The 121,896-nt window shown below is 45.3% G+C and overlaps 4 protein-coding genes, 3 long non-coding RNA genes and 1 pseudogene across 9 annotated transcripts; 2 read left to right on the forward strand and 6 right to left on the reverse strand.

Annotated features, from left to right (window-relative positions):
* Positions 1-35,105: 35,105 nt before the first annotated feature.
* Positions 35,106-36,606, reverse strand: LOC120709761. The gene is made up of 2 exons (XM_039995416.1): positions 36,048-36,606; positions 35,106-35,959 (listed from the first exon to the last, which is right to left on the reverse strand). Exons 1-2 carry the CDS (start codon positions 36,604-36,606, stop codon positions 35,106-35,108), a joined length of 1,413 nt encoding a protein of 470 aa, XP_039851350.1.
* Positions 36,607-37,475: 869 nt separating this feature from the next.
* LOC120710572 lies at positions 37,476-38,401 on the reverse strand. The gene is made up of 2 exons (XM_039996220.1): positions 38,236-38,401; positions 37,476-37,906 (listed from the first exon to the last, which is right to left on the reverse strand). The coding sequence occupies exons 1-2, from the start codon at positions 38,368-38,370 to the stop codon at positions 37,514-37,516; spliced, it is 528 nt and encodes a 175-aa protein (XP_039852154.1). The 5' UTR covers positions 38,371-38,401; the 3' UTR covers positions 37,476-37,513.
* Positions 37,729-38,568, forward strand: LOC120710573. The gene is made up of 2 exons (XR_005689936.1): positions 37,729-37,878; positions 38,263-38,568. It is a non-coding gene; the product is annotated as an uncharacterized LOC120710573 (long non-coding RNA).
* Positions 38,569-58,471: 19,903 nt separating this feature from the next.
* LOC120706795 lies at positions 58,472-69,880 on the forward strand (annotated as a pseudogene).
* A 2,074-nt stretch (positions 69,881-71,954) lies between these two features.
* Positions 71,955-74,796, reverse strand: LOC120710575. Of its 2 annotated transcripts, XR_005689937.1 has the most exons (6): positions 74,399-74,796; positions 73,908-73,988; positions 73,703-73,763; positions 73,451-73,528; positions 73,284-73,346; positions 71,955-72,986 (listed from the first exon to the last, which is right to left on the reverse strand). It is a non-coding gene; the product is annotated as an uncharacterized LOC120710575 (long non-coding RNA). The 2 variants fall into 2 exon arrangements; XR_005689938.1 differs by lacking the exon at positions 73,451-73,528.
* A 24,607-nt stretch (positions 74,797-99,403) lies between these two features.
* Positions 99,404-100,882, reverse strand: LOC120706796. The gene is made up of 2 exons (XR_005688434.1): positions 100,785-100,882; positions 99,404-99,786 (listed from the first exon to the last, which is right to left on the reverse strand). It is a non-coding gene; the product is annotated as an uncharacterized LOC120706796 (long non-coding RNA).
* Positions 100,883-107,751: 6,869 nt separating this feature from the next.
* LOC120706797 (translation initiation factor IF-2-like) lies at positions 107,752-108,582 on the reverse strand. The gene has a single exon (XM_039991523.1). It carries the CDS (start codon positions 108,457-108,459, stop codon positions 108,070-108,072), a length of 390 nt encoding a protein of 129 aa, XP_039847457.1. The 5' UTR covers positions 108,460-108,582; the 3' UTR covers positions 107,752-108,069.
* A 1,209-nt stretch (positions 108,583-109,791) lies between these two features.
* LOC120706798 (protein GFS12-like) lies at positions 109,792-121,554 on the reverse strand. 2 transcript variants are annotated; one of them, XM_039991524.1, is made up of 6 exons: positions 121,343-121,554; positions 119,905-120,191; positions 110,992-111,232; positions 110,586-110,659; positions 110,335-110,470; positions 109,792-110,176 (listed from the first exon to the last, which is right to left on the reverse strand). In XM_039991524.1, the coding sequence occupies exons 2-6, from the start codon at positions 120,030-120,032 to the stop codon at positions 110,021-110,023; spliced, it is 735 nt and encodes a 244-aa protein (XP_039847458.1). In that variant the 5' UTR covers positions 120,033-120,191; positions 121,343-121,554; the 3' UTR covers positions 109,792-110,020. The 2 variants fall into 2 exon arrangements, with proteins under 2 accessions (XP_039847458.1, XP_039847459.1); XM_039991525.1 differs by lacking the exon at positions 121,343-121,554 and having other exon boundaries at positions 120,008-120,191.
* Between the last annotated feature and the right edge of the window lie 342 nt (positions 121,555-121,896).

A 121,896-nucleotide genomic window follows, 5' to 3' on the forward strand; every position in this document is an offset into this window, starting at 1 on the left:
GCCTTGTCCCTTGTCATGTTAGTGCAGACGATGTTGTGCGATACATGTGGGAGATCTCGAATGCGTATGGCAATGGTGATCTTGAGAGATCTCCCCCACACTTGTACTTGAACCTGGTGCTGAATTCAAAACAACAAGATGGAAACAAAATAATGGCTCTGCTGGTTTTAAGAACAAGGGAGCCCTAAAATTTATTCAAACTAAATTTTACTCTCATCATGAGACTTACTCTGGTGATCCTCGGGCTACCTCCAGGAAGGGCTTTGTTTAAAGTCAAAAGCAGGACATACTTGGAGGTGCTTACCTTGGCGTTTCTGCGTGTGGATGATATGGGAGTCGGGCGACTCCCCCACACTTATTCATTTGCCTGCATTTTATTCGGGGACAAAACAAAACAAAAAGGACCCTAGGATGATAAAGGTTACCTAGTCTATCTATTTGGAAGATTGAGTTCAAGGCTAGGTTTCGTCAATGAAATTAATCACATCATACTCTTTATTATCAGGTTCTAGGAAGATTTTTAAACGATGACCATTTACCTTGAAGATCTTACCATCGTCATCTTGGAGTGTGATTGCTCCATGTGGCACGGCTTCAACGACAGAGTACGGTCCTTCCCATTTGCTCCGAAGCTTCCCATGTCCGAACAACTTGATTCTGGAATTAAAGAGTAATACCTTATCTCCTGGTTTGAAATCTTTCTGCTTGATCCTTTTGTCGTGCAACTTTTTGGTCTGCACTCATAGATGCTGACTTGGCTTGTTTTAAGTCGGTTTGCTTCTCGGGTGGGCCCTCCAATCCATGTGATGCTCGTGTGGTGGCGTCTGATTGGATGGCGTCTTGCTCCTTGGATAAAAGGGTATGATCGCCCTTCATTTTTAGCTCAAAATCTGCACTCATAGAAATCTAGAGGGACATGTGGAATTCGGTGAATTATTAACGACATGAATGTAAGAAATGCAAGTTCATCCATTTATTGTGACCATATTGACGCTCAGAAATGGTCGTTAGTGAGCGTCAACAAGATCCCCCAAACTGAACTTTGCTCGTCCCTGAGCAAAGCTAGACTTTAGGTTGTTGATCAGGAGTTGCTGTAATATTTCATCTCTTCACCATGCATAAGTTACAATTAAACATTCTACCTCAAATTGAATAAGTTGGCAAAAATTTTGCTCACCCATTTTACCTTAGTCTCCATGGGGCTTTTGGCTTTCTCCTTGGGCGGTTGAGAGATAGAACGATTCATAAAGCACCACTCACTCATTCCTTGCTCAACTTTACATCCGGAGGTTTTAAAATATTTTTCAAATAAAAACAAGTTCCTCAAATGACGCTCTCGAATCACTCAAAGTGTATGGTTCCTTGCGAAGGCCTTTGCATGCCTTCTTTCTCCTACTTCTAAAAAGGCTTTTTGTAGAGCTCATGGTAGGGAGAAAAACGAGGCATACTTGTTTCAAATATTTTGCAAAGCCAAAGATCGAACCCAATAGAGTAAACAAGTCATACAACCGTGATCGAGAAGTGCAAGTGTGTGGATATGTGGTGGATGAAATGGAAGACAATAAAGTACTCCATGTATGATCTCTCCCTTCTAATTATTTTAGGCATGGCTAGCTATATCTTACTATATGGACCTTCATGCGCCCATATTTCTTTTTTTTTTCAATGCATGGGTCTTCATGTGCCCTTTTTTTTCATAGCTCATGCTTTCCTTGAAGAAATTTGGGAGAGACATCATAAGGTGAGGAGCATTTAAAAATAGTATGAGATGGATGGTATAGATGTGCTATCTTCCGGTGTAGAAGATTTAGCAAGTGAAGGTGGTGTGTACATGATTCTTGATTATGAGAGCATGAAAAGAAACTCACAAAGGTCACAAAATTTAGCAAAGCTCAACATGATGACAAGTAGCATTTGTATTGGATCGTTCAGATTAAGCTTCATGCATATGGCTCTGGTAGGAATTTTCCATCACTGAGGAACTTTTCATTTTGCAATTTTGACAGATGAAAATTCCGGATGTAAAATTTTGCTCAGAACAAGTTTGTAGCAACTCTAATTCATCATATCATACTCCCCAACAGCTTAGACTCAGATCATGCACTCGCAACCCACAAGATTTCAGGTTCAGGGTAAACTTTTTAAGACCAACAAACTCAGTTCTTGGAGAATATGAGTTGTAAATTACGCATGACGAGGAAATTGAAATAGAGCAATTGTTCATCATTTCGACTAGAGAACTCTTACCGCTCATGAGAAAATAAGATAAACTAAGAGAAATAAAAACATAAAGCATATATTTTATTTATTTATTTGTTTTTTATGCAATGCAATGCAAATGAGATGATGAAAGGGAAATATGCAGATGCATGGATACATGTTACCTTCCGGGCTTCCTTCCCCCCAAGCTGGCTTACTGACCGGGTCCAGGATGATAACCATAGAACCGGTAGAAAGTCTGACTTTCGTTGTACTACTTTTGAAGCAGCTCCATAGTGGCATTGTGATTTGTTTGCTGCTGCGTGTAGTGCCGCGCGGAGTCTTCAATATGTTGGTTGAGAGTCCCTTGGATTTGCTGTGTCCTTTCGTCCATATCACCGACCCGGAGGTTGACGTCGTGAAACCCCTGAGTGAGGTCACGATACCCTTGAGCTGAAAATGTGCGATGGGCAGCAAAGAGTGGGGGTGCCCCGCCTGAACTGGAACTACTGCCGTAGGTCCAGTTAGCGCGCGCAGCTTGGTCCCACTCAGTGCTACCTGCACTTTGCCATGATGATCCTCCAGCCTCCGGTTGCGGGATATACTGATCCCAACCGGACTGTTGTCTGGATGAGGACCCGGCCATTCCTCCAGATGGTGCATATCCTGCATAACCATGAAAAGCTTGTGGTGGAGGTGGCGGCATGTCCATTGCAGCATTCCGGGATCTGCTTCTGGTCATTCTTCCAGACACGCTACTCCTGCGAGGTGCTTCCATAGGCTGCAACTCAAAAGTTAAACCACGGCTTTTATATAAACGAAGTCCCTGGTTAGGAAGTGGGATCTTGTTCACATAGCCGGGAAAGAAAAATATAATAGAGCCATCTGGAGCACTCTTCAGAGTGTGCCCTTGAACCAAATAAGCCAGATCAATTTTTGGGCGAGAAACAGTGATGTAAGAGATTTGAGCCTAATTTAAAACACCCAAACTAGTGGCAATTCGTGTGACCAAAGAGGTGCATTCAATGGGTCCGACCATTCGAAAATTTTCAAGCCATTGGCGAACTATTTCTTGCACGGGGGCAATTTTTATTTTGTTCACCATGGCATAAAGAATGTGAAGTTCATCAACACGAACGGTCTGGACATCCTCTCTAGGAAAACACGTGAGCGCAAGCCATTTATGCATTAGATGCAAGGTCGGATGTTGGATATCATTGCAACGGGGCAGCGAGCACGTGGTTAACCCAGAAATAGAGTGCCAAAAACTCTCCCTATGGTAACCACGAGTTGCTTGCTCAACATTGGTTGTGCATCTATGATGAAAACCCAAGATAGTGCTGAAATCCTTCCAGATTATAACAAAATCGTTTCCAAAAAATCAAAATGAAACTCCATTTTCGGTCTCCACAAGAGTGCAAAAAAACTGAATTGTTAAATCCCGGAAACCCGATTCGGAAATTTCAGCAAAGCTGGTCCATCCCACGACCTTCCAAACACTGGCAAATTCGGCATCCATACCTGTCTTTTCTAGCAGGTCCTCATCGAACACCCGAGTGTGATCGAATGTTCGGTCCTTCAGCATGTTGTAGGCCTGAAACTCTCGATCTCCTCGGAGCTCGATGTGGGAGTCGTTCAGCGCCTCCTCCTCTTGTTGTTCAACTTGCTCTTCCGGCGCCTAAGACTCGGCCTGCTCGTTGTGGTGGGCGAAGCTCGATGCGGGAGTGGATGAGCGGTGCGAGCTTGATCGACTTGAGCTTGAACCAGTCACCTTCTTGAACACGTTTGTGAACTTCTTCCTGACATTCCTCATTCCTGAAATCGCAAACACAATGAATACAACCACAATTCGAAAGGATTACCTGAGAGTTAGTAAAGTCAGCCATCCGAGAGTTAGTAGTCCTTGTGGGGCTTGGTTGCCTCTCACAAAAATCGTTCTTGTCGGTGATAACACTCCACAAAATCATTCTTGTGGACGATGACGCGTCACAAAACCATTCTTGCAGGGTAGTAGTACCACCACAACACATTTTTGCAGAGAAAGGAAGGGAAACACAAAGTGCAAATGAAATGCAAATGGAAAGGCAAAATAAGAAAATATTTTTCTTCTTTTTCTTATGAACTAGGATGAAGAACAAGGGCAAAGAGGGCAGAAGGAGGAAGAACTCGATGTGGTGCTGGTGTATCTCGGGGCAGGGGAGTGCAAGCGACCCCTGTGCACTGGCTCTTATAGAGGGGGATCACCCCTTGGTCGGCCAACAGGTGGGGTCGGCCGACTCCACCACAGTGCCATCTCCATTCAATTTTTTTTCAGAGATGCTCAATGACTGCCATATACTCCAAAAGTGCTTGAATGTGTGCAGGGGTAGGCCGGTGAAGGCCTAGGAGTAGCCCCAAATGAACTTGGACATAAAAATCAATCAAGTTCATGCATGCACTAAGCTCCAAATTTTTGTGGCAGCCATTTTCTTCCAAGATTGCCCTTTGGGCACATGTTTAAATCCATCGTTCATAAGGGATGTAAATGCAAAAGATGGGGAATCAAACATGCAAGGGTCTTTGTGCAAAAGATGCAAATGCTCATGCAAGAATTAAATGAAGATGGAAGGAATTCAAACATGCAATGATCGAATTCAAAGATGGGATAACCACCGATTTACCTGTCGGCAAGGGTTCAAAATTTAGAGTCTTTTGAACGAGACATTTTAATTCTTGTCAACTTGGATCAAGCTTGACAAGAATTTCCAAAATGGATCACCACATCATGAAGGTTATTGGAAAAATTCGTACCTTGATGGAGTGGTGGGGTGCTCGGGAATATCATTTGGTCCTCTTTTGATCGGGTAGAACTTCTCATGATACTTATCATCCCATGGTACTGCCCCTTGTGAGGTGAATATAATTACTCACCTTGATTGCATCGTAGTGTGGCTACTTGTCCGATCGATGCAGTGTTCCTTGTTGTTGGTGATCAGGCAACAATAATGGAGCACCTCAGTTGGAAAGAAAACTTGAGCCTTTTCCAAGGTCTGATGCAATCATGATCAATCCAATCACCGGATTGTAAACTTCTCAAAGTTGAGAGTGCCAAGTCACGCTCTTCTTGAAGTCGACTCAGATTCATCGTGAAATTCATTGGTGAATTGACATTGATCGAATACTACCCCTGCCTTCACACAAAGAGAAGACAACATGGTTGTCCTGCCAGACCACTGGCCACTAATCATAGAGGTTTTCCCAAACTTAAATAAATTCTTTAACCTGTGCCTTCCCCAGCAACGGCGCCAAAAATGCTTGTTGACGCCTACCAACGCCATCGCCAGAAATAGATAGTCCTGAACGACAACGTCCGCAGACGTCAATGGGGTGGCAGGTATTTCATGGGCCATGAATAAATCCACAAGCGCACGGAGTACCGCCGTAGCATTTTACCCGAGAGTACCCGGGGTGTCATTTATATTTCTGCAGGGAAGGTGGCGGTATAAAGAGTTTATCAAGTTGTGGAGAATTACTATGAATTAATATCCATGGTCCGAGCAGGGGCAAATAGTTCCTGATAATGGGGGGTAGCGACAAACAAACTCAACCAACTAAACTCATCTTAAGACAATGAAGGACGACAAGCTATATCAAGGGTAACAAGAGCCATAATCTATCGCATACATCATGAGCACATTGAGTTGAGTCGTGCATACACGTAGAAGAGCCTATATGAACATGGGTAAGGGAGACCGCAACCAACTGAACAGGACAAGCCTGAATAACCAGATGGCTTTATGTACCTCTTACCACTATCCAAACATGGAGGATTACTTGGGCTCGGACAGGGCTGTCACCACCTACCGGCTACCTCTCAATCTGTGGGATAGAGTCGCATTCAAACGTGGTCATGAACCTAGGCACCATGCCTGCGCTAACGAGCATCACTCTAGCCTTGCGCAAGGACACCCATGTCTATCCGGGGCCTTAGTTCTAGAGCGCCCATTAAGAAAGATGAAACATAGCCATGAAACAAGAACTAAACTAGCATATGAATCAAACAAATCAAGCATGGCTCAAGAGAAGGATCATACACACAACAAAGGCATATGAACCAAAGTATTGGATAGATAAATAAGCTCTAGTACAAACTCAGAACATTACATAAAGAGAAGGTAAAAGACATATCGGACTCTTCATGAAGACTCTAAGACCTCGAACTACAACTCGTACCTAAACTCCACTAGTTCTAAGACCTCTACAAGAAAAGGTAAAAGCTACATCTTTAGAGAGTGTGTCTTGTGTTGCTTGAAGATGTTGATGGTGTGTTTAGAATGGAGCCCCTCCCCTCATATATATAGAGGGGAGCCACCCTCTCCTCGGCCGGGAAATAAGCATGTGACACCTTGAACCGATTTCATCAACCAATGAAGAGCTACCACGTCAAAAGAGTAAGGCAGTGGGGCCCATGGGCCGTCGGCCGACCACCCTGGTCAGCCTACCATGGGCTGGCCCACTGGCCTCCTCCATTGGTCCAGTGGTTGACCAGTGGGCCCTCTTTTCTCTTGGATGCTGACTTGGCTTGTTTTAAGTCAGTTTGCTTCTCGGGTGGGCCCTCCAATCCATGTGATGCTCATGTGGTGGCGTCTGATTGGATGGCGTCTTGCTCCTTGGATAAAAGGGTATGATTGCCCTTCATTTTTAGCTAAAAACCTGTACTCATAGAAATCCAGAGGGACATGTGGAATTCGGTGAATTATTAATGACATGAGTGTAAGAAATGCAAGTTCATCCATTTATTGTGACCGTATTGACGCTCAGAAATGGTCGTTAGTGGGCGTCAACAAGGGGGAGGGCGAGGGTGCTTCTCAGTGAAGGAAAAGGGGAGGGGGCTGGGCAGGTGCCAGGCGAGGGCGCGGGTGGGCGCGTCGCCGTGGTGGCACACAGATGCAGAGGAAGGCGGCCGTGTGGCGGTGGCGACAGGACAGGGCGGGGTCGCAATGCGGGTTGCTGGCGGCCGGTCGGGGGAGCCTGGTCGTGGCTTGCCTTGGCGTGGCGTGCCAGTTAGGCATCGCCAGCCTGGTGGCTGACGGCCTCTGCCGTGCGGGGGAGGAAACAGAGGAGGGGAGAGAGAAATAGAGAGAGTAGAGAGAGAAAGTGAGGTCAACAACTTTGACTTGAGTTTTTCTCAAAATTTTCTGTTGAAACATGAAAAATTTTGAATATGAAAGTTGTAGTAAATTTCAAACTCTAAAACTTTCCTTTCAGGTAGAAGTTCATTTGAAGCCTAGTTTAAAAGTTAATTTTAAACTCTTAAAATTGCCCTATTCGACTTAAAATTCAAATTTTTCTTCAATTTTTGTGTGGCAACTCGAAAAATCTTGAACATGAAAGTTGTTCAACATTTAAAACTCTACAACTTTTGTTTTAGCCAAAAGTTTATTTGAGAAAATATTTAGAAGTTATTTTCAAAGTATGTTTTCTATGATTTGAATTTATTCATCATTTCATGTGACCTCATTTAATTTGAATTTGATTATTCTTGCAAATTTATAAAACACCACCTATGATGTGTGTTGATGCATTTTATTTGTCATTTCCTGGTGAATGTGAAAACTATACTAGCACCCTATAAAAGATGTATTTTACTTACAAGCACATGCACATATACACATACACAATTATACACTCATGAGAATATATTTAATTGCAATTTCCTCGGTTATGGATGCATGACACTAGGTTTGTGATGTGTCCTTAGCAACTAAACACCTAGGGTGTCACAAAGAGAAGCCAGTTAGGGTCTAACGGCTAGTATGCAAGCTTAATGTGGTCGGATAAAACAACATCTATGACCAGATCATCTGACGCTTTAAGCTTTTTTGCATAATGGCAGGTAACATCTATGAGCGGATCTCTAGCCTATATAAGGATTTCCAGGGGCCATTTGTGGTTGCTGGAGTTCATGAGAAGCACATAGACACTGAAGAAGACCTCCAAGCCATCCGTAGTGCTAATTGATCATGTCCATAGGATTTAGCACAGGCTTTGAGAGTCACTATACCACAACACCACATTAGCGTCAGACATGGGTCGGTAAAAGTCTGTCATTACCGACAAACTATCAGTCGGTAAAACATTCTAACAAACAATCAGTCGGCGATTCGATATCTGCAGACAAACTATCATTCCTTGTCTGAGGGTGTGTCGGTATAAAACATTTTATACGTCTAACAGTCCGTCGGCAAAGTTCTTTGGCGTGGGCCTTTCTAAGCCCACTCTCGTGCGGAGCAAAAGGCCCAGCCTGTTACTACTACCGTATAAATGTCTAACCCTAGCTCGCTCCATCCCCCCATCCGGCCATCCCCCTATGTACATCTCACGCACGCGAGCGCCGCCGGGTCAGCCTTGGCTGGGGGCGCCATTCCCCTCGCTCGCCGTCTACACCGCGTGCTCAGCCCCACATCGCCGCCGGATCTGGCGACCCCATCCCCCCTCTCTCGTTAGCTCCACCGCTCGGGGATTCTCTCCGCCGGCACCGGCGCCGCGGCGGCCGGGCTGGAGCAGGCGTTGTTCGCTGCTGGCCATGCCCCTTGCCCGCGTGCCGCGCAGGGGCTTCGTGGCGGCACTGCGGCAGGCGCATAGCTCCGCCTCCACCTGGCAGGAGCACTGCTGCCACGGCCCCATCTCACTTCTTCTCCGCTCGTCCAAGGCGGTCGTGCGGCCACGACACCTGCCCCTCCGCATCCTCCGCCATCAAACTCAGTCCAGGTCGGGTTAGACGATGAGGTAACTCTGATCCCATCACTACCCCTTCTTGGATCTATGGTTTCTTGATCCATATGCTTCTTTTGTGAATTTGTTAGATTCATCTGTGACTCCCAAGTAATCAGCAGCTTCCTGCACCCAAGATGGTTCCTAAATCCTAATCCATTTTTAGTCTTATAAACTTGTCATTTCTAGATCTGGTTGGCTAGTTTTATATTATAAAAGGCTATAAGGGTGGAGGATCTCCCCACATCTTTCTTGGATTTGTGAACAAATTTGCTAGCTATAATTATAGTAAGCCGAGAGTCCATATTACTTTGGTTAGTACACGTACTGATTGATTTTAGTTGGTTACCTACAGTATATCAAGATGAGAGAAATTGGCTAGAGCTTGTATGAGTGTCAACAAAATTGTGCTATGCAGTTGGTATAATAGCAAAAAATATATTGCATTAGATTATAGAAGCTTATAATAAGCAGCAAGAGGTGGAGGCTGGAGCTTGCTCGGTGGTACTTAGTGATGATTCAACTCTGGAATGTTTTCATATATGCCATGTTGGTATAGGTATGTTTTGATTGTCATAGACTCATAGGCTTATTAGCCGGGTTAGACTACCAAAATGTATTCTCAGCCTTCTTGAAAGTTTGTACATACTACAACAAAGGTGTTTTGTTCTGTTTATTTGAGGTGCAATCAAGTGTGCTTGCTTTGTGCATTTTTTAGGCTTCAAGAAAATTTAGGAGAGCAAATGCACTTTAACTTACACCATATATTTGTTCCAACTTGCATTGCAACTTGTCTTGATAATGATATTATCCTACCTGGGGTTTCTTTCATTTTATTCTGGCGATCAGTTTTGCATAATTTTCACATAGATGATAGAAAATTATTTCTTTCATTTTTTTCATGACATTCATATAATGTGTTGTGTATACCTTTGGATCTTAACTAAAAATTGGCATGCTTGTGTTGGATTTCAGGCAGTGTCGGGAGATGCTAGGTAGCTTGCTTGATGATGTCAACGTCAAGCCGTTCAAAGTACAGTGTCGGGAGATGCTAGGTAGCTTGCTTGATGATGTCAATGTCAAGCCGTTCAAAGTACTCATGGAACTGACCTTCCTAGAGATAAAACAATGATCTAGAAGATGATGGAGTGAAGTGCTCAGCTTTGTTACTGGTTTTTAGATTTTTAGGTTGTGTCTATAGGCTTGGTCTTATCTTCAGTCTAGTCTGATATGGAACCCTTGTTATATGCAGTTCAGGAAAAATATTGGACAACTAATATTTGTACGGATGATCAATGTCAATGTTTATATGCTCCTATTGAATCTATATCCATATTCTTATGTTTGATGTATCTCAAGATGAAAGTTCATGCACTGATAATAACTTTGGAATTATGATGGATACATTGGACCTTTGAAACTCAATGTTACATTTGCACTAATTTGTCACAGATTTTTTTAATTCATATAAACTATCTCATCGAACCATTGGTCGCTAAAAACTTCATGTAGCATCCAATGATCAGTCGGTAAAGAGATGGCGTAGCGTCCAATGATCAGTCGGTATAAGTTATACCGACGCCACTTGTAGCGACAGATAAGTGGTGTCGGCATACATCTATACCGACTGATGGTCTGTCGGTATAACGGCTTTTGCTGACTGACCATTAGTCGGTGTATCGGGGCTGTGGTATAGTGAGTGTTAGTACTAGGTTAGGCCTATAGAGAGTGAGAGAGCAAGGTGTTGCTGACTTGTGGTTGATTCTTGTGTGAACCACAGTTGTAATCTCGGTGTGCCGGCCCCTTGGAGTCTTTGTAGCTCGCAAGCAAGTCATCAACCCTCCGGTTTGGTGTGGAGCGGCGATGACAGCTTTGTTCGGGGGATGTGGAGATCCTCTCCCATAGTGGGGAAGCTCCTTAGTGGAGACAACATCAAGGTGACCGGAGAATTTGGCGTGAGCATTAGTGGCAAAGTCTTTGTGGCAAGTCAAGGGGTGTCCCGGAAGAGACTTGGTGACCGAGAAGCAATATTATTATGTGAGTGCTTCAACAACGTGGACTAGTGGTTGCTTAATGCCTACCGATACCACGGGATAAATCATCATGTCAAGAGTTTGCTTCACTTCATCCCTCCTTTATGTTTTCGCATTTCATACTCGCAACTTGTGTACTTTTACTTTCTTAGTGTAGTATCTTGTTAGGATTAGCTCTAGGTTGCAAAACTTGTTTTGGGATGAGGGTTTTACACTAGATGAACCGTAGTTGCATATCTAGATAGTAGGTTCTAGTTTACATTTCGTGCAATTTATTTGAAGCCATAGGTTAATGATTTAAGTTTGCCTAATTCACCCCCTCCCACTCTTAAGCTACGAGAACCGATTTCTTTCAACATACAGGCATGACAAATTGTAAACCTGCCATGATGCCCGCCAGCATCAAGCCGAATCTGTCTAGCAACGACGGGAAACCGATGAAGGATGCATCTCTTCGTACCACAGCATGGCTAGAGTGCTGCAATAGCTGACGCTCATCATCAGGCTGGACATAGCCTACGCCATGCAACAAGTCTATCTACACATGCAGGCACTGATGGACTATCACGCCTCCATGCTGAAACAGATCCTTCACTAAATCAAAGGCACGGTGCAACTCAGTCTACAACTCCTCGCCACCATGACACAAACACTCTTGGCATACACCGATGTGGACTGGGCAGGCTGCTCAGACCCTCGACGTTCGACGTCGGGCATCTGCATCTTGCTCGGCAACTCCCTCGTCTCATGATCATCAAACTGACATAACATGGTGTGATAGTCCAGCGGGGAAGCCGAGTACCGCGGCGTCACAAACGCTGTGGCCGAGTGTTCTTGGCTGCGACACCTTCTCGGCGAGCTCCATCACGGCGTCACCAAGGCAATGATCGTCTACTATGACAATGTTTGATTGGTGTCCATGTCCAAGAATCCAGTCCTTTACAAGCGCACGAAACACATCGAGCTCGATATCCACTTCATCAGCCGAAAAGTGGTGCTTAGCAAGCTCAGGATCCTTCACATGCGAAGCCACAAGCAATTCGCGGAAATCTTCACAAAAGGGCTACCAACAGCATTGTACAATGATTTTCGCTTCAGTGTCTGTGCCAGCGAAGCTGATGTCATGACTGGGGGGTGTTAGCGAGGCTATCCAACTAACCTTCGTGTCTTTAGCATGCAAGCCCATGCCACGCTGGACGCAGTCACCGCGGAACGTCCTCCCCATGGCGCGCACTCCTTGTGCCACCACGCACCGCTCGGCTCGCCTGCAGCTCGGAAGGATATGATAGTTGAATCTGCATATCCCATATACATGTATATGGCCTGTACAATGAGATCGATACAAGCTGTTGTTCATCACAATTCTATTCTACAGCCTTGAAGGATGTTCATACGTGAGTCACCGAAACATGCTTAGTATCGGTAGAACTTTTTTTAGATAATGTAAAGAGTTCCGGCTTCATCCCCCTTGCCAAGGGGAAATCAGTCCACACATTCTTACACGCAGTAGATCAACACTACTACTGAACCAGGTTCAAAAAAAGTAAGTAAAGTATCATATGCCAATCCGTAAACTAAATGGCCAATCATGGGAGGCAAAAAAAAATGAAGAGCCGATATCTCCAGTGACTAACACGCCTAGATCATCTTCTTTCATTCATCATTGTGCTGTAATTGCACCCATTGTTGAAGCCACTGAGTTCCCTTGAAAAGAACCTGCATAAAAGTTTTTGGTTGGCATTTGTCAAAAAACAACTTTTCATTCCTTATGAGTCAAATTGCCCAACAAAAAGACACTGCCCCTGTTAATAAGAATAAGTTTGGATTTTGCCCACCTAACCATTGATGAAACAAATTCTCAAAGCTCAGAGGTGGTGCAATTCCAAAAACGATGTGTACGGCTCGCCACATGAATCTAGCATAAGCACATTCGAAAAAAAGATGTTGGATAGTCTCCACAAAGTTTTGCATAAGCACATTCGAAAAACGATGTGTACAGCTCGCCACAGTTTTGCTACCATTCACATTTCTTCTAGCTACATTATCCTTTGTAGGCACTGCCCCCTTTTTCAAGTACCACATAAAGATTTTAATCCTCAACTAGGTTGGTGCACATGCACCGCTACGGGGAAATAACTTTTTTGTATTAGCATCAATCTTTGTTATATAAAATTTGTGTAATTACATGTAGCAATTGAGGCATGTGCATGCACATGCATGTTTGAAAAATATATATTATAGTTATAGCATACCAAATATGCATGCAAAAACATCTAAATAAACTCAAGGTTATATCGTATACACATAATATACAAAATCAACTCCCTTACAGTCTAATATGATAGCTAAGTGGAAGAAGCAAAAATTGCCCACCAAATCTGCAGTGATAAAGAATACCGGAGTATAATGTGGTCAGAAGATTCGGCTTACTTATCAAAAAGTCTGCATGTCTCTGAAGATTGTAAGCCTTGCCGTATCAACCAGTCTGCAGTCCAATGATGCCTTCTGAAAGCGAGCCAAAGAAACATTTTAACCCAAAAGAGGAGCCCATATGTTCTTCAAATCAGGTCAGTCCCATGCAATCTGGTTGAATTGAACCTTGGTGCCGCGCAAGATGAGTTGACTTTGCAGTGCATTGCCTATCAGCGGCCCACTTTCCGTGTGAATGAATCTTCAGTTTCTCTACGCAGCTCAACCAGAGATAGCAGGTCCCACAATCTGATAGGTACAAAATGTTAGCTACATTAAGTTGTTTACAGGAAATAATAAAACCTAGAAAATACTATACTTTGTGAAAGTGATAAGAAAGATTTTTTTTATTATTGGTTTGAGTGAAGTGCAGAGCTCAACCGAGGCTGGCAAAAAAAAAAGTAAATACACCATAAGTTCAGATGCAATCACTAACATAGTCTAAACGAAGCACAATAAGCAACAATAATACATACTGTGCCGCACGAGTGCATACATGAGTGAGGGTAATAATATGCCTTTAGTAGTCAGTAATCAGTAATCACAAGGAAATGCACCAACATGACACCGGTACCACAATTACTATAAGTGAATTTAGTTTCATATGAAAGCAAAAATCCATGGATGATTGGTGGTGCACGAGAAATAAATTTGTGTGGCTAAAAAATTGAACTAATGTAGGGGGCAGCGTGCAACTGGTATTGTTCCGTACATTATGATGTATTGCTTCTTAAAATTCCCAGTATATGTAGCAAGGCCGCCGGGTAACAAGTTGGCTATTGCATACGTGCCCTTTTGTCACCGCACAAATTTAAAAGCAATGGATTTAGCTATACTAATTAACAATTACAAAATAACATATTTCACACACAACCTATATGTAATTATATAGCATTCACAAAAAGAGAACTCGCATCACAATCTCAGCATCGAACACAAAACCAAGAATCATATTTTGGCTATATCTACTCGAGTATGTATGTTGCAAAGGAAATATGACACACTTTTAAAAGAAACAAAATGCACTCCCTTCCGGGTCCCGAGTTCCCTCGCACGCCGCCACCCACTCCCGAAGTCCCGAGTTCCCCGACCCCAGCCATGGCGGCGCCGTCTTTCCTCTCGCGAGTGGCCGCCGCCGGCTCCCTTCCGGGCTCCGGCCCTCCCCATCCACTCCGCCGGCGCCACCGGCTCGCCGCTCAGCCGCAGCCTGCAGGCCCGCCGCCTGCTCCTACCCATCCACTCCGCCACGGTGCCACCAGCTCGCCGCTCACCCCCTCCCCAATCCCCATCCACTGCACCGTTGGCCCGCCGCTGACTCTTTCTCTGCTCCAACACAGGTCGTCGCCGTCGATAGGCCACGGGCCACCGTGCGGCCTGCACCCCTAACCCTGGCGCTCAAGATGTCAGGCATGAGGAGGCCCATGCAGACGACCTGGACTTAGACCTCGACATGTAGGCTGTTGGATTGGCTCACAATGAAGATGTCTTGCTGCTGTTGATGGGAGGTCTTGGCTTCATCATGTAGTTTGTTCTTGTCATCTTGTGTGTGTCGGCGTGTGACTGTTGTGGTTGTGGACAGTGGACTTGATATTTGTATGAGTGTGCACTTCTCTTCTTGTTACTTGTATGAGAGTGAGTGTGGACTTCTGTATGGTTGATGTTAATGACTTGATGTTATGTGGTGGTGCTATTTACCTATCTATGGACTGTAGTTTTATTTCCCTATGTATTATGTATGTGTGGTTGAATTTATTGTGTTGAGTTCTACGTTTGAAGTGGTTACATGCATTGATGTGCCCGGTTTTAAATATCGCTTCCCGACCGTTACCGACATGTTTCTGATCGAATTGTTTCGATTTCGATCTCCCGTGTATCCGATTTTGTTTTCTCAACCGAGCTCTCCTATTCCCGTATTCGTTCCCGCTTAAAAATATGAAAACAAAAATGGTTAAGGTATTTTCCTGATCATTCCCGACCGCTTTCATCCCTATAAGCAGTAGCCAGTAGCAATAGAGGAATTAGGGTCCAAACGCTGGAGGCTGATGAAGAAACTAAGGAAGAAGAGGCAGTAATTCCATCTTGAACTTTGTTGAAAAATGCAATCACTCTGCGCAATCAGCACTTTGAAGGGTAAAAAAAAGGAGCATGAGAAACAAACGGCAAGATTAATCACATGGAGAAACAAAGAGTAAAAGGAAGTAAGTGTAGATGCACAGGCAAATCGATAGTAGCAAGTAGCCGGCCGTTTTACACATCGAGCGTTGGGCGGATCCCCTGGCCAAGGAATTGGTCCTTCAAACTCATCAAGCTTAAGTAAAAATATGAATCTCCTGGTTTCTTTATAACTTGACCTAACGTCTTGTTCTTTAGATATTTATTTCTCAGCAATTCTTGCCAAATCCCCTCCTCATTACACAATTTAAATAGCCACTTAATAAGTAGGCATTTATTTTGTAAATTCAGATTTTGTATGCCCAAACCACCTTGTTCCTTTGGTTGGCACAAAATCTTCCATTTAACTAGTCTGTATTTCTTCTTATGTTGATTGTATTGCCAAAAAAAATCTTGATCTATAGGACTCCGGTTTCTTAGGAACTCCCTTTGGAACCTCAAAGAACGACATCATGAACATCGGTAAGTCAGATAGGACTGAATTGATCAACACCAGTCTACCGCCTACTGATAATAACTTGCCTTTCCACCCAATAAGTTGCTTTTCAAATCTTTCCTCAATAAATTTCCAATCCTTGTTACTCAATTTCCTGAAATACATTGGGATGCCAAGGTATCGAAATGGATAAGTTCCTAGCGTGCAACCAAATAATCTAGAATATTCCGCTTCAAATTGTTGTGCTTGTCCAAAGCAGAAGATTTCACTCTCATGGAAATTTATTTTTAGACCCGGTAGTTGTTCAAAGACACATAACAACAGTTGCATATTCTTTGCTTTTTCAACATCGTGGTCCATAAAGATCACAATGCCATCTGCATATTGCAGAATAGACATCCTCTACTAGATGTGGAACTACTCCCTTCACCTGCCCAGCATCCTTAGCCCTAGAGATGGCGATAGCAAACATGTCGGCCACTATATTAAATAGTATTGGCGATAGGGGATCACCATGTCTCAACCCTTTTTGGTTTGAAAATATGAACCCATTTGCTCATTCACCTTTATCCCTACATTACCCCCTTGGGTGAAAGCATGTACCAATTTGCACCAAGTTTTAGAGAAACCTTTCATCCGTAAGGTTTGTAGTAAGAAATCCCATTTTACTTTGTCATAAGCTTTCTCAAAATAAATTTTAAAAATAATGCCATCTTGCTTTTTTATGTAGTTCATGTATAGTTTCATATAAAATAATTGCCCCCTCCAGTATGGTTCGTCCTGGAAGGAACGCCATTTGTGATGGTCTAATTATCCTCTGAGCTACTTTAGCTATTCTATTAGTGGCCACCTTGGTACATATTTTAAAACTTCGACAAGCATTGTTGGTGTTTTACCGGCAAGCCCACCTAGGGGTACCCTAAGGTGGTAGATTGTAGGCAGGGAGTCGCCGAGATCAGGAACACGATGGTGCAAGCAACACAAGGTTTAGACAGGTTCGAGCAGTGTATAGCTGTTGGCATCTACCAGCGTCACCGCTAGGTTGGATGCTCCTGGACGGCAACGCCCGGAGATGCCAAGTGGTGGTGCAGGTATTTTGTAAACCACGAATAAATCCGCAAGCGCACGGAATACCGTTGTAGCATTTTATCCGGGAGTATTCCGGGGTATCATTTATATTTCTGCAAGAAGGCGGCAATTAAAGTGTGTAGGCAAGTTAATGAATTAATCTTGATTGGATATTCTATTGCATAAACAGGGGTAAGATAAATGGTATAAAGAGGTAGTGTGACACACAAGTTTATACTCAGCTCAAAACAAGATAAAGGCAGGGAGAAAGGAAGAAGTTAGCAGCTCGGGTTTCATGTATTTAAGTTAATTATACAGTTTACATTACTATCTATACTATCCCATGATTAAACTAGTTCTAGTTAACCTAGTATTATCGGGAGACCGCTACTGACTGGCAGAATAAATCTGATCAAACCATACGGCTCTTTATGGACCTCCTACCCCCCTAACCGAACGTGGAGGATTACGAAGGCATGAAACAGGGCTGTCACCACCTGCCGGTTACCTTTACAAACTGTGGGAAAGGGAAACATCTAGCAACACTTAATTAACCCAGACACCATGTCTGCATTAACAAGGGATACTCTAGTATCCCGCGCGGAGCCATATCACTATCTTTTAATTATTCTATTTTTCTTCTTCTTGCGAGAGCTCGAATTGATCTTACGGGCGAGGCTTGTAGAGCATTGAATGGCTGACAGTCACCCTCACTCACTCCCTCAACTAAATCCCCACACAACAGATTTAAATCTAGAGAATTAAGCTCTTCTTCAAATTCTGACTTATCTTCACCACTATCAGCTACTCCCTCCGTTCTAAAATATAAGTCGTTTTAGCTTTTCTAGATTCATAGTGTTCACCCTTTTCTGTCTCCCACAATCTACTCATTTCAATTGATTTCAGATCACTAAGAAAGGTATTAAAATTTATATCTAGCCCAAAAGAAACTCCCACATTATTGATATTAGAAAAAAAAGTGGAATCATCAATTGACGTAGACGACAATAAATCAGTACCTATGTTTTGTGTAGTCTCCAGGTTCTTCTTTGCCTTCAGTTTAGCTGCCCTTTCCGGTGAGTCTTCATCATTTGCTGCTGCGTTCTGCTTGCTACTGCGGGTGGGTGTGGCATAGGCGTCTTTCGGGAGATTCTTTATTTTTTTTCTTGTTGCTGGCCATCCACTCCTCTCTGTGCAACACCAGGAACTGGTATTACATCTGCCTTTCCATGGTCCCTGCGGCCCAGTAGGTGTCATCATCACCGCTGGTTTTGTCACACTCTGAAATTTTTGGATTTTAGTATGTCATAAGAAAAAATAATTAAAAATGATTTTCTCATAATTTTAAAATATTCCCAATATTTATTTCTTGACAAGAAATTTAGTATAGGAAAAACAAATGATTGTCTTTCTGAATTGAATAAAATAGTTCTATGTATGTTGCATTGGTTTTTTTTAATTGCTTGTGTACGTGCTTAAATTTGCAAACAAAAATACCAAAACTCACCCCCAAAACCTTTTCTTTTTTTCTCTCTTCTCTATCTCTTTGGTCCAGCCCAACTCTTTCTTTCTTTTTTCTCCTTCCCGGCAATCCATCTCTCTCTTCCTAGCCCAGCCCAGCTCCCTTCCTCCCCTTTCTTTTTTTTTCTCCTGCGTGGCCCGAACCCCGGCCTGCCCTGCCTCCCTCACCTTCCCTTCTCACTCTGCCAGCCGGGCCCCACCGTTTAGGCCGTCACCTACCTCCTGCCGGCCTTCGTCCCCACCGAACTGAGCCCGGCCATGCCGCGGCCCCTCTCCTCCCCGCGCCCGCCCGCCTTCCTTCTCCCCCACCATGGCTCGCCTTCCATGCAGTCGAAGTGCCGGCGCAAACCTCCCCTTGCCTCCTCCTTCTGTTTCTTCCCCATCATGGCACCCCGGTTGAATGCCATTGATGGCCGCCGAGTTCCGCCATGCCCTCTCCCTCGCCGGCCACTCCTCTCCCTCTCCCACCCTATCAAAGGCGCACCCGAGCCCGCCCTCCTCCCTGCCTCACTCTCTCTTCCTCGCTCCGTGCCTCGCTCTCCCTCTCGCTCGCGCCGCCTCCACCGTCTTGCTCAGCCGCGTCGTCGATCTCCCTCTCCGCCACTTCTCATCGCCAGCAAGCCACCGCGGGAGCACCGCATGAGGGTACTGACCCTCACCACCCACTTTTCCCTCTCTCTTTCGCTTCCCCGTGCCCGGAATTCCTTTGCCGGAGTTCCCTCTCCGCCACTCACCACAGAGCACCCCCTCCGCCGCTCCAACTCACCTTCCCAATGCCCTAGATGCATTCTCGTCGCGTGCTCTCTCTCTTGGACCAAACCCCAGCTCGAACTGAGCCCCGGAACACCAATTTCGGTGAACTCCGGTGAGCTCGCCGCCGCCTCTCGCCACCGACCCACCCGAACCGAGCCGCCAGCCCGAGCCGCCCCAACTGCCCTTAGCCACCCGATCTAGATCGGATGGCTCATATCCGATCTAGACCGAGTCAAACAAACCAACCTAGCACATTTTTCAAAAAGACCCCTGGGCTTTATCAAAATCAAATCGCCGTCCTGAGTAGTTCAAAAGTAATTAGATTGAGGTCCTCTTTTTTCTATTTTAGCCCCTGAGCTTTTTCCAAATTTAAACCCGCCCTCCAGGACCTCTTTGTTTTCAATCTAGCCCTCACATCTAATGTTTATTTATGTTCTAGCCCATGGTTTCTTCAGATTTAGTCCCTAGAAGAATCTATATTTTGCACAGATTTCTTTATGTCTTGCGCAATCTGCTGAAAACCCCCTGATTTATTAGGTCTTTTCAGTCCAGCCCCACCCTTGATCTTCTACAAATCTAACCCTAGCTTTTGGCTGCTTCGTGAGCACTGTTTTTTGTATCTTGCAAATCATCTCTGCTAGCCCTTCAGATGTTGGTTAATCACGTATAGGTCCTGGCAGCCTTGTTTCTTCCATAGTTTTCGCGTTTTAGATCCATTTCAACCCGTTCTTGTTGCGTTAGTCTTCTAATAGGCTAAGCTATTGTTTAGTAGTGTCGTTGTGCCGTAATTCCTATTTTTTAATTAAATATCTGGACTAGATTATTTTGGTCCGGATATTAAGATCGTCAACATCATATATTTTCGTTTCTTGCAAAGCCATGGTGGAAGGTTGCAAATTGACAGTACAACAGGCCAGGTGCTATGTGTGGAACTCTGGTAACTGAACGGACTGACACCATCTGTACTCATAGCGATCCTAATATTTCTGCAATCATCAGAAAACCATGGATACTACCCATGTTTTCCTAAACGCTAAACGGTACATGGGCGGTGACCCTCCATTTAGCGTTTAGAGTGTGTAGACGCCATTTAGACGGCATCTAAATGGATTAAACGGTTTTGTTACTGTAGCAAGGTTTCAACAGTTTTGTATATATATAGATGTCAATTTTACATGTAAGATACCTTGCATAATTCCATGAGTCACAGAACTGCACATATCTTGCATAATTTGAGTTTCTGAACTTGCATAACTCCATGTCCACTCCTTTGACTCCATATAATCTATGCACATATAGGAGAAAATAAATACTATTAGACAAAGCTATAAGTATTTGGTTGTTTGCAAACTAAAGTTACATGCAGTAATATGAAACTTCACAAATCAGTTCAGAATTAGAAGAAGTGGCAAACATTAGGCAAATCACAAATGGTTCACAAACAACCAACACACAACATAGTTATCACAAGGCACAAATAGGAGAGCATTACACAAATAGTTCACACACATAATAAAAAAACAAGGCTCTGATCATATCATATGACTTGGAGCAGCTCAATCATCACTAGTCCCAGCCCCCTCCTCTGCCTCATAGCCGGCTGTGACCACATCTTCTTGGTCAGATTCAAATTCAAATTCTTCATCGTCAATAGGATCATCCTCAGGTTCAGAGTACATGTCTTCTTCAATCTCTCTTGGCTGATTCAGTCTTGCACTTCTCCGAAGTCTAGTGACTTCCTCAGCACCACAAGTTTCAGCAATTAGCTACCATGTCAGCCCCGTAACAGGATCAACATCACTGATTTCATCCTCTTCTCCACCTTCCACAATCCATCCTTGAGCACATGTTGCTTCTGTTGACACCGTTTTTTGACACATGTCAAGGAAGGTGATTTCTGTGAAGGAAAAGTGGCCGATTCGAAAGAAACCAAAAGATGCACAGAGTTGGAAATCGGCCGATGGAGCCCGTCCGATGGGCTAGAAGAATATTCTGCGAAGATGCTGATTTGTCCGTTCTGGCGCTTGGCCGATGGAGAGTTGCCGATGAAGTCAAGGAAGGGGAAGAGGATCCGGACTCTACGAGAATTTTGATGATTCGGTTGTAGTATTTGAAGTAGTTTATCTTTAGTTAGTCTTTTCTTTTAAGTCAAGTAATATCTGCCGTGATCGGCTAGGATTTGATAGCGCTAGGCTATAAATATCAGTTGTAAGGGACCGGGAAAACTTGATACACATCCAATACAACAAACTTTACAATTCCTTTGCACTTTTTTGGCGACTTTGCCTTTTCTTTTTTTTCGACGAGTTTATTCAAGTTAATCAAGGATGCCTCACATTCGAGTGACTTGATTTATTGGCGAGTTTTCGTTTTACCAAGTATATTTGAGCTTTTGCTACCGGGCGCATCGCTGTGGCTTCGTTCAAATCTATTCAAAAGTTATCGAGTTTATCTAGGCTTTGACTTCCGGGCGTATCGCTGTCATCTCGTCTAGATTTATTCACCAATTATCGATATCGGCTAGATTTGTAGGTTTTCCTACGCTTTTTGGCCATTATCACATCTAAAAACATATCAGATCGGCTTTAGGTTTTGCAGTAACAGTTTTGTTATCTCAAGAGCCGGTTTAGATCTGTTTTTAGCTCGCATCATCTGAGTTATACATTCCTAGCTTAGATCTTGTCATACATACACGATCGGCTATTCAGAGCCGGTTTTGTCGTTTAGTGCATCGGCTGATCCTGCCGACGCACTTGTTTATTACACGCCTGCATTTAATATCTTTTTGTCATCTATAGTATCGGCAAAACTTGCCGATACGCCCATCTGAGAGATATTTGGAATCCCAGCCGATACGCTCTCGAATTTGACTCTGTTTTGTCCCTTGTCAATTTCAGGTCAAATTGACTGGCACGCTTGGTTCACTTTCCGTGCTTGGCGAACACTTGCCCTCGGATTCCAGTGGGTTGATTTTTGCGTCAACACATCTTTTGGCACGCCTGGTGGGACCGAAAGCTTCAACATGGTGGATATCTCAGATAAATCTGCAGTTAGTGAAGAAAACCAGATTCCTATTCCTGAAGACAAGCTCAAAGAAGAATAAAAGAAGGAATATGAAGAGCTGGTGGAGAGATTCAAACATGAATGCCTCAAGTCGTACAGCGTCAACAGATCTGGTAAGGTGATCAAGAAGTTTAATCTTCCATCTTTCCAGCCGTTGACAGAGGCTCAACATGAAAGCAAGATGATGGATGCAGTTTGCCAAGCTGTGGCACAAGCCTTCATCAAGAGTGCAACAGTTATGGGCAACACAGGGCACAATGCGGTGGTTAAGACTTTTTGCTGAAGGCACGTTTCCAGGGTGCATGGGTCCTTGCTATATACAGCTAGATCAGATGCAGTATGTTCCCTTGGAAATATCTATGGCAGCAACCCTGTCGGCTCAAAATAGCCAGGCAGGAACAAGCAACAGTCAAACTCCATCCCAGATTACTACTACAGCATCAACGGCTGCAGCAGATCCTATCTATTCGACTGTTACTACATCTGTGCAAGATGGATCTGCATCCGTATTTCCTAAAGGATGGAATCCTGCTACTGGGTATGGCATGCATCCGGATTTCTTTTCTACGCCACCCAAAATGCAGTTTAATGCATCGGCTTCTCAGCCGATAGCCTCTCAGCCTGATCCATCGGCCGTTCAGCCGATGGGTGCACAGCAGGATGCATCGGCAACGCAGCTGAATGCACAAGGCGCATGGATTCCACAACAGATGGCACAAGCTAATGCATCGGTGCCACCGCCGATGACCCCACAGCAGCATCTTGCTATCTTGCTCCAACCCCAGTCTCCTTCAGAAGTGTTGTTGTCGCAATCTCCACATCAGAAGGAAGTTAACTAGGTATTCTATAATCAAGCAACTGGACAGATACAGTGTGTCAGTGTACCATACATGGATGCTACTGGGCAACAGTTGGCTAGTCCATTAGCTCCATAGCTGACGATGACTCAGCAGACGCCCAATCGGATAGCTCAGCAGACACATCAGATGCAATCGGCTGAACAGCCGATGAACCATATAGCTCAACAACTTGCGATGATAACCAATGCAGCGAGCACGGCTTCTCCTCAGCAGATGCCAATAGTTGAACCCCAAGTTGATTGGAGCACGAAGATAGCTGAAGTGATGAGGGAGCAGTTTGGTTTGAGGCCAAAGCAACAATCTATTATGTACAAGACTCCCTATCCTCTAGCTTACAATCAGATTCCTCTCCCACACAAGTACAAGATGCCTGACTTTACAAAGTTCTCGGGGCAGGGAGCAGTCTTTACGATGGAACAAGTTAACAGGTTCCTTCTATAGTTGGGAGAAGCGGGCAACCATGATGCACTCAGAGTCCATTTGTTCTCTTTGTCTTTGTCTAGATCGGCCTTTGCTTGGTTCACCACTTTGCCAGCAAATTCCATATTATATTGGGCTGATCTGGAGAGACAGTTTCATCAGTTCTTTTACTCTGGGATTATTGAGTTAAAGTTGACCGATTTGACTGGCTTAAGGCTAAGGAACGATGAATCGGTCGCTGCTTTCATTCAAAGGTTCAGAGATGTCAAGAACCGATGCTACATTCTGGTGTTGTCTGATCAGCAGTTGGTAGAAGTGGCGTTCAATGGGCTCTTGCCGCACATTAAAGATAAGTATGCGTCTCAAAAATTTGAGAGCATTAGCCAGATTGCAGCCAGGATGTCAGGAGAGACTCGATCCTACGAGTCCAAGAAGCCTTTTCAGAAGAAGATAAATTACGTGGAGTATTCTACTAATGATGATTCTGAAGAGGAACAAGAGACGGTCACATCGGCTGAGTGGATACAAAACAACAAGAAGCCGGTGATGTGTCCGTTTGGGAAGAAAGAGCCTGAGTCATATGGGTTTGATGTTACCAAAGCCGACAAGATCTTTGACTTGCTATTGTCGGAAGGGTTGATCAAGTTGAAGCCATATCATAAGATCCCATCAGAGGATGAGCTCAAGAACATGAAGTATTGTAAGTGGCATAATGCCACGTCGCATGACACCAATGAGTGCAAAGTCTTCCGACACCAGATCCAGATGGCTTTCGAGCAAGGGAGGTTGAAATTTGAAACTCCCAAAAAGATTGATGGGCATCCCTTCGCCACAAACATGGTTGATGTGGCCAGAGATGAAGGTTCTCCTCAAGCCAAAATTCTGATGTCATCTTCGGCCAAGAGATCTGGGGCTGTTGACCCCAAAGCACAGATAGCGGCCGATGAGGTCAAAGGAAAAGGTCCGATGAAGGATACTGGGCGTTCATCGGCGCCATGTAGGCGTGTCACATCTCAAATGCTGTTGAACAAGTTTTAGCGTGATCGTGAAAGGCGGCAGCGTAGAGAAGAAGAGGAACGACGCGAGCAAGATCATTGGAGGTGTCCTTTCTTTGTCTACTGCTTGGAAGAAGGGTTGACATTGCCATCAGTATATGATTGTCCCGAATGCAATGATCAAGGCAGCCGATCATATGAAAGACCACGTCATGTACCCGATCGACGTGAGCGCACTCCTGTGCATGATCGGCTAGGAAAAAGGGTATTGGTGCATGATCGACTGGGGGGCAGGACCATGCTATGTGATCCTGCTGGAAGAAGAATGCCTGCACATGATCGGCTAGAACAAATGGCCAATGAAAGAGTGCAAGATGATTAGCCGATGCGAAGAGATCCAGAACGTGAGCCTGATCATACGGATCAATCTCAGTGGTGTCCAGGAGGTTTGACCAGGTCTCAGAAGCGACATGTTCAGAGGCTACACCAACTGGAGATCATTGAAGAAGAGCAAGAACAGATTCTGCTCAAGAAAGAAGTCAAATCACAGGTTTGGCGTGCTAAGCCCAGCGCCGATAGTGATCAAGATTCTGGGTCATCGGCTGCACCAATTAATATGGTTTTCATAATGCCGAAAGAGTTTATGGCACCAAGCGGTGAAAGTCGTGAACCAGAATTAGAGGAAGCCATGGCATAGTTGAATTTAGAGCAACGTTTGAAATGCTAGAAGATGATAAGAGGAAGCATTTTAAGGCACTGTTCCTGAAAGGATTCGTTGATGGCAAGCCTATTACGAAGATGTTGGTTGATGGAGGTGCAGCTGTGAATATAATGCCCTATGTTATGCTACGCAATCTTGGGAAGAATCAAGATGATCTGACAAAGACTGATATGATGCTCAAGGATTTCGAAGGAGTCGTGTCTCCTGCTTTGGGGGCATTATGCGTCGATCTCACAATTGGCAGTAAGACCCTTCCTACTACTTTCTTCATTATTAATGGCAAGGGTTCATACAGTTTGCTGTTGGGTCGGGACTGGATTCATGCCAATTGTTGCATTCCATCTACTATGCATCAATGTTTGATTCAGTGGGTTGACGATGCTGTTGAAAAAGTATCGGCCGATTCGTCATTCAGTGTGGCATCGGCTGAAACCCATATAGTGAGTTATGATCGGATGAACTATCTTTCTGGTCAAGCATGGGAGAAGGATTTCTTTCGGATGGCTGATTATGAAGTCACGTCGGCAAAGTCAAGAGATTCTTCGGATGAGTCTTGATCAATGAAGGATATGGCCGATTGTAGTATCGGCCGGATTTTGTAAGTCATAGCCAATATTAGCAAGTATTGCCTTTAGTGCAAAAAATATGTAAAAGCCAATTTGCAAGTTTGATGCATCGGTTGTAACATGGCCGACACGATATGAGTCGCCCTTAGAGCAATAAATTATAAAGACAAGTTTCTGGATTGAGATTGAGTCGCCCGCCGGTTCTTAAGATTATAATACATGGGATGTTCTTACAGTAATCCTAGAGTTTCCTAGATCACTTTTATCGCGCGCAGGTGAATTTGATCAATGTTTTCAATCACTTGATTATTGTCTACCATTGAGCTAGAAATCGGCCGCAGACTCTTGTGAAGTTGATATGCTTGACGAGCGTATTTCTACTTATCTTCTTTGAGTTTGGCGATGGCCGGTGGGATCTGGGAGAGATCGTGGTCTGCAGTGTCTATTGCTTGATTTACTTTACTGAGTTCTCACAGAAGACAATTGCGTTCAACTTCTAGGGCAGCCTTGTTTCTCAGAATACTGGCCTGAGTGTCATTCAGAGATTTGATCTCGCCGATGGCCGATTCTGCCAAAGCTTTGAAGTCGTCCCTCTGTTTGATGATTTCTTCTTGCTGAAGATGATCGGCAAGTTGTTTCTGAGCCATATTAAATTCTGCACGATGGCTTTCGATGAAGGCTGCAGGGGTTAGTGCTTCTTCGATTGATTCTGGAAGTTTGCCCTCCAGTTCTTCCAAGATGACGCGGATCGGTTGTGCATTCTTGATCAATTGACCGATGTCTTGATTTAGAAATTGGAGAGATTCTTGGAGTTTGGCCTTGATTTCGTCTGATAATACAATTGAATCGGCCGATGTCGCTTCTTCTCCTTCTTCCTGAGAGGTGGCTCCGATTTGAAAGGAGAATTGACTAATGTCTGGGGATTCTTGTGCCTGAAACAAAGATGAAATTAGGATGGCCGATAGAAACAAAAGAGTGATGGAATCGGCCAAAACAGAGGAAGGAAGACTTACTTGCTTCAGGTGTATTTCCTCTATGTTGGAGCCAGCAGGGACGAGGGGCTGTGATGAAGAGCTCGGGATTGCAATATTTGGCTGGCCAGATAATTCAGACAATGCATGGTCGGCAAGCTGAAGGATGATTGTTAGAAGTGTGCAGAGTATATTTGTGAACAAGATCTAAAATCATACATGTGTTTGCGGAGAACTTGTCCTGAGTTTCCTGGGCGTTGGGGGTGAATGATGTACCTGACGAAATCAAAAGAAGATAATACCAGATTCAGGATCATGGAAAAATTTAAATACTTGCTGAGTAAGCAGAATCATACCTGAATAGTGGGTGATGGAAGAGGAGGTGTGCGTTGAGAATCTTCTTCCCCTCCAGATTGATGTTCAGAAGTATCTTAATCATGAAACAAACGTATGATCAGCATTCAAATCAAATAAAGTTACCAGGATTCAAGATCTTACCTTCTGAAGAAGGAGAGGGGAGGTCGATTAAGGCATCTGTTTGAAGTGCTGCTACTGCAGAAGATTGGCTTGGGGATTTCTTTTTCTTACGAGTTGTTACTTTGGTATAAGATACCTTGCGTTTTGCCCCAGTGGCCACATCTGTCAGAGTTGGAGCACCATAGCCGATATTTGGTTTATCGGCTGGCAAGGCGTAGTTGATCGGCTGACCGCTTCTGCTTACTCTGGTCAAGTGCCATCACCCTGGTCAAGTAATTATTAGAGATGAATGAACGACATTATGATGCGGTAAAGGAAATAGGTCTGATTTTGTACCTCGTTCTTGCCTGATTGGTAATTGTTGTCCAGAGCCATGCAATATAGATTGGCTGATTTGTAGAAGATATACTCTTGCCATTCAGACCACCATTGGATGAAAGGGGTAGTGGCAAAATGTGCAATCTGCCAATCGATTAGAAGTGTCATATCTACATCAGGCTCCAGGTCTTTTAGCCGACTATAACAGAGGGCGCTGTTGAGAGTTCCTCTGAATTGAACTTTGCCGACAAAGAAGAGAGAGGGGGGCACTTGGCCAAATACCAATTGGCTGGCTACCACTGATGGATTGTAGAATTCATAACTGGGAACATCTTTACCAGCTGTGAAGTTGATTGGCAGAATTCTTGGAGAAATTATCTCCTTCATGATCTTAGCAGCTTCTTCAGCAGTTTTCCACGAGTCAAGCTGAAATTTGAAGGGGTTTTCATATATGACCTTTTCATCCTAGTATGCAAACCAAATAGTGGACGTCTCTGGAAAACCATTGTAGAAACACTTGAAGAAATCAGTAATGCCAAGGACCTTGGGATCATTGGCAATCATAATGGCTGCTTCACCGAATGATGTGCATCGGCGTGTGATGGTTTCTTCCTCTTCAGAGAAATTCTCCGATGGGAACTCAGTCTCTGACAGCTCAACTACCATAGTTTTGTGCATGTACATGTGCAACCACAGTTGAATAAACCACCAAAAGCCTCCCAAGTTGGTCATTGGCTGGTTCTTTCTGAGTCTGGATGATACTTGATGAAGCAGATGATAGATCGATCCCAAAAGATGCTTGCCGAGGGGAACAGGATTGCCAGTGGCCAAAGTTTCTGCCAGCTTGAGGTTATTGCTTGTTGGACCAACTGCTTTGCCACAGAAGATGAATTTCTCAAGCCACATGTTGAGAAAGGCAGTATGCTCTCTGACAGATACTGATCCGGACTTCATATTCTTGCTGATATATCCTTTCCATCTGCCAATGTTTTTTTGTTTCAATCTTGAAAGATGCTTTTTCTAGCAAATGGAAAGATCTATCGGGAGCATGGATGTTCAGGCTAGTGAGCATCACAACATCCATCAGAGTAGGTGCCATTGGCCCATGGTTGAACATGAATGCATTGAGAGCATCAGACCAAAAGTAAGAGGCCGATATGAGCATCGGCTCATTCCTAATCATCTCCGATAAAGACAAATTCAGGCATTGACCGATGCCATATTCTTCCCAGTTGGTTCTCTGAACATTGGCTATTCTACGGAACCAGTCCCTCCATCCAGGGGTGACATTCGGCCAAGATCTAAAAGCTTGAGACCAATCTAGGTTCATATTAGATGATTTGAGGGGTATTCTGCTAGTTTCCAGATTGATGATACTAGAGGGATCTGGATTACCCATTGGACCTAGGCAAACCATGCTGGGTTGGTTTTCTGGTGGGATGGTTATGTTGCCCTTAAGGTTCTGAAATAAAAAGGCAGAAGTAAGAAACGCGACTGAAGAAATTAGAAGGGGAATGAGAAGCAAAAGTGCGGATGAAGAAAAGAGACATACCTCTGGGACCTCGGAGATGGACACCATTGCCGGAAGAGAGGTTCTTGGACTTGGATCTTTGAAACCCTAGGAGGTTACGATGGCGGCGGCAGAATAGATGTGTTCTTGAGTAAGGGAGAAGGCAGAGGTGCTACAGGATGTGTGCCAGCAGAGAGGAAGACGGAGATATTTATAACCTTTGCTCAAGGGCAAAATGGGAATTCAATATGTCGTCTATTTGGAAATGAGGATATATTTGAACGTTGGTGATAATGGTTAACATTAATTTCAGAGCAACAGATCTATTACTCCGAAACTGGGGGGCATGTGTTGACACCATTTTTTGACACATGTCAAGGAAGGTGATTTCTGTGAAGGAAAGGTGGCCGATTCGAAAGAAACCAAAAGATGCACAGAGTTGGAAATCGGCCGATGGAGCCCGTCCGATTGGCCAGAAGAATATTCTGCGAAGATGCTGATTTGTCCGTTCTGGCGCTTGGCCGATGGAGAGTTGCCGATGAAGTCAAGGAAGGGGAAGAGGATCCGGACTCTACGAGAATTTTGATGATTCGGTTGTAGTATTTGAAGTAGTTTATCTTTAGTTAGTCTTTTCTTTTAAGTCAAGTAATGTTTGCCGTGATCAGCTAGGATTTGATAGCGCTAGGCTATAAATATCAGTTGTAAGGGACCGGAAAAACTCATCCAATACAACAAACTTTACAATTCCTTTGCACTTTTTTGGCAACTTCGCCTTTTCTTTTCTTTTTCGACGAGTTCTTTCAAGTTGATCAAGGACGCCTCACATTCGAGCAACTTGATTTGTCGGTGAGTTTTCGTTTTACCGAGTATATTTGAGCTTTAGCTACCGGGCGCATCGCTGTGGCTTCGTTCAAATCTATTCAAAAGTTATCGAGTTTATCTAGGTTTTGACTTCCGGGCGTATCGCTGTTGTCTCGTCTAGATTTATTCACCAATTATCGATAGCTGCTAGATTTGTAGGTTTTCCTATGCTTTTTGGCTTTAGGTTTTGCAGTAACACTTTTGTTATCTCAAGAGCCGGTTTAGATCTGTTTTTAGCTCGCATCATCTGAGTTACACATTCGTAGCTTAGATCTTGTCATACATACGCGATCGGCTATTCAGAGCCGGTTTTGTCATTTAGTGCATTGGCTGATCCTACCACGCGCTTGTTTATTACACGCCTGCATTTAATATCTTTTTGTCATATATAGTATCGGCAAAGCTTGCCGATACGCCCATCTAAGAGATATTCGGAATCCTAGCCGATACGCTCTCGAATTTGACTCTGTTTTCTCCCTTGTCAATTTCTAGTCAAATTGACTGGCACGCTTGGTTCATTTTTCGTGCTTGGCGAACACTTGCCCTCGGATTCCAGTGTGTTGATTTTTACGTCAACAGCTTCAGTAGCTAGAAGGGGATCCACCTTTTTGTTCTACTTAGCCTTATCTTTCTTCTGTCCATGGAGAGCATTGAATTGAACAAACACAAGTTGCTCAAGCTCTCACAAGTGAGCTTGTTCCTTCTTTTAGTATGAATCAACAAAAATTAGATTGTGAAAGGAGTGTATACAACACATAATTTGAGAATTTGAAGCTCTCCTTTAGGATGCTTACCCCTTCATGGCAACTCCAATTTCTTTCACAACCTGATGCACTTGAAGTCAAGGATAGAATTCTGATAGCCATCTTTTGTAGTACTGGTACTTGTGTTCCATAGTTTCCCCACCATTTGGCTGCAAAAAATAGAAACAAAAAATTACTGAAACTTAGATAACTGAAATACTAACTTGCAGAACTGATAAAAATTTTAACATGCATACCAGGATTCATGTCAAAGTCCTTACAGCCAACAGCAGCTACTTGTTTTGCAAAATGACCAACACGGTCTTTGAACTTGTGCATGTGGCAGAACCAGTTTGAATTACACCAGTTCGAGTGCAATAAACATTTAAACGCACCTCAATCAGTATAATCATTGGTCTGTCGGGTAATATCCCGATGAAACCACTTGATATCGGATCGTAACACAAGTATACATCCTGCACAAAGGCGAGTCAGAGATACAATATTCCACAATATTTCACATCACATAGATAAGGGGTGTAACTTACATCAGAGTTTTGAAGCTAGCAAGTCGAAGCTCTAGCTTTTACAAACTTTATTCTTAAGAAACTTAAAGAGGTTCAAAAGAAACTAGGATAAGAGAAATTCTGCAGCGGAAAGGAAAACACAACTATACACAACTGTCGTGGGGTGGATGTCATGGTAAGCCCGAGCATGACATCATTCAGTCGAGTCATTGCTGGCCGGGGATGGTTCTCATTCCATAGACCAACCAGCATGTAAAACACTAGGCCAAGTCAAACTAGTGTTTGATTCCTCACAAGTCATTCCTGAAAACAAGGTCACAAGAAAGACTGAGCATGCTAATACTCAGCAAGACTGACCCGTCTAAGAGTATATCATAGCCCTTTAACTAGACATGCAAAGCTTGAGAAGGCTCTGGGGTTTCTTTTGCTGAAAAGCAACAAAGAGTAGATCCTTACTTTCAAATTTTAGCTTTCCGATTCTAGTTGGATTAACCAGTCTAGGTAAGCACCTATCTACACAAACATGGTAGAAGATATTTGCACACAACAAGATTAAGTATCATCAATGTTCCACTTCTTACTCTATGTGGCAAAGGGATCAAGCAGTCTCAATATCCGCGAGAAACGGATGATTCTGAATCGAATTTCCAACCTTGCAAGGGTATACCTAACACACATGCTTGGAGCACTGACGAGTCACTCCCAAGCAACCGTTTGCTTCTCATTCCGGTTCATGGATCAGGGCCACTCTCCCTGACTACAGAGAACCCGACCTTCTCTGCACCCGTGGTTGTTGCAACATAAATTAACTTCCTATCTCTACGAGAGAGTGGGGGTGTATGTCCATTTGCCGGGCCGATCAGTTACTAGGCTTGCCGCGTGCCATATTTACGACATGTGGCTAGTACTTTCAAACGCTTAACCATCGCTACCACACACTACGACCTTATCAAGTTCATCAACACAGACGGATTTCCAATATGAAGTTTGTAACCAAATCCGTCCATGGTCCTTATAGTGATTGCAAGAAAGTAAACAATCAACTCCTATAAAGCTCGCGAGTGACAGGCAATCACTCGACTTTTATCGGTCCTATTAGCATAGCATCTATTCGAACTCAGATCTAGTGTTCAAACAATAGGAACCTAGAATTATGCATCTAAGGTTTTCATTCAACTCCAATAACTTAAATGCACAAATAAATAGTAACAATAAATTGCATAATTTGAAATAATAGGATTATGCATCGGGACTTGCCTGTAACAGTGTTAAAAGAGTCAGTATGCTGGGGCTCTTCCAAATCCGGGTTCGGGAATTCAGTTATTTCAACAGTGTTAATTTGAGCTTCAAAGAAATCCCCGTCTGGCTCCTGGGTGAGCTCGTATATTTCGTCTGCTAACGATGTTGTTTCTATATGCAATGCAATGATTGAAAATTAGTGAAGTGCTTGAGTATAGCTTTCCTTCACTAAAGAGTTGAAAACCCATAAAGTAAACATTTAAGATTAAACTTAAAAGTTTTACTTTACTGGGCAATTATTTATAGAGTAAAAGTGAACACAAATAAACTTCATAAAAAAACATGGAAAAAAGTTTTGATTTCAATATAACAAACAACAAAAAGGATTTTTTTTAAAAAATCCTAAAGAAAATAAACAAAACACTCAAAAGAAATTTTAAAAGTATGAACTAGAGTCCACTAACAATTTTAGAAAAATTTTATAGAGCTCAACATACTCTAAAGAGCATGTGGTTAAAGGCTCACTCAAAATAAAGCTTTGGAAATTAAGATATAAATAAAAGGAGCCATATCCTAACCCTATTTTTAGAATTAATTACACAAGGAAATATTTCAAACTCAACACACCAGATGATAGATCTAATTAAAAGAAACACAACAAAATTAATTTCACATTTTTCTGATTTTTCTACATTTTTCTAGGATTTTGCAAAGTTCATATGAAAAAGAATAAAAAGAAAAAGGTCTTTTTTGCAAAAAGGGCATCGGGAAAGATTGCAATCCTTGCAATCAAGTCCCAGGCCGGGGTCAGAGCTAGGGGAGGGGGTTGACCGGCCGATTTCCGGCGAGGGGGTCGCCGGCGGCGAGGGCCAGGGGTCTAGGGAATGAGAGGGGCCATGGCACACTTTTTGGTGTGCTTGGGTGCCAGAGAGGGTGGCTGGAGAGGCTCGTCGACGTTGGACAGAGCGTGGCAGCGGTAGTGTTCGACGGCGGTGGAGCTCCGGTGAGGGATTGGCGGTGAGCAGGGATGGATGAGATTTACGAGGTGAGGGTGAAGCTCGCTAGAGGGTCAGAGAGGTTGAAGTGTGACTGGAGAGGCGGATCCACGGTGGCGCAGAGCTCGCCGGAGATGGAGAGGGATGTGCGGCGGTGTACGCCGGTGATAGAGCCCAGCGGGGATTTATATAGGCCAAGGAAAGGAGGATAAGCACGAGGGGAGGCTTGGAAACGAATTTGGTAAGAGCACAGGCAAAATCGACGATGACACCAGCTTCTCCACGGGCGGCCGGCGAGGTGGCATGCAGAGGGGCGTCGGGGCTACCAGGCCAGCAATGGCGGTTCTAGTGGCGGCGGGGTACTTGCGCACGACGTGTGGAGGTGGTTGGGAGTTGGGGGAGACGGCACCAGGGGCGGCGCCGTGGATTCTTGCTCGCTGGAGTTGGGATACTCGGCGGCGGAAGCTCTGTGCGGCGTGGCGGCAGGAGGAAGGGGATGCGCGGCACTGGGTGGGGTCAGGGGGTTGGGAGCATGGTAGGTGGTGCTCCAACGGCGGCGCAGGTGGCCGGTGGGTGAGGGAAACAGCGGCGGCGGCGGCGGTGGAGCAGAGCTCCGGCCATGCGGGAGGTGGAAGAAGACTGGGAGGGACTTATTTGGAATTTGTAAAAACTTCAGGGACTTCATTGTAAACAAAAATTTCCCACTGTTCTAAGGCTCAAATGAAAAGGTGCCTAAAATGAAAGTTGTTCAGTTTTTTAAGATCTACAACTTTCATGTTGTGCAAATTTTCACTAGATCAAAGGATTTTGAAATATTTTCAAAAGTTCAAATGAACTCTATTTAATAAAGGAAAAATACTTTTTGATAGCAAATTCATCACAGTTTTGGACTAAAATGCAATAAAGCTGCCAAAATCATGATTACTTGCATAATTGCAAGAAAGCCTTTTAAAAAGTTGAATTCACACCCTAAGTCAAAACTTTTTGCAAAAAAAAGGACTAGTAAATTTCCATAATTACAAAAATACCCCTGATATTGCAATAAAAATTTTAAACTATCAAACAAAGAAAACACTAATTTCACACAATCATTCATACACTAAAAGCTAGACACCTGAAGTGTCACAGTGCACCTCCTCATTCAGTACTTGGGTTTGGTTATCATAATCACCATGGTAGAATGTTTCTACAGCTGTTAAGAACCCATCCATGGCTTCCTCAGATTCAAAGATGGAGTCATCATTGTAGCTGTAATAGGGGTTCAAGAAGTAAGCAGCCTTGTGAAGAGGACAGTCCAGCCTATTTTTCATCTTAACATCAATGATTTCCATGATAGAACTATACAACCCTACTGCCCCAGGAATGTTTCCAATAGCCACCTTGATGTCTTCCTTGGCCTTAAGGATTTCTCCATAAAGAAATGCCATTGATGGCTTCACATCCCCATCAACCATCCAAAGTACTTCACCAATGGCTCAAATACCCTCAAGCAAAGTGCAACAGAACTCCAAAAATTTGGCCTCACCAAGGTGGTTGTGGCTTGCACTCCTTTTGCACTCTTAACATGGCTTATCTTCTCCCACTCATCACTTTGAGACATCTTCCCTAGCTGCTCCTTCTTCTCATACAAACTCTGCAAGGTGAGAAAGTTGGATGCAAATCTAGTCACGCCTGGCCGAACAATCTCTCTTTTCTTTGTAAACTTCCTCATCAATGCCAAGGTCCTATGGTGTGCATAAATGAAGATTGTCAATGACTTTGCTTGATCAATTGTGGTCTTGAACTTCTTCATCTTTCCCATTCCTTCAAGCATCAAATTGATTGTGTGAGTTGCACATGAAGTCCAAAATATTTTAGACCTCTCTACAGACAACAAATCCTTTGTTGCCATGTTGTTTGAAGCATTATTTGTGACTACTTGAACTACATTGTCAGCCCCAACTTTGTCAATGCAGATGTTCACATACTGAAAAATGAGTTCTCCAGTGTGGGACTCGGCTGAAACTTCTTTTGACTCAAGAAAGCTAGTACCAATGCTACAATTGACACACATATTCATAATGCTTCTTTGTTTCTGATCTGTCCAGGCATCTGTCATAATGGAGCAGCCATTCTTGTGCCATTCTTTCTCATGTGCCTTCAACATCTCCTTTGTATCTTGAACTTCCTCTTGCAGCAGCTTCTCTCTCAACTCATGCTGATAAGGCTTCTTTGCACCCGGCCTAAAGCGACCAGCAGCTTCAATCATTTGATCAAACTCTATATTATTGATTGTATTGAAAGGTACTCCTGAAAATTAATGTAATTCATGGTTTACAAACTTTGAAGTTAGGCAACAAAATTCAAATACTTGCTTTAAATCCTGAAACAAACTTACTGCAAACGTACAACCATTTTGCCACATATCTCTTAAACCTATGAAGTCTTTCTTTCATGACATGCTCACTGATTTTTTGGTGATGGAGCTTCTTCCCCTTGGCCAACGAATTAGAGTCCATAGGCTTTGTGAAGTTGTCCATAGGACCCGTCACGCGTGATCCTGAGCCTCCAATCTCATCAAGCCCAGTATTTTCTTCCGGTTCCACATCTGACTCAACATCAATCGTAACAGCATCTCTGACCTCTTGTTCTTTCTCCCTTCTAGCCCTTTTAGCTCTCCCAGACTCTTCAATAGCTTTCCTGCACTTTGCTTTGTCCTCTTCGGTGGCATTGGGGCATGCACGAACTTCTCCTTTCTTGCCGGCAATATGCAATTTGAGCCTATAGATTCCTGCCTTCACAACCTTTGGGCACAGCTTGTACTTGATTACATTCAGATCATTTGGATCAATTAAAACTCCATACTCCCACCCCACATCATTAGAATTTCTCTTAAGGGTATGGGCACGAGCTGGCTCTAGCTGGTCCACGGATGGACAAGATGCAGCAGATGACATCCTGCAAGCGCACGCACTAGTAGGGATGTGATCATCAGTGACGTTAACTTTTCATCACTGAAGACGCCTAGATCATCACAGAGTTCCATTTGTGACGATTTTGTGACGAAAATCACTTCGTCACAGATGATGCGTCACATTTGATTTACTATGACGATAGTGACATTTTCGTCACAGATGTGCCTCTATTTTGTGACGAAATGTCTGCGTCACAGAAACTAATTCAATCTATGACGGTTGGTGTTGGTCATTGATGAACCACCATTTTCGTCATAATCCGCCGTCTGCCGGTCGCCTCTGACGGTGTCGTTAACGGCGTCTATGTTTGGTGACGAATCGATTTCGTCACAGATAGACCCATTTTATCGTCATAACCGGTCGTTTGCCAGCGTCCTGACGGCGTGTGCCACGCTGGCAGATGACGTCAGCGATGATGTGGCTGGTAACATCTTTGATTGCGTGGCATATGATGTCATCAATGACGTGGCATCTGACGTCATCGATGACGTGGCAGCTGACGTATCGAGTGATGTGGCAGATGATGTCATTCTTTCAAATCGTCACAAAGTACATTTAGAAATCGACACAGATTAGGCTTTGAATTCGACACAAAACACGCTTTCAATTGTCACAGATTTACCATCACTTTTGTCACAGAAGTGCAGATAATATTTGAATTCGAATTTGCAAAAGATACTAGAATGACCACATAATTCCATAGATTAATAAAAGTAGAATTCGCCACTAAGTGGACAACACAGAACTGAGTTCATAGCATCACATCACACTACAGTTTGGTTTGCAGAAACATAATAGCATATAAACTAAAGTTGCCAGCCAGGAGCAACTTTAGTTATTGAGTGCCCAAAATGAGCAGGCCAATCACAGCAGCACTGACCAGCAGCCCTCATGTCGAAGAAGCAGCGTTAGCATGGAAGGTCAAGAGCTTCTTCAGAAGAGCATTGTTCTCCTCCAACTCTTTGGTGTTCTTCTCTGTTTGCTTCTTGTACTCCTCCAACTCCATTTGTGTCCTCACCTGCTTTTCCTCAGCTTCTTTATTTTTCTTCTTGAGCTCGTCGAGTTCAACTTGAACAGCAGCCGCCGCTTCAACTGCCAGTTCTTCGCGAAGCTCGCTTTCCTTTGATGAAGATGACTTGGAGGATGTCGGTGTTTTGATGCCAACACTCTTCAGGAAATGGTGTGAGCTGTTCTGGGAGAGCACCTTGGACACGACCTGCACACTGGATGGTGGCGTCTCACCTTCAGCAACAGGTTCAGCCCTCAAAGCTTGCATATTTAGCTAAAATATCATGGACAGAAAAAGGGTATATGTTAATGGTAATGGCCAACAGCAAGATAAGAGTTGTTACTTATTGCAATAATTTTAGGAAAACATGTGACAGAAGCTGTTTATAATGGAAAAAATAACCAATGCTGCATTGACATAAACTGATTGCAGTTGCCACTAGATTTTCAGAGGTAACAATGGAGGGATATAGCAACAAATGAATCTCTGATAGCATGTTTGGATTAGCAAGGGTAGCAATCATAGCATATTAAATGAATGAACCATGTTGCCTCATATGACCTGATGCAAATATATTGAAGATAGGAACCAACTGAACTTACAAGTGCTTCTCTTGCCGGTTCACTCAGGCCTTTTTTGGAGCTGGTATGGCAGGTCTCGAAGGCCTCCATGACATCTAATTCTTCAGTGAGATCTAAGCTGGGTTCTTCTCTGTTTCTCTTCTGTTTCTGTGTCATGGATAAACAATCAGAGCATAGTGGTCAGATCAAATGCAAGAGAAGTTGTTCAGTGCAAATGTGGATGTATTAGTACAAGGTATTTTTGACTTACATATGCATGTAAGGTTGCCACATAGCAGCGAGAACCTGTAGTCTGATGATACTTCACTTCACTGCGGTTCCGCTTGTTCGTTGCACATGTTTGCTACAAGATAATGAACATGTCAGATGAGATCATATGGTCAAAATGAGAAGATCCTTTCAAAACTGATTGGCAAAGAATAATATATGAAAAGATCCACGTACCATGTTCTTTGGATCTGACCACTTTGCAATTAGGTCCCTCCACTGTGCATTACTCATGTAATCAACTGGAGAAGTTGTCCTAATCTCATTTGCAGGTACACCATTGAAGTATTTCTTCTTCAGACGATAACGCTGGTTTTTTATCACACTGCGCATCATATCGGTGCAAGCTTCCTCTATTGCCTTGTCTTTAGTGTTAATGGCCAAGCGCCCCTATGCATATGACAATTCCATAGTTAGTTAGACAATTCAGGTTAAGCAGTATACAAGTTTTCTGAACTGATACAGTAATGCACTTACAGAAAGGTCTGCCACAAACTTCTCGTAGTATTTCTTGTCTTTCTTGTAATCTTTCCAATGAGTTAGGACAGGCATGGTTTCCCGAATGACGAGGCCAGCCTCTGATGCAAACTTGGCTGCTTGAACTGGTTCATGTGGCCTTTTTTTTCCTTTCTCAACAGTTATGGGCAATCTCCTTCCCATAGCTTTAGTCATCTTGTCCAGCTATTTTCCCTTAGTTGCTTCCCTGGGTCTCCTTGGGGCTCGCTGTGCAGGACCTACAAAAAAGAATTCACATTTACTGAAATGGTCTACATTCATGCAAATCAGGTAAGGATATGCCATATTTGTATGACTCAAAACTATTACTTGCCTTCAGTGTCAAGACCATCAGCTCCACTGTCTTCATCTGCAGGTTCCCTTTCATGATCAGCAAGTCTCGGTGTCCTGTCCAGATCAGCAAGTCCAGGTGTAGTAGAGTTGTCTGAAATGTCATCACGAGCATCTGTAGGATCCTATACAGGATCCCCATTTCTCTCTACAGTTTGAGCCCTTTTTGTTGATCTTGTTTCAGCTCCAGAAGGTAGCACCTGTGATTCGTCAGATGCCCTCACTCTCTTGCTCCTACTTCCTGGAGCCATGTTGGGATTTCTCTTCCTCTTTGAAGCAAGGGATTTCCCTCTAGCAGTTGTAGGATACTATGCAAAAAAAACATTAAGTAAGCCATGTGCAATAATAAGCTATACCATATATTAAAAAGAGGTATGTAATAAAAAGAGGAATGTGAATACAGGATCATATATTAAAGATCAGATTCAAAACATTCAAATGCAATGCAATTATTCCCCATGCACTACATGTAAGGTTCAAGAAGCACCTTAACTGCCAGGGGTAGTGGCTCCTCATCAGTTTCAGTGTCATCATCATCATCATCTCCTTGATCATCGTCGTCAAGGAGATACTCTGATGAATCCGAATCTGAACTATTGGTTTGCTTGTTTGCTGATTTTTTCCCCTTTGTTGAAGCAGGTTGTGGTAAAGAATTATTAATATCAGCAGCTAGAGTATGCAGTCCCATTTCTTGCATCCTCTTAGTATTCTCCGCAACATGTCTATCCCGGCTTCTCTCATAATCGGTTATTGGAGGTTGGATTACTTGCAAGATAGATACGAACAAGCACAATGTGTCTATTAGTTAATCAGAACAAGTTAATTAACAACTAAGTGGTAATACTTGATGAAAGAGAGATAAGAGGTAAGAGCAAGTACTACTTGCTGTAGAGTAAATAGAAAAGAGGTGATAGGTAACAGATTGGAGCAAAGATAGACAAGAGGTGATAAGTTCTGTAACACTAGTTCATGAATTACTACATTCAAGGGAGATTGGGGGCATAGATATTCCACATTTGTATAAAAATTATTAAATTGCACGTCATATGCAAATGAATTACTACATTCAAGTGAGATTGGGGGCACTAGCAACTTTTAAAAAACCCACGGACACAGGTCAGTCATGTACATATATGTTATCACCCATGCATATGTAGCATATAAATGAAATAAAGTTCAGTTCAAGTCTGAAATAATTCAGATTTCTACACTAGGTTAGAGCCAATTGAGCTCTAATATCAAGATCTCAGATTCTCATGTTAACTTCTTAGTTGCGAACATAATAAGAGTTGGAAACCGAAAATCGAACTACTGACATTTATAGACAAGTTGTTGTTCATAGTAATATTGAACACGAGTGAAAACTAAAATTGTGAACACTGCAGGTGCATTACCTTCTTCCTGTGCAGATTTCTTAGTGTGTTGCCCCCTTGTTGCCACCATCGAGGTCATCAAACGGGAAGCAGACCTGGTGCCATGAACCCTTGTCGTCGACGTTGCAGATCCAGTGGTAAGTACTCGGCGATGGCCCAAATCCTGCGATGGTTAGGGTTAGATAGTGGCGATTGAAATGTGGATGGGGACAGATATGTGCTTGGGGTGAGAGGAATATGGATGGCGACGAGAAAGACGGGGGATGCAGCGAGGGAAGTAGTCGGCGACGATGCAGCTCGTCGCCGGCCGTAGTCCCCCCGGCGGTGGCGGTTTGGTGGGTTCAAATATAGGTGGAAAGGGGGAGGGAACAGCTCGTCGACAGCGGTTGAGTTCCAGCTGGGCGATGAGGTACCTGGTCATCGTGGTCGAGGAAGCAGCTCGTCGACGGCGGTTCTGTCCAGGCGGCGGCGGCTAGGGTTGGAGAAATGGGGGGAATGGGAGGAGTGGAGGAGGTGTGTGACGGGGGAATAGCTAAATAAAAGGAGGCAAATGGTTTATGGTGGCGGGATTTTTTTTCGGGACAACCCACGACCCATGTTTTGGCACTCTTTTTTTGGCCACAACTAGGGAGATGCACTTTAAAATAAATCGCATCCGAGGACTATTGAATTCACTTGCATAGCGCAGTGGTGAGGTATGTTGATTTTGGTGCATTGCTCCCGGGTTGGAACCCTACCGAAGGGAATTTTTGTTTTCATAAAATTTGTGATATTTACTATTTTTGTTTTACTTTTTTTGTAATTTTTTTTTGTTTTTTTTGCTTGGACACCTTGTTATGGTGTCTGATCATCCGAACTAAGTTTGGAATTGATTTTGAGAAAGTTATAGTACACATCAACCAAACGGGTGAGTATCTCTAACTTAGTGACAAGGATTAGTGTGAGCGATGGATGACTCTGTGAGGATGTGCATCACCACTTTGTCAGAATCATTTCAATTTTTTTTACATGATTATACACCAACATGAAGTGTCCTTGCAAGTTTTTAGATTTTTCTAGTTACATTAGGGTTTTTTACCATTTATTCTTTAGTAAATGAACAAATAATTATATTAATAGGTACACTTGTCCTAAAAATTATACAGATGCACACAACATCATGGGACACCTCCAAGAGCATCCCAAAAAAGTTTGAGTTGATTTTGAGAAAGTTGTAGTACACATCAACCAAACGGGTGAGCATCTCTAACTTAGTGACAAGATAAAATTGTAATAGCTACATGCATAATTACAACAAATGCTTTACTAAGTTTAACAAAAGTGGGGTAAAGCAAGAAGACATAACAATTTGTAAAAAGAACCATTATTACAATCCAAATGAATAAAACAAATAGCAAAAAAATTATTAAAAATCATGAAATACTAAAAATTATGCCTCCATGTGGTTTTAACCCGGGAGGCTGAGGTTAAGAATTAGCATGGTTACCATTGCACTATTGAGGTGTTTTCGACAAAAACCGAGCGCTGTTTTATTTAATCTTAACTCCTGCGTACGCTTAATCTTACCCTCAGACGAACCTCCGGTCACTCCGCCAGAATCCACCCTTCCTATCGATTCGGTTCCATTCCAGTCTCCTGCTTCCGCCGCCGCCGCCTCCGCCTTCCCCGCCTCCTCCTCATGGCTAAGCCAGGGCAGAAGGATCCTGCCCAGTCGACACGCGCGCGCTGCCAGTACCGGGACCTATCTACGGGCAGGTTCGCCACCAAGCCTGTCACTCCGGAGACGGCTGCCAACAAGCGCCGTGGCCCAGGAGCATCCGCCGCGGCCGCAGCCGCCGGAGGACGACCCGGAAGGGCTTCAGGCTCGGCACCGGAACCCTCGTCCTCGAGGGCCCTGTTTCGTGGCGCTGCCGCTGCCTCTGCCCCCAGCGGCCGTCGTACCAGGACTTCAGGCTCGGCACAGCCGCCGTCATCCTCGAGGTCGAGGGCCATCTTCCCCGCCGCACCCCGCATCGTCCTCGTGGTGAGAGTAGGGTTTAGTTTCTGACAAATTAGGGGTTTCTTTCATGCAATTTGTGAACTGCTGATTTGATTTAGGTTTGTATCCTATTGTGCTGGGTGCGAGATTATGGTTTGGGCCACAATTTGGGGGAGTTTCGCTCTTGTACCCCAGGAAAATCAAATTCTCTGTTAGGATAATTACTAGCATGTTCACCAGTAGCTACCCAATCTTGGTCACTTCATCACCAATGCATCTTCTTCAGTAGCAGTTCATGCTTTTCATTATCAGTTCATGCTTTATATGCCTTTTTAAGAAATATATATGGTTCCTTTCTTATGAAATTGTTTGTATGATATGTTATGTTTTATGCCAGCAGATATTTGTATGATATATGCCTTCTGGGTGTTATGTTATGTTCCTCCCTCGGCTGTGCAGCGTACTCCCCGGGGCGCCGTCCAGGTGGGGAACCCGTCCTCGTCGAACGGGCGTCGAGGCGGGGGCATGGACGTCTCAAGACCCTCCGAATGGCATGGACTGCCAGTAGTCGTCATCGACTCCTCCGACAACTCCGGATCCTCGTCTTCCTCCGACGTCTCCGGATCGACCATGGGGGAGGAACAGCACGACGCGGAGGTGAGATTTCCCAGTTGTCCATGTAATTGTGGCTCTGTTCATGTGCTGAATAAAGTTTGATTGCTCTGTTAGTTGTGAAGTGTCTCTAACTAACACACTTGCTACCTTTGGTTTGCAGACTTGCATTGTCTGTCTTAATGCGGAGCTAAAAAAGAAAGACAAGATGATCAAGAAGCTGCAGCTACAGGTGAACCAACTGACAAAGAAGTAGGATGTTCGAAGTCTGTTCAAGTCTGTTGAAGAAGATGATCAAGTCTGTTCAAGAAGCACGTCCAGGCATAATTATAGATATATGTAAAAAGATATATATATATATATATATGTAGTTGAATCACCTAGATGCATTTTGGATGGAGCTGGCAGTCATTTGGATGGAACCTGGAAGTGTTTTGGATGGACCTCGTACTAGTAGCTGACAAAGTGGTGCGGTTTTTTTAGTTTTTTTTAGAATCTGAGATGCATGTATGACAGCAAGTACTACTTGCTGATGGATGTAAGAACCTAAATGCAGTAATGCTTATATATCTGGTATGCATTGTGTCATAGCAGCCTGGTGTTCTCGTTTGTTGCCACTGATCTTATATATGGAGTGATGGCAAATATGCTTAGCAAATCAAATATAATTCTGTGATGCCTAATAATAGCAAAACAACTATAATTCTGTGATGGCTAATAATATCAAAGCAACTGTAATTCTGTGATGGCATATAATATCATCTGAACTGAACTAAAAATCTGTGAAAATAAACTCCACTCAACTATGTAACAAAACTAAACTCATACTAAAAATCGTCATCTTCATCGTCTGTGTACATGTCATCATTGTTCTCATCGCCACCCTCACTACAGTATTGCAGCACTGTAGTATCTTCCTCCTCATCATCACTATCTTCAACATTAATATCAGCTTCCTTCTTGTTTCTTATAAGTTCTTGTAAATTGCCTTCAATTATAGTGGCTTCCCCTTCAACAGTGTGCAAAACCTCATTATCACCACCTTCTTGCACTACATGCTCAGTATCAGAAAAATAATCATCCTGATGCACATCATGGCTGCCGTCTTCTGTTTCGGCCACATCATAAATATTCCTATGTTCAAATTTCTGCACAACTAGCCAATCTTTGCATTGTGGTGTTGTGTCTTGTAGGTAAAATATCTTTTTGGCTTGATCTGCCAAGATGAAAGGGTCAGTCTTGTACCAAAATGACTGCACATTGATGGATTTGAAATGTTTGTCATCTCGAAGGCCCACAGTCTTGCCTACTTAGTTGTACCAATCACATCGAAATATAACCACCGTCCGACGAACTTGATAATTCGAGGGATATTGCAACTCAAAAACCTCTTTAAGCACACCATAAAAGTCTATTTTTTCCCCATTATGTGTACCTTCAGTCATTACGCCACTATTTTGTGTCTGCAGGAACTTCTCACGATCCACAGTGCTATACCGCACTCCATTAATCTTGCAACCTACACTAATCTTAACTCGCTTCACTGGGCCACATGCTAGTGCCCACAGTCCTTCACTAACCGATCCTGGATTGTCACTGCGCTTGTTCTCAATCTGTTGCAACAAAATTACTCAGGTCACCAATTCATTTACAAAACATATAAAAAATTAGCATATAATTGACTTACATGGGACCTAAACCACTTTGCAAATCCTTGTTCAACCATTCGATCAACATCATTTGGACGTGCACCTTGCTGCAGTAGTTCGTCCCTGTACAGGCTGCAAGGCAAACTTTATCATAAGAATAAATTCAAAATTCACAAATAAAACATGTATGTAAACAATACTTACTCCAAATATTCCTCTGATTCATCAGCATTATGTAGCACATACCAAACTAGCTTATTCATGACAGAATCATCAATGTACTGGGTCCTACTAGCTCCAACAAGCGTAGCACCATGCTTAAAAACAGATATGTCATTATCCAATGGCATCTCTGTACCAGTATCATCATCCTGGTTAAATCTAGTATCAACATCCTCCATGTACCTAGAACAAAAGGTCAAGGTGTCACTTGCCATATATGCCTCAACAATTGATCCTTCAAGCTTAGCCCTGTTCCTCACAAAATTCTTCAAAGTGCAAAGTCGCCTTTCTATTGGGTACATCCATCCATACTGAACAGGTCCTCTAAGAAGTGCCTCATCGGGAAGATGGACACACAAGTGCACCATTACATCAAAGAAGGCAGGAGGAAAGATTTTCTCAAGCTTGCAAAGGATCAATGGAATTTCTCCTTTTAGTCATTTGACAACATCTATCCTTACATTTCTACTGCATAATTCCCTGAAGAAGGTCCCCAGCTCTGCAATTGCTTCATATACATCCTTCCTCACCAATCCTCTAAGGCCAGCAGGTATGATTCTCTGTAGGAGTATGTGGCAAGAATGAGTTTTTAACTTTCCAACCACCCTTGAGCCATCATCACTTATGTATCTTGCTAGGTTAGTCGCATATCCATTAGGAAACTTGATACCTTTCAGAAAATTGCAAAACTCGACTTTCTGATCCTTCCCCAACACATATGGAGCAGGCGGAGCCCTGCAGACTGAGTTGCCATCCTCTTGTAAGTGCAATTCATGTCTTATGCCCATATCATACAAATCTAGCCTTGCATTCTGTGTGTCCTTGGTTGTGCCTAGTATATTGAGTAATGTGCCAAGAATATTTTCACATATATTCTTCTCTATGTGCATCACATCGAGATTATGTGGAAGCTTCAAATGTTTCCAATATGGCAATCTCCACAACCCAGCTTTGCGGCTATATATCTTTGGACCGTCACTGCGCTTCCTTTTATTTCCAGTAATGTCAGGCTACTTCCTTGGCCTGACATCTTTCACCTTCTCTAGCTCCTGTTCGACCTCATCCACAGTAAACTTGCCAGGCGCACCTTTCTTTTCACACTTACCATCGAAAGCCAAGCTGTTCCGCCATTGATGTGACATTGGAAGGTAACGACGATGTCCAATGTAGCATATCTTGCTCCTTATACGCCGAGACAACGGATCCTTGTCGCAATGAATACATGCATAATATCCTTTTGTTGTTCGCCCAGATAACGTGCCTAGTGCTGGATAATCATGTATACACCACAGCACAGCGGCACGAAGGTCGAACTTCTTCCCAGTACATGCATCGTAGGTCTTGACACCCTTCCATAAATCGAGCAGTTCTTCGATTAGGGGCTCAAGGAACAAATCAAAATCCTTTCCTGGAGATTTTGGACCGGGGATCAGTAAACACATAAAGCAGTTTGCAGGATTCACATATTCCCATGGTGGGAGATTCAGCAGTGTTAGAAGCACTGGCCACATACTGTACTGGGTACTCATGTTGCCAAATGGATTGAATCCATCGGTAGCTAAGGCAAGCCTCAGGTTCCTCGGATCTTCTGCAAAAGACGGTTCCCTCCTGTCGAATGCCTTCCATGCTTCCCCATCAGCTGGATGGCTCATCACATTTTCAACTGGCTTCCTCACTTTCTTGTGCCATTGAGTTTCCTCAGAAGTGCGTTTTGAAGCATAAATTCTTTTCAACCTAGGCAAGAGTGGGAAATGCCTCAAAACCTTATGTGGAACCCGCTTCGTCCCAGATTCATCTTTCCATCTAGACTCCTTGCATACTGGGCACACATTCAATTCAGCATTTTTCTTCCGGAACAACATACAATTGTTCTTGCACACATGGATGTTCTCGTATGCAAGACCCAATTCTTTAAGATATTTCTTGGCCTCATCATATGATTTTGGCAACTCACTACTAGGGTATCCATCTGACATCAGCTTCATCATTGCAGTAAATCCTGTATTGCTGATTCGATAACGAGACTTCATATACAACATCCTGACCATAAAAGAAAATTTTGAATGCCTAGAACCCGGGCTAAGGAACTTCTTCGCATCTTCAAGAACACGTCCAAAACTTGGCTTTTCTCCATCAGCCTCTGCCGCTGCATACAGTTCACCTATCATCTCTGATACTCCATGATCGTCATTGTTAACATCATCGTCCACATCCACATGTATGCCAAAGTCATGATCATGTCCTTCGACCTCCTGATGTATTCCCTCATCAACTACAGCATCTGCCGGCTCCCCATGATGAGTCCACCTGGTGTATGTAGCTGACATTCCATAAATGTGTACATGGGTTTCTACTTCAGTCTGAGGTCGTATAACATGATTAAGACAATGGACGCACGAACAACGAATGGGTGCGTCTTTGGGGTATCTATCGCTGACAAATTTCATGAACTCTTCAACTCCTTTCACATATGCACTTGAGAATTGTTTCCCAAAAATCCAACTTCTGTCCATCTGTTTTCACAAAAAAATTAAAATTAACACTGTTCTGCCGTCTGTTCCATAAGCAAATTGAAATAATGCAAAATTGTACAAAAATTCATAACAAAATTAAATCAAACCTTGCAGTCTGCCCGCGCCGGCGCTGCTTTTGTGCAATCGACGCTGCTGTGCCGTCGATACGCGTCCCAGGCGCTGCTCTCCCCACGCCAGGCGTCCCAAGCGCTGCTCTCCCCAGGCGTTGCTCTCCCCAGGCACTGCTCTACCCTCACCACGCTCGGTGCAGACATGACGCAGGTGCCGATTACGTAGTGGGACGCCTGTGCCGCCGCGTTGTCGTCGCGATCAGTATTTAGGTTTAGGTGGACGATGCGTCGTGCGATCAAGTGTTTAGGGGTCCTTCACTTGACATTATACCTGTTAATCAACCTGAAGCTGCTGCTAGCACAGGCCTGCATACCGGCTCGCCTCGCCTGGGCCGCTGCCCCTGCAGGCTGGCGCACACCTTGGGCCGCCGGCCCAAATGCTGCACCGCGAGCCTTGCGCGTGCCCTACGCGCTGCGGAGGCAGCAATGCCTCTGGCTGCCTGGCCTTGCGTCGACGCGCCACCTGCTCGTCGCCGCCCCAAGCACTGCGCCGCCTCGCCGCTGCTGCCTTCGTGTGCTACGCCGCGCACCGCACGGGACCACACCATTCAATTAAGAGCCCTGCTAACAAATACCAAGTTGCAAACTTACAAATAAAAAAAATACATAACCTTACCAACAAAGCCGTTGCTCCCACCTGTGCACCGTCTCGTCGCGGGTTCGAACTCGCGATGAGCAATTTTTTGCCTGCGCGAATAAACCAGCACGCCGCTGCTGCTCTAATCTGGGGTCGACCAACTCATTTTAAGACAATATTGAGCCTCTTCGTTGATGGGCCCGGCCATCTAGCGCGCACGCGGCGGTGCCTTCGTGGAGCCAAACCGAAGGTTCATTGATGGGCCCGGCCATCTAGCGCGGACGCGTGCTGCTCTGATCTGGTGCGGGCCGCTTCCCACTGATTGGCCCAGCTATCACCCCGGCCTGCTTTGTGTGCAGCAAACGTTCGTCAACTGTTGCTCAAAAAAAAAGGCCGATGTCGTCAAATGCCAAGCTGTGTGGAGCGGGACCACGACTACTAATACTAATCTGTGATGAATATGTTTAGTCATTACGTGGGCGAAACGAGTCAAACTAGCTATGATGGTATTAAATCTAATCTGTGACGAATATGATTCCTCACTACAATGCAACTCATGATCAACACGATCAATGACGATTTGCTTGTGTTGTTCTATGACGTTATTTTCTTTTTCGTCACTAATTTTCATGCCAATTCTTCGTCACTTGCAAATTGTGACGAATACGAAAATTTCGTCACAAAAAACATCTATTCTGTGACGACAGAAACCAGCGTCACGAGAAAATCGTCACAAATGATCGCATCCCTACTAGTGACGGGTGCAGGAGAGCTGGAGGCGTAAGGGTGAAGGTGAAGGCATACAATAGAATAGAGCGAATTTGTATGGGAAAGCAGTACCTGGACGCGCGCACGGGTGCAGGAGAGCTGGAGGCGCACGGGAGCAAGGGACGAACGCAGGAGCAGGGGAGCTCGACGTCCGCACGCTTGCCTGGACAGTCGCGACGCCTCGACGACGGCAACACGCGAGCGTAGGAGCTGGATCTGGGCCTGGTCGCCGGTGCGCTGCTGGTCGACGCCGGCGCGCTGCAGGTGCTGGCAGCGGTGTGCGCAGGGGCTAAGCGCAACTGGACCAGCAACTGGAACCCTAGCCGCCTCCAGTACTTATACTACCCCAAATCCCTCTCAATCACCCGCAAAATGTCCCGCTCCTCCATTCCGTTCCCGCCGGCTGCTCCCGCCTCATCGATGTGGAGGCGGCCATCACCTAAACGCGCCGCGAAACGGGCAAGTCGGCGTCCAGGAACATTTCCCCGCCGTCCTGTTTCTCCCATTTTCAACGTGTACTGCCTTGTTTGACCGTCTAGACGGTAAATCCGTCTAGTTGCCCGCCTAGGACCTAAACTCCACGGCAGGGTGCCGTGTACCGTCTAAACACGTTTAGACGGGCGTTTAGTCCTGTTTAGGAAAACATGGAATACTACACATTGATGTGTCCCCTTTGAGCAACATCAGCGGGGTGACGCATCATACCATCATTCTTCTTGCGACCTTCCTTATGCCAACGCAATAGCTCGGCTTCCTTTGTAGTGGCAAGCATGCATTTCAAGTGGGAAATGACTGGAAAATACCATGCTACGCTCATAGGAGCCCTTCTGTAACTCTTCTTGCCTTTGATCTTCTCGGTTTCATCCCCGTCCCCCACATTATCTCCATCATATTTTTTACGCTTGTACCGTGATATAACACATTTAGGGCAACTATCCAGATCTGCATACTCTTCACAAAACAGAACACGGCTACCCTTGCATGCATCTATTTTCTCAATTTCCAGTCATAAAGGACACATCATATATACCGGAGTTCCTAATTTTTTACTATTCTAATACAGATTTAATTTGATTAATATACTTTCATCTAGTTTTTCTAATTAAAAGCTAATTGTAGATGTTTACCTTGATTTTTATAACTAATATTAATTTGATATATACCAAAATAAATGTGTTTTTAATTTAATTTGTTTAGTTCACCATGAATCATAAAAATATACGTTTAGATGCTCTCACAAGTTTCTTTCTAATTAATTGCTTGATTAGTGTAATTTGTACATAGACACCCATATATAAAATTTGACTAAGTTTTACCTCATTTTTTTAAAATGCAAATATAATATGAGTTAATTGCAACAAGGGATATTTTTTTTAAATATCCTTTACATTTACATGTGGTTTCTAATTAGAATAAATGAAACTTATAGTTCTTTTGTTTTCTTCTATAATTCAAATTTTTTTTGATAGCTGTGGCTTTTAAACCTCAGTTTCGTTCTCAGCGTTTCTTGCGCTCGTGTGATCCATAGAATCGAGCCCTATCCTTTAGTGCGCCCTTTTAAAGCTTTTATATGATTGGTGTATTGTTCTTAGCTATACTTATTTATTTTTCTTGCATGGTTGTGCCCGATGTTTGCTTGGAGCAGAAGGAGTGCTGTTCGAAAGCTTGAAGATCAAGAGTTTCAAGAGAGCAAGAGCTGAAGAGCAGTAAGAATAACTTTCATTGGAGAAAGGCAAGTGACCTTTGCTATCCTTCTATCTATGCTTATTTACAAGAATACCTTGTATTAATTGGAACGTGGAGAACCACCCAGAAAAACAGTACAATCACGAGAACCATATGGCTCTTGTCTTGGCTAATTAATTAGAGACTCTAGTTTGAAGCGGTCTTACCGAAAGGGCAAGAGGGGAAGCATCGACGACGTATAGCTCGGTCCTCTTGAGGCTTTGATATGTGGTCCTTTCTAAGGCACTTCCTCACTAGGGAGAGTTATAACCGCTTTGACTTAAAACCTTAGTGGACAACTTCTTATTAGGGAATTTTTATAAAAATCTTGTAGTGTCCCTATGCAATCACACCTCGGAAATGTGGTATTGTGCCAGATCAGCACAGCATGGTTGAGTCCAAAGTTCTTCTGAATTTTTACGCGACTTGTGGTGAAAGTGTAGAACCTCTGCAGAGTGTCTAAAACTGATATATCAGCCATACTCACGGTTTAGAGCGGCCTGGACCCTCATATGATTAATAAACTTGAAGATGGACTAAAATCGTTATTCTGGTTATTTCTTGTGGCCTTACTGAGTACCAACCATAAGTGTACTCATCGTTCCTTACTGCTGCTCATAAGGAGAAGGTGTATGAAGTTTTCGGTGAAGTTTGGAGCGTTCGTTTCCAGGATAAGCTGTTTATCTCTAATAGTTTTTTAATCTTTGTAAGTCTCTTTTTATGATATTATTGTTGATTATTTACTAATGAAGTCACTATATGTATGGAACTTGATTCTAGTATACATATAGTTACGCATTCGGTTTTATCCTTAAAACCGGGTGTGACAGGTTTGAACTTGCCTGGTGTATGCTGTAGCATTGCTAACTACGCAGCCCCATAATCCCCATTGGAGGTGCTGAATTACTAGTGTTACTAGCATTGCTATCTGGTATGACCCCCCTTCCCTTTAGTTTTTTTCACTACTCAACCCATCCTCCTCTCCCGTATTACCACCATTATCATTATCCCATTTTGGATCGATGTCCATGTCTATAGGTGCCGGGTTTGCCCCATTCTCCTTCTTCTCAACTCTAAATTGTAGCTGGTATACATAGTCCCCAATGACAAACATCCACCGGATCAGGAATAAGTTCAGCGGCCAGCTGCTACCTTCAATCTAGCCATATTATGCGCATTGGAAAACTGCATATCCACCATCCGTGTCGATCCAAGAATCGAACCCACAGCCCAGATGATAAGAAATTCCAAAAGATCTTTTGGCAGGTCCCGGAATTGAACCCAAACTTTTGGAATCTTATATTTATAAATATTTTTATCACCACTTTCCTAAATTTCCATGATGGCATCCACATTCTTGGCTACCACTGGTCCCCACAACACCATCTGCTGCAATTCCTCGCTAGATGGGAATGTGGTTATGAAGCTATTTGGATCCTTTTCCTCGACAATCCATGTGTCTTGTAAGCTGGTAGTAGACGGTCTAGCTCCACTGGGACCTGAGCGGCTGAGCCGCAGGCCCGCAGTCATGGAACCTTTTGTGACCTTCACAACTGTCACTTTGTTGTCAGGTGATGTTTTCTCGCATAACCCTTAGTGGTATATGAGATATAATAAAAACCAAGCCCTTTCACTGCATAGCCACACGGAATCACTGTAGGTTTGGCACCACCCTTTTGATATGGGCATACCTTTGTGACATGCTTGTCACTGTCACACATACCACAACGAATAATCATGTTGCACTCAGTAAGAATATGGCCCTTTGTCAGACACCTAAAGCAGTAAGGTTTTCCTTTGCTCTTGGATGTCCCTGGTAATACCTGATCATCAATATTTTGTGCATCAATTTTTGCTCCAGTCGACCCCTCCTGACCTTCCCTTGTTGGCATACCTCCGGTTGTCGGAGGGGGAATAGTCCCCCCTGCAAGCGGCGCCTGCTGCTATTCCGGGCCAGCGTTCCATTTAGCCGTGCCACGTCCACGACCGGGAAGCCGACTGTCAGACTTAGGGCCACGGGATACCTGACATGGCGCGGATCTGTACGAGATATGGGATGGGGCATCTCCTATTCCAGTACGTCATGTAAAGTACTCATGTACAATTAGAACTAGTCGGTATAGAAAGAAACTACTTAGTAGTACTCGAGAAGGACTCCTAGGCTCATATCGATCTAGGGTTTCATGCTGCTCTTCTATAGCTTTTCATGGAGCACTCCGCTAAATTTTATAGCCCGTGATTTGCAACATTGAGCATTAGTCATATCATGCCTCTGCACCAAGCACGCGTTGTGACTTGTGAGAGGATAACGTTTAGTGGGTATTTTGATCTTTTGCCATCCGCTATTAGAAATTAGTACTGGATTGGCTATTTTTTAACCCATATCTTAGATCAAAGACCATTTGACATAGCTTTTATAGAAAACATAAACAGTTTAACTGGGGCTACCAATTTTACAATCATAAAGTATCGTTTTAACAAAGACCAAATGATAGAAAACTCCCCTCTAACTCCCTCTAAGCGAGATCTATGTGTTATCCTTCCTGTTAGGATTATCTAAACTAAAAATTAGCCACTGAATTCAAAGGATCTCATACCACCCTTTCATAAAAAAGAATGTATTCTCATACCACCCTTTCATAAAAAAGGAATATATCTTTTCCAATGATATGCCTTGTGATATGTGAATTGGACCAAGTTAAGCAAAGAGAGGGAGTATACTTACCTCGAGTCTCTTAGCGGTTAATGCCGTCTGGGATTTATCTCTGCTTTAATATAAAGGAAAATTTGTCTGGCATTTAGATTTTTGTTAGATTACACAGTATAACTCAGACCTTACAAACGTACGCACACTCACCCTTATGAACGCACGAACGCAAACCCTACCCCTATAAGCATCTTCGAAGACTGAGCTGGTAAATCCTCGAGATTAACGAAGTCACCACAGGCGTCTCACTGTCGACAGGAACGTCGCCTATCACTGAAAGCACAACGCCGTTAAATCCTAAAATATTCGCTCCCACAGGGAGTCGAACTCAGGATCTAGAGTGCTACCGAGGCTCTTGTAACTACTAGGCTAGAGGCCCTTTCGCGTCTGGCCATTTAGATAACCTTAACAAACTAGCACTGGTGGCCTGGGACAGGCCCTTCTAGAGCCCTCCAAGTGAAGGGGCTAATGCCTAATGGCTATAGAGCATGGTTCTAAATAGGGGGATAAAGAGTTTAACGGCTGGATTTTAAAATCAGTTAATAGCAGGCTAAATGAGGCTATAGCGGACTATAGTGGCTAAATTGCACATGAGTTAAAATAGCTATACCTTATCTTAAATAGCTATAGTGGGAGATTTAAAACCTTGATATGGAGCGTCCACAGCATGCCCGTATGTTTGTTGCTTTCTTTTTTTTTCTTTTTTTAGGTCAACTCATAACCACGCGTAGTCCTCGTCCGTATCATTTATCATTTAGGCCGCGGAGCGCTGCCAAACACCGAAATCGCACCCGATTCTCGGAAGCGATTCATAGAGTACATAGGGTGAGGAGCGGCAAAAAACCTGCTCCCCCGGTCCCTCGATCCTTTTCGGCTTCCGCCCCTTCTCAGCCCGGCCGCTCGGCCTTGCCCACCCGCGCGCCAGCGCTCCTCCCTACCCGGCCGCTCGTCCTCTCCTGCTGCCCGCCCGATGCCGCTCGTCCAAGCCTGCTCGCCGTACGCCCGACGTTGGTCCTCGCCTGCTTACCGCTAGAGGTGGCAAAGGACCCTAAATTTTGACCTAGAAAATTTAAAGGTCGGGTCATAAAAGGATCGGACTCTAATTCTATTCAATTTTAAGCTAAAAAATTTAAGAACCATATTAGACTGTGAAGAGGCCACTAGGGTCATGACCCGTTACCACCCCTACTTACCGCCCGCCCGACACATCTGTTGTCACCGGCGGTGATGATTCCAGGCCGGGTGACGACATTACAGTCAGGCCCAATGAGGACGGCAGAGGAAGGCGAAAGAGTCGGCCCAACGCACGCATATTTGGCCCAGAGTGGACCCAGCAGTGTGTATGTGAGTGCTCCTGCATGAGCTATATCCGTGAGACCCGTGTTCGGGCGTGGGCATGCATGAACAAGTTGTAACAGAACTAGTCAGGTTGGCGCACCATGCGCGCCTGTAGCAAAAGGTTTGAGTTAAAGTAATAATAAAAATATGTTATCATTTGCTGTAGTTGAAGCAACATCATGTTGATGTATTTTAACAACATGTTGATGTATTGAATAAAATCTGAAAGTTACATTAGATATGCATATAGTAGTTTAAAGTCCGAGAGCTCGCTAAATGTATGGATACTTTTGTCTTAGGAATTTTTTGTTTTCTGTTAGTAGGTACAGTTGTGGATTGACTTACATTTATTATTGGTTTTGGTAGGAAAAAAGATAAGATTAGCAATTTGTAGTAGGTATAGTCGATGGATTGTCTTACGTTAATTACTGGCTTTGGTAGGAAAAAAATAAAATTAGCAATCAATGGATGATTCAATTATGTTTTGCAAGTTTACGAAGTGAAATCAAAATCCAGTAAGTAGTAGGGGCTACCACATGTAAGCATAGTATATGAAGTCTGGATATTATTTTCATATATAGAAAATAATTAAATATATTTTGTGGGTGGATCCCAACTGAATACTATGTGGGTACCACCTGAATAGTACGCAGGACCCATGTGCGTCCTGCGTAAATAGTACATGTAGGAATTCAATTTTTTTTATGTTAGTAGGTATAGTTAATGGATTGGCTTACACTAATTATTGATTTTGGTAAAAAAAAGATAAAATTAGAAATGAATGGATGATTTAATTATACTTTGTGAGTTTAACAATTAAATATATTTTGTGGGTGGATCCCAACTGAATACTACATGGGTACCACCTGAATAGCACGTAGAACCCACGTGGGTCGTGGTTAAATAGTACATGTAGGTATTCTTTTTTTTATGTTAGTAGTTATAGTTAATGGATTGGGTTACACTAATTATTGATTTTGATAGGAAAAAAGATAAAGTTAGAAATGAATGGATGATTCAATTATATTTTGCGAGTTTACGAAGAGAAAACAAAATCCAATAAATAGTAGAGCTACCACGTGTGAATCTAGTATACAAAATTATTTTATTATTTTTGTATATATAAAGTAATTAAATATATTTTATGCGCGGGTCCCAATTAAATAGTATGTTGGTCCCACATGGGGCTCATGACTATTCATGCAGGTCCATGTGGGTCCCACCTAAACAGTACGCGGGTCCCACCTAAACAGTACGCGGGTCCCACATGGACCCGCATGAAAAGTACATGGGCCCCACGTGGGGCCACGACTCATGAGGAGGCCCAAATCTAGTACATGTAGAAATTCAATTTTTTTATGTTAGTAGGTATAGTTAATGGATTGGCTTACACTAATTATTGATTTTGGTAGAAAAAAAGATAAAATTAGAAATGAATGGATGATTTAATTATACTTTGTGAGTTTTACAATTAAATATATTTTGTGGGTGGATCCCAACTGAATACTACATGGGTACCACTTGAATAGCACGCAGAACCCATGTGGGTCGTGGTTAAATAGTACATGTAGGAATTTTTTTTATGTTAGTAGCTATAGTTGATGGATTGGGTTACACTAATTATTGATTTTGATAGAAAAAAAGATAAAATTAGAAATGAATGGATGATTCAATTATATTTTGTGAGTTTACGAAGAGAAAACAAAATCCAATAAATAGTAGAGCTACCACGTGTGAACCTAGTATACAAAATTATTTTATTATTTTCTTATATATAAAGTAATTAAATATATTTTATGCGCGGATCCCAATTAAATAGTATGTTGGTCCCACATGGGGCACATATATTATTCATGCGGGGTCCATGTGGGTCCCACCTAAACAGTACGTGGGTCCCACCTAAACAGTACGCGGGTCCCACATGGACACGCATGAAAAGTACGTGGGCCCCACGTAGGGCCACGACTCATGAGGAGGCCCCAAATCTTGGCCGCTTAGTATGGTATATTAATACTAGTCAGGTTGGCGCGCTAGGAGAAAATTTTTTTGACCTAAAATAGTAATGGAAAGATATTATTCGCTACTATGTTCGAAAAATATTGAATCAAATCTGAAAATTACAGTGAAGCGGCATAATAGTTCAGAGTCTGAAAGCGCGCCAATTTCAAGTATTTTAGTATAGAGGTACACATAATTTTTTCTTAGGAATTCGTTATTTTTTTATGGTAACAGGTATAGTTGATAAATTGGGTTACATTGATTATTGATTTTGATAGGGAAAAAATAAGATTACCAATGAATCAATAGTTAAATTATATTTTGTGAGTTTACAAAGTAAAAGCGAAATCAAAAAATAGTAGGGCTACCATATGTAAATGTAGTACACAAAGCCTAGTTATTATTTTTATATGTAGAAAGAAGTTAAATATATGTTTTATATTGTTAAATAATAGAAAGAAGTTTTTTTAAAGATAAAAGGATCCACTTAATAGAACCGTGCACCCCACAAAACCATGTTCGTGGGTCCCGCTCAATAGTTCGTGGATCCCACATAGGTCTGCCTAAATAGTACACGTGGACCCCACCTAAATAGTACACGAGTGCCACTGAATAGGGACCCACATGAACAATGCGCGGGGCCCACGTGGGGCACGACTCACAGCGTTGCCCCCAATCTTGGCCGCTTACTATAGAACAGTGCACGGGCCCCACGTCAGGCCACGACTCACGGTGTTGCCCCAAATCTTGGCTGTTTAGTATAGTACTAGTCAGGTTGGCGCGCTAGGACCAAATTTTTTTGACCTAAAGTAGTAATGGAAAGATATTATTCGCTACTATGTTCGAAGAATATTGAATCAAATCTAAAAATTACAGTGAAGCGGCATAATAGTTCAGAGTCTGAAAGCGCGCCAATTTCAAATATTTTAGTATAGAGGTACACATAATTTTTTCTTAGCAATTCGTTATTTTTTTATGGTAACAGGTATAGTTGGTAAATTGGGTTACATTGATTATTGATTTTGATAGGGAAACAATAAGATTACCAATGAATCAATAGTTAAATTATATTTTGTGAGTTTACAAAGTGAAAGTGAAATCAAAAAATAGTAGGGCTACCATATGTAAATGTAGTACACAAAGCCTAGTTATTATTTTTATATGTATAAAGAAGTTAAATATATGTTTTATATTGTTAAATAATAGAAAGAAGTTTTTTTAAAGATAAAAGGATCCACTTAATAGAACCGTGCACCCCCACAAAACCATGTTCGTGGGTCCCGCTCAATAGTACTTGGATCCCACATAGGTCCGCCTAAATAGTACACGTGGACCCCACCTAAATAGTACACGAGTCCCACTGAATAGGGACCCACTTGAACAATGCGTGGGCCCCACGTGGAGCCACGACTCACAGCGTTGCCCCCAATCTTGGCCGCTTAATAGAACAGTGCACGGCGTTGCTCCAAATCTTGGCCGCTTAGTATATTAATATATTAATTAATTAATTAATTAATTCCCCTCTAATCTGACCTCTGCCGCTCCTCCCCTCCTTCTCCCTGCCTCGATTCCCTCTTCCTCTTCGATCTAGAGCTCGTACCCTAAGTCCCTAACACCTGTCCACCCGACGCGTTGGTCCTGGCCCGGCCGCCGTCCGCCTGACGCGGCCCGTCCTCGCCCGCCGCCCGCCCGACGCACCCGTCCTTGCCCGTTCGCTGGCCATCCCACGCTGCTCGTCGTCTCCCGCCCATCCGCACGAGTCTAGGAGCTCGATTTGCTGCTCGGCGCGATCGATCCGCTTGAGGAGGAGCTCGATTTGCTGCTTGGCGCGGTCGATCGCTTGAGGAGGAGCTCGATTCGCTGCTCGGCGCTGTCGATTCGCGTGAAGTGGAGCTCGATTTACTGCCCGTGGATGAGCATAGCCATCGCTAGGAGCTGGAGCCACGGAAAGCGCCACGAAACGGTGTATTTGGGAAACTGGAGCAGCTGAGAGCGAGAGCAGCCGGAAGCGAGGAGCGGAGCGGAGAGGAGTTGGTTTGGAGCGCCGCCAAACGGGGCCTTAGTCATTTGATTGGTCAGCACAGCACGGTGGCTTATCCATTCTTACCAGATCCAGCAGCTCTGCAAGCCTCAAGGCTCAAGGTCTTCTCCAGGTTAGTCGATCTAATGCTCCGCTATGCTTTCTTAGTGTCTTGAAAAAAAATGATCTCGGAGTCTGTGCCTGCCCATGCTCTGAAGTCTGTACTTTGAGATCCAAAAATTAGTTGGCTCACATAGTATAGGACTGTTTCCCATCTTTCTTTCGACATCAATTCACCAAATTACTCGGTGCACACAAACTTATATTTCAGACTCATGCCAAAACTTAGTGCTAAGCATCTAGTAAGAGTAGCAGCAGCAGAAGAGTACTGCACATCAAAATTTGCCCAGGTAATTCATTTAATTACCAGATGATGTATTTGTTCTTTCCGCGAGGAGTCAACTTGGACTATTCTGTACAACTGATGTTGTGCAGCTTCACGTTGGGGTACTTGTACATACAAAAAAGATAGGTGGTGATTTAATGGAAGATATGCAATTCCTAGCCTCCATAATCTTTGTGCAACTCTTTTTAGATAAAGAAATATAGTTCCCCCTCTGGAATCAGGGTGAATGAGCCAACAATTTGAAAAAAAATATAGTTCCCCCTCTGGAATCAGGGTGAATGAGCCTATAATTTGTCTTTTGTGGTCAGTTCGTGGATGTTGACACCATTTATTGCGTCTTCTTCTTGTACAGTTTTCTTACTTTGGTGACATCATTCATACAGAAGTTTCAGCAATACGTCTCACTCAAGCCACCCTACACGCCGGGGAAGACAAATAGATGTTTGCGATCATGTGAAAGTGCTTCTGCAGTCAAAATTTTGTTTAAAAGAAAATGGACGGTGAGTCTAGCAGATATGATAAGCTGGAGAGCATGTTACAAGATGGAAGTTCAGAACCACACAATCTACCACTAGAATATTTGAGAAACATCACAAACAACTTCTCTGATGAGCGGCTACTTGGTGAAGGTGGTTTTGGCACAGTATATAAGGTAAGATTAAATCACATCTTTTGGTCCTGTCAAACATATGTCACCAGACTGTAGAGAAACTCATGCCGGTATTAATAAGAAACAGGGAGTGCTACCAAATGGGGAAATGATTGCTGTGAAGAAACTCAATTCATCAATTCCAGGAGTTAAGGATAGGCATTTTGAGAATGAAGCCTATCATCTTATGAGGCTTAAACACCCAAATGTAGTGCTACTTGTAGGCTGGTGTTCTGAAACAGAGAATATATTTGTACAGTACAATGGGAAATACATCTACGCTGAGAAGTCAGAAAGGTTGCTTTGCTTGGAGTACATGCCTAAAGGAAGCCTTCGTAGGTATCTTTCAGGTATAACAATTCAATATGGTCGTGTCTTGTTCTTTCCTTTTTATTTGAGACCATAGTTTATGTGGTTAGAGAATGCCCATTTTTTATTTTGTAATGCCTTCTTACAAATGCAGATGAAGCGTCCGGACTTGGTTGGGACACACGCTACAGAATAATCGAGGGCATTTGCTGTGGTTTACATTATCTCCACGAGGAATGGCAACATAGTACCCCTATTATTCACATGGATCTAAAACCTGCAAACGTATTGCTTGATAACAATATGGTGCCTAAAATTGCTGACTTCGGCTTGTCAAGACTCTTCAGTGAGGAGAAAACTTGGACTTGCACGATAAATCGTGATGGAACATTGTAAGTCAAATGGCTCTTGATAGCCTATTCTTTTGGTGATCATTAAAATGAATTTTCTTTGCAGTTGTGCAAGGCTTCAAAATTGATGCACTACACTATTGTTGCCATGCAGAGGTTACATGGCGCCAGAATACATAAACAAAGGTCTAATCACAACAAAGTCAGACATATTCAGTTTGGGTGTTATAATCATAGAAATAGTGACCGGACACAGGGACTATCCAGACGAGAATGGAGTATCTCCCCAGGAATTTATTGACCTTGTATGAAGATTAATTAATTTTAATTTTCAAGATGGAGTCACTTTCTTTAGAGCTTGTTTGGTTTGAAGGGGATTGAAAGGGATTAAATTCCCAACAATTTAAAATCCCTCTCAGTCCCCTTCGGCTGAGGATTAATCAAACAAGCCCTTAAAGAGATGATGTTATTCTTTTCCCTCTATAGTAATTCTTGATTTTTTTTATTTTGCAGGTACTAAAGAAATGGAGAAATAGGCTGCAAAAGACAGCGGGTTATGAAGAACTTTATTATTACCAGCAAATAAGAAGATGCATTCAGATAGGTCTGGTCTGTGTGGACCCTGATCGATCCAAAAGACCAACAACAAGCCAAATTATCAAGATGCTTCACGTAGAAAGTGTAGATTTAAGCGGGAGAAAAAGGGTAAGGTCACTGACAAATAAAGGTTTAATTATTGCAGGGATTAACCATTGTGCATCAGAGTAATGATAGAACAATTTTTCTCAATAGACAGATCATTCTCCCGGTTCTTCTTTCTCTGAGGGTAACTACTATGCAATTAAGTTCATATTGTTTAAGCCTAAATAAGTCTTATAATATTGATAGATGCCTGTTATGAATATGCAGGTGCAGATGATGATCCATTGCCAGGCATAGAAGGGCTTCGAATCACAGGTGAAGCTTTTCCTGGACGAGAACTTCTAGCAAGTGGGAACCCCATCAATGGTACCACCACTTGCAATTTTGAGGTGTGCTTCGAGTTCTTGTCAATCCACATTCTGAATAGTGAAATAAATGTTCTTGCTCACCACTTAAGTTGTGAGTTTCAAATTTTCAACATGGTTTCACTGTACTGGTCTTCCTGTTGGATTTCAGATGAATGAAGCTGTCAATGCAATAATGAATAATTTAACAGGAAAGTCCTATGTTGTTGATCGTGAGCCTCACCCGAGTCCTGGAAGGGGTTCTGACCGGCCAACTTCTCGTGGTGACCGCCGTGGTCCTGCCATGGCTGATGACAGGTGGACTAAAGGAGTTCCTCTCAGTCCTGGTCATGACATGGACCTAGCAAATGGACCATCAATTATCAATTATCGTGGCGGCCTAGGAGGTAATCATGGTGTTTTGAGGAATCCATGTGCTCAACCAGGTGGTGGACTTCTTCTAGGACCCATGCATTCTGTTGGACCTCAAGTATCTCGCAGCGGCTCTGATGCTGATAGATGGCAGCAAAAAGGTCTGATACCTTCTCCTGTCACACCCATGCAAGTGATGCACAAAGCAGAGAGAAAGTATGTTGTTGGCAAAGTTTCTGATGAGGAAGAGGCGAAGCAGAGGCAGTTGAAGGCCATTGTTAACAAGCTGACTCTGCAAAACTTTGAAGAGCTTTTTGAACAAGTCAAGGAAGTCAACATTGACAGTGCAGCAACTCTTACAGGGGTCATTTCACAGATATTTGACATAGCTTTGATGGAACCAACTTTCTGTGAAATGTATGCTAATTTTTGCTTCCATTTGGCTGGTGCCTTGCCAGACTTTAGTGAAGACAATGAAAAGATTACATTTAAGAGACTGCTTTTGAACAAATGCCAAGAGGAGTTTGAGAGAGGTGTAAGAGAAGAAGCTGAAGCTGATAAAACAGAGGAGGAAGGTGAGATTAAACAGACCAAAGAAGTGAGGGAGGAAAAGAGAATCCGTGCTCGAAGGCGCATGTTGGGAAAGATTAGGTTGATTGGAGAATTGTACAAAAAGTGGATGTTGACAGAACGGATAATGCATGAGTGCATTAAAAAATTGTTTGGAAATTATGATGATCCTGATGAAGAGAACATTGAAGCACTATGCAAGTTGATGAGTACAATTGGAGAGATGATAGATCATGCAAAGGCGAAGGAGCACATGGATGTCTATTTCGATATAATGCAGAAGATGTCAACAAGTCAGAAGTTGTCTTCTCGTGTGCGGTTTATGTTGAGAGATTCAATTGACTTGCGGAAAAATAAATGGCAACAGTGGTGTAAAGTTGAAGGTCCCAAGAAGATTGAGGAGGTTCACAGGGATGCAGCTCAAGAAAGACTTGCCCAATCAAGTAGGCTTGGACATGGTCCAGCTGTTAGTTCCGTCCAAAGAAGAGGAGCACCTCCTATGGATTATGCCCCCCTGGCTCATCTGCATTAGCATCGCCAAGTTCCCAACAAGGGAGCATTCGAGGAATGCCTCCACATTCGCGTGGATTTGGTTCACAAGACGTCCGGATTGAGGAAAGGCATCAGTTTGACAGTAGAACTGTTCCTCTTCCTCAGCGTGCAGTCAAGGATGAAGCTGCCACTCTTGGCCCACAAGGCGGGCCTTGCTAGGGGTATGTCTATAAGAGGGCAACCACCGGTATCAAATGCTGAACTTCCTTCTGTTGTTGACCACAGAAGGATAGTTTCTGGCCCACAAAAAAAAAAGAAAAAAAAAAGAAGGATAGTTTCTGGTTCTAATGGTTATAACTCTCTGGCTGATCGAACCTCTGGTAGAACGCCAGCTTCTAGTCAATCTGCTGGGCCTTCACAGAGGCCTGCCAACCAGGAAGGCCATTCAGGAAATAAATCATATTCTGAGGATGATTTGCAAGAAAAATCTATTTCGGCCATCAGGGAATATTACAGGTAATAAGTTTTAAATGTTTACAGTTAACTTTGTATTCCTTCTATTTGCATCAAATATGAATTTATATACTATGCACTTGACCATTGATAAACAGGCACCTGTTGCTTAAAATATGGTGTTTCAGTAACTTCTTATTTTCTGAATGTTTATTTGCTTGTGTTTTGGTTTACTGCATATTTCTCTGCTTTATACACTTTGCAAATTCCAGAGTTGATTTGCTTATTTTTCTGAAATTAAGTGGCATGTGATTGTAACATATTGGAGTTCACATATTTAGAAACAGAAGTGATGAAACATGTTACCATTTCCAGAGAATTTTACCCAATAGATATCTGCAAAGTCGCACTGTATTCATGAAATTTATGGATTGATTGGGGGCTTTGCTTGTACTGTTTGTGTTATCAAGTATATTCTAGTTCTTTGCTAAATGCTCGGGTTCTTTTGTTATGTTATGACGAGATAGTTCTTGTAGAAAGATAGATAGAGGGAATAGGAAAACACCGCACACCCTATGCGGGGGGGTGACCTCTCATTATATAGCCAATGTGACTTGCAATACAAGAAGATGTACATGCCCGACATGGGCCGCCCAATATGGGCCTACACGCCCAATATGGGCCTCAAGTATACGCACACAGCTATACACTCTATCACCCGCCCTCAGTCGAAGCATCAGGATTCCGGATGCAAAGGCTGGACCGAAAATCCTGAAATAGCTGCACAGGAAGCCCCTTCGTCATGAAATCAGCGAACTGATATTGTGACGGCACATGAAGAACACGAACTTCGCCGAGAGCCACCTTCTCGCGAACGAAGTGGATGTCGATCTCAATGTGCTTGGTACGGCGGTGGTGGACCGGATTGGCAGTCATGTAGACGGCGCTGACGTTGTCGCAATAGACCACGGTAGCTACCTTCAACGGGACATGAAGTTCCTGAAGGAGTTGGCGCAGCCAGCAACACTCGGCGACCACATGAGCAACAGCCCGGTACTCGGCCTCCGCACTGGACCGGGACACTGTGGTTTGTCGCTTGGACGACCAGGACACCAAGCTGTCGCCAAGGAAGACGCAGAAGCCTGATGTAGAGCGGCGGGAGTCGGGGCAGCCTGCCCAGTCGGCGTCGGAGTAGGCGATCAGCTTGTCAACCGGCCCAGTGCCGATGTGGAGGCCGGCTGACAGGGAGCCCTTCACATAGCGAAGGATGCGCTTGATCAACGCAAGGTGAGGTTCCCGGGGGTCATGCATGAACAGACATACTTGCTGTACTGCATATGCGAGATCCGGACGCGTCAGGGTCAGGTACTGGAGAGCGCCGGCGAGGCTCCGGTACTCAGAGGGGTCGGCGACAGGAGGACCCTCGGTAGCCGAGAGCTTGGCATGAGTGTCAACAGGTGTCGACGTCGAGTGACACTCGGCCATGCCTGCCCGCTGGAGAAGATCCAACGCGTACTGGCGCTGGCTGAGGAACAGCCCGTCGGAGGAGTGCGTGACGGAGATCCCAAGGAAGTGGTGCAGCTCTCCGAGGTCCGTCATGGCGAACTCGGAGTGAAGACGAGCTGTGATTCGCCGGAGCAAGTCTGACGAAGAAGCCGTGAGGATGATGTCGTCGACGTACACCAGCAAGTAGGCGGTGGCGCCTCCCTCTTGAAGAACAAAGAGGGAGGTGTCGGTGGCAGAGGCGACGAAACCCAGGTGGCGAAGGTAGGTAGCAAAACGCTGGTACCACGCCCGCGGAGCCTGCTTCAGACCATAAAGAGAGCGCTGCAGCAAGCAAACATGGTCAGGATGAGCAGGGTCGATGAAGCCAGGAGGCTGCTAACTGTAGACGATCTCCTCCAGGCGTCCGTGAAGGAAGGCATTCTTCACATCGAACTGGTGTATCGGCCAGTGTCGTGAAGTAGCGATGCTGAGGACGACCCGGATCGTGGCAGGCTTGACGACGGGGCTGAACGTCTCGCCGTAGTCGACGCCGTGTCGCTGGGTGAAGCCGCGAACAACCCAGCGAGCCTTGTGACGGGCAAGTGTGCCGTCGGAGTGGTATTTATGTTTATAAATCCACTTGCCTGTCACAATATTGGCACCAGGAGGCTTGGGAACGAGCCGCCAAGTGTCATTGTCGACGAGCGCCTGGTACTCCTCAGCCATGGCAGCCCGCCACTGTGGATCCGCCAGGGCAGTCCTGTAGTTCCTCGGGATCGGGGAGATGGCAGTGGCGGCGAAGGCCATCTGAGCCGTAGGAGCTGGAGGCGGTGGTGGTGGAGGGAAGCCGTAGCGCTCAACAGGCCGCAGGGAGCCTGTCTGAGACCGCGTCACAGGCCGGCTAACTGAAGCCGGCGGTGGGGGCGGCGGAGGCGGCGGCGGTGGAGGGGCCGCCATAGGAGGCGCAGCTGGACCAGCAGCAGCGGGCGCAGGTGCCGGTGCAGCTGCAGGAGCCCTCGGTGCTCGACGCCGAGTGTACACCCGGAGTGGAGGAGGGGCGACTGGAGCTAGGGGAGGGCCGGCCGGAGCTGCGGCCGGCACTTGGCCGACAACCGGCCCAACCTGGAGGACAGCAGGGTCCTCGAAGAGCTCCTCCAGGTGAGCACGGGGGCGCGGCTGCTCGACGTCGACAAGCGACGGAGCGACCGCAGTAGGGGAGGAGGGATAACCGAGGAAGACACAAGCTGTGGAACGAGGAGCAAGCTTGTGTTTGGCAGTGGCAGTCATGTTGGGATAGCACAGACAGCCAAAAACGCGAAGATGAGCGTAGTCGGGTGGCTGGCAGTGTAGCAGCTCATAGGGAATACTGTTCTGAACAGCAGAGGAGGGGCGCCGGTTTAGGTGGTAGGTCGCCGTAGCGAGAGCCTCGGCCCAATACTTGGGCGGCATGCTAGCATGAATGAGCAGGGTGCGAATGCTATTGTTGAGGGTTCGAAGAACGCGCTCGGCTTTGCCATTCTGCTGGGAGGTGTAAGGGCACGAGAGACGTAGGTGAATGCCGCGGGATGCAAAGAAGGTGGCGAGAGCATTGTTAACAAACTCAGTGCCGTTATCAGCCTGAACAGGTCTAACGGGAAGGCCGAACTGTGTCTGGGCAAAGCTGCAGAAGTTGGTTAGATGACCAGCAACCTCGGACTTGTGAACAAGAGGAAAAGTCCAGCAAAAATGAGTAAAATCATCAAGAACGGCGAGGTAATACTGAGCACCCGAAATACTCGCTACAGGAGAGGTCCAGACATCACAGTGAACTAGTTCGAAAGGCATAGTGCTGATAGAACTAGAGGTACTAAACGGCAGACGCACATGCTTGCCAAGTTGTCATGAATGACAAAAAGGATGCTTAGATTTATTACACTGGATGGAAGCATTATTTCTAAGCAACTCTATGGTGGCGACCCCAGGATGACCAAGACGCTGATGCCAGAGACTGGTGGAGATGGCGAGACTGGCGTGTGGAGCTGCAGGGCTGGCGGGGATGGTGTACAGGCCGTCGGAGCTATTGCAGCGAAGAATCACGCGACTGGTCGGGATATCCTTAACAGAAAAACCAAGGGCGTCAAATTCAATAGTGCAATTGTTGTCTTTGGTGAACTGGCGAACTGAAAGTAAGTTGCGCACTAGAGAAGGGACAACAAGAACATTATGAAGAGAAAAATTTGACGCGTGGGTGGGTAGGTATGAGCTGTCATGACTGGAAACCGGGATGGTCTGACCATTGCCCACGGTGATGAAAGGATGAGAGGGGGGGTGGCGGGAGAGAAGTATACCATCCGACGAGTGCATGTGGGAGGTCGCGCCAGAGTCCATGACCCAGGAGTTGGAGTTCTGGAGCGCCATCTGGTTCAGGGCGGCAATGAGGCCGGCCTGATCCCACATTTGAGGGGTGGAGACTTGAGCCGGAGCGAACGCGGTGTGCGCTTGGGGGTTGGCGCTAAGGAGGCCAGGCGTGCGCCCGCCCTGCACGCCCTGCCACCCGCCGTGGCCGCTGGACCACCCGCCCTGGCCGCCTTGCCAGGAGCCGCCGGCTTGCTGACCCGTGGGACCCTGAGGGGCGTACGGGTTGAAGCAGACCCAGGGTCCCATTGGACGGTACTGTCCCCCCTGTGGGGCGCCCTGCAGGACGCCGGTCTGCGGGCCGCCGGTGCCCTTGCCTCCTTGGCCACCAGATCGGCGGCCTTTGCCGCCCTTCTGCTTGGGCGCGCCGCTGCCTCCGCTGTCCCCGCCCTTGCTGGTACCGCCCGTAGCAACCCCCGCGAAGGAGCGGCAAGAGGGGCTGGTACAGCAGGCGGTGGTGGAGGCAACGAGGGCAGTGGCCACTGTGTTCTTCGCGTCGTTGGCGAGGCGCAGCTCTTTGAGGGAGAGCAGCTCGTGGGCACGCGTGAAGGGCGGAAGAACCGTGGCGTTGGCGATGTCGTCGGCGGTGGAGTCGAAGCGAGGGTTGAGGCCGCGCAGAAGGCTGAGAACGAGCTGGGAGTCGGTGATGGGGTTGCCGACCTGTCGAAGGGCAGCAGCCTTCGACTTGAGGCGCTGGCAGTACTCGTCGATGGTGGAGTCGCCCTGCTTGAGGGTGTGGAACTCCTCGAGCAGGAAGACAGCGCGGGAGGCCGTGTTGGTGCGGAACAGGGCCTCGATCGCGACCCAGAGTTGGCGCGCGGTCTGGTTCTCGTCGGTGATGGCGAGGTCGAGGACGGAGTCGTCGACGGTGCCGAAGATCCAGCTGCGCACGCAGCACTCTGCGACGTCCCAATCTGGGTTGTCGGGCTGTGCTGCGGTGCCGTCGATGTGGCGGCGGAGGCTGAACTTGCCGCACAACGCCGTGAAGAACGACGCCCACTTGGAGTAGTTACCGCTCTTCATGTCTAGGGTCACGGGAACGTGAGCCTTGACGTTGACGGTGGTGTAGGGGTGGACGACGATGGCCTGTGTTGGTGCGGTAGGGAGCACAGGCGCGGAGGCGTCCGATCTGGCGGCGCCGGAGGAGGAGGAGAGGCTCATGGCGGCGGCTCTGGATCAGATTGATCCAGGGGCGGTGGCCTGCTGGTGGGCGCGACGCGAGGAGATCGCGGCGTGAGGGAAGGAGCGGCGCCCTGGGTTAGGGCGCGCAGGGAGGGGAGGTCTGCGCCCTAGGGTAGGGCGCAGAGTAGGGAGAGATGTAGCGCCAGGAGGCGGCGCCCTAGGGCAGAGAGGTGGGGCGCAAGGGGGGAACCCTAGCGCAGGGGGGAGCGGAAGCGGAAGGCCGATCGTTGCCTTCTCTTGATACCATGTAGAAAGATAGAGGGAATAGGAAAACACCGCACACCCTATGCGGGGGGTGACCTCTCATTATATAGCCAATGTGACTTGCAATACAAGAAGATGTACATGCCCGACATGGGCCGCCCAATATGGGCCTACACGCCCAATATGGGCCTCAAGTATACGCACACAGCTATACACTCTATCAGTTCTAGCACTGCAGTTGTCCTATTTTGTCTGCTAACAACTTCTGTTTTGGCAGTGCAAAAGATGAAAAGGAAGTTGCCTTGTGTATTGAGGAGTTGAATGCTCCAAGTTTCTATCCTTCTGTTGTATCACTTTGGGTAAATGATTCCTTTGAGAGAAAAGATATGGAAAGAGAGTTGCTGGCTAAACTTTTTGTCAGCCTTTGCAGTGGTCGACATAATTTGTTGAGCAAACAGCAACTCACTGATGGGTAGGTGTCTCATATTTTCTCATATCATCATTCTCTGTCCACATTGTACAATTTGTTGACTAAATTATTATATTTTTAGGCTTGCATCTGTTCTTGCCTCATTGGAAGATACTCTAAGTGATGCTCCAAGAGCCACCGAGTACCTTGGGCGACTTCTTGCAAGGTTTGTGCAGGAAAACATATTGCCCTTGCAAGAGGTAGGTAAATTGATTCAAGGTGTTGGAAAAGAACCAGGGTGTCTTGTACAAGATGGTATTGCAGCTGATATCCTTTGGGCAGTTTTGGATTCCATAAGATTAGAAAAGGGTGATTCATTCTTGAATGAGGTCATGTCAAGTTTCAGTTTAAAGTTGGAGGATTTCAGACCACAACATCTTAAGCGATCAAAGTTGGACGCCTTCATGTAGGCATTTAAGTAATTCTTACTAGGTATGTCTGTTTTAGAGTATATCATATCTAGAGCCCTTTGGTCTGAAAACTTTACCTTGATGTTGTAATGTAAACGAGCCCTTTGGTCTGAAAACTTTACCTTGACGTTGTAATGTAAACTATTTGACAATATTCAAAAAGGCGCTAGGCGCTATTTAGGCGGTGACATACCGCCTAGGCATGTTTCAAGGCGTTTTTTTAAGCAGTGCTATATATATATATATATAGGACACTCCTATTCTATACCCTGGGTATGGAATAGCCGAGCCAACCCAGCGGCCGTGCTCTGCCATTGAGCAGGGGATCTCGCTTGGTTTTTCTCCCCTCTTGCGGTTTTCCTTCTGGCGAACGAATCAGGAACCACTCCCTGGTTTTCCTCCTTCACGGTTTTCCTCTCACACGATGAAAGCAGGAAACCGATCGCTGGTTTTCGTCAAGGTCTGGCTGGAACTGTAGAAATCGCCGGCGCCCCGGACGCCGTCGAGACCGATCGTCGCACGTGACCCCGGCCCCCGATCGCTGGTTTTCGTCAAGGTCCGGCTGGAACTGTAGAAATTGCCGGCGCCCCGGACGCCGTCGAGACCGATCGTCGCACGTGACCCCGGCCCTTCCCTGCGAGCGCTGGACGGCGAGCTCGACACGCATGACCTCACGGAAGCCACGGAATTCCGACGGGAAGCTCTTCCTTGCGTCGACAGTGCTGCCATCCGGGCGCCCCCTCGCCGGAACTTGCGGTCCGTCACTAGCTCGGCAAGAGGTATGATAGAATCGATCTTTTACCCTCTCTGGCTAAAGCCTGATGCAAGCACATCCTCTTCTCCTTGTTTATTGGTCTGAATCGATGGTGAACACAGGTGTACTATCTAGTAGAGAAAAGGCCGGTTCTTGACTGCGATCTCGTTTTTCCTCCGCCACGACTCCGGAATCTGTGATCGTGCATGGGTGCTCCTCATGCCGCCGCCGGCGGAACAATAACGATGCCCAGCCAGAGCAGCACCAGCACCATGGTGATGGGCTGCTTCCTGCTGGATGAGCTACTGATCGCCGCCATTGCCATCATATCAATCAATAAGCAGCTCTATCTTGTCGATTGATCGATCAGCAAGGTACAAGTGCCGTGTAGTGATGAGATGCAGCTCTATCTTGTCGATCGATCGATCAGCAAGCTACAACTGCCGTGTAGTGATGAGATGATGGCTGCTTCAATTTGATCGATTTATTTGCAGCTAGCTCGATTTGTGACCAGTGTGCAGAATTGGGGATTGTGCTCAATTGTAGTCATTAAAATATCAAGTGTTTGTATCGTCTTACATTCTGCTAACTTCAATGCTGGGAATTGAGCACGGCACTGGCTAGTCACTACTGCACTGATCAACCTGGAAACTCACTAGTCACTACTGCACTAGCTACTGAATTCTTGGCAATTCTCTGTTTTTAGATTGCTCTTGCAAATAATAGGGTGGTGGCTACCTGCTGTGTAATGTAGTTATCTGCAATTTATCTGATGTACCATATATGTATGATTTCATCTCGAAGATTTCTTCCATAGAGTGCAAGATCTGCATGCAGACTTTCATCTGCACCACCCCTGATGCCAAGTGCAAAGAGCACGCCGAGGCTAGGCATCCCAAGAACGACCTCTACCAGTGCTGCTCCCACCTCAAGAACTAGTAAGCAGCAGCATTGCCTGCTCTGACAAGAGGCATATGCTCTATCAGAACCACAAAGAGAGAAAACTTTCATGATCCACTGGTATTGTTATCAACATCATGTATGTAATGACTGGTTACTCTTTGTATTATGGGTCTGAACTGCCGTGGCAGCTGTTGCTGCTTCGGTTGTGTTTGCCCCATCTAAATATGTAATCCTTCACTGTCAAGTGTCAACCTGTTGCATTGCAACATCGATTGTGTGGATTTGTGATCCCCGTGCTTGCTCAATAATTTCACCGTGTTATGTGTTCTGGATTTGGGTGTGCTGTGGAATCATGATATTGTGGGGTTTTGATTTTAGAAGAATCAATGCCTGGATCTAATCTCGTTAGGCTGGCTGTAAAGCTATACATGTCACTATGATGATCAGTGACAAGAGAACTAACAAATCACCTGAAAGTTCATTTAAGCCAAATTTTGCAAGTCGTCATTGGTTTCTTCACTCAACCTTGCTAGCTAGGGGAAGGAAGGAAACATTTGAAAGGGAAAGGGTGCCACAAAACACATTTCTTAAGGTAATACGAAAGAATAGCCCACAAGAGAGCTCGATGGGGTCCAAACAAAAGGTTGGTAATTCTTTACAAGCTCAATAATATAGTACAATCTGCCAACATACCCTTTTATGGCAAACACCTTACATGAAAATAATGTTCACAATCACATCTCAAGCTCATAATCTAAATAAATTTGCATTCCTTGTCAATGCAGTTAAAGACAGGCTACAGCAGAAGCTCCCTCGTAATCTTTTGTTTCCATCAAGTGACCCAACCGCTATTATACAACTGAAGATTGATGAAGCCCATCTGATGATTCCGTTAGCATGTCTCTGCCCTTGCCTGTTATGCGCGCGTCCTTCTCTGCAGCTCTCACTTGCTGGAACTATGGGTGCACCTACAAGAATATAAGTATCCGGTACAAGATGAGATAGACTTGGCAACATTAATAGATTATCAAGAGGAAATACTATGCAGCATAAATAAATTAAATCTGTTGGGTCTTATAAATTTGCATGCAAAAGATCTGGCTCAGAAACCAAAATGCTCAGCCAAAAATACTATTCACAACTGAGAATCTGGAGACCTTTTGTTTCAGTGATACTAGACTGGTAAATGTCACACAGGATGTTTAGACTAGCGTGCAGGCAGTTTCATTTGAGTTGCCGCACACAAAAATTAGCATAAAGACACCATTGCTTCACGTGCAGTAAGCCTGTCCTGGTGATCATAACGCAGAAGCTTGTCGAGGAAATCTATGACCTACAGATAAACAAAGAAATCAAGCTAGAGGCAGGAACTACCAATCCTAGTTAAGTAAATTTGAAATGCAAGAGCCATTAGGCCACATCTCAGGATATACTAGGTGTTGGTTATCCGCATTCATAAACTTCGACCGCGGTTTCCTGCTATCCATGCATCCAAAAAAGGATGTAAATGGACTTCACATACATAATTATCTTTCATCAAAGCCTTGGTGAGTCATGATATATTGGTATATTGTACCTTCCAACGCGGGCTTCAAGCTAAGGGTCAAGCTTAATTCTGTGCTTGTTCAAATAAGCATTCAGCCCATTCTGTTACAAGTACCTGATAATAACGGAATGTGACAATAATTAATGCTGATGCTTCAAAAAATTCTACAGATATAGCAGCAGTAATGGTCTCGTGATAGAATATATCAGCGGATATGAACAAACGTACAAGAATGATAAATTGAACTCCATACACACATTTATTTCATCTGCTAAACGCACTTGCACCCAAACATGAAGGGATAGCTTTCATGTCATTATGCCACTAAAACTACAGAAATATATGGACCACCTTGCTCACATTTGCACTCACCAGTAGGGATAGCCGCAGGGGCAAGAATTAAAAACTGACCATGGAACTCATGGAGGAGAAACCACAGAAGACCATAGCTCTGGACGGAGAGGAACCTCGAACCTGAAATGAAAGGGAAGATTGTTGTAAATGCAGGGACAAGAGACAAAAAAACATGAACTGAGTAGCCCCAATCAAGAGGATATAAATTAATCTCATGCATAGACCTCTCCTGTGTGCTAATAAATGCCATTTTCTTCGGGTTGCTAGGCATACGATCCACCAACCACTGACCGGTATCCATGCTAGCGAGAAATAAAATTGGATGTCAGTGATGAACTAGAACTTGTTAATTAATTTATTTGCTAATTTAGTAAAATAGAATTGGACTTTAAAGAACTGTAATAAGCACATGGAAAAGAAGACACCAAATTAACAGGGACAAGACGAAGACAGTAGCACATTATTGAACATATAACCTTGATGAGTGGACTTGCGGCGAACCTCATTGAACATCTACTGACTGGGCGGGCACAGGATCTACACGCACAGGGGATTAGTGCCAAGAATAGTAGGTAAAAAGAGATATGGGCCAATGACGAGTGTCAGACTATGGCATATAAGATTTGCAGACCAATGCTATTTAACTTATAAATAAATTATATGGAGGCTGGACTCACACACCAGAAGGCTCCATCCGAGAGGGCGATTACAAATCAACGAACGGGATAATAAGATGAGGTCGCACAGCAGCGTGGGCTTAGACTGTTTAAGGATAAAACATGATGCCCATCAGACAATCTCCTAAATTAAAGAAAATGCAATTATGCCTGAGCTCTGTATAACAGAAAACTGAATCTGTTAGTTTGATTGTGGGTTCAACATTAGTCTAGGGTAAATCACTATGAAACAGAAGGATAAAAAGCTGCATCAACTATTTATTCAATGATTCAGTTTGATTTTTCAGCCTGCACTGTTGGATATTGATCATAACTTTGAATGATTCACATCAGAAGAGTTTCTAGTTAAAGCTGTAAATTCAACCAGCAAATCCAGCGAGAGGAAAAAAAACTAATCATGATTCAGGTCACATGAGGCAGACAAGAACAATATAGATCACAATCAGAATTGAGAACTAAATATTGCAGTGGAAGGGAGTGAGGAGGATGCGGCACCGGTTTCAGTAGCCCCGTCGGGAGGATGGTGCGGCCTGGAGGAGGATAGCAACGTCGCATCGTGCGGCGCGGGAAGGGGGTGCGGTGCCGGGAGGGCTGTGCGCCGCCGAGGTTGGGGGCGAGTCTGGGGAGGGAGCGGCGACGGGCGGGTGGTGCGGCGAGCTGGGGACGGTGGTACGGCGTCGGGAGGGAGGAGCGGCGCCGGGTATGGGGCCGCGTCGCTGACGGTAGGGAGGTGCGCCAGATCCGAGCTGCGTGGTTGGCGGGTGCGTCGGGAGTAGATCGACGTCGCGGGGAGGGTGTGGCGCGTGAGGAAGGAAGGCCGTCGGAGGAGGGGAGCGGCGTCGGGGCGCCGGGATTGGGGGCTGGCCGCATCCGTGGGAGGGGCGGCGCCGGACGGTAACTGATGGGGACGGGAGCTGTGTGGTTTTTGGGTGGAGGTGGTGGGGTGGTTGGTTCGACGCAGACCGGGGCGAGCCGGAGGAAGAAAACCGGGAGCGGTGATCGGGACGGGGCGGATCGGGTGCACGGGCTGCCTTGGGTATGGAATTGATTATTCTATACCCAGGGTACTCAATAGAGCTACTATATATATATATATATATATATATATATATATATATATATATATATATATATATATATATATATATATGTGGTAGCGCTATTTTACACCCAACCAACCCAACACCCCATCCAGCTAACCCAATCGATCCGGCTCCCACCACCCCGACCCGATAACCCCCCGACCGCTCTGACCCGTCGCTCACCTATCCAGCTTCTTTACGTGACGCAGTCCATGAATCACACATCAACGTGACGCCAAATAAGGGCCAGTCTCTATGAAACTTTACGTACCTCGTCTTCAAGTCTTGCTTGTTCTGATCAAGGTACTTGCCATCAATATCCCGTCCAGTTGGTGATGCGATACCTTCACCTGCAAATATATGAAAATCATGAGATACAGAAATGTAAGCTCATAGATCTCATACGAATGAAAGAAAACATACCCCACTTCTGTGTCTCCCTGACCGCGCTGACAAAGTAAGGATTGTCAGCCTGTCTTCCAGGTACTCCCGCAAAATGGAAAAATTTTGACCAAGCTTTACCAATAGCTTCATTTGCATTCCTACCCTTCTGCGTCCAGGAGCCTGTATCAATTCTTTGTTGGGTCATTCCTCTTCTCCCACCGGATGCCACGTTATAGTCCTCCACCGCAGGACTCTCCCTCTGCGAAGTTGCCCTACGCAACATCCTCTGCAAAAGATTCCCCCTCGTCGAACCACTACCCCCTCCATGCTCATATGCACCTCCTCTCTGTTCCACCCCCCGTCGGTACTCTGCTTGCGCTCTCGATAGGTCCAAGGCACGCTGCAGCTGAGTCTCCTCATCTTCTTCTTCACCGGGATTGTTTCCCTCCGCTGCAGTCTTCTCCCGTCTCAACCTCTCTCGAGCCCGTTCAGCAGTTGCCTTCCTAGCCTTCTCAATGTCACGCTGAAAATAATCCCGCACATCTGGTGGCACATTCCTGCAATGGACCACCTCCGCCCCGCGGTGAGCCAAATGTTGTTTCAATCTAGTCGCACCACCTCCTGCTTTCTGCGTATTACAATACTTACATCGCCATCCGGGATAAAAAATTTCACCATGTTCCCATACAACATCTTTATCTCTACCTGACATTGTCTATTTGCACAAATGGACAACAAAGACATATCAATCACATAAATCCTAAATCAACCTAAATCCTAAAAACATATATGCACCTTAATATTCAATTCTACCTAAATCCTAATTCAACATAAATCAAATCAACCTAAATCCTTACGTCATACACTTAAATCTTACCTAAATCCTAACAACACCTAGGTCATACATCTAAATCCTAAAATAAATCATCTAATATTGTAAATCGACTCAAAGAAAGAAAAAAACTTCAGACGGCTTACCGACGCGCCGGGCCGGCTTACCGCCTCTAGGGGCCGGCTTACTGCCTCTACCGGCCGGTTAACCGGTGCAGCCGGTTAGATCCGGGCGCGGGCCGGCTAGCCGCGATATCCGAGCGGATATCCGGCGTTGAGCGCCGGTCGGGCGTCCCGGCGGCGGCTGGAGGGAGGAGGGGGAAATGGGGTGGGGGGCGCCGGTCTGAGCCTTCTGGGGGGGCGCCTTAAGTGTCGGTTACGGGCCGTTGGGCCTTAATGGGCCGGCCGTTTTTTCTTTTCTTTTTTGATTTAAATTAAAATGCCCGCAAAATATAACAAATCAATGAATATTTTAAAAAATTTGATACCATTACATTCGTCGCAACTTGAAGTATTTTTAGAATTTTTTTGGGATTTTTCTATTTTTTGGAATTCAAATTTAAAATTTGAATTTGGGCCGGTTTCTAACCGCCCGAATCCGGAATCGGTCCGGGCCGGTGAGACCGGTAACCGCGGTAACCGGACCGGTTCCGGCCGGTTTTTTTAACCCTGGGCACGACATGTACTGCGGGTGCGGCGTGGGAGGCAGGTAAGTGGAGTGCCTCCGGCGGCGCGATTTTGGTGAGCCGCGCGGTGCGCAGCCTGGATGCGTGATTCGTGAGCAGCGGCGGCTTGATTTGTGGCGGGTGGTGCTGGGGAGGTTTGGCCTCGCAGGCCAGGCTCACTGCTCGCTAGTGGGCTGCTGTATTACTAAACTCAATTCCAACAAAACACACGAGAGAAGTTAGAATATGAAGACTAATAGCTCAATTCTAGTAATTAGTAGACTAATTACTGAACCATCTGAGAAAAGAAGTTGAGTGTTTCAGTATTTTTTTAAGTTCCAGTGGAAGCTTTCAGTAATTTTTCATCCCCAATCTTTTCTACACATCCAGGTACTGCACACAAGCTATTGCCTCCCATCCACCGCGTTGCCTCGAGTGACCGGCGGCTCCTCGCGTGGCCTCGCGCCTCCCCATCACGGCCTGATCCCAAGCGTCCGCCTCGCACATACTATTGGCTAGGGCTAGGCTAGTTATAGCTTCTATAGTGAGTGGCCCTTCCGCTTTGATCTAGTTGTAGTTTGTATTGTACTAAATTGAACACATATCAAAGAAAGGCGATCAATCAATAAGTAGTTGCCCTTCTCCGGCCCGGGAAAAGCTGCGAACTCTTCTTCTTTGTCAACGCTACTAAGGACCTGACGGTTCGCCTACTAGCTGCTGCAGCAGCCTCCTTGGCTGCTGGCCCGCCCCTGCTGACATGCATCGCCTCATCCCGCAGGGACGTGTCCAGCGCAAACCGCGCCGCCGCTGCCCTCGCCGGCCTGCGCGCGCATCGCCCTCCTGCGCGCTGCGCAGCCTCGGCGGCGCGCTGCCTCGCCCGCCTAGCCGCCGCTGCCCTTGCCGGACTGCACGCCGCGCGCAGCCTCGCCCTCGTGCTCGCCGCCGCCGTGGGCCTGCGGACCGCTGCTCCTACTGGCCCCGCGCACTGCCAATCTGGGGAGGTCTCGCACTCGCCGCTCGCAGCGCTCCGCGTGCTCGCGGCTCGTGCTCGTGAATAAAGAAGCTGAACAGGTGAGGGACGGGTCACAGCGGTCGGGGGGTTATCGGGTCGGGGTGGTGGGAGCCGGATCGATCGGGTTAGCTGAGTGGGGTGTTGGGTTGGTTGGGTATAGAATCTCATTCTACACCTAGGGTGTAGAATAGCGCTACTATATAATATATATATATATTATGTAGTAGATAGTAGATATATAGTAGATAGTAGATGTTGCTTTCCTTTCTTCCTGATCCAGTCGTACTGCGTGGAACTCACATTTTTTCCATCTTATCCTTTTCTCCTGCGTGGCATTCCAGAGCGGCCGACCAGCCTCACCCACTGCAACCTCGCATCCTCCTCCATCCTCCCCCTCATCTCGCGAGCCAAAACGAGCTGGCTCGAGCTATTAGCGAGCCAAGCCGAGCTGCGTTTTCTGCTCGTTTAGATAACGAGCCGATAACGTGCTAGAGCGAGGCGAGCCGAGCCGAGCCGAGCCGGCTGGACACTGACTCTGCCCTACAAGGCACTGAATTTTATAATGATCCTACCATTCCGTGTGAGAGGTTCTAAGAGCGTGAACACAAGACACGCGTCATACTACTATTATAGATTATGCATGCAATTCTAGTCTTCACAACTACTAGAACATCCTACATAATTTGCATCGGTCATAGATTGAAATCATAACGGGAGGCACATGGATTGCTAAAGAATCAGAACTCATGAATTACAAAGCTATGATTGTTCATCACCAAATCACCACCGAGATCATACCTTTGATCTGTTAATCCTAACTCCATAACTCCAACGGGGTTCATCCTCATAGGATGACCATAGCAAGAGTTTATCCTATACTATCCTCTAGACAATTGCACAATCTTCAGCTCTTCGGAAAGGTGTCCCTCCGGCTCTTCTACTTCTCTAGTGCAAATGCATCAAATGCGTTGAATCAATGTTGATGCTGATGGAGGGTAGTATTTATACTCTGAGGGGGCCATATATAGTTTCTATGGAAACTCAATTGGGAAAAGTAATGGCTTAAGTCAATCAGTCTAGGTGGGTCGAGGATGATCGGCATAGCCTTCCTTTTTGTCCTCTACGCTCGCCTTTGCCGCCAAGTTGCTCCCCAGCTAGTCTAAGATCTTAATGCCTCTAGTCACTTGCATATGGGTCTGGCTCATTGATTTCTTTGAGATGAGAATGGAACATGATAATAACCTTCCAAATGCCTTGATCTCTTCATCTTGATCTTAAGATCAACTTGATAAACAACCGAGTGCTTAACCTCAAGTCTTCTAGAATGCATATACGTCCAATTTGGACATTATTTGGCCAGGCCGACCGGCCTAGCCATGCTTGTACTGATCGGACTAGGTGGTTCCTGGGTCTAATGGTCATCATCTTTTATGGCCTCGTCGTTGATTCTGGGTCTCGTTCATTTATGTTCCAAATTAGGCCAATTTGATGCAAGAATAGTCCATTCTCCAAAACACAAGGCATATGCAAATATGACCTAATTATTAAGTATGATCAATACTAATGCTGTCATTTTGATAAATAATGAAGATAAACATGAGTGAAAAGGTATTATTAACAAGCACTAATATCAATACTCTTAGAATAGGAGAATTGTTTGGTCCATATGTAAGTGTCAATTGGTATGCTGCCCCTTCCACCCCCCCTCCCCCCCCCCCCCCCCCCCCCACCCCAAACACACAGAGAGTTTATTTCATGCATGCTTATTTATTATTATATATTGATGCTTTTACTTTTATGTATCTTGATTTATGTAAAATACTAGCTATATGGTTTGGACATCTCCTTCATCCTTTCTTGTATTGATTGTTCACAAGCACAATAATCTCCTACGCTTTCTTAGTTTAATATTTGCATTTACTTGTCTTTTAGTAGTTATTCCATGAATTCAAGAATCCATTTTGCGCCAGGTCCTTAGTATAGAGAAATATGTACCGCCTCAGCTCCGTTCTAAATTATATCGTGTCTTGGCCGGATCCGACGGTTATCGGGTTAGCGGGCGATGTGGCCCTATCGGGCGCCCGCGGTTTGGTCCAGGATTCGTATATAGAGATTATATCCAAATTACAGGTCTGGAAAAAGTGAAAACAATCTTTAATTTGCACTACTACAGAAAAGCTTTCTAGGGGCTGGTAAAATCCTATTTATAGGGGCGGACGGCGCACCCGCCCTTGTTTTTCGCTGCTAAAAATAGCTGTTTGCAGGGGGCGGGTGCATTACCCGCCCCTGAAAATGTATTTCCAGGGCCGGGCGACCCCCTGAGCCGCCCTGGAAAGAGATTTCAGGGGCGGTTTTGGGGTCACCCGCCCCTGAAAATAGTTGTTTCCAGGGGCGGGTGAGGAGGTGGCCCGGCCCTGAAAATGTTTTTCGAGCCCGCAAAAAAATGCAACGATTTAAAATATGGATTCCCGCTATATTGTTCTATCGAGCTAGTTCGCTATATATATTGTTCTACCAAGCTAGATCTGAATTGACCCATTCGGATCCAACACTCAAATAACAATGCAATCAAATTTCATAAGATAAAGGTAGGGCATCCATGCATATTACAAATACTTAAGTTTATACAAGCTGTTCAAAGATAATAGTAGAGGTACATCCATACATATTACAAATTTCAAGCTACTGAAATGCCCGCAACTGTAGATATCTAAGATAGTTAAGGTCTCCAATCGTCCAGCCTAGAACTTCACCAAAATATACTAGAGCACGAATAAGTGCACTCTCCTCCGCTTCCCAATACCTACCACATATAGAACTACAAATATCGAACAATGGAGTGTTATACTGACTTGTTCTGCAAAAGGAGAGCTTTGCTTGGAACCTGAAGTCTCTAGTAAAGAATGGCTCTCCACCCATGTAAGTCAAACCTAAGTAGTCCATGACTTGATTCAGAATAGCCTCAAAGCTAACTGCCGCAATGATAGATTCACCATTGATGAGATCCTAAAAGGTGATAATAACATTATAAAAGTTGAAAGAATAATGCAACATTACCAAAGTTAACAATGACTAAAAAGAAAATCTCTCTGTCTTACCAAGTAAGCCGGCAAAGCCTCTCTGTAGTCAGAATAACATTGCTTTCTCTCGCTTGTAGCTGCTTAATTCGAAAATATAAAAAGTCGGGCACAATGTACCAATGATCGGCCTCCACTGCTAGCCTCTCATAAGTTGTCTAAATATGTGCCTCTCCACCCATTGCGGCAATTGAAACCATGGGTATCCTCGAGGAGATTGGATCCTCTCCTGGTTCCATTGAGGAGAAATCTATATGTCGAACAGGTACTTGAAAAGAAATATGTACCCTTTTGAAATCCGGTTGCCGAACAAGCTTGAGTCGCACCACAGGAGTAGTACAACCCAAACCTTCGACAACATCTTTAAGCCATCTAACAAGGTTGATATACTGCATTGTATGTGAGCAGATTTAGAAATTATTGAAGTGTAGTTTAAACTATATGAAAATAACAAATGAATCTTACAGCGTTTGGAATTGATCCGCGCATTCGATCGCCCGATAGCAAGGCAATGGCGCCTTCATGGAAGTGTATGCCTGGAGGTTGAGATTCACAATCGTGCATAAGGCCACGACCCCTACCACGACCGCCACCACAACCACCACCACGGAACATCTAGCATATATAAATTGATTCCATATGAAACATATGAGTAATGAAATTTGTAGTGCAGCAAAAATTTACTAATTCACGTTCTATTTTCTAATTCACTAAATCTCTAATAGATCTGAATCTGCTATATTCACTAAATCAAATCTATGGATTTACAACACTGCTACAATTTTAAAACACCTAAACCCTAAACAGGAGCTGGCCAGCGGGACCCACAAGTCAGTGGGTGGCCCGGCCAACCCTAGGCTCGCCATGGCCCATTACGGCCAGCGTGAGGCCGGCCGGAGGTGTGGCAGCAGGCCCGCGGCCAAAACCGGCGAGGGCAACCGGAGGGGGAGGAGGAGGAGGTGGAGGGGGCATACCGGCGGAGGTGGTGGCGAGAGGCGGATGAGACGGACAGAGGCGGCGGTGCCGGGCGTCGACGCGCGGTGAGGAGGCCGCCGGGGCCGCCTAAATCCTCTGAGCCGCCTAGATCCGCAGGAGTCGGCCGGAGGGGAGGCGCGCGGGGCGGAAGAGGAGAGGCGGCGGCCGTCGGCGTTGAGGCGGTGCCGGGCCGGAGGCGGTGCTGGGGCCGCCCTAGATCCGCGCGGAGAAGGAGGAGCGCGAGGCGGCAAGGGGCGAGGAGGAGCAGTGGCGTGCGGCGAGGACGAGCGGCGGCGCGCGAGAGGAGCACACAAAATTTTTCGGCAGCCTCCCGGCGTCTGTGGTGTCCGCGCGTATATATAGGTGGAGACATTTTCAGGGGGCGGGTGATATTACGGCCCGCCCCTACAAATAGATTTGTAGGGGCGGGTAAGGTACCCACCCGCCTCTACAAATCAATTTCTAAAATTCCTCCAAAAATTCATTTAATGCAAAATAAATAGTAAAACAAATTGAAAAATTGTGAAACTTTTACCATACGTATATTATGCTGTGAATAACAAATGAAAAATATAAAAATCATATTTCACTGGATATAATGAATAAAAGTGTTCAAACAACAATGTAACCCTATACACTACTTATCTCATACCACTTAAGACTAGCTTTGTATTTTGCACACTCATTAACAATAAAAGTGTTAACTTATGTCTTTCATATTTTTCTCTAGATCTACAGGTCATTATATTTCTATTGCTAAAATTTCATGTTTTTCGATGTATTTTACTATTTGTTTTGCATTAAATGAATTTTCGGAGTAATTTTGGAAATTGATTTGTAGGGGCAGTCCGGGCACCCGACCCTACAAATGTATCTCTAGGGGTGGGCGGCGCCACGGCCCGCCCCTACAAATCAATTTCCAAAACTCCTCTAAAAGTTCGTTTAATGCAAAATAAATAGTAAAACAAATAAGCTTTTGATATTTTTCCTAGTTCTATAGATTAAAATAAGCCTAAGGTACAAATTTCACTTTTTCATATGTTTTTGATGATGTTTTTGAATTAAATGAATTTCTGCAAAAAAAATTGAAAATTATTTGTACGGGCGGGTTTTGGGATGACCCGCCCCTAGAAATTTCATTTTTAAGGGCGGGTTATCCTCTCACCGGCCCCAAAAAATGATCTAATTTTAGGGGCGGGTGAGGGGGCGGCCCGCCCTTAAATATGTATTTTCAGGGGCGGGTATTTTGCTACAGTACCTCAGCTCTATTTGTAGCAACAGGTCAAGTTTTGAACCGTCCTTGAAAAAAAAATCAAAGTGTTCCTACAAATCGTTTTTTAAGTAGTGTTGGAACGTAGGGAGTAGTAGCAATACTTAGGCAGCCAAAGAACCAGCAGCTGGAGCAAGCTCCCTGAGTGCCAACATGAGGGGTTTCTCCTTCTTCACCACTTCTGCACTTGCCCTCCTTGCGCTCCTCCCCGCGGTCGCCATAGGTGCCGGCCTCAAGGTCGGGTTCTACAACAAGAGTTGCCCGTCGGCGGAGGCCCTCGTGCAGCAGGCGGTTGCTGCTGCCTTCAAGAACAATACAGTTGAAATTTTAAATGAGCTAATTAATGGATACACCTAAAAGAATTAGGTGCATGATAAATACAGTTAGTAATCCTAACCCCCCGTTTACATTTTGTGTGGGTATGTCGTTGACTAGTGCCTGCCGACTGGCCGAGTCTTTCTTGTGGATATTATCGGTTGCTTTTACACACATGCATCTCTGGGAGCTTTAGTTGTTTCTGGTGGTCCCAGGCGAAAAAGATGACTATGACCATGACCATGCATAGCATAGTGGCCAGCACTGCACATATTCCTTGCTAAAATGTGTGGCCGGCCGGCCGGGGAAATGCAAGTCTGAAGTCTGAACCACATCTAGCTAGTTACTCTTTGTGACGGCACAGATGCATGCATGTGGATACTACATAACTGATCGATCGTGAATCGTGATCATACGGTTTAGACGGATGAACATTCTTTTTTTTGTTTGTAACATAGCAATAAAAGAAGGAAAAAAGAAAAAAAAGATTGCACACACAAAAAAGAGAAGCCATCTAACGTAAGTCAGGAATCAGGATACATGAAACCTAAAGGGATGCAGTGGACGTTATTCTATTGTTTGCTTTCCTAGCTAGCTGCACTGGTGAGGTGACTTCCCGTTCCTGATGAGCAAATGTCGAATTTTACGGCCGATATATAGTGAGTTGTTTGGGTCCTGGAGGATTGACGGGGTTTCTTTGTACGTATGATCGATGTCTAGCTTTGAGCAAAGGCAAAAGTAGGCAGAGGTCCTGCCAGCAAAGCAAGGAACAAAAGGGATCATCAGCAATATTACCTTTGCAGTCTTTTTGCAAACGAAGCTAGCAGGGAATGTCAGTTTTAGCAGAATACACACACTAGGTGTAGCTACACAACTAATTACTGAACAATTTTTTAGTAATAACTGCTTCATGCAATTACTGAACACTATTTTATTGAACTTAATTCAGTAATTCGTCAACTCGGTTCAGTAATTTCATGTCAATTCGATCAGTATTTTGACTGCTGGGTATAAAATAAACCTAAGGAGTATAATAGTATTTTTCCGAGAAAGAAGCACACATGCATGGAGCAGCTTGCATCGATAGTTATTGAACTGTTGGTGAAGCAGGGTTCACCTTACCGTTTACACTGTAGATTTTACCGTTTTTACTGTAGCGGTAACCGTTTTTTTGATTTTTTTATTTTTAAATTTTGAATCGAAAAATACCGGTTACCGCTACCGGTAAGTGTTGCCGCCTAGTAGCGATATCGGTAAATTTTGGCGGTAACCGCCGGTTTACCGGCGGTAAGGTGAACACTGTGGTGAAGTACTCGGTGTCCTTTGTACTTGAATAGTATTCATTTGGTAAGTGACTCAACAACTTTTTCGGACATTGATCCTTGTAATAAGGAATGTAAATAACATTATTTTTAGAAAAATAATACGAAAGAAAACTTAATGGACTGGATGTAAAATTAATGGATACGGCCGCCGGCTAGCAACCCAAATCACATTTATGTTTGTTTATTTAGGTACCCTTGATTAGTGCTTGCCGACTGCCGACTGTCCAACACATAGATGTTGCACACATGAATCTGGATGGCTGTACTACTTGATGTTGGTCCCAGGCAGACATGTGTACGTGTATGGCGACTACAACGACAGAGATAGATGACCTTGACCTTGACTTGTGGCGACCACTGCACAACTGCACATGCATTAAGCATCTCTCTAGAAACGACGCCTAGTCGCTTGCTGCTAATACATGTAATTAACTCGAAAATTTCATGTTTGATCCACATCTAGCTTTGGGTTGGTGATTCTGATTCTCTATGGGAACTGATCTATGAGAGAAGTGATTCTATAGCTGAAAATGATTCTCTTTGATCGTCTAGCATAAACTCTTAAACTCAGAATAGAGAATCACTTCACAGAATCGGGTGAAGCTACTTTTTTCAGCTCCTAGCCTGTTAATTTATTTCACAGAATCAGCAGAGAATCACCTCTATCTGAAAAACTGTTTAACAGAACTGCCATTGGATTCAGCAGAGAATTGGTTCTGAGAAGTCTACCAAACGCACTCTTGCTCTTCAAGCAACCTAACACAGACATGTGGAGGAACAATTCCCAGAAAAGGACGAGTAGTTGTTGGGATCGTGGACCGTGGCACATGCTCTACCATTTTGCACATGGTTTAACATCTAACTGTAATCTTTAGCTGGACTTGTGGTCAAGAAGTACCAGCATGAAGCTTACACATAGTCAGTTGATTTGTATTATTGAACTAAATTATGGTGCAAGTATTCCCTATTCCCTAGCCCCTAAAAATCCACTTAGGATGCAATGCAAGTAACTAAGATCACGTACGTCAGAGAGTAAAAATTTCATGGCGACATCGATCCGCAGGGCTGCGACGGCTCGGTGCTGATCGACACGACGGCGAACAACACGGCGGAGAAGGACGCGGCCCCGAACAACCCCAGCCTGCGGGGCTTCGAGGTCATCGACGCCGCCAAGAAGGCCATCGAGGCGCGGTGCCCCAAGACGGTCTCCTGCGCCGACATCGTCGCCTTCGGCGCGCGACAGCGTCGCCCTGGCGGGCAACAACCTCACCTACAAGGTCCCCGCCGGGCGGCGGGACGGGAGGGTCTCCAACGCCACCGACGCCCTCAACAACCTCCCCTCCCCGCTCTCCAACGCAGCCGAGCTCGTCGGCAACTTCTCGCGCAAGGGCCTCACCGCCGGGGACATGGTGGTTCTCTCCGGCGCGCACACCGTCGGCCGCTCGCACTGCTCGTCCTTCACCAACCGCCTCTACGGCTTCAGCAACGGCAGCGACGTCGACCCCGCCATGAGCTCCGCCTACGCCTTCCTGCTCAGGAGCATCTGCCCCTCCAACAGCACCCAATTCGTCCCCAACACGACCACGGACATGGACCTCATCACGCCGGCGGTGCTCGACAACAAGTACTACCTCGGGCTCGCAAACAACCTGGGGCTCTTCACGTCGGACCAGGCGCTGCTCACCAACGCCACGCTCAAGAAGGCCGTCGACGAGTTCGTCAAGAGCGAGAGCAGGTGGAAGAGCAAGTTCGCCAAGGCCATGGTCAAGATGGGCAACATCGAGGTGCTCACGGGGACGCAGGGGGAGATCAGGCTCAATTTCAGGCAGTACGGGAAACCGGTAATTCTCCGTGTGCGTCACTGTTCGCCGTGTGCAAAACCACGGGCATACGGCAAACGGTCTCTTTGCCGTGTGCCATATACAAAACACACGACGAAATAGTAGCACACGGCGAAAGAGGTCTTCGCCGTGTGTCTCAGGATGGATACACGGCAAAGACGCCTCTTTGCCGTGGGCCCAGGATGGCACACGGCGAACACGACTCTTTGCCGTTTGCCACAGGCCGGCACACGGTGAAGAGGCGCCACGTGCGCAGTCCGTCCACCCACTGCTAACGGCCACTCGACGCCATCCAACATTGCCGTGTGCTCCCCCTGGGCACACGGCGAAGAGGCCCCTTTGCCGTGTGCCAAGTCCCGCAACACGGCGAATAGTTCGCCACGTGGCTGGCGCTGACAGCTGCTTCCTCGATGACGTAAACTTTGCCGTGTGCTGCCGTTAGGCACACGGCAAATCCAGCTCTTTGCCGTGTGCCAAACACGGGCACACGGCAAATCTAAGGTTTTGCCGTGTGACACGCCTACGGCACACGGCAAAATAAAAGAAATGCCTCGAATCACCTATTCAAGCGAACGTGTGGCCAAATGTTTATAAATTATATAAAATAGAAACATAGTCTGAAAATTATGAAATTTATCATCATGTCAAGATATCATCTATGGAGGCTATGGTAAAAATTTGGTTGCATTTTTCACTTTTTTCACAAACACTGTTTACAAACTGTTGTTTCTTCGGAAAAGATCCATAGAGTTTCGAAGATTGTAGTTACGTCTGTACGCGTAATGATGTTCAAATTATGATTTGTGTTCAAAAATTTTTCTATAGACAATACACCACATAAAGTACTTCATATTCAATTATGGCAATTTTTTGGATTTGTTTGTCATTTTTTGATTTTTTTAGTAATATTTGAATTTAAGTGGAAATATTGAAATTGAGCTATATATGCATAAAATAATAAGAAATTTTGCAAAGACGCATTTCATATGAAATGTTTAGTGAGTTTGGTAATATTTTTCAGTGTACATTCTATTAAATTTAGTGAAACTTGTTTTAAAAACGAATTAGTTGACTACGGATATAACTACATGAAATAACAGAATTAATTTCAGACTTTGCCGTGTGCTCTGTATGTGGCACACGGCAAAGATAATTTTCGTCGAAAAAAAAAGAATTTTATATTCTTCGTCGTGTGCCCTAGATCTGGCACACGGTGAAGTTATAACTTCGCCGTGTGTCATGGATCTAGCACACGGCGAATTTCTGAACACTTAGCCGTTTTTCGCACCCGGTCGAGCTCCTCACTCTCTCACGCTTACTCTCTCTCACGCCCGACGCCGCCCCGCCGTCCGGCCCGCTCGTCGCCACCCCACGCCGAGGCGCCCTCGCCCCGGCCCCGCCCCGCCTGCGCGGCCCCACCCCGGCACTAGCCCGGCCCGGCCCGGCCCGGCGCCGCCATGCCGGCGCGCCCCCGCTCCGACCCCGCCCCGCCTGCGCGGCCCCACCCCGGCGTGGCGCCGCCCCGGCCCTGCACTGCCCGCCGGCCCTGCCCCACCCCGTCCCAGCGCTGCCCCGCCGGTGCGCCCCCCCCCTCCCCCCGCCCGGCGCCGCCCCGCCCCGACCCAGCGCGGCCCCGGCCCTGTGCCGCCCCGCCGGCCCCGCCCCACCCCGTCCCGGCGCTGCCCCGCCGGTGCTAGGTCAGATTTTCTGCTTGATCTTTTTGGTCATTGATCAGTGTCTCTCATATACTTATTAGGCTTTACTTCTGCAGGTTAGCTAGCTAGCTGCTCCCTAGATCATGGAAGATTTATTTGCTGATAATTATCTATCGATTCCCTTTGGTTAATTAGTAAAGTCCAGTCTCCAATGCCTTGTCAGAAAGAAATGCAGTATATGAAACAAATATAGCTCTTTAAAGATTTAGTACTCTAGTAAACCTGGGATCAAGATCATACTTTAATATAGTAATCAGAGACTCAATACTGTGCTCCATCATTTTGCTTTGCTAAGCTTAAGCAGACTGTTTATCCTTCAGTTTCTTTTGGGAGATGCTTTTGATTTTTTAAGAGTCAAGATTTATGACAAATGCATGCTGATTTTTTAACTTGAAACTTCCAGTACCTTTTTAATGTAATTATGGCTCTTCTGGTTCTCACATTATTTTTTAGTAAAGGGAAAGCACAATGTTATTATTAGCAGGGTGATTATTTATTTATGTTCATGAGTTTTCAAATCATCTAAGTAACATTAAATAGGTAGATATGGAGCTGTAAGTTTGACTTATACATAGCTAGAATTTTAGTCTGTGTAGTCTGATAATACTTTGGACACCACTGCATTTGTTAACAAAATATAACGATACTTGGCTGTTTACTTCCATGGCTCAAACTTTGATCAACAAAAATTCTAGCTATTGAATTAATGTATTGAAGTAATTCGAGTGGCGATATTGAATTTTTCAATTGAAACAATTTTGTTAATTAGATTGGGACAAGGAGGAGAGAGGAGGACGACGAGGAGAAGGAGGCCACGCCGCGCACGCCGTCGAGCCCATAGGTGAGAAGCATAAGAAACCCTTGCTTTTCGTATTATGTTCCTAGCTGACGTAACTTAGGCGTCTCCCGTTCGAAAGAGATACGGTAGGGAATATGCAAATCTTTGCATATCTATATCCGTATCTATTTCGAATTGTCCACGTTTTTTAGACAGCCCAAGGGTGCGTAGATGTGGTTAGTTTTCATGGTCTACTCTGATCCGTGCAGAGTTTCGGCATCACCTCCATGTTGTTCTCCGGATACACAATCTCCTTGACAGGACGTGTATTTGGAGAGCAGCGGGGAGGTGCTGCCGAAATTCTGTCTCGGCTAGGAGTGGATCATGGAAACCAACCATATCTACGCATCCTCAGGTGGGATTAGGACCTATCTTCACCTATTAGAGTTTGTTATACATCGTGTATATGCAATCGATTTTTAAATTTCTCGCTCGTATATTAAAGGATGGATGACCGTGAGTGGATGTACAAGGGCTGGCAGAGCGAGCAAGAGTATGTTGAGTTTGCTCTAAAGGTCAATGACTTCTTGGAAAAGGCATTTGATAGAGGACAGAGTAGAATGCCGTGTCCATGTAGCAAGTGTGAAAATAGGATACATCAATCACAACTCAGTATGGGTAAACACATTATCGAAGAACAACAAATTCCGGAGTTTGTACGATAGCCCTTGATGGGGTCGAGTATTATGGCATAATTGAAGAAATCTATGAACTCACATTTCATGGTTGCAAACCTCTTAAGCCTGTCATATTCAAATGCCATTGGTTTGATCCTAACAAAGTGCGACGGACCCCTCATCTCGGCCTAGTCGAAATTCGCCAGTCATCGGTGTATCCAGGAGACGATGTCTATATTGTGGCTCAACAAGCCACGCAAGTTTATTATCTCTCATATCCGTGCAAAACCGACGATCGCCTTATGGGTTGGGATGTTGTGTATAAGGTATCACCACACGGTAAAGTACCTATTTCAAATAATGAGGATTACAACATAGACCCAAACACATATGACGGGGAGTTCTTTCAAGAAGATGGACTTGAAGGGCATTTTGAGATAGACTTAACCGGAGTGATCGAAATGGAAGTACACGATGATGAAATGGTTGATGACGAGGACGCTGGTGAGGAGGTTCATAATGCGAAGGACCTAGAATTACTTGAGCGATTACAATTAGGCGATGACAATGAGGATGAAATTCCACCTTTAGAGCACAGGCTTGAACTTCTCGACTTGCGTGATAGTGATGATGAGACATATGATCCAGCTAATCCCGATGAAGATGATTATTTCTAATACATGTATGATCCGTACTAATTGATTTATTAATGTTACTTTCTAATTATGTCACATTTATTTTCTTCCTCTTTATAAGATCGTTTTGTATATATGTGATGATTGGTTTACTATTTTTAATTGCAGGTGATTGAAGAAAGATGCCGGGCGGCGGACTTCAACGATCGGTCGCTTCACTATGCAGAAGAATGATGCCACACTCGGATGCTGGTGAGGGCTCCGATAGGAGTTCCGGGTTGGGGCGAGGCAAGGGTCAAGGGAAGGGTGGACCCAAGAGGAGTCGAGGGAAGGGTGGAGGCAGGAGGCTTCGAGAGCCCTCGCCTGTACCGCCATCTCAGGAGGAAGAGATGGAGCCTGCCCAGGACCAGGAGTAGGAGGGGAGGAGGAGGAGTGGCAGGCGAACGCGCAAGAGGAGGAGGGGGAGTCGTCTGAGGAGGAGGAGGACACGACCGAGGATACCTCTACGCTGGCTGTCTGGTTGCGAGGTCCCTCGCGACTCCCAGATTGGCCGATACCTGTTGCCTTGCAACCGCTGATTCGACCGTGCGGGGATATGTAAGTAATTTGACATGTTATTACTACCTTTTCATTTTCTAACTCGAAAATCACGGTACAAACTAATATTTTCTCTTAATCACTTTTGCAGGAGTTGGACTGTCCTTAGTGGCGGTGCTCACAAACGCAAGGTCAACGGCATCCTGGGTCTTTTGTGCAGGGACCACTTCCCAGGCCTGATCCACTATCAAGGATGGTACGAGCCGGCCTGGACGTGGGACCACTACATCGCCGCCAACAACGATCAGTTGGATCGGAGCGGCAGAGCCTTTGAGAACAAGGCGGAGCGGGTAAAGGGCGAGCTCTGGGTAAGTTTTTCCCGGCAAAAAATGGTGAATACATCACATTTATTGAACATTTTGTTAATGATGACATGATCCATCGTCTTTATATGTAGGATTTTTATAGGTGTGATGAGGGATACGAGGAGCGGAAAGCGATTGTGGCTCACAATCGATGCGTTAAACTCGTGAAGGACATGCATTATGAGGCGCAAGTCCAGTGCGTCATCAACTATTGTGGACATTTCCTAAAGCAGAAGATCGGAAAGCCTGAGGCGAGGGAGTTGAAACTGACCCGAGAGCAATATTTACAGGTAAGTTCAAATTATTATAAGATTAAAAACATCATTAAATGTCTCTCTTCTTACATGTCATGCATTTGATCACGTGTAGGTTCCTGCGTGGTGGTGTCGTAATGACACCGTCTGCTGGGAGCGCATAGTGGACAAGTGGTTCGACCCCGAGTGGCAGGAGAAGCACGACGTTGGCCGGCAGCGGCTGTTGCTGATGCCAGGTCCAGCGCACCATCAAGGCAGCCTCAACAACGACGAGTACAGGGCTAGATGGGTACACACTACACAGACTCATTTCTCTAATCTAACGTTCAATTCAGCATAATTTGTAATCAACTTCTTTCTTTTTCGCAGTCGTCCTCACATGAAGGCCAGGAGTGCACCCCGTTCATGGGATGGGCTCTGGCCCGCAAGGGCAAGGCGACATCCAACGTCACCTACAACCCTGACGACCCGTCCTTGGCGTACAGCAACCCGTCCGTCCACAGTCGTATCCAGGCATACACAGAGATGGGAAGACAGGTCCATGGGCCAGACTGGGATCCGAGGACCCAACCCCTTGATGGAGAAGTCATTATGAGGGTGGGAGGAGGCAAGAAACATGGGCGCTACTACATTAGCGACGGCCTTGTAGACACGGCCAGCACTCCCACCCTCTCCCAGATTCGAGCGAGGAGCACGGCCAATAGCCCGGCCATACGCCCACGGCTGTCCGTGTCGCAGCTCCAAGTGCAGAAACTTCAGGTTATTTCTTATTTATTCATAGTTCGTTCGTTTTGTACATATATTTGCTTTGCATTGTAACATTGTCATGAACTATTGTAGCACGAAATGCAAGCGCAACAGTCGGCGTACGAGGCAGCACTGGCCGAAGAGAGGAGGATACGACAAGAGGACGAGCAGAAGCAGGCGGCTGAGATGGTCCAGATGTACAACTACATTCGAGGTCTTTCTGTCCAAATGGGTAATTCCATCCCAGCCATGCAATTCCCTGTGGCTCCTGCTCCTACTACTCCTCCGGTGAGTATCTTGGAGTATTAGATACTTAGAGAACTTTAGACTTAGAGATTGTGACTTACATTACTCACTTAACGATTTAGGGGACTTACATATTTAGACTTGATTTTCGTTTTTCTTGCTTTCTATATGTGTGTATCTGGATCTTCTTTCTATATTTAGACTTGATTTTCGTTTGCGGTAATTTGGTCGATCTAGTTTTTTTCAAGCTCGAATTACAAGATGCATTATCATAGGAATTAGAAATCAGGTATTTCAATGAAAGTTTGAACTTCTGTTATGTCTGTCCCAATGCATTTCAGTAAACGGGTGTAGCATATCTCCTTCTGTTTCCACAACAAGCAACTAAGGTGGAACGCACAAACAGAACCATAATTTATGCAAACGTTCATTAGACAAACTCTGCAACCCACATATCTCAGCTGTAGACCAGCAAAAAGCAAGCATAAAAAAAATAAAGGATTCGATCCACGATAGTGAATAAAATCGACTCAGTTCTGTCTGATGAATATGCAGCTCAATGACTAGCCTTGCATTCATACAAAATATACTGAATATACGGGAATATCACACTATATTTTGCCAATAAATAGAGCGGTTGGATCTTTAAGCTCCTCTCATGAATTATAACTTGAGAACTTTGTTTTTGTTTCACCTGCAATTTACTGTCTTACATTTTTTGCAGAATCTATCGGCGGCATCGAATACGCCAGAATTGTTGCTGGGCATCTCACCGACGCTACCCCCACAGCAGTTGTTCCCACCTCATGTCGGCGTCCCACCACCTTTCGACGACCCACCGCAGCCATAAATTTATTTATCTGTGCACTATGGACTTGTAAACTTTTCATTGGACTTGTGGATTTGCATTGAACTTTTAGACTTTCTATTGCACTTGTGGATTTGCATTGGACTTGTACTTTGTATTAAACTTGTGAATTAGCAGCTTTGTATTGTACTTATGATGTTTGTTGTCATATATAATGTCTTGCATGTTGTTTGTGATATATGTATTGATATATGGTGGAGTGGGGTCCTTTAAACCTAAAAAAACAAAAAAAACAAGGTTTCTTCGGTCGCTTTGCCGTGTGTTGTGGCCATGGCACACGGCAAAGTGACCGTTGGGCCGGCCTGGAAGCAGACTTTGACGTGTGCCAAAACGCAGCACACGGCAAAGTGACCATACTTCGCCGTGTACCCCAGGATCGGCACACGACGAAGCCGGGAGCTTTGCCGTGTGTCCACGGCGCAGGCACACAGTGAACAGCCGCCGACGTCGTCAGCTGGCTGTGACGGCGTCTGCTCACTTTTTTTCGTCGTGTGCCTATATATACACATGGCGAATAGGTTTGCCGTGTAGCCGACTATTGGCACACGGCAAACAAGATCTTTGCCGTCCCCGTGGCTGCCGTCGGTGCTTTGCCGTCGGCGAAGTCTTCGCCGTGTGCCTACGGGTCTTCGCCGTGTGCCTCGGGCACACGGCGAACTCGTGGTCTCAGGTAGTGAGGGCCATCAACAGCGGCAGCAGCGCAGCAGGAATCGAGCTTCAGATGACGACCAGCGGCTCGGGCGGCGACGACGACTCTGCTGAAGAATTCAACGATATTGCAACGAACTAGCAGCTTTGCATACTGCTATATAGAGGGATCGATGTGTGGACAGCTCGAGTGTGTCATGTATCTGATGTTCTTCGGTGGCGTGTGGTGACTTCTACTACGTCAGCTTGTTTCTCCTGAGGCGAATGAAATAAACCGAGTGTATCAAAAAATTCGGAAAAGGATGTTAATTTGTTTAATTTTCTGTGTTGGCTGATGTTTGAATACTGTTTGTAATAATGATAAAAGAAAACGAAAATATTAGATGGAATTTACTTCAAGGGAGCATATGTTTTGCATTACTTAGTGAAAGGAAATAAAGCATCAATAATAATGGACTTCCCAAAATTAGGAATGAAGAGGAAGGTGGGGACAAGAGTATTACTGAAAATATCCTACAGTTTCTTTGTTACTATGCCTGCTGCTGACTGATTCCCAATTGGGTTGTATGTTTAGGCGGTCATGAATACAAGTATATACTTATATTTGTACTGTAGTTGTTAATAAAATACATAATGGTTGAGAAATGGCTCGATATACGCTGTTACCGATCAGTCTACTTTTAATTATATACATATACCCCTTTGGAGTCACAATTATTAACAAGCAATATTTTAGGTTTTAAACTTTAATTACAAATGACATTTTAGGTCTTTCTTATCGACTTCAGTGTTTGAGTGATGCTCATGTTTGTTTCTATTTATTTAGCCCATTTTTTGTTTCAACGAATATAGGAGGATTTAAAATATATGTACCAAGCTCCTAAAAGTTACCAATAGTTTGTATCAATATATTTTATTTTTTAGCTTAACATTGTATATAATCAAACATATCAGAAATAGTGAGGGTGAATTTTTCTATATTAAATATCAAATTAAATAGTTTGAATCAAAAATCACTAAAAAAATAAATATGTAAAGACATAACATTAATTTCTAAACACTGAGGGTTCTTATCTTGGCCAAATACATTGCCATGCAGGTGCAGCACAATAATCAATGGTCGAGTAATACTTACAAGTTGTTCTAATGTGAATATACTCTTTATCGAGACATTGTGTTAGTTACATTGTCGTATAATGTTTGGATTGTGAATGCACCAATTTATCAAGTTATTGCACTAAATTAAGCATTTTTTAAGTTGTTGAATCAATCTGCACCCATCTGTCAAGTTATTGTACTAAATGGAGCATTTTACAAGTTGTTGGACCAATTTGCACCCACCTGCCAAGTTGGTGTATGGTGGGTGCAATTTACTCTTTTATTAATATATTATAACAAAAAAGTACCTTATGACGCTTCACGGCTTAACCTGAAAAATGTTTGATTATTACTAAATCAAAATAAAACCTCAATATTTACCGGCTCAGTCATCGAAGATATTTATAAAAATAGAGTTTGTATATGTGCGTTCATATATATATAGGGGTGTGATATGCATGCATTGTGAGTGTCTGAGTTGTACTATATAATCTCAAAATAAAAATGAAACCTCAATGCACAATAATACTGTGCAGTGTTGCCGTGATATCTCTGAAAATTAAGGAATAAAAAGGAAGTTGTGAAAAAGTTTATTTCCTATTATTGCAAATATAAATCATCCTACGGTCTACCCCTGCGGCAGTCCTCTACCTCTAGTCCCGCATGTTTACCCCTGCATGCCACCCCGTGCAGCCTATAAATATAGGCCGCTCGTGTACCGACGATTCATGTGAGCCTTCAATGCCTGGTTTATATTACATGCCATCTTCACTTTGTGTGTTCTACCATATTTTTTAGATAAAAGAATATTTCAATATTCCCACCTCTACATTACAGTGTGAAATATTCAGCTATTATTACAAATAGAGAACCATATATAGAGGGAAAAATGATGAATTTAACAAATAACTTATTATTTATTATAAACAATACTAAAGTGCCATCCATTTTTTGAGAAGATCTCCATAGTCATGGACTTCAACACTCGATAAGTCTCTAATATAGTTTCCTATCCTCCTCTTTCTGAAGTAAAGCCCAAAATCTTATCCAGTGTGTCGCCTGAAAAGAATTTGCAAACAAAGTTATGGGTTCACTTTATCAAAAATAATATTATTTCTGCTTAGCCATATAGCCCAACAAATAGCACTTACACCTATAAGTAGCCCACATATCCAGTGTGTCTTCTACCACTACTCTACTATCACTGTGACCTACAACATACAACCTATGGCGCACATGCCTTCTCCGGCGGGCATCTCTTCTTCGTCGGTGCAGTCATCTTCATCCATGCCAATGTTGGCGATCCCTTTTGTCCGCTCCGATGACACACGCTGTGAATCACAAATCACGACCCTTATTCCTTATATACTCCATCCGTTCCAAAATATAGGTCGTTTTGGTTTTTCTAGATTCATAATGTTCGCTAAGCAACTAGGTATAACATATGTCTAGATACATAGCAAGATATATAAATCTAGAAATGTCAAAACGATCTACATTTTAGAACGAAGAGAGTATATATTATGCATTTATGCTCTTGATGCCCAAGCCAACAACTGCGACAAAAGAACGATTTTGGCATCATCATGGACTCCCAAGATACGCTTGGCGCGTTACATCCATAGGCGGAGTTACATGGGGGTGCGATTATATATCGCTGAAGGCGATGTTTCTTCAAACCATCGCCTTAAGCACACCTCTGGATAACAATTTGAGCCGCAATTAAGCCCATTAACACTACGCGTTATGCTTCCATCTAGAAAGAAGATTCTCTTCATGCAATTGATGATGTCACCCACATGCTTGCTAATTCGTAATTAAAAAGCTATAAGTATTAAACTGAGCATCAAAATAAAATTTGAATTGCACCATTATCTTTCTTGTAATAAGATCTTCAAAACAATATCACACTTGTCTATGTTTGCACGATATTTTTTAAAAAGTATTTTTAAATACTTAATAAAGAACTGATTATTTTATACGAACAAAAAGGTTAAGCATAACGAACAAATAATAATACACAACGAATAAAATATTACGCATCGCGAACATTTGATTGCATAGGATAATAATAAAAAATAGATACCACGAACAAATTAGTCAACATCACGGAACAATTTAAACTACAAAGCGAACAAATAATATAATGTTAATGTTGTGAACAATTTGTAATACGATGATAAATAGTTTTACATGAGGATAAATGCATCTATGTTGTAAAAATATATTTTTATAAGCATAATTTTTCATCACGAATATATAATTTGTATAGTAAATAATCTAATTAAAGATATATTTAATAAGGGTCCGACTATTGGGAGCCCAAAGCTTCCAATAAGTATTGGAAGCCCAAGCCAACCAGCCACGCCCTCCCCCTTGCAAGCGGCCGGGTGCTGGTCCCCACGCGTCCCAACGCGCTAGATGCTCGCCATGCGCCGATGGTCATAAAAAGCAGTTATCTGGGTCATAGAAACATGTTATCCGGGTCATAGATACCTCCTATGGAAAAGTCACCTATGCACCTGCCACCTGACACATGCATACACCAGCCACCTGACGCATGCATGCATGCACGCACACACTCATCATTTCTTTTATTTTTTCACTATAATTCTTCACTCGAAGATCCAATTCACTAACGGTTTCCACCACAAGATTCGTGACATTTTTATGCACAATTTGAAACCCATTTTGAATTTTTTTTGAATTTTTTAATTCATAATTTTACATGAGCATAGAAACATAGGGTCACAAGTATAGAAAGATACTCGAGCATAAAAACTAGACCTGGGCAAATATCGGGTCGGGTCGGGTTCGGGTCGGGTCAAGGCCGGGTCACGGGTCGCATAGGACGGCCCGCGCCCGACCCGTACCTATCACCGGGTCGGGTCGGGTTGGCCCGTGCACCCTGCGCGGGCGTGTCGGGTCGGGTTTTTTTTCGGGTTGGGTCGGGTTTTTTGGCATTTGGGTCGGGTTTTTCGGGTTGGGTCGGGTTTTGGGTCAAAAATCACGGCCCGTGCCCGGCCCATTGATTGTTGCGGGTCAAAAAATACGGCCCGCGCCCACCCGCCACGTAGCTCGGGTCGGGTCGGGTCGGGTTTTTTTCGGGCGGGTTGGGTCGGGTTGTTCGGGTTGGGTGACCCATGCCCAGGTCTAATAAAAACATAAAGACGGGTGCATAAAAATATAGGGATACGAGCATACAAATATTTCGGAGCATAGAAACCTACACGCATGAGCGTAAAAAATGTTGAGCGGTCCATTTCTTTAACCTAAGAGCATAGAAACCTACACGCATGAACATAGGGATAACGTCACTTTTTTTAAATTTGAAAATCATCAATAACCAGGCACATAACCTCTGTACCAAGACCATAGAACCCACCGTACATAGCACTCTAAACATCCAGGTATAGAATCTAGTGCATTTTTTTGCCTCGCGCGCCAGGCCCTTGAACCTAGGAGCATATAACCTATGTACACGGGTATCCCACGATCCCGGTTTCCACACCACGATGCACAAAACTCTATGCATCTAATCATATAAACCTATGTATTTTGCCTTTCCAATTTAAACTTTACATCATACAGGTCATATAAGAATGTCATAGAAGACAATGCTAAAGGTGTTCTCTTACTATAAATTCCCAAAAACGCGAGCATAGAAACTATGTGTTGAGATCATAGAATCTGACTCACTTTTGTTTAGAATTCAAAAGTTTGAATCCAGCTAAAATGATCCTTCACAACCCCCCCCCCCCCCCACACACACACACCAGAGGTATAGAACTTGGTGGGCACGAGGTATAGAACCCCCTTGATATTTGAAATTTGAATCCAGCTGCTATAGAAATCTACACATCCAATCATAGAAATAAGTGTATGCATAAAAAAGAAGGCATGTAAAACTACACAGGAAACTGTCGCCTCTGAATTTTGAATTTTAAATCTTATTGATGTATAGAAGTCATAGTGACTGGTCATAGAACTCACATAACACATGCATAGATTCTCCCAATTTCGGATTTTCAAAATCACAAACTATTTAATTGCTGAGAAAATTGAAATTTGAATCTCCAACATCACAATTACCGTCTTAGCATAAAACCAATGCATTTTCTCTTTGCCATTCGAAATTTGAAACATAAACACATGTTTTCCTCTGAAGTTTGAAATTTGAATGTTTATATCATAGAATAATTTATATGGTAGCATAGAATCAGATATCGAATATGTCATAGAGATATGTACATACATGCATAGAAAGAGACATAACATCTGAGGATGAAAATTTTAAATTTCAAATCTAATTGGAACAAAAGAAAACTATGACCATATGTCATAGATGTCACAGAGATATGTCATAGAGGAGCAGATACGAGAGCTCCATGAGGCGGATGACCATCAGAGTGTTCCCCGGCCCTAGCGGCGCAGTGCAGCGGCATGTCCTCCATGCTTTTGGGCGCCGCCATCGTCAGCAGGTGGCTACCCCTGCCCTGGATCTCGCTTGCTGCGCAGCTGAGGTGCATGAAAAATACCTAGAAATAAGGAAGAAACTATTGTCATTTGAATCAATTATATATATATATATATATATACATCAGGAAGTATTTATGCTCAAGCACACACGTATATATGATTATAAACAACAGTGTAGGAACGATTAGCCGAGCAAACCCCCAATTTTTTCAAATCTGACCAAACTAACTGTAATTTACAAAGCTCATCCTCCCCTGCCTGTCGGATGAGCATAGAAACATTTATATAGTGGCATAGAAACATGTCATGTACGCAAAGATCCATATAACAGTTTGGGGATGGGAAATTTTGAATTTTGAATCTAATTGGCTCATAGAAATTACATTAGCATGTCATAGAATTCGAACCGTGCGCCCCTGCGCCGGAATCCACGAGCTTGCAGCCTGCCACTGCTGCCAGCCGGGCAAACGCCTCGCCGCACCGGCTCTGGCCCGCGCCGCCGCTGCCGCTGAGGCTGCCTCGCGCCGGCCGCTGGTCCCGTGCGCCCTGCATGCGAGCTGCGCGGCGCAGGGGGCTCCGGCGACCACGACGCGGAGCGTGCGCGGGCAAGGGCAGCAGGTGCAGAGCTACTGCTGCTGCTCAGAAAAGTGAACACTGTGCATGCGTGTGTGATGATAAGATATGATTGCATCGCATTAACTGTTCTGCCTTGCCTTTACCATCGGGAGAGGAGAAAGAAGAGAAAGAAAGAGAATCGAGTGCCTTGCCTGGCTGCAGAGCGGTGCCTGAGCTTGGAGCCGCAGCGAAGAGCAGGGGAGCATCCGGCGTGGGGTGCGCCGGGCGCCGCCGTTGCCTGCCTCTGCCCCGCTGTGGCTGTGGCATCGTCGTCAGCCGCGGGCGCACCGCGCCGAGCTGCAGCTGTAGGGCGGGGGCCGCGGAGGGAGCGGAAGATGAAGAATCACGAGTCGTCGGCGCGGTCCCGCTTGCGTAGGCTGGCGTACGTGAGCGAGCTGGAGTAGGATGTGAGCCTCCTCCACGCCGAGAAAAAGGAGCTCACCAAGCTCTGCCAGGAGGTCGGTAGCTCCTCGCCGGGCCGTCGTGTCCCTCCAGCGCCGCCGCAAGCCGCCGCCGGGGGTGGTGGAGGCAGGTGTGGGGTGGGGCAGATTAGGGTTGGGGGATGAGGTGGATGTGTTTATATACACTCGGATTTGGGCTGGGCCTAATGGGTCTGATGTGGGCCGGTGGGGGAGGTTGGCTGAGGACCTGGTTCGGCCCAGGAAGTTGGCTGGTTGGAGCTTTCATTTGTTATTGGAAGCCCTAGGCTCCTAATATATATATATACTCTATTTAATAATATACAATCATAGAATGATGAAAGGATGTAGAAACAAGTTTAAAAAATATAAAGAAAAAATCAAGATACAAATAAAAAAGCAAAAGAAGTAAAACAAAAGGAGAAAGGAAAATATTTTGTATATGCATGCGTACAATAAAAAATATAAAAAGAAAACGAAAAAATGTAGAAAAAAAGAATAAAAGAATAAGAAAAGAAAAAAAGAAGAAAAAACTACTCACATGACCCAATCATCGCCTGCATGCATGCACATGCAAAAAGTAAAGAAAATAAAAACAGTGTGTAAATTAGTAATAATAAGAAAAAAAAGTGAAGGAGAAAGAAAGAATAAAAATAAATGTTTCATAGTCAATTTGCACCGTGCATGGATGCATGCGTCCATATATAAAAGTCGCAAGTCTGTAACGCATATGTGTATATATATGGATATGGATAGCAAATCTGCTTACTACATGCTACCAATGAAAATATTATTAGGCTGAAATCAATCTCGTCGGCCCACTAACCAGCTTCAGGCGATGGATCCTTAAATTATATATAGTCATTCCGGAGAAAGAAGCAAACATGAATAAAAATTGGAAAAGAAAGCAACATCCCTATCTCAGGAGACGTCACATGCATGTTTTTTTTCTCTCCCCAACTGCATGCGCATGATTACTGTGGGCCATGAGTTTTTATGCTGTCTGCATATATTATTCCGGTGGATAGTTTAGACAACAAAACGGGCTGTGGAATGACTATTGGGCCAAATACTCTAAATAAACAGCCCAAATCAGATGCCCACGCCTTCAGGTGATGGATTTGAAATTTGTAGCCTAGGCGATGTATAGCCATCCCGGCTACATGGAGGCCAATCTGGGCTACGCCCCCCCCCCCCCCCCCCTCCTCTGTGCAAAGCATGAGGTCATAGGTTATAGGCACAATCACATGCAACAATGCATCGTCTTGGGAAGAGAAATACAGCTCAAAATAAGCTCCATAGAATGTGTTTATCCTTTGGCTAGTTAATCCCTATCAATTGTGAAGCCCAATTACAGTCCAAATATCTATAAAACCATGATTCGACTCCCTCCCTTTTTATTTTGCACACATTGTTGCATCAGTTACTTTTGGACATGTTCATGGCTGGCCCGGTGATGTTTAGAGAAAAATTCTAAGCACTAGTGCCGGCCATCGAACTTGCCCGGCCCCTCCTAGGTATCAGGGCTGGCTCCGCCACTGGTTACATCCTTGAGATGAAACATGACAGCTGTGTAAAGCTCATGTTTGAGCCGAGGTTCACAGTGGATTATTTGGAATCATAATAAGCAAAACTTGGAGGTGGAGAGAAGGGGAGTCTGCATATGTCGCGCAGAATGCTAAACTTTTATTTGTACAAGGTATAGAAAATTGTGAAAGAAACCATGGTGGTCAAGTGGTCGCAGGGGCGAAGCTATAGTGTCATTAGGAGGTGCTAATATACACTCCCCTAAAAAAATAGAAAAACAGTGATTCATCATAGTTGCACCCCACATGACTCAACTCTATGCACTCACAAGGTAAATGCACCCCTCCAATTTGCTCTAGCTTCGCCACTGGTGGTCGGTACCACATATCACACACGAAGATGAGCATATACACCACCAAGGCTGTGCCTTGATGTGATCTGACATGGACTGAATGGATAGAGCTCACTGAGACTGTTGGAGCTAATGTTTTGTTTCTTGGTGAGAAGATCCTTAGCATAAAACTCATATGAATCAATTTCAACTGAACATGTATTATTGGTATATGTAAATTTTGCATAGATATATTTGATCCTTAACATGGTTATATGGGTATGTATAAACTGAACTGATACAATTTTGTGCGACTGTCTTACTATTACTAATTGGAGGCTCCTTTAGAAGCCTCCAGATAATGCCACCTAGAATCCTAGTAGACAGTCTAAAAAATAGAGAAATCTACAAATTCTCACAAAAAATTAGAAATATTTGGCCATCAATTTGGCAACTCTAATCATAATAGTCATTGGATTTGTTATCTTTTTCTAATAAATTGCCCACCTTTGTCATTATGAAAATAGACTAAAGTAACCTCATAAACATGTATCTAAATTACCCATCTCTGCCATTATAAAAAATAATATAAAGTAACCCCCTAATCTTTATGTGAATCACCCACTTATACCAATATAAAATAATATCAAATAACCCCCTAAATTTCATATATATTATCCAATGATATCATAATGAAAAATTAAAAATTTGAATCAAAATTATGTTATTATAATAAATCTTAAACCGCATTAATATAAAATTATAAATTACTATTTCTATCACTATTAATATATTATTTATATAAAATACTAATGATAATGCGTGTGTCACCATATATTTATGTATAAGAGAAGAGATAAGATTATCAGTTTTCATGTTGTTCACATAGCTCAAACAAAGTGTTCAATTAAATACATACCAAACATATATGAAGGTGTGATGCAAAGTGAGAAAAATTGTTAGTAACTAAACCTATCATATTTATTACAATTACATAATGATAAATATGTATTTTTACCGTACTAGGTTAGAATAATATTTAATTGATTAAAGAGAGCATGAGATAGATAATTATTAAATATCTCTAACTAGTCCGTACAGGAGCACGGGTCGATAGACAAGTTAGAGCTAATGATTTGTCCATGGTGAGAAGATCCTTGATAGAAAATTCATATGGCTCAAATTCAACCTTCACGTGTAAATTTTGCACAGAAATTAGAACCTTGAAAAGGTTATTGGGAGTGTGTAAAACATTGGAGGAAAAAGTTTGGGGCCGGTGTGTGACGTGATGTTGTGACCGGTGTGTGATGCGTGGGAAGGGATGGGTGGAAGGAGTAATGTGAGAGTTGGATTTGATCAATGAGTTGTTAATATTTCGGTAATAGAGTATGATTTGCACCGTCATATAGGATGTGATTGGTAGGGTGCATGAACCAGGCTTGTGTAATGTACCATGTACATGTTTAGTTTCCTAAACATGCCCATCTAGCCTTACCTAGGTAATGCAAATGGTGTCCACATGCCTGGCTAGTTGGAACGCAAATGAGGTGCGTCTCGATGTTATGCAGCCTGCACAAGGCGTTGTGGCAGAAAAGTGGTTTGGATCACCTCCATCCACTGACGAACCGGACGGATTCCTCACCGGTGCCGTGTTTGTATGTAGAGACACTGCCCACGGTCTCTTGCCAGCACAGAGCTCATGGCGACTCACTGGCCATGCTGTTCGAGCATGGAATATGTACGATCGATCATCTATAGTGACATCGATTGTAGGGAATATGTGATCTGGTTACGCACCAGAGGGAGAGGGAGAGAGCACTGAAGGGAAAGGAAGAGGGAGAGGGAGAGAGGACTAAGAATAGTAAGTGTCTTGGCACACCTAGTTGAATTGAGAATAGTAAATAAACAAATTGAAAACAATATGCACAAGAGGTCCATCAACTTATAAGAGGGTATCACTTAAGTCCATCAACTTTGAAATTGTATTTTTTGGTTCATAAACTTGTAATTTGTGTCACTTAGGTCCACAACTCTAAAAGTCCATTTCTAGGTCCATAAACTTATAATTTGTGTCATCTAGGTCCATACCCCTCCACCTAGTCTTCATACGCTGATATCGCACCAACATGAATCTACACGGTGCTCACACGTTATTAGAGTTCACTAGAAGGGTGAAATTTGAGCCCCAATTTTGAATCAAGAGCATTTATAGAGAAGATAGGAGAGATGAAATTAATACTTGTTTCGGAGGTTATTGACATATTAGAATTTAAAGGGGAGCTTACAAACTGGCATTGGTGAGTTCTGGAACTTAGATCAAGATATGACCTCGTAATATGGGTGGAGAGGAGGAGCTGATGGCTTGGGAAAGGTGGAGGATGTCACAGAGACTCGACAACATGTGTATTGTGGTAGGGGATATTATGTACACCATTGCGTGGGTAGCCGGTGGCACCAGATGTTTTGGTGAAAAATCTCGTGATGACGTTAGATTTTGGTCAATCCATAAACTTCATCCATGAGCAGTCGTGTGCGCGCGTCTGTGGCCACACGACTGCTCATGGATGAAGTTTATGGATCTAAAAATGGAATTTTGGAGTTTATGGATCTAAGTGGCTCAAATTGCAAGTTTATGAACCAAAAAATGCACTTTCAGTGTTCATGCATCTATGTTTTCAAAGTTTATGAACCTAAGTGACATAAATTACAAGTTGTTGGGCCTAAAAATGCACTTTTGAAGTTCGTGGACTTAAATGACACACCCTTGGTGGATCTCTGATGCATTTTACATTTAAAATGTTTAGACTGCAAATATATTCTCTAAGGTATGTATATTATAGGAATAAAGCATAAATATTGTAACTTTTTCGACCCTGAGATTCCACCCTATCTCTAAAGACCAAAATGTTGTGACTTTTTCGAGCCCTGATAAGATCACGTCATCAGACTTTCTTGGCCGTTAGATCTCAGGCAAAACTTACCTCAACTGTCCAAACAAAGCCGGTGGCGCTGCATCTTCCAGACCTTTTACGTGCAACGCTACTTGCGCCGACGCAGCAGCCTTGCCTGCCTCAGAGTCACGGTGGCGGAATCGATCTCTCTTCCCACTGCCATCGTTGCACCCGTCCCCCAGCTTCGTACGCCGAGACTCGAGGAGAGCGGGCCTTTGCCCACCATGTCCTCCTCCATGGCATCGTAGTCGTGCTACGACACTCTTCCTGTGTTCTTCTCCGCTGGCGATCAATCTGGAAGATGTTTCAGCAACTGTGACAAACTGGAAATAACCACAGTGGCGATCTGGCGCCCTCATTTGTTGTTAGCGATGACAGCGGAGATGGGAGTGTACCTTCTTCGTAACACCGGCATTCGCGAGGGCCGTGGCGGTGCGTTAAGCAACCAGTTTCTCTCTATATATATTCTCGTAACACCAGCCCCGATCACTGTTCCCCAGCAGCGCAAGGCACCTGATGAACAGCTTCGTCTTCTTCCATCGTTGCGTACGGCATGTGCCAGCTGCCTGCATGCTGCAAACTGCTGATCGGCAGCAGCTACAGCGCAGCTGGGACACATGCATGGAGTACTAAATGAAGTCTATTTATAAAACTTTTTGTATGGATGGGCTGTAAATCGCGAGATGAATTTAATAAGCCTACTTAATCTATGATTTGCAACAGTGATGATACAGTAATCATCCGCTAATTATGGATTAATCATAGATTAATTAGCATTATTAGATTCGTCTCGCGATTTACAACTCATCTATACAAAAAGTTTTATAAATAGACTTCATTTAGTACTTCAAATTAGCAAGATTCCAACTCAAAATTTTTACATGTAAAGAACTAAACACAGTCTAAGTAAGCCAAGCGTGGTGGCTTTAGATCAGAACAATAGGACTCAACCACCATCAACTTCATATTTCCAGGCTGTGAGAGCTTTTTTACGGCGCATAATACTAGGCGATATACTAGGCTAATGTGCTTTGTGGACAACCGCTGGCATCAATACATGTAGTTTATATGGATCAGTTTTCAGGTAAAGAAAATAGAGAAATGTTAGTTCTACGAACTGCATCGTTAGGTAGAAATCAGGGTATGTTATTGATACCATAATCATGCACATATGGTGCTAATCAACAACTACTCAACACTGCATCATAATGTGATGTCGTACTAATCATGCAATGTCTCACTTGCATTTTAGCAAAATGCTTACGGCTTCTCAGTTTAAGGCCCTATTAGTTGGTGAAAAGTTGTTGGTTTTGGTACTGTAGCACATTTCGTTGTTACTTGACAAATAATATCCAATCATGGACTAATTAGACTTAAAAGATTCATCTCGCGCTAATCAGTTAAACTGTGTAATTAGTTATTTTTTTAACTACATTCAATGCTCCATACATGTGTTCGAACATTCGATGTGATGGGTACTGTAGAAATTTTTTTGGGAACTAAACAGAGCCTAACAGAATTTTCTGCACCTAGTGGGTAATTGTGCCTCCCTGTATTCTATAGTTAATCTACTGAATCCTGATGAGTACCAATACTCCCTGTATTCTTAGAAACGAAAACGGAGGGAGTAATAACAATGACAAGGAGGCCTGAAAGGCTTAAAGCTCTTTGGCATGCCACACGCCCGGATCAAGAACCGCTCCAGGAGAAAAATTGGATTCAGAGCACAGCAAGTAATGCATTCTTATTGATGGGCTGCCAATGGGAATCAACATTACCCTTGATCATGTGCATTTTTATCCTACTTTGCATCACAAAATATTGATATGAATTAGTATCATACCTAAACAAAGATATCTTAGAATGTGAGAAAAAATGTTATTTCTGGGCTTATTCAAGTGTAACACTGGCCAAGGACATGAAAGTTAAGTGTAATAACACTTCCCCGCGCCAAAATTTCTAAACTTATCTGTTTGGCATCAGAGCGTAAGTTCAATATTGAAAGATTAAAATATCTTAATCTTGACTAAAATATCAAATTTAGAGCGGAATACGAGGGATATATCAAATTTAGAGTGGAATATGAGGGATAGCAATTGCATCGGAGGAACTAGTATTAGATTTACAAATTACAAATTACAAAATGAAATCCATAGGAAATCTAGACTCATAAGCATAGGATAGCAGAAGATGTAGTATATCCAGATCTCGAGAGAGCCAGAGCGCGAGCGAGCGAGAGAGAGCACGCAAGATTTAGCAGGTACTACCGCTTGAGAAGTCGTCCGTCACACAAACACAGGATACAAAGCTCTGATAACCAGGACACAATACACGAACGCTACCACGATGGCCAAGAGCCCAAGACGAACAAACCACAGACTCTGCTCTTACCGCTACACAAACTTCCACACCACACACGGAACTCTACCGCACCAAGCTCGGCCACTTCACCTTACACACCACACAGCCTGACATCCTCCGGGTCGCCGCCTCGCAGTCTCACGGCTTCTTCGCCGCGGCGCCAGCAGCAGCGCCGCCGCCGCCGTGGATGCCGACCACACCGCCGCCGCCGGGCGTGAACGGCGAGACGCCACCGCCGCCGCCGACCCCCGGGAAGGCGCCGGAGCCCGGCATCCCGCCGAAGCCGACCTGCGGGGTGATGCCGTTGGGGCCCGGGAAGACCCAGTTGACGGTGGGGCCCGGGTAGAAGCCGCCGAACCCGAACACGTTCTGGGGCCGGAGCGGCTCCTCCTCCGGCCCCGCGCCGGCGGGGACGCCGCGCGCTCCGTGGCACGGCTGGAACGACGCGAGCGAGGCGGCTAGCAGGAGGGCCAGCGCGAGGAGGCTCGCGCTACCGCTGCTGCCTCTCTTCTCCATGGCTGCCTGCATGCACTGCTGCTTGATGGATTTGCGCAGACTCTGATCTGCTGCTTGTTTGGTTGTTCAAGAACCAGCTGCTCAGCACACACGTTGATATAAGCAGAGATGGTGCTGAGCTAGTGCTGATCCACTGTGCAAGTACTGAAGCATTCATGGTGGAGGAACAGCTGAACTGCAATGAGGCCAGCCAGCCCATGCTTCTTTGCAGCGGGACCCACATCTCAGTGACAGTAAACTGCCCAGTCTACGGAGGACACATGCATGGGCCAGCGTGGTAGCATGAAGCGGGACCCACATCTCAGTGACAGTAACTGCCCAGTCTACGTGGGCCCCCAGTCTACGCAGACAGTGCAGTTCCGTCTAAACCTTTTTAATACCAGAAAGCCCACAAATGACAAATGCAGGGATTTTAGTGGTACGGCGATCTGACGCTGCCTAAGGCCCTGTTTAAGCGCAAAATTTTTGCGTTGGAATTTTATTAATTTGAAGTACTAAATGAAGTCTATTTACAAAACTTTTTACACAGATGGATTGTAAATCGCGAGACGAATCTAATGATGTTAATTAATTTATAAATAATCAATAATTAGCGGATGGTTACTGTAGCATCACTATTGCAAATCATGTATTAAGTAGGCTCATTAGATTCGTCTCGCGATTTACAGCTCATCTATGCTAAAAATTTTGTAAATAGACTTCATTTAATATTCTATGCATATGTCGAAACAATCGATGTAATGATTTTTTTGTGTTTACGGAATTTATGGGATGAAAACTAAATATGATCTAAATTGTGGATCAGGTGCAGATATCGAAGAGTGCAGTAAGCCAGCATTCATACCAGGGCAGACAAGCCCTCTTTACTTTTGTAGCTAGCCAACTACCCACATTTAAACTCATCCGAATCCTATCCGCCCCGGTCCTGCAGCGAATCCGGCAGAGTAAAGCTAGAATTTAATCAAAGGCGTCCTCACCTTGGTGGCAGAACAGGCCAATGCGAAATCAACAGGCAGTCATGTGCCAGTGACAGAGAACAAGGATGGTACTGGCGTACTAGTAATTCACGGTGGGTAGAGAAAGTTCTAGTAATTTTTCAAAAAAAAAAATTCCAGTGGCGTTGGATCAGATTCGGTCTGAGAGAAGCTCAAATACTAATAAATTTTGTTAAGGGTGTGTCAGCATTAGGCCTTAGCATCAGAATTTGTTTTCACCACCTCCAATTTTACTGGACTTCCACAAAAGGAAGGAATATGTACCGATTTTGGCTAGTAACAAGCAATGCAGCTTGAACTTCATCAGAGCATCAAGCAAACACAGGAATATGAATATGTGCTGCTTAAATAGAGAAGATAAAACAAATGAAGCTTTCACTCAGATAAAGTTCACACATTGCATTTCCTGTACAATATGAATATGTATACTCTACTGTTGCTCCTGGCAAAATGAGAACATACTATGCACAGGCATTTTTGCTACAAAATTCAATTCTGAAGTGAGGGTGGTAGAAACTACTTAAGTTTTTTTGTTCAACTCAGCGCAATGGAGAGACAATTACTAATACTAGAAGTACCTAGTGGCAGATTTTGAGGAATCCATCTTCAGTTCCAACCATAAACAATGTTGACAATGGAAGCACAGCAATAGTTGAAAGAACAGAAAGGTTTTTGTGTTTCATTCCTCTGTCAGCAGAATACAAATTCTGAAGTGCAAGTTGCTGATGTCCAATCTGCATAGAAGCATATGAAAATCACTTTCACAAGAGCCAAATAGATTTCCAGCCCATACCACATGCAAATTGCTAATTAAAGGCACACTGCTATTGGACGTAGTAAACTTTTTTTCGAGATTAAACAGTGGCGCAAGTTGTGAGAAGGATAGTCTTACATCACTTGATGGCCTTGAAAGAGAAGTGAGTGCGATTTTGTTCCTCGAAACTGATATCACATCTTGACCCCAGACAGAAAAGTAGGGGATGCCATCTGAATGACTTCTGAAAATGTTTGACTGCATTGCCAGATTCCTATCACATTTTCCAGCAAAAGACATTTAAGAATTTTGTGCAAATTCGAAGAGAAAATACATGTGAGCCAGAAGAAATACATGCAATACAGCAAAGACATTTAAGAAAATAATACCCTCTGATGTCCCAAACTCGAAGAGTCTTGTCCAGAGAACTTGATACAATTAAGTGGTCATCTGGTGCTGCCAGCTGTAAGCATAAATGGGAAAGAGAAAATAGATCAGAAAATGTCAAAGGTCCAGGTGTGTTTAGTTGGTGAAAAAGTTTGGATTTTGATACTGTAGCACATTTCGTTGTTACTTGACAAATAATGTCCAATCATGGACTAATTAGACTTAAAAGATTCATCTCGTACTAATCAGTTAGACTGTGTAATTAGTTATTTTTTTCAACTATATTTAATATTCCATGCATGTATCCGAAGATTCAATGTGACGGGTACTGTAGAAATTTTTTTGAAAACTAATCAGGGCTAAAGGTTCCTTGTAACATCTGTGGTAGAGGGCTAGGGGTGCACTGACCTTTGTGATGTGTCCATCATGTGCTCGCCAAACTGCAATGATGTTCCCACTACGCTTATCAAGCAACCGGCAGTAACCAGAACTTAGACCTGCTGCTAGCCAGGATGAAGCCATTGGGGTTCCTTTGGTAATCCTGTCTGAGCCACATGAGCAAATAGCGGACACAAGGGATGAGAAAGATATTTCAGCAGAATCAGTCTTCCATAAATGTAGCTTCTGATCCCGAGATATGTCAATAAATCTGCAAAGACTCGACCATGTGCAACACAATAATTAGCAGACATATTCAAACTACTCTGATAGAAATGAGAGAAATAACAGTGAGATTCGGAGAGAACAGAACATGCTCTCAACTTCTAAGCGCTAATCCTTCAAGAAAAAAACAAGTATGCATGCCTTACTGTAGGAGAGAACAATGACTTGTATTCCTTCAAATCCTAAAAGGGTGGGATATATAGTTCCTATACATGGATCTCTAGATGAGCCTCTATACATGGGCTCAATATACACCAACATCCCCTCGCAGTCTGAACTACCGGCGCAATGATGTTCAAGACTGGACAAGAATAAATTACAAAGGGCAAACACCCCCCCAGCCACAACTAGCCACCTGCTACGTTGAGGCTGGAGCGAAACTCCGAGAAGATCGAGAAGGGTAGTCCCTTGGTGAAGATGTCGGCAAACTGGGAGGTGGTCGGGACATGGAGTACCCGAACATCGCCGATGGCGACCCTGTCGTGCACGAAGTGCAAGTCTATCTCCACATGCTTCGTCCGCTGATGCTGAACGGGGTTAGTGGAGAGATACACGGCGCTGACGTTGTCGCAGTAGATGAGCATGCTCTTGGCGAGCGGGCTGTGGAGCTCCGCCAAGAGCTGTCGGAGCCAGGACGCCATTAGCAACAGCCCGGTACTCCGCCTCGACACTGGAGCGGGGGACAACTGGCTGCCGCTTGGATGACCAGGAGACCAGGTTGCCGCCCAGGAAGACGGTGTAACCAGAAGTGGAGCGGCGAGTGTCCGGGCAGCCAGCCCAGTCAGCGTTGGTGTAGACCACCAGCTCAGCAGAGGACGAGCGGTGAAGCACCAGGCCGAGGTCTACAGTGCCACGGACGTAGCGGAGGAGATGTTTCAGGGCAGCAAGGTGTGACTCTCGTGGATCATGCATATGGAGACAGATCTGCTGAACAGCGTAGGTGAGGTCCGGCCTGATGAAGGTAAGGTACTGCAAGGCACCGACCAGACTCCGGTAGGCAGTAGGATTAGCCACAGGAGCACCCAGAGCAGCAGACAGCTTCGTCTGAGTGTCGACAGGAGTAGAGCAGGGCTTGCAATCAGTCATCCCAGTCCGCTCCAGAATATCGAGTGCGTACTGCCGCTGGTGAAGGAGAAGGCCAGACGGGCAAGGCTCAACAGTGACGCCCAAGAAGTGGTGGAGCTGACTAAGATCCTTCATTGCAAACTCCTGCTGTAGAGAGTAGATAATGCGCTCAAGCAACTGCTGACTGGAGGCGGTGAGCACAATATCATCAACATAGAGCAGCAGGTAGGTAATCTCATCCCCACGGCGGCAGATGAACAGAAAAGTGTCAGCCTTGACCTCGGTGAATCCCAAAGTTAGCAAGAACGTGGCGAACCGAGAATACCAAGCCCGAGGAGCCTGCTTCAGACCATAGAGAGACTTGTTCAGCCGGCAGACCATGTCCGGACGACTGGAGTCCACAAATCCCGGGGGTTGAGAGCAGTAGATTGTCTCTGACAGAGTGCCATGAAGAAACACATTCTTCACATCGAGCTGGTGCACAGGCCAAGAGCGAGAGAGCGCAAGCTAGAGGACCGTGCGCACAGTAGCAGGCTTCACCACTGGACTGAAGGTCTCATCATAGTCCACACCAGGCCGCTGGGTGAAACCCCGGAGAACCCAGTGTCGGTGTCCTGACCCGGAGGTCCGGACCCAACTAGTGATGATGCTGCGTGTTCCTCGTCCCAGATAGTTAATGCAAGAGGCAACACAATAACGCACGGGTTTATCCTAGTTCCGGCCGTGGGGCCGTACGTCCAGCAAAGGGGTTTGCGAGGGCACTGTATTGTCTTGCACCGGGGGTGCCTGTAGTAGGGGGTACAAGCGAGGCGAGAGAGGGAGGGAAGCTCCCAGGTCTCTGCTGACCTAGAGGAGGAGTTGATTGAGGCGAGTGCCAATATCGGGGCTCAGAGGAGCGTATGTGCTCTGAGTAGTGCTGAATGTTGTGTGCTACCGGATGGACCCAACCCCCAAGATAAAGCCCGCCTCCTCCGTTTATAGACACAAGGAGGGCCGGTGTACATGCACAGGAGATCGTGGAAGTCGTTGTCTTCTCCCCGAATCGCGGGGGTGCAGTGGTCGAGCACTGTGGAAAGCATACTGTGGGGTATGGCGTTTGGCGTGGCAGTCGTCCTGGGCGTTGTCCTTGGCCTCGCGGAGATCGCGCCGGCGTCCTTGTAGCTCCAGCGGGCGGCGCGGTGGTTGCTGTAGGGGGTACCGTCCTCCAGGTGTGGCATGGCGATATTCCGAGGGTCCTGCAGGCCAGGGTCTTGTCCTGGTTGAGGTCGGAGCCGCTTCCGAGGGTCGTGCCCTTGCCGTTCGAGGGTTCCGTGGAAGGGAAAGTATGGAGGAGGTATCGGGAGTTGGCAGCACAGTGGCTGGAGCAGTGCCGAGCACGTCTTGCACTGCGTCGCAGGTTCCCACAGTGACGTCACAGCGTCCGGAATGGCGGAGCAATGACCGGAGTTGGTGGACGGAACTCCGGTCACAGCCACTGTGGGGAATAGCGGCCTGACGCCGTCTGACCCGGGCGCTGTGGAGTGGTTGGCATTTAATGACTCCGTACGGCGGGCGGGTGAGCGGAAGGGCCGTTTGTCCTTCCAGTCGAGGGGTGGCCTCGGGCGAGGCAGAGTCGATCTGCTCTCTCGAGGGTAGCTCGCTACCCTCGAGCGAGGCGGAGATCGCCCCGCAGGTTCGAGGGGGGTGCGGATGGGCCGCACTGTGTATGTGAGCCGCGTGTTGGGCTTCTTTGAGTCCTTTCCTTTCTTCCAGATTGGAAGGAGGTTGTAGGGCTTCATGGGCCCGGTTGCCTAACACGTGTTTGTGTTTTTAGGGCGATTTTAGTCACCTGATTAGGGTGCCCCTAATCATGGTACCCGACACCCAGCGAGCCTTATAGCGCTCCAGTGTGGTGTCAGCCCGACGCTTATGCGTCGTCCAGATCCACTTGCCTGTGACCACATTGCCACCAGACGGACGCGGCATGAGGTCCCATGTCTGGTTAGCAAGAAGAGCCGCGTATTCCTCTTCCATCGTGCGACGCCAGTGAGGATCCGCTAAGGCGTCGCGGACAGAGGAGGGTACCGGAGAGACCCGCGGCTCTCCCTCGGTGGCGGAGAGAGTCGCAGCCTGAGATGCCATCCGCCGAGTCACCATGGGATGTATATGTTGAGGATCCCGATGGACGACTGGCGGGTGGTACACCGCCGGCTCGACTCGAGAGCGAGGCGGCGGAGGCGGCGGTGGCGACGGCTTCGGTGTAGTCGTCGCAGGAGCCTCCGGAGCCGGAGGCGGCGCCGGTGTCGGCGCCGACCGACGCCGGTACACTTGCACCGGCTGAGCTTACCGTGGCGGCGCCGGTGCCGCCACCGAACGATGCTGGTACACCTGCACCGGCTGATCGTACCGCGCAGGTGCAGGGGGAAGCACCGGGGCCGCGCGTGGCGCAGCAAGGGACCCCGGGGCCGCGCACGGCACGACATGAGGTCTGGGGGCGCGCGTGGCGCGACAGCGGGCACCGGGGCCGCGCGTGGCACAGCAGGGGTCACCGGAAGCGGTGCCGGTGCACCAGAAAAACTTGCAGGAAAAGGGCAGACAGGTAACGGTGGCTGAACCACCGGGTCAGTCGGAAATAGAGACTCCAACTCGGGGTCAGGAGAAGGTGTGAAGGAGGTGGAGTAGGGGAAATCCGACTCGTCAAAGACGACGTGTCGGGAGATCAGGACGCGGCAAGAGGTGAGGTCAAAACATCGGTACCCCTTGTGGTCAGGGGAGTACCCAAGGAACACACAACGAGTCGAGCGGAGCGCCAGCTTGTGAGAAGCGGTGGCGGAGGTGTTAGGGTAACACGCACACCCGAAGACCCGAAGGTGGTCGTAGCGAGGAGGGGTACCGAAGAGGGCGTGGTGTGGAGTGGGAGCAGGAGAAGCAGTGGACGGAAGGCGGTTAAGCAAATAGGTGGCGGTGTGGAGGCTCTCGGCCCAGAAGCGCGGGGGCAGAGAGGCCTGGATCAGAAGGGTGCGCACGACGTCGTTCGTCATGCGAATCATCCGCTCAGCCTTGCCGTTCTGAGGAGAGGTGTACGGACAAGACATACACAGCTGAACACCCCGAGAGAGGAAGAAAGAACGGAAGGTGGAGTTATCGAACTCACGCCTGTTGTCACACTGGACGGCCTTAATGATGAGGCCGAACTGAGTGGACACCCAGACAGAAGTGGAGGAGGGTGGGTAAGGTCTCAGACTTGGCCCGTAAAGGAAAAGTCCAAGAGTAGTGTGAGAAATCATCGACTACCACCAGATAGTATTTGTAGCTAGAGAGGCTAAGAACAGGAGAAGTCCACAGGTCACAGTGAACAAGATCGAAGGCATGCGTCGCATGCGAAGAAGAAGAGGAAAAAGGAAGCCGAACATGACGACCAAGCTGGCACACATGGCAGAGGTGCTCAGCAGAAACCCTAGTACCAGGAACATCGGTACTACGACTGAGCTGAGCTAGAACGTCGCGGCTAGGGTGACCAAGACGGCGGTGGCAGGTGGTGGAAGACGGCAGCGCGGCAAAAGTGGCAGACGAAGAAGGCGAGAGTGGTACAGCTGAAGATGGAAGGCGAAGAGTGTAAAGGGGGCCCGTGCCGTCACACCGGACGAGCGGACACCAGAAGGCCGAATCCTTTATAGTGAGGCCAGAAGAGTCAAACTCGATGGAATAAGAGTTGTCAGTTGTAAACTGACGAATACAAAGAAGGTTACGAACCATCCGAGGAGAAACAAGGATATTGGGAAGACGAAACGAACCAGGAGCAGAACCGACTGCGGTGACAGAAAGGCAAGACCCATTACCAACCATGATAGAAGAAGGACAAGAGGGGTGTAGGGGTCGGACAGAAGAGAAGATACTGGCATCAGGGGTGGTGTGGAAAGAGGCACCCGAGTCGGCGATCCACTCGGTGCTGACCGGCGGCGTCTGTCCCATGGCGCTGAAGGACTGCGCCAGTGCGGCCTGGTCCCACCCCCCAGGCTAGGTCGGCTACGGGCTGGGCTGAGCGGGGTCCAGAACGGCGCGAATAGGGGAACAGCACCGGTGAACATGCCCACCGGCTGGGGGTGAGGACGAGCCCCCCCGGACCCTGAAACGGCCACATCGGGATGCGCCCTGACCAAGGGGCGTTGAAGGATGGCCAGGGCGTACCTCCAGGGGCAGGAGCAGGAGTGGAAGCCGGAGTCGGGGTCGGAGTGCCCCGACGGTCTCCACCAGTACCACCAGAAGGAGCGCCGCCAGCACCACCACCACGTCCGCCCCGACGACGACGCCCGCGACCTCCCCCACTCCCGGTCTGGCCGGAGAGAGGAGCACCAAGGAGGGGGTCGATCCGAGGTCCAGATCCAGAGGGCGGAGCCTGGTGGGAGGACAGAGCGCCGTACTCGGTGGAGGGGACGATGGGTTGAAGACGCTCCCAAACGAAGGCAGTCGCACGGACGCGCTCCTGAGCCGCCGAAGCCGCGGACTTTGCGGCGAGGGCCGCGACGAGTGCAGCTTCGGCCTGAGCAGCTCGGGCGACGGTCGGCGGCACCGCAGGCGTGTGCAGGGGCGCGGGCACCGCGGCGGGGAAGGCTGCCGTCGATCCGGGTGCCAAGGGCGTGCAGGGCAGCCACGCGCCCGAGGATCCGGCTGCAGGGGCAGGGAGGCCAGCCTGGGAGCCCGGGGCCGACAGCAGCGGCTGCAGAGGGGCGCCGTCGGGGGCAGGGACGTCGGGGCAGGGGCGCCCGCCCCTGCCCGCCCAAGGCGGCGTCAAGGGCGGCGGCGGCGGCGCCCCTGCCCAGGCACCAGGTCGGGCGGCGGCGAGGGCCAGGCGTCCGGGGCGGAGGCAGGGACATCGGGGGCAGGGGCCACGCCCGCTGTAAGGATCACCGGGGTGTCCGACCCTAGAGGGGGAGTGGGTGAATAGGGTCACTAATCGCTTTTTAACCTAGGGCTCAAACTACTTGTATAGGATAAACCTAACACGTCCTATACATGCTAGTTATGACTAAGGTTTATATATGTTACTCTCTACTTACCCCTAAAAGACTTGCAACCTAGCCAATCCTAATCAAACTAACTAGGAAAGTAAAGGTACGCAAGATAGAGTAAATGCGGAAACGTAAAGCGGTAAGTAAAGAGGTAAGTGCAAGAGGGATGCAAACTCCCGAGTAGACATGGTCATGTAACGTGGTTCGGCACAAACGCCTACGTCCACGGGACACCGAGGCTCTTCCGATCACCGTCTTGCACTACGCCACCAAGGCGATGCCGGCAAGCAAAGGCAAGTGCCCCTAAGACACCGAGTCTCGTGCACCGCCACCGTCTCTCTCGGTCACCCGGCCGTAATCCACTACGGAGTTTCTCCACCAAGGAGGGGGCCTCCTCTTCCCCCGCACAAAGTGTCGTTGCCACTCCACACCAAGACGGAGGGTCACACGACGGATCACAAGTTGCTTGCCGCAGCAAGACTTCTCTCAAGGGAGCTCTCGCAAGAACTAATCCCTATTACAAGCACTAAGCACTCTCACAAGTGTGCTTAAGCCTATATGATGTACAATGAAGCTCTATGGTGGTTGGAGATGTTCTTGGGTGTGTGTGGGACGTCCAGCAACTCCAGCACGCTTCAAATGGCCGGGGTGAGGCGTATATATAGGCCACCAAGTCTTGTAGCCGTTGCTCCAACGGTCAGCTGAAAATCTGCGTATCACCGGAAGAACCGATGCCTCTGGCAGGGGTAGCGTCGGTTCTTCCGGTCACTCATAAACCGAAGTAGCCGTTGAAGTCCTGACAGCTGATGCAGTGACCACCGGTTGAACCGATGCTTTGTTCCGATGCATCACCGGTTCATCCGGTGCTTAAGAATCTTCTCCTGACAGCTGACGTCATTACACCGATGGTATGCACCGATGCTTCACCGGTTCAACCGGTGTTGAAGAAACTTCTCCTGGGGTCTTGACATCGTCTCTGGAACATAGAACGCCCAATGAACCGATGCCCCCTTTTTGACCCGTCGGTTCAACCGGTGCCTATAGCCTGACTTGGCTTCGATTCTCTTCTGCACCAATCTTCATAGCGCCGGTTCTTCCGACAAGCGTCGGATGCACCGATGCTTAGGCATCGGTTCTTCCGGTGCTCCTGACCCGTAGGGACGGCCCTTCGGCCCTTGCTACGCCTATCTTCTCTTTCTCTTTGTCATCACTTGAACCTAAAAGCCTGAGAATGATCATCTTAACAATCATATTAGTCCAAGTGTTGTGTTGTCATTCGATCACCAAAATCACTTGAAATGGCATAAAAGGTGCCATGTTCCTTACAATCTTGCTTTTTCTTTATGGACTAATATATTGTCTACAAGTCTGGCCAGCATAATGCGAGTGCTTTGAAACAATATGGTGTTACTTCATATTACAGTAAAACAACAATGTGTATTGAGTACTGACCATATATGTTTGGCAGGGAGTGACTAAAAACGGAGATGATGTTGCTGTGAAGATGCTTCGGAATTCCAGTCTAGACTTTAAGCAGTTAAGAAATGAGCTCTATAACCTCAGGAAGCTTAACCATCTGAATATTGTACAGGTGCTGGGCTATTGTTTTGAAACAGAGCAAAAACCTTTTACCATGCCCAATGGAAGTAAGTTGTTTCTTGATGAAGCACATGGAGCGCTATGCGGAACCCCCATAGAGGCAGCCCTTCGGGCCTTGCTATGCCTATCTTCTCTTTCTCTTTGTCATCACTTGAACCTAAAAGCCTGAGAATGGTCATCTTAACAATCATATTAGTCCAAGTGTTGTGTTGTTATTCGATCACCAAAATCACTTGAAATGGCATAAATGGTGCCATATTCCTTACACCCGCGCCCTGCCCGCCGTGGGCAGCGTCAAGGGTGGCGGCGGCGGCGGCCCCTGCCCAGGCACCGGATCGGGCGGCGGCGAAGGCAGCCGGCCGCGGGCCAGGCGCGCGCCAGGCGTCTGGGGCGGCGGCGCCGGCCGCGCCTAGCCCGGCGGCGGCAAAGGCGCTGGCCGTGTCCAGCACGGCAGCGGCAGGAGAGGAGGCACCGGCGGCCGGCGGGGAGGAGAGGGGAGGAGGCGGTGGCAGCAGAGGCGCCGGCCACGCCCAGCGGGCGGTGGATCCCGCTGCGGTAGCCGAGATCCACGCAGCAGGGCCGGGAAAGGAAGAGAGGGGAGGGAAGGAGGAGAGGGAAGGGAGTGGTGGCGCCGGCGGCGGGCTGCAGCTGGAGGAAGGGAAGGCTATTTGATACCATATAGGAGAGAATAATGGCTTGTACTCCTCCAAACCCTAGAAGGGTGGGATATATAGTTCCTATATATGGGCCTCTAGATGGGCCTCTATACATGGGCTCAATATACACCAACACTTCCAAACTCAGTTTGTGTGAGTACTACCTGGTTAACTTAAGTAAATTTTCAGCTTTTTGGCTATGGCTTTGCCAGCATATTCATGTGCATAGCTGCATGACCACTGCTTCTGGCCACAAATGCATTCCCAAAGCAAAGAGTAGGATTCAAGGAAAGATATTTCAAAAAAAAAAAGGATCACGCCAAACAAATTGATGACATAAAGATCAATACCTGATTGAACCGTTTCCCATACCCGCAACAAGTATACCATCAGATTCCATATAATGCATAGATGTATACAAACTACCACAAAATGCATTTGACAATATTCCACCGGAGAGTGCATCCTGATTGAGCATGTTTGCCTGCTCAATAGATGCAGTTTGGAGTGGGAAGGTAGTAGATGACTCAGCATGAGCTGCAATGAGCTTTCTAGTTTGCCCATTCCATATATGAATAGTGCCATCACAAGAAGCCACTCTGCCAGTAATTGACAGGATGCAGATGGAATTGACAACCTACAAAAATGAGATGGTAAGAGAAAAACTTAAAGGGTGAACTGTTTGCACATAAAATAATTCATAAAAAGGTCCCAAAGAGTAACCAATGAGTTCAAACATAGAACACATAAAAGAGAGCAAACAATCTATAATATACAATATGTCAAGCAGCAGGACTAGTCAAAATCTCTACAAAAGAATACTCGTCATAACTTTTATACTGTCAGATTTTTAAAAAAAGAAAAGTAAATATGTAATATACTAGAATTTGGAAATTATTGAATATATATATAGACAAGAGTTTGATTTATTGAACAGCAATGCTTGATCAGATATTTTCTTAAGAGAAAATGGATGAGTTAAGAACAAGTAGAAACAATTCAAGTCAAGTACATTTCGCAAATTCTTTGACTTCTTTTTTGTTATTTGTCTCCTTCATTTTGGTGATTACATGTGTAAAATCATCAGAATCTAAGAGCATCAGGAATGTGTGAGGTCGAGAGCTGCTCTAAGGTGGGTCCCACGGTGCACTGGGCTAGGGTCATTGTGTACTTGTGTACCGAGCAGGCCTTTAATGGTGAGTCCCGCTCAGGATAAAACAATTCCCATGTCTCTTAATCTCTTTCGACCTTTCTTCAGTGTCTCTCCGCTAGGCTGCCGTCTGCACGAGCTGTGGGAATACTACCCCTTGTTCTGTCCGCCACGCCTCCTTTGATCAATTTTTTTATTCCTTACGAGTCTTAAGCTTGAGGCTGGGTCTTTGCCTTTTTCGGTAAGGACCCCCCTAAGACCGGGCGTGTTATGTATGAGATCGGCCTTAAGGCCCTTAAGGCCCCTTGTTCTGCAACACTCCAGATGCCCTAACAACAAAGAGTCTTTAATACCCCAGGGCCTACTTTTACTCTTCCTCCCTCTTCTCTCCATGTCTCCTAGTACTGAAGTTACTATTTCTGTTTCTCTTCTATAGAGATATCCTACCACTTTAACACTTATCAGTACCAAGGTGGTTTATCATCTAAGTAAGATTGAATCATATTTACTGACTGTTGGCCCAAACACCTGGAGGAAGTCTTTCTGCACCCCAAATGCTAGCCCCTAAGAGCAATGAACCTAGACACTAGCTGAACCTGGACATAACCCTTAGTGACAAGATTAATGCTGACAATTACCCCTTGATCTTGTTACCGGTACTTCTTGCCATGTACAGCAGCTTCCTCTTACATGACGTTTCATTAGTAACGGCTTCTTGTGGCCTCGCACCACCATTGTACTTATGCAATCCAAAAGCTAGCCCTAATAGCCATGAAGCTAGGCACTAGCTGAACATGGACACAACTCTCTGGTAACAAGATAACTGCTAACACTGACGATGCCCAATAAACAAGCCTTCTGATTCATTACGAATTTTTGATGCAAAATCTTTTTCAGAAAAATAGCTTCTGCACCATAGAAATAATTAGAATTAGATCACACTAATGATAACATGCCAAAAATATCCACTATGACATTCCCCCAAGACTTATCAAGGCGTCCACAGCTACATGCTACCATAGCCACGAAATTCTCCTACGTCACCTGATGACTCAACAATTATCACTGAACAGAATAGCAGCGGATAGGTGTTGATCCTGTGCCAGATGCTGGTGAGTATTCTTATTTATCTTGTCCTATTTTTCTAGGCTCTTTATCTTACTACTATTCCAGTATCCTTTGTTTTGTTTTT

Source organism: Panicum virgatum, chromosome 5K, assembly GCF_016808335.1.
Source record: "Panicum virgatum strain AP13 chromosome 5K, P.virgatum_v5, whole genome shotgun sequence".
Classification (NCBI taxonomy): Eukaryota; Viridiplantae; Streptophyta; class Magnoliopsida; order Poales; family Poaceae; genus Panicum; species Panicum virgatum.

Excerpts from the sequence above, each read along its gene's own strand:
- LOC120706798 (XM_039991524.1), bottom strand. The coding sequence starts at position 120,032 with ATGCTCAATCAGGATGCACTCTCCGGTGGAATATTGTCAAATGCATTT. Across the intron at positions 110,660-110,991 it reads ATGATGGACACATCACAAAG|CTGGCAGCACCAGATGACCA; the intron begins GTCAGTGCACCC and ends TTATGCTTACAG. Across the intron at positions 110,177-110,334 it reads TTTCAAGGCCATCAAGTGAT|ATTGGACATCAGCAACTTGC; the intron begins GTAAGACTATCC and ends GCTTCTATGCAG.
- LOC120709761 (XM_039995416.1), bottom strand. The coding sequence starts at position 36,606 with ATGTCATCTGCTGCATCTTGTCCATCCGTGGACCAGCTAGAGCCAGCT. Across the intron at positions 35,960-36,047 it reads AAAATGGTTGTACGTTTGCA|GAGTACCTTTCAATACAATC; the intron begins GTAAGTTTGTTT and ends ATTAATTTTCAG.
- LOC120706797 (XM_039991523.1), bottom strand. The coding sequence starts at position 108,459 with ATGCAGGCAGCCATGGAGAAGAGAGGCAGCAGCGGTAGCGCGAGCCTC.
- LOC120710572 (XM_039996220.1), bottom strand. The coding sequence starts at position 38,370 with ATGACACAGAAACAGAAGAGAAACAGAGAAGAACCCAGCTTAGATCTC. Across the intron at positions 37,907-38,235 it reads AACCGGCAAGAGAAGCACTT|CTAAATATGCAAGCTTTGAG; the intron begins GTAAGTTCAGTT and ends ATGATATTTTAG.